This window comes from Aplidium turbinatum, chromosome 15 (assembly GCF_918807975.1).
Source record: "Aplidium turbinatum chromosome 15, kaAplTurb1.1, whole genome shotgun sequence".
In the NCBI taxonomy this organism is placed as follows: Eukaryota; Metazoa; Chordata; class Ascidiacea; order Aplousobranchia; family Polyclinidae; genus Aplidium; species Aplidium turbinatum.
The window spans coordinates 10,918,319-11,062,497 of record NC_137486.1 but is presented as its reverse complement, the minus strand read 5'-3'; the positions used below and the strand labels follow the sequence as shown (position 1 = coordinate 11,062,497).

Here is a 144,179-nt window from a genome sequence, read left to right as displayed (position 1 = left end):
CCTTGTAGCCATGAAAAACACATTTTTACATACTGTATTTACTCTTAGTGTATGATATTCTTTGCAAAACTTCTGATCTGAACCAAAATAAATAAATACAGTTATCTTTCATGATCAATGACCATTTTTAGGAATCAGAGGTTCAGCTCTTTACTTGTGAAGCAATCCGATCAGCGACGTCCAATGGATGGAATACTTTACAACAAAAGCTAAAATCTTAAAGCTGACAATATGCGATGGCTTTCGACCTCTTATCAACCACAGCAAAGTTAGATATATAAATTTATTTTTTAGCTTATTAAGCTTTCTGTTTCAGTAACCATGCCTCGATTTTAATAACTTTTACTTGCATTTGAATGTAAGCGGCAGAATAAGCTTAGATTCTCTAAAGAATATTGCTAATAGTAGTAATAAATCGTTTTGAAACAACATCAAAGACCAAAAAAAAAGTTATTTATTACCAAATCTGTTGGCACTTGGGCCTCATGTTTCGTACACAAAACTCCTTCAGTAGATATTTCATATTCCATCTTTCCAGTTTCCTTCAAAGCATTGCACGTTTTCACAAAACCATGACTGTAATCAATTCCAATGACCTCATCAAATTGTTTTGAAAGCTCAAACGATGCTCTACCAACAGCACATCCAACATCCAGTGCCCGGTTTGGTATTGTTGACTGAAAATCACAATTAATTGTACTTAAATAACTTTGAAGAAAAAAATCTATTTATATATCTCTCTTATGCCATGGTAATAACCTGATTAATATAAAAATAAACAAATCAAACACTTCAGGATGGGCAAATCAGAATACTATATTAAAAATAGATTTTCCCAAATGTTTCAGGCTCACTATTTTGGTTGTCACTACTTGCTTGCACCACACTGCACAAAGAATTATTTTTCATAGATGCATAGCCATCACTCAGTCCCCAAAACAGACTTACAAAACTGATTGTGTATTTAAAAGGATTTTAAACACTTTCCAACTGAAGCAAAATTTTGTGTCGACATGAAATTAGTTTTTTTCATGAAAAACCTTGTTTACATTCACTTTGAATCCCTTTCAAAAACTTTGCAAAAAGCAACTATATCTGACTGTCCATACTTGAACAGAGTTGAGTACACTCAAGTTACTTGCTATTATGCAAATGTGTAACATAATTTACATATCGATAAGTAAAAAAACTTACGGAAGCCTTATAATATTGTAAACAAATATCTGCAGTCCTTTTTGGAAAATCAAACCCATTTTGGGGCCCATCAAACATGCAATTCACTGAAGGACCTCCATAGTTGAAAGCAAGGTATTCATTGAGAAGTTTAACCGATTCATAAGGATTATCAGTTTCTCCCTTTGTCTTTGAGGAGAAGCATTTTTTTCTCTTTGCTAGTTGATACAATTGATAAACTGCAACTCCACTACCTGAAGCAAAACAGTGCAAGTAAGTTACATAAATCAAATTATCGATTTACATTTCTTCATGCATAAATAACTCAAAGGTGATATTCAACATAACCACTTAATGGCAATGTAAACAGTGTGTATGAAAAAACATATGTATAATTCAAATACATTCACTTTAATTTTACGAAGTTAAAAACGTTACAAAAAATAAAGTGGTGTGTTGTATCTTAAGGTTGAATGGTTGATATATGACTTATGAAACATAGCAGTCAGCATGCAAAAAACATTAAGTACTACCATTATTAAAAACTGGATGATTTTTCTATGCAGTTGCATTTTAGACAACACCTGCGTCAGTGTTTTAATAGCTTCAACAGATAAGAGAAAAGCATTCAAAGAGGCATTTTCAGCTCTAGGGAAAATATTTCCCCAAGCAATTCCTTTTATTTGCATTCAGAATAAATTTGTAGTAGACATTACATCTAGACAAACTTACCAGCCACAATCATGGTTCCAACACCCCATTTCCATGCACATGATGACAACCAATCACCTTTACAATTGAACATGATATTTCACAAGTACACAGTTAGGTGCCACTAATCAACGCAATTTTCACAGCTAAAAACAAAAATGCAGTGCCTATTCCTTCAGACGCTATATTCGCACATTCACTCGACAATGACATATTCTTTTCATTCACCTCGTTTAAAATTTAAAACGAGAGAACAATGATAAAAAAATTGCGAGTATAACTTCTAATTTCCAGAGTTTTTATCAACTTAGCCTGTAGTGTGGATTGTACGTTCTTTGTTAGGTTGGTATTCCAAACGATATCAGTTCAATACCAGTACTGACCGAAAGAGTTTTTTTCAAAACTACATTCTAATTGAAAGCAACTCAATCGTTACCGGTACTGCTTTGTTGTGATGAATTTTTAATCTAAGTACTAAGTAGCCTACAGCCCAGTTTTTATGTCTTTTCAAATATGAGTAGCCTAATAATAAAGTTAGAATTTGCTTGAACTTGAGAATTTCTCTAGGTAGTAAGTTTTTGTTTGTTATAAGAGAATGTGACCATATTTTCTGAACGAACTTGCATGTGATCGTTATTTCAACACACTACATTTTTGCTGTTAACAAGTTAGTTTGGTGGCTGTTAAAAGTAACAATATTGTTTAAAAAATAATTTCATCAATGTTCAGTTCAGTTTGCTTTTATTTCTGATCATCACAACGAAAAACAATAGCCTATATACCAAACATAATAGACGTCTAGAAAAAGGTAGACGCGATACAACGTAGACGTTATAACACGATTAAACCAAAACAGAACAATTAGGTTTAAATATGACACGGTCGCAACAGTTAGTGTATAATTTAGAAGTTTTAATTTTGTAATCTTTGTGTTGTTGCTTCTGCCTTCATAGGTATGTTTAGCCTATTATGAATGTGAGACTTGTCGTTTTACAAAAAGATATGTTGCTGATATATATATAGGCCTGTGGCACACCTGAGCGCATATTGAGTCATGTTCGACTGAACGTGTGCATAAATTATAGCCTCAGAGGCTATATTCACAATATATGGTAAATATAGCCTCTATCAAACAAAAAACATTAAACTTTGACTAGCCTTTTAGAGTTTTGCAAAAGCGTCAAAACTAGGGCAAATGCAGACCTCACCATCTCACTAATGTCTTAATGAGAAACTTTTTCAGTCCTAGGATAAAGATTCAATCAACCAATAAAATACATCTAACATGACACTTTGATACCAGAAGTTATGACTGGGAGAAGCTAACAAGTCAAATTCCAACTTAAAAGATTTGGCATTTGTTAAATATACTTGCTTGAATTCTTCATGCGAATAAAAATAAAAGAACGAGCACAAAAGATCCTAATTCACAAATCACAAGTCAAATAGAGTCAATGCAAGGTTGACTTTTCGGGTTCGGACTTTCGTTGAGCATGAAAAATAATAATTCAAAGTCCAGACTCAGTGTTGCCAGACGGCCACTAGAGAATTCCACAACAGGTAGGCGAGTGGTTAGCATTATTTAAATTTGACATGCAAGACCTGACTTCACATCTATGGTTGTTTAAACCTGATAGAGTTAGTTAGTTTGATAGATTTTTAGTCACGCAGAGCGAATCAAGATATTTGAAGATTTGTCGGCAGCAGTGGCCGAGTGGTTAGCACGTTGGGCTCGCAGTCGAGAGCCTGCATGTTCGACTCCAGCCACCCGCACTTGCTGTTGTTTCTCTGAGCAAGAAACTTTACGATAATTGCCTCTACCCAGTGATCGATTTCGAGTAATGGGTAGTCACAAATTTAAGTCATAAGTAGAGTAGACAACCGGAAACAGACATTGCCGTCGGCTGCAGCGTGGGTCAGGTGTACGTAGCCTACGTTGGAAGGCGTACACCGATGCATAGCGCTGCAATCCGCTTTCCCGCAATGCAGGATAAAGATAATAAAACAAAGATCTTTTCAGTGTTGTTTTCGTGTTTCTTTAATCGTAGCTTGAAAGTGCCGCCCGCCTTCCCCTAGCTACGCCACTGGGGGTAGTCCAGTTGGTGAAGGAAAGGCGGCCGAGAAAACTACGGAAAATGCTTTATGATCTGGTTTTTGAATAATTATCCTCGGACTGACAAAGCCTTGATAGGTTATTTCTGGTAAATTTGCACACTTGTAGAGGCTTTTGACGCAGGGCTGGTTACCGAGATTGGCAGAGAGGAATTTCCGATTGTTGTTGTCGGGGAATTATTCCATTCACTAGGTGCCGCTGCATGGAGAGCATTCCTGAAAGGTTATGCTCAAAGCGACAAAAAGATGGAGTTCATCACGTGAAAAAAAACAAGGTTGGCAATTGGCATCTATAAAGTAGAACAAATGGAAGAGAACCAACGCGTAGTCAGGGGGGTGACAAATTGCGCCTCCCTCCGATACCTATGTTTTAAAAATCACAGTTTTTTACAGCATAATTTGATAAAGCTTTATTATTAGCCTAGACCTAGACGGAAAGCGTATAGCCATCTAACTAACTGTGGTCGTTCACATAAGTTGTAAGATCGTATAGCGATGCGGGTTGCCTGATGAAACACCCGATCCACACGGAGATGATTCTATTCGAATGGTCTGCTCGCACACCACCAAGAAACTGAATGAGTCGTTCTATGTTCGAAAAACACACAATTGTCTGGCCAAAACACTCAATAGATATTGTCTTCGTCTCGTCGCGGTTTTTCTGTGGGAAAAATAACCGTGACTTTAATACGTATAAAACCAGTAGCGTTGACAGGGGGTTCATGAGATATTTTTGGACCCGGGATATTTTTAGGGGCGCAAAAACTAGAAGAAACAAGGTATCTTTGGATACAATGCGTTTTACTCATAAATATCTTAATTTGGGGGACAAGGATCTCATTGGTACCGGGCAGTGGCGGCTGGTGCTGTTTGTGATCAATGGGGCTGCAAACGATTTCACGGGGTCTGGGAGTTCCCCCGCAGAAAAATCCCATTAAATTTTGTGCGTTGTAAGCATGCTTTTACACCAAATTTTAAAAAAATGCATTCAAACTTTGTTGAAAAGTTGATGTACGGTATTCCTAAGCTGTATTTAAAAAAACTAACTTAACAGTATTGCTTCGGAGACAAACTATACTAGTATTGAGCTTAGTCTTGATTAGCCTAGCCATTGCATACAAGGTTCAAGTGATTTTGAGATGCTCTAACCCTTTTTATAACCTGTTGAATACCGTACCCTAACTCTACAGCTAACACTTCTACATTCGTGGCTTATCGCTACTTTGCGAAATAAAAATTAACTTTAAAAAGTTTGTAAGGTTATTCGGTTAGGTGGGGCTGTTTTCCATGCAGCCCCAACAGATTCAAAATTTTTCTGTAAAATACCAAAAGAGGTGGAGCTTCAAGGATAGTTTTTAGCCAATCAGAGCGATTGAAATCCAGAATCTCGGGCTGCAAAGAAGTTTGCCCAAAATCGGTGTTACCAAACGAAACTTTTAATATTTTAATTTTCGATCCGCAATTCTTAAGTGAAAAAAGTAACCAGGTCGGACAAACACAAAGGAAAACATAATTTCCCTCTTCACTTTCTTTCAGGTGGGGCTGCAGCTCCAGGGCACGAGCCGCCACTGGTAGGCTACCGGGCCCAAAATATATTTTTAAAGGCCCTGATAAAAATAATTACAGTAAAATATGGACATCATATATTAGCCTACGGTATACTAAATTTTATATGAGATGCACAGCTGGTTAACAAATTATACAAGCTACGAATAAAAGTGAAAATCATATTCACTGGATGTTGAAAACCCTCCTTTTCAGAATCGAATTATACGGTGGTATGCTTAAATTCGTCTGTATGTGGTGGTATGCTTAATTTCGTCTGTATGTGATAACACCGAAAAAATATTCTTCTGGAAACGTCTTTCAAGAATTGTATTTCAGCAAAAAATAGCCACTGGCTGTCGAAATTGGAATGCAACGCGATACACCACTAAAAACTTGTCAGTGTCACCACAATACAAATTACTGAGACAAAAGACGGAAATTTCGTCTAGTTGGTAAGCACAAACAAACAGTTAAATCTTCGACCAACTTTTCAAAGCGACAATTTTAAATGACAAAACTGACTTGATATATTTCAAACGCACTTAACCAGCTTCTGTGACGTAACAGTGATAAGCAGTTCCAGTACCAGGTACATTTGGCTTAGGCTACGCAAGATTTCGCAATTCAAGATTTAAAATGATGAAATATTTCACAAGTGTTTCAAATGATGGTGAAATCTGTGTTCATTTTAAAAAATATTCCATTACGTAAGACGCCAGCTAGGTTAAGTAGACCATAACGGTTTTATGTGACGTTTGATTTGGTGAACGATTGTCCGGAACACCAGTTTAAAACTTTAATATCATTATATCCTTTTTATTACAACAAATCCCTGATTAGAACCTATGGACAATTGAATATTAGGCTTACACATAGATCTTAACAAAAACTACAGTGATTGTGCATTGTGCAAAACAGCTAGAACTTTACAATGTAGAGGGAGACTGGGGCAAGTTGAGCCATCGGGGTAAGTTGATCTACTTTCTATAAAAAAAAAAAACGGAATAGACTGTAATCTCAATAGCGCCACCAGCACATTCGCGCGTTGCGTGAGCAATGTGAAGAGCAGCAAATTCAACTAAATGATGACAAAGCCGTGATCAAGACATCAGAAATAAAGTTCATGGGGCACCTTATTTCCAAAAATGGCATAAAACCCGACCCCAGCAAAGTAGAGGCGATCAAAAACATGCCATCACCCTCCGATGTTTCAGGCATCAAACGATTTTGCGGCATGGTGCAATATCTGGCTCGATTTATGCCAAACTTCACAGATGAGTTAGAGCCACTACGAAAACTCACTTGCAAAGGGGTGGAGTGGAATTGGGATGATGATTGCGAGAACGCAATGAAACAAGTCCGAGCAAAGATCAGCACAGCCCCAGTGTTGACTTTCTACAACCCATAAGATGATTTGACATTGCAGGTCGACAGCAGCAAAGATGGCGTCGGGGCTGTCTTACTACATAATGGCAAACCAATCGAATATGCCTCGAGTGGGCTAACTGTTGTTGAAAGAAAGTGGGCCCAAATTGAAAATGAAACACTTTCTGTTGTGTACGGACTCGAACGATTTGACCTGTACCCGTACGGACGAAAGGTGTTCGTGGTCAATGACCATCGACCGATTGAGACAATTCTAAAAAAGCCCCTTAGCCAAGCCCCACGACGTTTACAAGCTTTGATCATGCGATTGAATCGCTACTCTATTGACTTCAAGTACGTCCCAGGAAGCTCGCTTGTGATAGCTGATACTGTACTTTAAGTCGAGCTTACCCCAAATTGAGTAACACCCAACAACCCATCACCCATGTCATGGCTATTTCATCATTTAATGACATATCATACCCGACAAAAACTTGTAACTGATTAAAGATGCCATGTTGCAAGACCAAGAGGCGAAAGACCTCTAACAAATATTCAAAACGGATGGCCGCTTGACAAAAATAAGCTCACCGATAATGTTAAGCCGTATTTTTCACTGTGTGACACTTTAAGTTGTGATAAGGGTTTGGTGTTGAAAGGTGAACGTTTTTTGTGCCTAAAATGTGTCGTAGTCTTTTTAAAAATCACTTGCACCGAGCTCATCTTGGTTACGCCAGCGTGATGCGCAGAGCGCGGGAAACCAAGTTTGGCTGGGTAATTTAGGGTGGGGTGAACCAAAAATTTTGCTTTGTCTCGTTGATATTTCTTGTGGAACAACATAAAACGACCAGAAACCGAATTTGAGGAAATTTTGATCTTGGGAACCTACCCACTTCTGGGGTTGAAAATTATGCCTTTTTCGAAAAATATGCAAAACATAATAATGCTTATGAAAATAGAACTTTAAAGACACTTTTTTTTGGCTATGTTCAATATTCTATTTTACATTGCACTAATAATGACTTGGACTAGCTTCTAATACAAGTTTTGTTTAGGTTTTGAGATTCGATTGCTTTAATTTTTTTGCAAAAACATGCAATTTTTTTCAAAAATCGAATACCATTGCATTTTAAAATCAGTTTTGGGAATATAAAATGACAGTCATGCAAAATCAATTGGATTCAACAGTCACTAATTCAATTGTAACACAAATATACTAGCACTTGATTTTAGTGTTAACAGTATCTACAAATGTGCTTGGCTGTAGTGCGCCTTTGTATCTGCAGCAGGAATCAGATTCCTGGAAGCTATACCAGCACGAATGAATCCATGTCTTCTATCAAACCCACACACTTTGTACGATGCATCAGTCACCATTTTCACAATTCTTTCTACTGATTGGGAGCAGTTTGGTAAGCTTTTCACTTCTATTTTGCTTTCACGATATGAGATGATGTAATCAGATGTAATTGTGGTTGTGAAGATAGGTTCATAACATAAATATACGGTGATGTCGGAATAATGGTTGGCCTCATAATTTATCGTTGGAACAACAAACTTCCGAACGGATCTATCACCAATATTTGCCCCATTGCGATTTTTCAATATTGCCATGACTGCATTTTCTCGAACTTTTCTGGTGGCATCCGCAAGTATTGCCATTATCATATTTTCAGAGTGTGCTGCGGTCGTAGAAGTAACTACACTCCGTGTTAGGGGCGAGCGCCTCTACCAATCTTTTGTTAGCTCTTCAGATAGTCAAACAACACCCTCAGCCGCCAAGGCTTTTCTGGAAAGACTCGATGCAAAAAGAAAAGAACGCTGGACAGAGACCATCCAATCTCTCGCACTCAAGCCGTACAGCGTAGAGCACACTCAATAACCTTATGGGACGATCAAGAAAATCACCCCGACAATGTCCCATTCCTGCTAATAAGATCGCATCGCAGGTAATAAAAAATGGGATAGGCCTATATAAGCCGTGTATTGTAACCATATCTTCGATCGGTTTGTTACCAAAGAAGTGACAAAGCTTTGGGAGATCAACACACCAGACCAGGAGAGCATTTCAGGAGAGCTCCTTCTCACGGAGCGAATTCAATGCTGCCCTCAAGCACCTAAAACCTGGTAAGGCCTCTGCTCCAGGTAGGATATGTCCAGACCTTATCATGCACGCTGGTTATGTTCTTAAGTCCTGGTTATGCAATTTCCTGTCGTCCTGCTTGTGCCGCCTTAAGATTCCTAAAGTATGGAGAAGATCTCTGGTCGTCGCAATCCCTAAGCCATTAAGCCAAACAAACCACTAGACGATGCAAATCGCCCCATTTCCTTGCTCTGCATCCCTTTCAAGATCCTTGAGAGACTGATCTACGCCCGTGTCAAACCAATAATTGACCCACTGTTTCCCAAAGAACAAGTTGGTTTCCGACACCGGAGGTCAACTGTAGACCAAGTCACACTACTAACTTAAGATATTGAGGAGAGCTTCTCGGCAAAAAAGAAAGCGGGGGATGTTTTATCCACCTAACAGCAGCCTATGACACTGTTTGGCACCGTGGCCTAGTCTACAAGCTACTCCGCCTACTCCCTGACAGGCACATGGTCAAAATGATCATGGAACTCATCCACAACAGGAGTTTTACCCTTGCCACCGGAAGCAGAAAACCAAGTAGACTACGGTGACTCAAAAACGGTGTCCCACAGAGATCAGTCTTGGCTCCCCTCCTTTTCAACGTCTATACGCACGACCTACCATCAACAACATCTGACAAATATGCATATGCTGATGACTTGGCCATCTTGTACTCTGCGAAAGACTGGCAATCATTACAAACGACGTTTAGCCAAGACATGACGACCATATCTGGATACCTTCATCAATAGAAACTGAAGCTCAGCGAAAGTAAAACTGTGACGGCAGTCTTCCAAGTCAACAACAGGGAGGCAAAACGTGACCTGAAAGTGACCGTTAACGGCAGAATTCTGCCGCCCTGCCCAGAACCAACATACCTTGGGGTTACACTTGCCAGGTCACTCACATACCGTTTGCAGTCACTACGCAAAAAGCTGACATCTCGCGTCGCCCTGCTGAGACGTCTGGCAGGCACAACTTGGGGTGCAGGTGCTGACATCTTGCGCACTGCAACCCTGGCTCTGGTTCACTCCACTGCTGAATACTGCGCCCCTGCCTGGTGCCGCAGTGCCCACACCCGCCTTATCGACAGCCTAATCAACGACGCATTGCGAACTGTGACTGAAGACTGAATGCCTGCGCCCAACTCCAACAGAGTACTTACCAATCCTTGCAGGCATCCAACCTGCTGAGCTCCGTCGAAAGGGAGCCATAATACACCTGGCTCGCCGGGCGGGGGATCCTAACCACTTGCTCCATGCAAAACTCAACATCCCACCTCAGGAATCTCCCCGGCAAATAAAGTCAAGACACCCCTTTGTGCCAGCTGCTGTTGAATTACTACATCCATTCAACAATCATGCCATCAGCGCAGCACACTTCATGGAAGATACTTGGAAAGCAGCGTGGTGCGCCACCGACACCAAACTACATGGTTTTATACCCCACCCGGTGGCGCGCCCCCCTGGTATGGACCTGCCTCGGCCGACTTGGTCAAGCTCAAAAGAATCCGAACCGGAGTCGGTCGCTTCCACTCCAACATGCACAAGTGGGGTCTGGCTCCCTCATCGGCCTGCGAATGTGGAGCGGAGGAACAAACTGCTGACCATGTTGTTCTCGAATGTCCCATATACAAGGTACCAAATGGAACGCATGGTATAGCAACGCTGGCCGAAGCTACACTCACCTGGCTCTCCACCACCTGCCCTGAAATTTGATCTAGTTTCAAACGAAAGAAGAAGACCGTCTCTATCAAATTGTCAAACAATCACAAAAGGGTAAACGACTATTTGACGCGGCACTTTTCGACGAGGCCCTATTCGACAAGGAAACTATTGAATGCGGGAATTATTGGCCTATACAAAACTAGATAGTGTAACTTTTGACTTTGGTAAATTTTTAGAAAAAATCAAAGATTTTTACACTTTTTATGATTCATTTCCCTACTTTAATTTGCATCTATTGGCCCCATATTGGGAAAAACACCTAAGTAAACTAATAGTTTTAGGTATAAAAGAACTATTACAATATTATATCAACTTCAAATAATGCGAAAAAAACTTTGAAATTTTAGGGATATTTTGAAATATTATGAAATTTCAACTCAAAAAGTGGGTAGGTTCCTGTTGTCAAAAATCGCTGAAATTTTTTGTGTGATGTTTTCTCAAACCTCCACAAGAAATATCTGCGAGAGAATGCTCAAATCCAAAATTAGTACGTTTTCACCCCACAGAGATCAGTCTTGGCCAAGGGTATGGCCAAGGAAATCAGCGAAATTGCTGATAGCTGCATCATCTGTCAGGAGCTCAAACCAAGTAACCAAAAAGAGCCTTTAAAACAGCAGGATGAAGGCTCATATCCTTGGGAAAAGTGCGGTGTTAACATATTTGAAGTGAATGGTAAAAGTTTTCTTGTCGTTGTGGATTGTTTTTCAAATTTTTTTGAAATTGACCTTTTGACCCAAACTACCAGTAGCCTATGCAAGTTATTTGTTGTATCAAAAAGCATTTCGCACGATATGGAATTCCCAAAATAATTGTATCTGATTGTGGTTCGCAATTTTTAGCTTGTGAATTTAAACGTTTCTGCAAAAAGTGGAGCATTTCACGCGTTACTTCCTCACCTGGCCATCAAAGGGAAAACGGGAAAGCCGAAGTTGCGGTGAAATCAGCAAAGCACCTCTTTCGCACAACAACCCAAAACCATGAAGACCAACATTTGGCCCTTTTAGAACTCAGAAACACCCCGAGACAAGATGTTAAGATCAGCCTGGCAGAGACCGTATTTGGAAGACAGGCCCGTTCCGTTTTTCCCACTGTTATTAAAAGCACTCCCACGAAAAGGTTCTACCCCGAACGCAGAGAAACTCGACGTGAAACCGTACTCCGCCACTATAACAAAACAGCTAAAAATCTACCCTCTCTACTCCCGGGTGACCCCATATTTTTCCAATCCCCAGAAAAAAGTGAATGGCGGAAAGGCGAAGTTGTCAAACGCACTGGCTCCCGCACATACATTATCCAATCTTCAAATGGCAGAACGTACACACGAAACCGAGTACATTTACGAAAGGACCGAAATCAGAGGTCCCCCCGCTCCCATTCCTACGACGACACGTTAATGCCTTTTTCTCCTAGTTCTGCACCTAGCCCTTGCAGTCCCAGCCCAAACAGCAGCGAAGCAAACAAACAAAAAAATTCTGGCCCAGGGGGGAGACCCACACGAACCCACCGCCTACCAATTAGGTTACGCAAATATGTTGTTTACTGAATTGTTATCGTGTTTACAAGCACTGTCACGAATAGCCAAATTACCGTTATAAAGAAATTTTGTTAAATAAGGGGATGTTGATGAGTGATCCGCTTTTACACGAATCAGTGTGATTTTACCTTGTACTTCGCGTGATCAAAATGCCTTTTTCATTATTCTTATCGAGAGTAGTGTTGGCATGAAAGCTCGTTGTGATTTAGACTGTATATAGCTGTGAATACAATTTGCTATGTTAAGAGTATGTTGTGGTCCTTGGCTCCCTATTAAACATGTTAACAACAGCATGTCCATAGAAAAAAAAGCTTACAGCAAAGGATGCCATAAATGTGGTGGACGTAACCATTTTTCTAGCGTGTGTAGGAGATTAAATGACAGTACGGCAAGACATGTCCCGTCCATGAAATTGGTGCACAAAAGGAGGAAGTAGGTTTCCTCAGAATCTCATCAATTAGCAGCAACGAGGAGTATACATTAGGGTTATGATTTAAAAAAAAAAATTCAAAATTTAGTGAGTCCTGTAGTCACAAATGATGAACTTTTATGTCCTGATTTGAAAACTCACAAAAGTTAAGACTGTTTAAACAAAAATCTCCCGCACTAAATTTTTCCAGATTTCAATGTATGAAGGATGGGCTTTCTTTTGTAGATATAGAGTTATAGACTATATAATATATATATCGACTAATTTGAATTTGCCTGAAACAATTTCAATTGCGAAGATTTGAAATTTTATTTTGGTAAATTGTGATTGCACAGATTAAATTATTCATATCATGGCTTACCACAAGTCAAGTGAATCTGTTGAGAAGAATGTGGTATTCTGGACGAAAAATCTTGCTGTAAAGCCAACAAGAAGAAGAAACATGCCAATGATTGAAACCCTGAGTAATTATGTTCGCATTCCCAAAAAGAAAGACATTATTTGGCAATACCACTCACTTTTGGACCAAGCTAAGGACAAGACTACAAGAACGATTCTTATAGCTGATGAATTAGGTGTTCTCTGGGCAAAATTGAACTTTCCAGCGGTTACAAAGCAAACAATAATCTCAAAGCTCCGGAAGTTGATGGAGAAACAGGAGAAAAATAGAAAAACAAAAATGGATTCATTTAAAGATGAAACAGAAAACCTGTTTGACATAACCAAGATAGAAGGAGAGTGGCTGTACCAAAAAGACAAAAAACTATATAACCTACACTACAACTTGAATCTAAAGAAAAAATTGGCTATACAACCAACAAAACTGCTCCAAAATCGTCAATCTACCCTTCAAAGAGAGTGCGAACATCAAGTGCTTCACATACCAGTACCAATGTGGCTTCACATCATGTCACACCAAATGAAGAAGATGAGACGACATCAAGTGATGTCGAGAGTTGTACAAGTGATGCAGACAGTACTATGGCAGAATACTGTGACAATGTTACCCAGTCAAAACCAGTGTTGCATTTTTCTACATCGCATGCATCAAAATTGGTTATATGCAATTCTCTTTCAACCAACAAAGCAGCAGTTGTCTGTGCTAGCCTGGCTGATGATGGAATCAGTGTTCCCCCCACACCATCACAATCTGGTGTTTGGAGAGCAGTCATAAGAGATGGCAACAATGCAAAGCTAAAATTAAAATCAACTATGAAAGAGGAGAATAATTTTTGTTTACACTTTGATGGAAACAAGATTGGCACACATGAATACCAGGTAGTATGCTTGAAAAGTCCATCAAGAGAAATCAAACTGGGTGTTCTAAAATGCGAAAGTGGAACAGCTTAAGATATTTTTAACAGTCTAGAAAACCTATTTGATGAATATGATGCATGGAAAATTTTGAAAATGATCATATGTGACACAACATCTGTTAATACTGGACGGTTGAATGGCGTTGTTGTGAAACTGCAAAATGCAAAGATCAGCAAGGGTTTTGATAAACCACAGTATATAGATTGCCAACATCATATTCTTGATCAAAGCATGTATTAGAGTTCTTCAATCCAACGTCTTCAACAAAACCAACTCTCAACTATAAATTTGTAGATGATGTGGTGAAACACTACGAAAACTTGCAGCAATCCTATGAGCCAGAAATTGAGATGGAAATGGTTGAAAATCCAGGATGGAGGGATGATTTTAAGTTTCTCTTTGAGTTGTGCAGAGCATTCCGCTTCTTCAAAGAAAATGGTAGATTTCCACTAATCAAATGGCATAAACTTCCATCTCTACACAATGCTAGATGGAATTCAAGAGCCATTTATGCTATGATTGCCTACTTCCTCATCCCTAGATAGAGAGTAATTCTGGAGATATCATGCTCATTCATCGCAAATGCGTGGCAGGAAGCCTGGTTTTCTAACCAAAGGTTTAAAGATGGAATATACCAAAGATTATTTGATGCTATCTTTGAGCTCGAATGTCCTGGAGCCTTAAAGTGCCTTAAAACCCATTGGAATTTGGATAAGTCCGTTGTAGCCTAGATGTTCCATGCACGAGTCAAATTGATGAAAGAACTTTACCAGAAGTGCAAAAAGGACAAATATTTGAATATTAAATTTGTAGCAAAGAATAAGTTTTGAATTGTAATTTTTTTTACATTTGGACCAATGTCAAAAATTAAAGTCAATTTGTAAGGGTATTTCTAGCCATAACCCTAGTATTGTAGAAGATAATCACAAATTTTCTGTCTTGTTTAAACTAGAGTACTAGACAGACACAGGAGCCGAAGCCAACGTGATACCGTTGAAGTTTTTAAGTGCCATGACTGGTGCTAACTAAAAACCAACACTAAGCTTTGTGGTTTTAGAAATCGGAATGTGAAGCCTTTTGGCACTACCGTGATTAAATATGCAAATAAGAACGGTGATTATTTTGATTTATTGTGCTATGTTAATTGTTACTGATGTTGTAAACTTATCGAAATTTAATTTAGTTAAGCGAGTATATGTATGTACATTCACTACATAGTGAACCCTTACCATGTGATAGCATAAACACTAATTATGCCAATGTTTTTACAGGCGTTGGTACCTATGCAAAGGAGTGCCACATGCAGATACAGCCTAATGCACAACCTGTAGTTCAACATCATCAACAACATGATGAAATTCTTCGAAGTGTGCTTAACAGAGCACAGGACAAGGGTGTGAAATTCAACAAGGACAAGATTCAATTTAAAGTCAGTACTGTTAAATATAACGGAAATTTCGTTTCACAAGATGGGTTGAAACCAGACAACAAGAAAGTATCTGCCATAGCAGACAATCAGACATGTCTCAACCAAAAGATATTCCATCTCTGAAAAGATTTTTGAGGATAAAATACTTATCGCAGTATATCGCTCACCTAGAACCGAACTATGCTATGTCCAATTTTTGCAAAAATCACTTTTTCAACTTTTCTTGGGTTTTGGACATAGCTCTATCTGATGGCATGCTCAGATTTCTCTTATGTCAATTATTTTAGCTTTTAGCTTATGTTAAGTCCAGCAGAAATTTCAAAATTTTCAAACAGAACTGTGCTATGTCCTTCCCTGGACTTAACATAATGTCAACCTATTAACTGTGTCTGGACATAACATAGTATGTTGGACTTAAACTAGTTGCTACTTTTGACTGATTGAAAATGCTGGACATAATACATGTTGTGAAAAGGTGATCCTCTGGTTGATGTATTGATGGTAAATTTTCAGCACATTTTTGACATTGTGTCACTCAGGGATGACACAGGCTGTGTGTGTAAGGCTGGTTGCTATGGGTCATTTAAAACCAATCCTACCATAGTGACAATCACTGATTTTAGCCAAGTTGTTGACTTCAAAAAATTTGTGAATGATTCACCACAATACTCACATATCATTCGAGGCTCAGCTTTTGATTCTGGGGTCCACGTGTTTTAGGCGCAGACAGTTAAGCGCCGGTCAAATAGGTGCGCACACTGTGGCATCAGGATATTTAGATGCACAGCACTGTGGCGTCCACTCATTTAGGTGCTATTCCTAGTAAAGTCTGCAGATTGTATCAGCTCAGGTTTGGCAAAACCTAGTCGGAGTTTTGACGGAAAACTACGTTATTCTTCACTCAAGCCTACCACCCGCTTGAATATAGCCTACGGTATATTTTTTACTAAAGCTTTGCCAGATACAGCAGCTTCACTCACTGAAGCCATGACTAACCACAAATAAATGCACGCGCATTAACAAAACAACAGATTTTTTTTTCAATATAACATTTTGTGTGAAAAGCATTGCCCTACCTGCCAAGCTGATACAATCTGCAGACTTTACTAAGAATAGCATGTAAATGAACGGGTGCCACAGTGCTCCGCACCTAAATATCCTGACGCCAGTGTTGCCGCCTATTTGACCAACGGTCCAATGCCTAACTGTCTGCGCCTAAAAGACTTGCTCACTGATTCTGACGGTGAAAAAATACTGTGGACCAAGATTATGCAATTAAAGTTTTGCTAGGTAAATCCAGTCAAGCTATACTTCAAGTACAAATATTCAGAGTCGTCTTTCAGTGAGATAGACTTCATAAAATCAAGTCAACAGAGCAGCAGACGACTTGCAACTGAATTTTCATTGCCGTTAGTTATGGAACTACCCAAATGTTACAAATCACAGCTGGCAGTAAAAAAGGACAAAAAAGCCGATTTGATGAAATTATGCAAAAAAACCTCATTCCTCCACACCACCACCACTTTTATGCAGACATTCCAGAAGTACCGTAGCTGAACAGTGAACACCAATGCTAGTTTTGCTTTTGTTTCAGCTGGACTCATCTTGACTACAGTACTCAAAAGAACTGTTGAAAATTCTGAGATACTAAGTATCAATTTTGCTGATATTTAGGTTGCAGAGTTATTATCTTTCCTTGTAATTTCATTATGTTGTTTGTTCGTTCTGTAGATACTGTTAGAAATTAGCATAGAGATTTTATTTAACCATTCCTTGAATTCTAGTTTCATGAATGCATCACTGGTTTGTGAGAATGATTAAGGTTGTCAGATCAACTAATTTAGTAAACACAGTATTGTTTAATAACTTACAGTGTTATGATTGTGATGTTTTTTAATGTCCAGATGTTAATTTAGTTGAGCTGTTGGAGATTATTTCAAAGTCTGATGAAAGTTGGTGATTAGGCAGCTAAATTTGATATTCAGAAATCTCAGTTATGGTTCTATCTAACAAACGTGATTGCGGCATTGAGCAATAAATCTTTCAGCTATTTACTAGCTAGGTTTTTTGTGGAGGCCATGTACCAAAAGTCCAAATAAGACCTGGCACATTTTATAGCACTATTGCAGAAGATGTGTAAGAGTATGACAAAGAAACAATTGAACATAATATCACACAAGTGAAAAGATTGTGTAGTACCAAAACAGGAAATCATGGTTCTACACTGTAAAAAAGTTTACAACTGCTACCTGGATGCTTCCATCTCAATTTATAGCTCCATCTGAAATTGTTTCAATGTAAAAACAGTGGTTATAATACTTCATTCGATTTTATAAATATGCTATGTCCGTTATTTTATGAAATTACCAGTTAGAATTTTCAAAACCAAACAATGTTAAGTCCGTCCGATACTTAAAAAAAACACTATATTGCTCACCCTAGTGGTTAAAAAGTATCATAAATGATGCCCAACAACCAGCAAGATATTACTAGTCACACTGGTATAAAATATTGCATATATATCGGGAGATAATTTACATAAACCCAATTCAAAATCTATTTTCCTGTTTTTCTCAAAACTTGAAAAATGGACATAACATAGTTCGGTTCTAGGTGAGCGATATACTGAATAAGTCCACAATTACTGCACCCCTTCGTGAACCTTTGAAGAAGAATGCTGAATGGAAATGTACCAATGAACACAACAAAGCGATGACACACTTGAAAACTGTGTTGACAAGTAAGCCAGTTTTGTCGTTCTATGATGTAAACAATCCAGTAACAATTCAGTGCGATGCATCACAGAGTGGTATATGATCTTGTTTAAATGTTTATTGCAAAAGGGTAAAATCTGATGTAACCAGTGATCAAGAAAAAAATTATTTTGTCTACGATTCTGAAGAATTTAGCTTGGCTTCGCATCTTGATGATATTAGTGGAGAAAGTACAGAATACAATGTTGGTGACTTTGTTCTCGTCCGCTTTAAGGGCCTCTCTAAAGCTCACCAATACATAAGTAGAATTGAAGAATTTCAAGATGATAATATTGCTGCTAAGTTTCTACAAAATCTGTTCGTAGTGCCTTTGATGAAAGGGTTGCTTTTATTTCTAACCCGACGATGAGTGTGAGTTTCCGCCTGAAGATGTGGCGAGAAAGCTCTCGGGTCCGAATTCCGAAAGCAATTGGAAGAACTGCTCGACGGCAACAGAAAGTTGTTTTCAATAGCTGCAATCTTGACTTTTTGAACATTGAGTAGCAGCAAGTTCTGGTGACGTGAAACTTTATCAGCTGTTTGATAACCATTGCTAATAATGCAAAAACCTTATTGTTGATTGTGTTAATGCAAATATAAACTGGTATGTTTACAACATCATAAGATACAACAACATAAGATATACGAACGACACGGTACTAATCGCCACATCACACTCCAGTATACAAAACTTACTCTACATAGTCATTAAGCAAAGTGAGAACCTTGGACTTAATTTGATTGCAATGAAAACCTTCTGCATGACTATGTCATTAAAAGAAATAACTCCAGTATGCACAATCAAAATACAGAATACAACGGTCTCACAAGTAAATAGTTTCAACTATCTGGGTTCTATAATCACTTTGAATGGTCGATGCTGGAGCGATGTAAAATCAAGAATTGTACAATCCAAACAAGCTTTCAAGCTTTTCATCAAAATGGCCAAAATACTGAAACCTAACTCAATCTCTCTGATTACTAAAATAAGAATTTTACATGTGTACATTTGATCAGTTCTGCTATATGGTTGTGAATCCTGGACTGTAGACCCATAGATAGAAAAGAAGATCAACAGTGTTGAAATTTGGTTCATTCGAAGAATGATGGGAATTAACTGGATGGATAAGATCACTAACGAAGAAGTGTGGAGACGCTCTGGGTGCACCCCTGGCGTCCTCATCACAATTTCAAATATCAAAAAAAGGCAAATGACATATATCGGGCATGTCTCCCGCAAACGCAGAATTAAACACTCGGCAATGATGGGGTGACTTCCTGGTCAGAGGCACTGGGGGCGTCCATGTTTGGAAATCTTTAAAAATCTTTCAACATGGACAAACCAAAATTTTGAAAACTTAAGAACTATGGACAATCAATCGTTGTGGAGACTCACGGTAGCCAACGCCTTATTCAGGCATGGCCGATGATGATGTTTACAATGCAATGTTATGTGTTTATTTTGATAGTTTTAATAGAAATGGTATGTGGCTCAACTTACTCCAGGGTCAGCTTATTTAAATGAATTTTAAGTGTCTATTTGTAAGTAAATACAGATAAACTTTGGCTAAAATTAAAGCCAAAAGACTTAGCATTATTTTGATCTAAGTTTAAACATTCTACAAATAAAACTATTCACAGTGCGTATTAAGCGTAAGTAATAAGTATATATCCTAAGTGGCTCAACCTGCCCTGGTCTTCCCTAAATAATAATGTAACACGCTATTAAAACAGTTACTAAAAAAAGTAAAAATCGAACATGCAATGCACTAAGAGTGAAGTCTATCTTTCCACCAGCTTAAAAAATATCATGATGTCTCACTTCAAAAGTTTAATTTTACTGAGAAAAGCTTCAGTCATTTTATAAACAAAATCACTTTTGCTCATTGTCTGTTTTCCAACTTTGTCATCTCGTAGCTTCAACATGCTCAGAGCCAACTGATCTGAAGAGAGCATGTGACCCGCTTCTAACAAAGAAGCTGGTTGATTGCCATTTTCAATGCTGACAGATATTGCTTCTCTGTAAGAGTTTAAGGTAGCCTCACACACCACCTTGTCCGCAATGTTGGTTGAATGTTGGTTACAAAATAACTTGAAAAGATTTCCCGAAAGTTTGATAAAGTCAATGTAAACAAAACATACAGTTATGCCATAACGGAATATATCAAAAGGCACCATTTCACTATTTCTACAGCTAATTCGCTTCAAAAGGTTGTGTGACATGTCTTTTGGAAGATCAGATAGTATGGACTTCAACAATTCTTCATAAGAACTGCCAATCAAGCCAGGCCTGTTGGTTGATGACTTTTTAGAGTTAGGGCTTTTTGGAATGCTCATCAAGTCATATGCTTTGATCAGATTGGGTTGAAAGACACCTTGACTGTGGTGAGTGAGGGATAAGATTTGCATTGCAGTAACAATCTTATTTGATTTATCATTAGACAAAGAATCAAAACAATTGGCCAGGAAGAGCATTGGTTCAGCAGGTTTGTTTTCAATTAATTTCAATAAGCAATCACAAACTTTTTGTGAAACATCGTTTCGTTGGAGATATTCCACATCTGTAACCTTTTTCTCTGAGTCGCTAACATTCACACTGCTTGAATCTTTGCGTTTTTCGGCCATTGTTGCTATATATTGTAGAAGCAATATTGTTATTTACCTAGAAATGTTGTTTCAACAAGCTGGAGAGTGGTGATCTAATTCCAAAATGCAAAACCAAAACAACTTGACAAAGCATAAAATCAGCTAATTATATACCTCAGCAAAGATAAATACGCTATAATATATTCTACTCTAAATATTGCTTTTGAAGTCAGTATAGAACAAAAAAGTAATGCCATAAGCATTACAAACACATAAATAGAGATGTAAAAAATCGTTTTTTTTTTGTTTTTTATTCGTTTTTTTTTTTTTTTACCTTTTTTGACATTAAATGTTACATTATGCAGCAATTAGGGTAAACTCATTGCAATAGCGTCTCTTTTAACAAACAAACCGTCTCATAACTCGTATAACTTATTTCAAATCAGACAATATGTCTGGTAGCCTATATTTTTTCATTGCAATTTTGTAGATCTCAAGTCTCAACACACGAGCCATAAAGATTTCTCATCGTCTCAAATAGTAGTAACAGTGTCCTATGGTTGGCACATCTTAAGTATTGTCTGTAATTAGGTCCAGCCAGTTGTTAAATGCAGTACCACACTCGTGTACAGTTTCGAAGCCACCTGGGATTTTGGTTAATGGGCATGATAGGACCAGGTGGTCAGTGTCCTGTTTCTCTATTTCACAAAGGCACTTTTGACCAGCACTCCACACCTTTTCCAGTACAACGTCAAGAGGTTGTTCCAGTTGATGTGCATTTGGTGCAAACTTGATGAAAATCACACAAGCGGTTCTCGAGTTATAAGTGAAACAACCTTAGCCACTAGGTGGCTTCATAGATAAGGAGCAATAGACAAACGGCAATATCTCAAGAACCGCTCAACATATTTAGATAATTTTTAGCTCTACCCCCATGTTTGCTGGGGTGGGCTATCTGTTTATGAACATTAAAACAAGTTTTGGCTACTACTTTTTGAGATAAAAAGAAATTAATCTCTTGTCGTTACGCACCAATAAAACCATGATGCGTAACTTTAAAAAAAAAAGTAATTGAGAGGAAAGATTGATGAAAAGTTTGGCAAAAGCAGTGTAGTGCTAAAGTCCCAACTTTTAGCCCAAATCACATTTAAATGTAGTGAAAGATGGAAACATTTTGATGTTTTTTATTTTCCCTGAAGAGGTTCAATACTCCTTTGTGATGTCATAGTCATGTTTGTTTTCCCTTAATCACACCATTGTGCTGTCATAGACATGTTCGAAAGAAGTATGGTTGCACTTAATCCATCCAATTTGAACTAGTTTGCAGGACTTTGAGACTTTAGCACTTTTCTGTTTTTGCCAAACTTTTCGTCAATCTTTCCTCTACCCAATAAAGAAAAAAAAATTTAAAGTTACGCATCATGGTTTTATTGGTGCGTACTGCGTAACGACAAAAGGTCAATTTCTTTTTATCTCAAAAAGTAGTAGGGCTAGTTCTCAAATAAAACAAGGTTTCATCTTTGATGTCCATAAAAGGAAAAAGAAATTAACTCATCTACATTATATATGTCATGTATCAAATTGCATTAATTCAATGTTTGTCAGGTCTACTGCCACAAACATGCCTGAGAACGAAGAAGAAAGCGAAACAACGTAGAACTATGCAAAAAACATATGCTGCCAAACACAAACACTTAGGAATTTCAGCACACCAATAAAACCATTTTTTACTAATTTAATGTTTTTCAAGAGCACTATAATGAAACTAAGCTGCAAATTGTAAAAAATTTGCAACTTTTCCAAAAAAATACAAAAAAAAACAAAAAACCCGCGTTTTTTTTGGGCCAAGTTTTTTTTTGAAAAAAAACGTTTTTTTTTTTTTGCATTTACAACTCTACACATAAACTTAAGTCCTGTAGCTCCACAAGATATAGCATTATTTCAATAAAAATATGCACTGGCTACAGTGCAAAAACTGCAAACAATCCTTTAATCAAAATAGCATTAAGAACAAACAAAAACCATGCAACAAGAATGAAAGATGTTACCTCAATCGACAAGGAAATGAAGATTGAAGTGCTGAAAACAAGAAAAAAAAACACATTCAGAATACACTGATTCACACACACACAGTCTGATTGGGGAAAAAAAATTGAATAATAATTTTCTTCTAATTGCACTATGGTAGTTCAAAATGATTTTACTTCAACTTAAGCATCACAGTTTAATGAGCAGAGTAATACTTGGTCTAATAAGCTAATCAAAGTGGTAAATCAGATAGTAATTTGAAATAATAGTTAATAGTTATGTTAATAATAATAATAGTTAATATGTTAATAGAAATAATAGTTATGAAAGGAAGTTTTACGATTCCAATGCCCTACATAAGAGAATCTCAGTCAAAAACCTTCACCCCTTAAAATACTATATAAGAATACTATTTAATAAATATATATCTGTCTTTTATGATTACAAGTTTGAATTTTGTACCTCATGCAACCTGTTTTCTGCCTTGTTATTTACTCGTAATCATTCCTGTATCGCTAATTGAGTTTGTGCTTTTCAGTGTGGAGTGTCGTTACAGTTATAGTGCATAGTCACATTCATCTTATAATTTTCAGTTTATGTATATTTCAAATTTAAAGTAATTTCTAATGAGGATGCAAGTACCGGAATGTGTCGAGAACATTTGAGTTTATTTTAATTTCTCATGTCTTTAAATTTTGGCCCTAACTTTCGCCAGAGATTTAGAAACACATTGATTGCTCTAATATAAAACATGATTAAAATTAATCAAAAATAATTTCAGTATTAGTCATATGGTTTGGTTATAAATCTTAACCTCAAACTGACAAAGCCTTTGATGAGGTCACAGGTTATTCCTGGCAGTTGCACATACTTGTAGAATGTTTGAACCACTGACACAAGACGACTTATCGAGATTGGCAGAGTTAAGCTTCCATAGTTGTTGTCTTTGAGCTATTTCATCCATTACTCTAGGTGCCGCTGAATGGAGAGTAGTCCTGAAATGCATTGCTCAAGCATACACCTCGACTCAATTTAGTTTATTTTGTTGGCAAATAAACAAAAATAAATGAAACAAAGTAATAATTCGCACAAGGATGGCAATAAAAGGCCAAAAGGTCACCAAAGTCAATCACCACCCAAATACTTAAACAAAACACCAAAAATTAAGTACATTAATAGTAATACCAGTAGATATGATATGGAGTTATGCATAATTTCTTGATATGAATTGTACATTCTTGATTTTTTAAGAAGTCGTAAAGCTTCAATTTTTGCTAATCAATCCCAGTTAACAAATCGAAGCTTGGTTTTTTTAACAGTCAAATTTAATGCTATTGGTTTAAATTGAAAACTTAAATTCAAAACTATTCTTTCAATCACAACTGAAATGATATGTTTATAGATAACAAGCATTATTAATAATTTAAACATAAAACTTCATTCCTAATTTAAATACCCCAGTTTCCAACTAATTACATTATGCTAAAAAAAACAGTAATTAAGAGAACAAACCAGCTCACACTCACAATTCAAGAATCTCGTATTCTCGTTGTCAATGAAGCTTAAATTACGTGTTGCCATTTCTTACATTTATTTGTATTCGACAATCATAAGAATGCTACAAATTAAATGAGGTTATTATTATTTATTTGAGTCAGACAAAGCTGTCCATATCCAAAAATACAAAATAATACACAAATTGCAAAGGTCACAGTGAGCAATTTTGGATGTCGTCAGTTTAAGATCTCACTAAATATCTAACTTACTGTTACAAAAGCTAAAACCTCAATTGCTAAGGTAACAGGGATCAGTTGTCAGTAGATGTTACAGAAAATATATTTCGCACTTATTCAGTGCATCGTCAGTTCTGATCAAATTGCAGTTTCAGCATCAGCCAAGAGCAGTTAGTTACTGTTACAAATTATTAAATTAACATACAATGAGCGTTGGGAGAGTTGAAAGTGTTCAGAACGATAAAAACAATCAGATGACATCAGGTCTGATATAAAGCGAATTGTGGAATGTATGCAACGGTTGATAAAAGAAAACATGTTTTTCCATAATAAAGCATGTCAAAAGCACGGAAACTGGTCCAAAACGCAAACTTGGAGGCAAAATACGCTATGCAAACGAATAAAACAGACAGAAACATAATGATATCCATATTGCTCAGACTGTGTTGGATGTTCCGCAGTTCAAGAAGGCTAACGTCTTTGACTTTTTGTCAGGACATTTCGACAACCATTTTTCTAAACTTTTTCGACTTTGCACTGATGCTAGAGATGATTGATTGAATCTTTATCCTTTGACTGGGAAAGCTTCTTGCATAGCTTAATCCTGGCAGTTTTGCAAGCCTACTTGTAGAGGCTTTGAATAACTGACGCAAGCCCGTTCACTGCGATTGACAGAGTGAAGTTTCCGATTGTTGAAGTTTTGTTGCAGGGGAATTACTTTATTCCTTCCATTAGCTGCCGCTGAATGGGGATTAGTCCTTAACGTGCGTTGCTCAAGCGCACACCCCGAGAGCTGAACCAGCGTCGCTTTATCTTGAAGCTTCTTCGTTCCAGAAGTCACGCTTTACTGAGCAATCGGGGCGGACGAAGATGAAGATTTTAAAAAGTTTTTTGCTCAAATGGCCGGGAAAGCCAAGCAACTTATAAACTAGGCCTACAAGCGCAATGATACAAAATTGATATTCTCAAAATCGATTTAAATAACAAAGGTTTAGAAAAGTGGATTTGATTACGATGAAAGGTGATGACTTATCTTTTAAAATGCACTCTAAATTAGTATGCCAATTTAGCATTTTTCCTCATAATATGTTTGGATGATATGAACGGTGCCCCAAATAAAGTAGGCCTACGGTATCTTACTAAGTTATTAATAATTGCTTAAAGTAAAAATATTTGGCCCCCTCAAAATGTTGGGCTGGCTGCGCCATTGCTCATGTTGCCAACTTCCTTGTTGTGGTGGGTCTTGGTTATTTATGTTTTTAAGTGAATGGCAATAACTAGGGACCGCAATTCGCAAGGCAACCGGGGAGGTAATGGATAAACCCTCCAATGTACAAATACGCAAGCAAACCTGGCGACTGAAATCAAGACACCTATTTTTAGAGGCGAACAACTCTTGCTTAAAACCACTGCTGACTAGTCCATTAATGTCGCTACCTAGGCGAACCATTAATGCTGGAGCTTAGAGTGGAATGAGAACTCCTCAAGATTCCAATGCTTTATTTCCAATGCTGGCCCTTACCCAACAGGAATGGTTTTGCCAAAATTTTTTTGGGTGCAGCTCATCCTCTTGCGCACTGGCGTTGGACTATTCCGATCTAACATGCACTAAAAGGAGATGGCTGTATCCGAAATCTGTAAAGAGGAACACAAGCCTACAGCAGACCACACCCTCTGCAAACGCTTCTACCTTTTTTTCGACCTTTGCTATGTTGACGTGTATTGTTTTGATATGATGGTCAGAAATAAAAACAACTGAACTGAACTGAATGTGCCATTTGTCAGTGCTTGGTCTTCGCGAACTAGATCAAGTATCAATTTAGCGGCTACTCAACACCTCCTCAAATATTTATCTCGAGTTACCACCACTGCGTGGTAAAAGACAGAGCCTCTCGACCCCAGGAATGGCAGAAAAGAAAAAGGTTCACAAGGACTAGCCTACCATTTCCCGTTTTATCTTCCATTTTCGCCCCAACAAATAGTAGTTGAGCCCAGTTGATGACGTCATACTGTAGTTGTACGAACATAGAAGTAAAAAAAGTAATCTTTGAGTATAAACGCCTGAGTGGAAAAAATTTTAATTTGGGAATACAGTCAAACTTCGATACTATGCCACCTTGCCGTTATGCCACCCTCGCTACTATACCACTTTTGATCGTCACCAGCTAAAATCAATAGAAAATATATTTACTATACCACCCCTTACCCTCGCTACTATGCCACATGAGAGTACTGTATTAACGAAACAATTAAACGGTAGGAACGAAACGATTAAACGGTTGTAAAACGGCAAAAGTATATGTATGTGCATGTAATGTATTCTCTCAAGTTATCTACTGTAGCTCGATCAGCCCAAAACTATGAGGAATCGTCAGCTGGTGCATGTTCTTTCGGTGAATTTCGTACACCTCGTTGTCTAGCTAGCCGATCGCATCACACTGGGCTTCCCGCTTCTCTGCTGCTGCATGAACTTCCAGACAGTGCTTCATGCCCGCTGGGCTTCCTTGAATGAAACGATTTCCTCCTGAACAGTTATCTCATCATCTTCGCTTTCAACCGGCTCCTCGCTGCGCAACATCTCCTTCGCAATCACATCCAGTGTGAATGATCCACCAGTCTCGAGGCGCTCATCACTCATCAGCTTCAAGAAAGTCAGACAGCTAGATCTCTTTGTTCTCGTGCATCTTTTCTTCGGCAGGCAGCGCTTCCCAGATTAACATCATCCGGCTCAGATTGGATTTCCTCGTACAATTATAATCGTACAACAAAACGTGGCATTACGTGGTCATGTCACAAGGCTGTTTTTACAAACTCTCGCTACTATGCCACCCTCGCTAGTATGCCACTTTCTCTTGGTCCCAAAGGGTGGCATAGTATCGAAGTGTGACTGTATTGAAAACATTTCGGTACTCTGACTGACACAGTGAGAATTGTGAAGATTAATATAGTTTTCAATTTATGTTTTAAAAGTGGCAGTTTCAGGCTTGAGGACGTGGTTCACTGGTTTGATAACACAGGCCTACACAGTCGTTTGTTGAAATTTGTGTTTGCTAGTTAATTCAATTCAATTCAATTTATTTTTCTTTGTCAGAACGCAAAAAGAAATGATATTGTAAAAAAGAAATACAGTAACAAAACCAACAAAAGGAAAAGGTGGCAAAACCTTAATGGTTTAAGACGTGCATAAAAAGATCTAATATTGCGGTATTTGCATCGATAAGTATAGTTAAGCACGGCCACCAAACCTGATACTGTAAAACAAGTAGCCTAGATGAATTAGTTAAGAATCAGTCGCCTCCTCGTTGCTGAAACAATTGAAGCGCCAATTCTTAAAGCAACGAGAACACGACTGAACCCAACAACATCACAAAAACAAACTAACACACACATATTGTAATTAGGTAATGGACTATCAAAACATGGATTATTTACAGATTTTATTTACCTTGTTGTTAATTAGATTGCATTGCACTTCTTAATTCTATGTAAATGATGCCGTGGTTCTTCTTGAAATTGTATAGCCAACCATCGCTCACCATGAACTTTGGGATGTTGATCAGCTCAACCAGTTTCAAAGCCTTCATGATCAGATCACCATAGACAGGCAGATTCTGTCTTCTTGCATGCTTCAACGTCTGACTGTACGCCATTTCACGTGGCAATGTAGCAAGAAGAAGCAGTGGCACAGTAAATTTATTTTCCATTGAATTGTGTTGGGGATGATCAAAAGTGGTAGCCTACAGGTATAATAGCAAGAGTTGCATAGTAGCGAGATTTAACTAGGCCTATATATATAAACAAACAAGCAGAGCAAACAAAATTCTCAAAACAATACTTTTTACAACTGTAGATTAGATTAGGGCGCAATCCGGATGATAGCGAAAGAACATAAACGGTCATCTATTCAGTCACCACTCACCACCATAATGAATCTAATTATACAAACAGGTGTGCTCAATGAAAGAAGGAAGTGGCTATTTTTCCACAATCAGGTGCTGCCAGAATTAGGATTAAAGTTAGGAAGGGTTAAGGTAAGGGTTGAGTTAAGAATAAGATTAGGGTTTTGATCTTCCCAGGACTAAAAAAAATTTCCAAAATACAAGTTTTTGTTTTCAACAGCTTTAAACTTTTCTCAAATTCGGGAAGAATTCTTTATCTGGCTACACTATTCAGGCTATTATTACACTAGATAGTGTAAATATAGCCACAGCCATGAAAGAAAGGTAACAGGTGAGTCCCATTAGTTGATCCAAGCATCAGGGGATGAGAAGGTTTTTATTGTACTAAGCCGTCAGCGCTAATGAGAGTAGGGTGGCCACTGGCCAGTTCCTTTCCCTTGGCCGCTTTTCTTTCAGCAAATATGCCCACCCAATTTATTACACCCTGGACAGAGGTGATCGGTGTTTTTCAACAACCAGCTGAAGCCGGGAGTCGAACCAGGATTGCATGATTGGAAAGCGAACGCCTTTTCCACTATACCTTACACTAAGGCTAATAAAAGAAAAGGGTTTAGCTACTGACATATATATATAGAATAGACCATTGTTGATATAAAATCTCCATTGTCAGACTGAGAAAGCCAAGGATAAAGATTCAAACCAATGAACAATATGTGATTGTGTGCTAGAATACAACATTTGCCAAAGTTTTACTAAATTCATGCTCATGGTCACCACCAACACAATGTGAATATTTTGTAAAACAGAAAAGATATGAAGGTGGTCTACAAGTTTACGTCCTGGTCAAAAATGCTATGACATCATACATTGAAATCAACCAAAAAATACAGGGTGAAGTGCGCTTTCACAATTGTACCTTTGCTTTACTATTTTCTAGGCCTAAAGCTTAGGTGGAGAAAATAGCCAATGAAAGGTGAAGCAGTGAACGCCATTCACACATCACCTTGTATTTTTTGGTCAATTTCAATTTATGATGTGTTCACACACTTCACCCCCTATTTCTTGGTCAATTCCAATTCATGGTGTTATGCTATTTTGACCAGGGTGGAGACTTGTACACCTGCTCCAAAAATGTTTTTTTGCTTTATGTCTAGTACCATTTTGATTTTTGATGTTTGTCATCAACCTTAACAAAGTAGCTGGAAAACCATGCTGGCAATATGTTATTTTCATATTTAAACTTAAACTGTACATATGTCAGCTTTATAAGATCACTTTTCTTAGTATATAATATGTAATGTATATATGAAACAGTCAAGGTGACTACACAACTTGTTAGTGTTTTTGAACCTAACTCTATATATCTTGGTTAGTGTTGGTGTTTTTTTAGCCTCCATATCAATGCAGTCTACTTTTTATGACAAATGGTGATACAGTATTAGCCCATACCTTTATGATACAAACCATTTCCAAGCATGGATGAAAGTAGCAAAAATGCGTCTGATGTTGATGAAAATGTGAAGCAAAATGATTCTCAACTGCTCGACAAGTCTGAAAGCAATTTGGAATGTGTAAACGGAATCAGTTCTGAAAATTGTAATGACATAAATGAAAAAGATCATTCAGATTCTTTTAATGAATCCAAAAGAAGTGAAAATACTTCATCTGAACTTTCTTCCACTATGACATGTTCTGAACAATTGGTTGACACTGACCAAATTAGATTGGAAAACAAAATTGAGGCATTATCAATCAGTGAATCACCCTGTTCAGCAGTTGTTAATCCTGTTGAAATACAAGACACTATTGTTTCTGCAAGCAAGGGGATTTGCTACTCAAGGTACAAAAATGAAATCCAGATGCCAGCAATTATGTATCTTATTACCAAAGATTTATCTGAGCCCTATTCAATATATACATATCGATATTTTATACACAATTGGCCACATTTGTGTTACCTGGTAAGTTAGCATTGAATTTCTTTATTTTAAAATTAGCCTATTATTAGTATTATGTTAATTGGAGGTTAGTTTACATAGTTTAACTGGCATTTTCTCACATTAAACAGTTATATATATTTTGGTTTTGTTGCAAAATAGGAAAAAAAGATAGCTGGAAAGTTTAGAAAATAGACTGAAAATATTGAAAACACTAAACAAGACATCAGTCACTCAATTTTACAGTTCTTTCTACATAAATTGATGATTGTGAACCTGAAGTTTATTGCTTGAAAAATGAATGGAATAATTGCAACATCTGTGAAAAACACAGAAAAAAGTTATAAAAGATGATGGTTCAGTACGGTTGCATCATCCTTTGTCTTTGCAAGTAAATTAAGTGATACATAATGCTAGTATCAACAACCCTAACCTAGCTTACGTTCATGTGCACAACTGCAAATGTTTGTAAACATCACCCAGGCTTACAATAGCATAATGTATTCTTGTTCATGAATTGTTTTTCAACGTCAATGAATCTTATACATTATTTTGTGCTCTCAAAGTATTTGACTTCAAAAGTTTTTTTTTTTTCTGTCTAGCTATGTCACTGACACAAACTACTTGTATTAAATATTGTTTTGTATTTTATGTTTTGTTTCTTATATTTATTGCATGCTTCCTACCAAGCATTGTGTAAGTTCTAATTCTTGTTATATTTTACAATATGTAATATTTTAAAGCTGAAAATGGTTATTTCAGGCCATTCATGAAACAAAATATGTGGGAGCAATTGTTTGCAAGCTTGATCTTCATAAAAAAGTAAGCAGGCGAGGTTATATTGCAATGCTCGCTGTTGATGAGTCAGTTCGAAGGCGGAAAATAGGTAAGATCGTTTTGATCTTGGCGGTATACTAGATTGGCACAATATTAGTACTCTGTAGTCTTATTGGTTATTAGTATTTCAGGGATTAATTGCAGCAGTTGCAAATGAAGTGCTCAATGCAGCAAGCAGAGCTAAAATTTTTACAGTGAAAGCTAACACAGACAAGTCATGCGCTGCTAAACTAAGGTTTCATGTTAGATGACAACCACCAGTTGCAAAACTTATTCAAACAGAATAAATATAGTTATTGTCTAGCGTTAGTTCTTACTGTAAATACTTATTATATTTTGTGCATATAGCACTTGAGCATTTTATTTGCAGCTGTTGCAACGTTTTTTTTTTGTGAGTAGCGAGAACTTACGTTCGACCCGAATGTATTAATTTGATAATAGTTGTCCTCAAGGTACTTCTATGTTATTTCAGGCACAAATCTTGTGAAGCTAGCAATTGAAGCCATGACCAACGATGGTTGTGATGAGGTAACTTTAGTTGGTTGTAATTGTCGCTAAAGTAACGCAAGTGTGAAATATTATTTCTTATACGGTAGTTTGCTTTCTGTGCTAAACAACGTTTTATTTTGGGTTGTCAGTTCAGAAGATAGCCCATTATAGAATATACATAGGACTACAACTACACAATTTCACTGCTTCATTTACACTAAATACAAACTTTTATCAAGTTAGTATATAGTACGTTTATAAGTTTAGTTTGAAAGAAGAACGATTCGACCTTATGTCGAAGTACAAAGTGGAGGGTCTGCTACTATTTGGTGAGTTCCTAACCTCTAACCCAAACCCCTAACCCTAAAACGGCAATGATACTTAGGCTACGGTACCCGATAATTAAAAAAAAAAAAATTGAAAAAATCCCCCGTTAAGGGATCGGACTCACCGAATTGGACTCACCGAAACGGGACATTCCGCAAAATGGACATAGTTTAGCCCGTGCAGTGATATAGCTGCCAGGCAAGGGGGACCGCACTGCCTCTGCAAGAAAATTCCCATGTTATTCTGTTTTCAATGAAGTCACCGGGTTTCTAAACATACTACAGTATGATACTGTACTGCGTCAACAATCTTACATCACCGGGTTTTAGTCTGGGTACAATTAAAAACCTATCTTGTGCACTAAAGTCAAAACCTATTTTTTAAAGGTTGTTTTGGAAACTGAAGTGACCAATCATTCAGCACTGCGATTGTACGAGAACCTAGGCTTTGTTCGGGATAAACGACTATTTCGTTATTATTTGAACGGAGTGGACGCTTTAAGGTTAAAGCTCTGGTTGTGTTAACATTCGTGCAGCCGTCTTATTGTGCGGCTGGAAACTCAACGGACTTCTGTAGACTATTCTTTTGCAGTCAGAATGCTATCGTTATTTTCGCTGTTTTATCTCAAACAACTTTGTGTTGTTTATTTTGATTTCGTCTAATAAATATAGTCGATAAACTTCAGTATGATATTTTATTTTATCTTTGTAGCCTAATTGTAGAGATGTACCGATATCACTTTTTTAGGCCGATACCGATATTTTGCCGATACTTCAGTGCTGCAAAAAGAAACCGTTTTGGTATTTGCATGAAGGTAAGCCGAATGCTAACTTTGACTTTATTTGCATAAAACCAGTAGCATTTACAGAGGGTCCAGGAGATACTATTGGACCCGGACCGGGATAATTTTAAGGGTCTGTAATTATTTCAAGAAGCCTAAAGAGTTGACGAAACCACAGTGTATTCTTTGGATAAATGCGTGTTTCTTAGAATTGTCTTGATTTGGAGCCTGTTGATCATTGTACCGGGCCCAAATTAAAAGTTTTGAACTGGCATAATTTATTTGTAAAGACTCATTACCCCTTAAAGATTCAAACCAATCTCAACTGCATTGTGTATCATAAATAGTAGTGTCTAATAATAAAAGGCCGCCATAAATGACGACTGGAAAGAAACAGACTTCATAACTGGGGTTTCTAAAAAAAAATAAACGTTTGGTTTGGTCTCAATAGGCTATCATAATTGAGAAGAAGATATAAAATTTAAACCAAGTTTATTGTACAAAAACTATTCAACCACTAGCAGGAGCGTTGAGAGAATAATTTGGGCCCAGTAGGCTACCAGTAAGACCTCGGGCCCCAAATCAAGACACTTCTAAGATAAGCGCACTAGCCCCTTGGAAAGGTTACAGGCCTAAAATCATTCTGGGCCCGGGTCCAAAAGCACCCCATAGACTCCCCTGTCAACGCTACTGACCATAAGTGTTCGACCTAAGTGATAAAGCTTTTACCAGACTTTTCCAGCTTTTGCCAGACTACGCAGGCAGGTTTCTTGTAATGCCTCTTTGAAGGTAGGTGACGAGTTTGAACAAAAGAATACAAACATGACGTAATGTCTGCCATCCTTATCACATTCACATATTGCTTCATTAGGAACCAAGAATCCTCACCAAACCAATCAGCAATTGGTCGTGTTGTTGTTGTACCTCAATATGACCAATGACCATCTTATTTTTTTTTATTTCCACAGCTCAGATAAACCGTAAAAATCATATCTACTTATTCTTGATATGGGAATTGACTACGTATACCACATAACTTGTTGATTACTGGTCACAGCGGTAAACCATAATTTCTTCGTGGGAAAATTGTAACTTAAAGTTCCCGGATCCTTTCGTCTGCATATAATGACCGAAGAAACACACACTTGAACTTCTTTTCAAAAAGTGTATTTCTGTAAAAATTAGCCCACGGCTACCGAAAACGAGGGGGTGCAACGCGTACACCACTGAAAACTGTCACTACAGAACAGATTACTTGGATAAAAGACGGAACCTTTGTCCAGCTAGCAAGCACTAAGCCAACAGTTAAAAGTGCGGCCAACTTTCAAACAATCATTTTACGAATGACCAGAATAGATAGCAATATCTCAAATTCACGTATGCAGTACTGTGACGCAATAATGAAAGACAATTATGAAGTCATTCAAACAGGTGTTTAAAGCTGATGTAATATTTCCTGTTTAAACAGGCCCAAACAGGCTTGACACAATTCTTATGAACGCTGGTGCAATTTTGGCACATGCTTTAGGAATTTCCATGACGTAATATTCAGTAGACTTGAACGGTTTTATATGACGTTTGATTTGTACAGAGATTGGCCGTAACATAGCGGCCCCTAGTTATGACAGTCTAACATGGCATAACTAAAAAAGAATTGAAGGACAATCGTGAGCCAATGAATAAAACACACGATACACAAATTGTTTGAATCACTCACGTTTAAGTTAATACGCAAATACAAAGGGCATGCAAAGAATGAACAGCAATAAGAATAAACACGACGATACATGAAATTGGTACCATAGGTACACGCTAAAATGACGCTATATACAATTGTTGCGATAATAACCGACTGTTCTGGGCTCAGACAAGTATCGGCCACCGCAGACAAAACCAGGCTCAAACCCTAACACTTAGGTGTTCTTTACGGGGGCGAGGCACGAAATATCCCTCAACACGTAGTCTACTTTTACTTTTCCCGTACTCTCATCATAGTTGCAGACGGCAACTTTGGCTCTACGAACCACAGGCTTCCCTTTCCTAATTTGTGGAACTACCTCATGCACCCTCCCAAGTTGATACTTCCCACGTTTACCAATGTCTTGGAGAGAACCTACCACTACAAGTTGACCAGGCTCCAAATTCTCGGCCATTTTTAGCCATTTTTTCCGGCCCTGAAGACCTGGCAAGTAAAAATCGATCCATTTACTCCAAAACTGCTGAGAAAGTGACAAATTGAACCGATAATCCCTTCTTAATTGGTCACGATCATGTGGTTGCCCAACAGCACAGTATGGGTCTAAGTATGGGGTCAAAAGTGAGGCAGGGGTGATGACAGTAAAATCCCTAGGGTCATCACTCAAAGGTACCAAAGGGCGTTCGTTCACGATCCGAACGGCACTGCCTGTGTACGTAAGCAGTTCAATAAAATTGGGCTTACGTATTGAAGAGTCCAAAATGTGAAAAAAGTACTTAGTCATGTCAGCCATGAAACCAAATCTTTCAAGCCTAAATCTGGCCAAGAGATCTGCCAGAGGGTTTAACAAGTCAGACAAGTCAAGACAAGAAGACATTAAATCATTAACACAAGTTCCTCGAAATTCAGACTTGCCATCGTAAACAATGCGCTTTTTTAATTGTGACGTAACAAAGTATGGTAAATACCATTCAAATCCCTTGACATTTCCAGCTTCACCAGCACGCTCAATATAGCCATTAGATTTAAGATCTTTCATGGTGTCAGTAAGGAAATCACGAAGTTCAGGTTGTTTTAAAGCTTTCTTTCTTAAAGCAGCAGCTCTATCTGACGCCAACACAAAATTGTTAGGTAGATCAATATCTTCCTTCAACGGAACAGGTATCTCAAATCGACCATCTTTCAACTCAATATTCGGTTCGACAAGTTCTCTAGCCAAAATATCATTGCGAGACAATTCACAGGTTTCATTTTGCAAAGTCAAATCCTGAATGACTTTATTCAGGTCTGCTATTTCCATATCACGAGACTCAATTTTACGCTGAAAGCCAGAGATGACATCCGACTCTGAAGACGTCTGCACTCTGCACACTTTAGCAACGCTTTCAACTAAGGGTGACTTACCACCACAAGCCAACCAACCGAGAGGAGTGAGTAAAGCATGCGGTTCACTGCGATTTTCACCAACACGTTCTTCTTTTGCCCACATCAAATAAGCGTTGTCATTGCCAATCAGTACATCTACAGTACTACAATCCCTAGGGTCATCACTCAAAGGTACCAATAGTATTCTGGTAGAGACCATCTCGAACCGTACCTTCATACTGCATACCAACGAGGGAAAACCCAGCAGACCACGCCGCCTGAAAAATGGCGTCCCCCAAGGGTCAACACTATCGCCACTCCTATTTAATATCTATATAAGTGACCTCCCATGCACTACATCGCAACAGTATGGCTATGCGGATGATCTAGCTCTTCTATATGCTCACAGGAACTGGCATGAGGTGGAAAGAAAACTTGAAATTGACCTGAAACTGGTGGCTGACTATCTGGACAAGTGGAGGCTCAAACTGAATGCGTCGAAAACAACAATCTCTGCTTTCCATCTAAATAATCGGGAATCTCAGCGTCAACTGTCTGTCTCGCTAAAAGGAAATCCTTTACCATACACTGCAAACCCAACTTACCTTGGAGTAAAACTTGACCGGCAGTTGACCTACAGACCCCACATCGAGTCACTCCGTGCCAAGGTTACCTCGCGAAATAACCTCTTGAGAAGCCTAGCAGGAACAGGATGGGGAGCCCGAGCATCAACCTTGCGTACAAGTGCACTAGCCTTGGTCTACAGCTCAGCCGAATATGCCTCAGCTGTGTGGAACCGCAGCAGACACACAAAAAAGATGGATGTATGCATTAACGACACCTTGCGCATCATCACTGGCTGTCTCCGCCCCACACCTACTGCTTATCTGCCAACTTTGGCTGGCATTGCTCCTGCTCATGTCCGTAGGGAAGAAGCCTCTTACAAACTGGCTCTACATGCGAGACTCGATCCTCAACACCTTCTCCACAGTCACTCCCAAACAAATGGACCAGTCAGACCTCAACGCCTATCATCAAGGCGCCCATTCCATCGATACGCTATACAACTTGTGGATAAGAACTTCAGCTGCATGGAAACATGGGCCCAAGAATGGAACGAGCTGCCACATATCCCTCCCCAGTTTTCAGTTATGCCAGCACTCTCCATCCCTCCTGGAGCAGACCTCTCAAGAAAGGCATGGGTCACATTGAACAGGATCAGATGTGACGTTGGCTGTACTGGAGCTAATCTGTTTAGGTGGGGGTTGCATAATTCGCCGATATGTGTCTGCGGAGCGGTAGAACAAACAATGCAACACATACTCCACGAATGTTCCATCTTACGACCCCCAAGTGGAATCACTGGTATTCGACAACTGGACCCAACTACCGTATCTTGGCTGCACGAGGAGGCATTGCCAATCTAAGCTGCTACAAGTCAAACGAGAGAAGAAGAAGTACTACAATCATTCAAATGAAACATATTCACGTCATGAAAATGACGGAAACCACTTAAATCTTGTTTATGAGGTAAAGTTTTAACATCGTCAGCCCAAGCTGGGTTAACCACCGAGGTTATATCACAAAACAGTTCATCAGTCTCTAACGACTGGATGTTGAGTTTAACAAGGTCAGCACAAGTAGGTTTCTGACCAGCCAGAGTATCTATTTTAAACGACGCTTTATCATACGGTTTAAGACCAAGTTCGCACACCAAGTCACTCGAAACAAAGGTCAACTGCGAACCAGGATCATGCTGACAATACACCAACTTCGATTTGCCAGTCATTGGATTCAAAACACGAGCAGCAGTAACGCGGTTAAAGGCTGCTTTAACATTTCCAATCTTAACATTACGCACAGGAACTCTGGCACCAGCATCATCTTTACCGACCGAATCCAGAGAATCACGTGACGTCACATAAAAATCATGCAGAAGAAAATAGTGTTTCCTATCGTTGTTAGGCCCACACTGACGACAGTTGTTTGCATGATTACAGTCCTTAACCATATGCTGGCGCAAACAGTTCAAGCATTTTCCAGCTTTCACAATGACATCTCTCCGACCTTTAGGTGTCAAGCGCAAAAATTCTTTACAATTAGACAAAAAATGATATTCAACTTGACCACGTGACGAACAACAAAAACATGCCGGTATGTCACTACGTCTGGCCACACCGCCGCGCGGTGCGCCAACAGCAGTCGAGTACTGCGAACTCCCTGAAATCACATTATCATGGGGTTTTACCGACGTCTGCCTAACCGGACATGAAGGCAATTTTCCTTTGCCAAACTTTTTAAAATGCTGCGACTCACCAGAATCGCCCATTAGCATAATGCTAAAATCAGTCGACTTGCGCGTTTGCTCCCGTACTACAAAATCAAACAAACTCTGAAAAGTAGGTTCCTCAGTGCTACCATACTGATCACCTAAAAAGTCAAGATAACGCTGCTTAGCGTCAAACGGGAGTCGCTTAGCCAAATCCAAAACAAAACGTCCTTCTAATTTATCACGCTGACCATAAGCTTTCGCGTAAAGCAAACACTGCGACAATTCATCTTTAAACTCTTTCAAATCACTTGAAGAGATAGAAGTCAATTTGCTACCATAGCGATACTTTCTAATTTCTGGTTCTGCGAAAAGACCTCCACGAACTCCAAAACGTTGGGACAAGCGAGCTAACGACATTTCTATCCTGTCTTCCTCTGACAAGCCAGGAGTGTCAGAAACCAAATTAGCAATCGTTTGTGCAGCTGTTCTAACACAAGCTGCTTGCAACAAAGTCAAACGAGTTCCCTTAAAGGGCGAAGCTGCCATCAAGGCCATAACACGATTTTTAAAGAAGACAAATGGCATATTATTACCATCGTAACCAATCAAGGCCGCCTTATCGAAGAACGTCCTACTATTTTGGTATTCAAAAAAGCAATCCTGCTGTTGAGAACTCGATTTAGCGGGAGAAGACAAGCTATATCCCTTAAGGGGCTGAGTGGGCTCAGTCACATGCACAGCCCGATCACGATCCTCACACACGTTAAAATCAGGAGACGCGATACGCCTCTCACAACCACCCAAATTACGTGTAGCTGGGCGATCAAAAACTAGCGGCGCTGAAAACTGTGAAGGGGGCAAAGCATTACTGCTAATGGCGGCCCCGTGACCTGTACGCTCTGGGGGAGGAGTTCGGTTGTAATTTGCAGACCTTGGCTCTACAGCCTTCGGAAGACCCTTAGCCGCGGCCCCGAGACCTCCTGAAACAGCTGGAAAACATGTGGATTGTACAGGTCCACTTACAGATTGAACAGGCGTCTGGAAAAGGTTAGGTAAATTAAACTGTGATTGATGTTCACTTCTGGAATGCCTAGAAGAGCCCTTCCTAGAGCTACGCCGGGAGCCCAACTCTGATCGATATTCGGCTAAAACTACCTCTTTACGTTGTTCAGCCCTCAACTGAGCGTCTTTGAGTGCGAACTCAGCAGCTCTGGCTTCGGCCTCAGCTCTCGCGGCAGCCTCAGCTCGTATGGACTCAGCTCTCGCGGCGGCCTCAGCAGCTCTCGCTTCGGCCTCAGCTCTCGCGATGGCCTCAGCTCGTATGGCCTCAGCTCTCGCGGCGGCCTCAGCAGCTCTTGCTTCGGCCTCAGCTCTCTCGGCGGCCTCAGCAGCTCTCGCTTCGGCCTCGGCTTGTATCTGGAGCTCCTCTCGTCTTAGCTGTAGGTTAATTTGTGCAACTATCCGTGACGAGCTCTCAGACATCCTAGTGCTTACATTTGAGGCGCTATCCTCAGGATGTATGTCAGCATCCAACCTATCTGAGAACTCACTTTCTTTTTGTTCGAAGTTATTTTTTAACGAGTTAAATTCGGGATCTACCCTATCACGAAGTTCTGCTAAGATTGCAGAGTTAAAAATTTTACTCAAGAGAGCATGGAAATGCCGTAATTCCTCTTCTAAAGTAGATAAGTTAGATCGAAAAATTAACAGTTCCTGCTTATCACTCAAAGAACCTAGGGCTACAGAAAGTTTCCCAATTTGAGTCAAAATATCCCGTCTAAGATGCCGGGCCTCTCGAACTGACTTAGCCTCATCGTTAATGGGTCCCTCCCCAGAATGGCCTGCCCGACCGCAAAGAACATCATCAGGCTTAAACTCAGTCGAGTCGACGGCGGTCGAGTCCCTGTCACCACCGAGTGTAGACATATTAAATGTTAGGGCTAAATTTAACAATTAAAAAATTAAGTTACACAAACACACAAAATTACAGTAGTTATAAAAAACTTAACTGCAAAGACCGTAAAAATACAAAAAAGAATTTAAATGCACGATACCGTAGCTGTACGAGTATGTGAAGTCCCAACGTCCACAAAACTTGCTTGGATTCTTCCACTTGAATCTTCAAGCACAGATGGATTGCCTTTAATCTTCTTTCTTGCCAATAAATGTCAAAGTTATTTTTCTTCTGTACCAAACTGAGAAGAAATGTCTTTACCTTTTAGCTTTAAGTTCTTCAGTTGCCTACCGAGAAGAAATGTCTTTAATTTTCTTTGCTTCTTTAGACTACCAACCAATAAGATCTTCTTTTATTATTTCTTTGCTTCTAAGTGCTTCTTAGCCTACCAACTACAAACTTCGTCTTTTATTTTTTATGGTCACAGCGGTAAACCATAATTTCTTTGTGGGAAAATTGTAACTTAAAGTTCCCGGATCCTTTCGTCTGCATATAATGACCGAAGAAACACACACTTGAACTTCTTTTCAAAAAGTGTATTTCTGTAAAAATTAGCCCACGGCTACCGAAAACGAGGGGGTGCAACGCGTACACCACTGAAAACTGTCACTACAGAACAGATTACTTGGATAAAAGACGGAACCTTTGTCCAGCTAGCAAGCACTAAGCCAACAGTTAAAAGTGCGGCCAACTTTCAAACAATCATTTTACGAATGACCAGAATAGATAGCAATATCTCAAATTCACGTATGCAGTACTGTGACGCAATAATGAAAGACAATTATGAAGTCATTCAAACAGGTGTTTAAAGCTGATGTAATATTTCCTGTTTAAACAGGCCCAAACAGGCTTGACACAATTCTTATGAACGCTGGTGCAATTTTGGCACATGCTTTAGGAATTTCCATGACGTAATATTCAGTAGACTTGAACGGTTTTATATGACGTTTGATTTGTACAGAGATTGGCCGTAACAATTACTGGGTATAGGTCCAGTGGCGTAGCAGCCACTTGGCTGTTCTGGCTCTGCGCCAGGGGCGGCAAAATGAGGCTGCACAGTGCACACAGCACGAGAAATAAAGTAATGCAAAAATAAATGAAAAGTAAAAAAACTGTAAGGGAACGTTCAAATATTACGTAGCGCCTTCGAGGGGGAGGGGGGGTTTATGCAAAGCGTTACGTTAGCGTCACATCGGGGGGGAGGGGGTTCAAGCAAAACGTTACGTAACGCTTTCGAGTACGGAATGGTAGTTTTTTGTGCCTAATTCGTAGTGAAAAAGCGTTACATGGAGGAGGGAGGGATTGAAAAAAGTGTTACGTTGGCGTTACATGGGGGAGGGGGGGGTCAAAAATTCGAAAAAAAAGCGTTACGTAATATTTGAACGTTCCCTAAAAAGACTGTTTTTTGTGTCTTTCTTTTTCGCCAACAAAAAAAATAAACTGAATTAAAACAAGAAAATGGTTTAGCCTACAAACAGACAGCTAGCAGACCTCAAAGCTCAAGATGATAAAGTCGTATTTACGTTCTACCATGAATGATGATCAGCCATCAGCTCTATCGATTCTTTCTATGTAGAAAGAGACTACGTTCAAAAACTTGATTTTGAAGATATTATTACTGATTTTGCTTCGGCGAAAGCTCGAAAAGTTCAATTTTGAGGCGGCTATTGATCTTTTATTTTCCTAATACATTTCTTGTCCATTTTTTGCCTATTATTTTTGGCCTTAACGCTGAGACAGTGGCTTCTTTCTCAAGCAATATAGAACTTCTGAGACGCGGCACATTATTTGTAATTGTTTTTATTGAAAAGATTGCTTGAACATAAAACTATTTCAAAATTTTCAGCAGTCTACTTAGGGCGACATTTTTAACGAAAGCCAGGGGCGGCAGCATATGCTCCTACGCCACTGGGTAGGCCTACTTGTTTCACCAAACCTCAAAATCAAAGCGTGTTTATTTTTCACATACCAACCGATCTATGACCAGTGCAGGATTAAGGTGGATGCTATTGATGCTGCAGCATTAGGCCCATTCCTGAAATAGGGCCAGACGAAAACAGACGTGAATTTTCCGGACGCTGAACAGTTTTCCTTTGCTTAATTAACCCACAAATAATTCTTATTATGAAATTTGTAGTCCGACTTTCGCACGCCTAGGCACAGTGTTACGCCTAGGCACGTAAGATAAAGCAAGATTTTGGCATAGACTACTTAGCCTATTTAAGATGAAAAATTATAACACTTTTCGAGCTGTTTCAGGGCCCTTCATTACTTCAGCCGCAGATAAGATGCACGGCTTTATTAACTCTTCCCCAATCGTGTATGCTTTTTTTGGTTTTAACTATTCGTAGAGAAACTAGATAGGATTCATGAAGAAAGGATTTTTCGGTAGTCGTCATCTTTTCATTTGCTTTTTTTAATCGTTCATATCAGAGAATATTCGTCCAAAATATTCAAGTGGCTTGCCTTCAAGATTGTTGTGCTTTGAATGAAAGTGACGAACAACTTTAGAAGGTTTCATAACGTCATTTGGCAGAATTTGGGAGCACACCAAACATTAGGGCCGTGACGATTGTTCACTACCCGGAACTATTGTAAAACCAAGCTCCAAGTATTTTTATTGTATTGCCTGACAAATTCCCCTTTTCGTTTCTTACTTCCCTCTGTGACACTCAACTTATCTGCATATGCCCTTTTCGTAGTTTACATTTGCACCTACTGATACTTGGTTCATTTCCATTTTGAGAATTATTTGTTTCAGAAGTCTTAGTTTTTTCCTTCTTGTTAAAATACACTTGTTGGTTCGTTGATTCCATATTAATCCTTCTGTAGTTTAACAGGACAAGCTATTGCAGCATCTGAAAAGTGAAGAATGACCTTGTATTACAAAACTTTTTGGAAGCTAGACGCAGTTTATGACGAAACAATCATAAACGGCACAAAATCTAGGTCATCGGAAGGTTAACCTTTATTATTAAACAGTTCTGCTGTATCAACGAAGGAGAGATAGGCTATGCCAGTTTTAGCCTACTGCTGTGAATCGGCCAAGCGTAAAATGAGTTTTACAGGAAGTATCAACTTTGCAATGCTTATGATTCCAGATTAAAATTAGCTTGGCAGAAAGTAAGATACGGTACTTCGCGGACCGGCGGTTGAGAACCACTGAGTTAGGCTAAGCCTTAGGAATAGATTAGGTTAAGGCAGTAAGATTAGTACTCATTATGGTTGGGAAAAGAGTTAGCAATCATTATTGTTGAGTTCAATGTTGTTTCATTGCCGGTTCACAACAAAAAATGATGGAAACCAGTGTCAGTTTATAACAAAAAATGATGGAAAGCATTGGGGTTCACTTGGACGCTAGCGACTACCTTAATTCTAAGACAATTGCTAATGTTTTTTTTTTTGCACTGTGACGTAGGCTAAATATCCGGCGTTGTGTTTATTGTAACAGAAGATTTCAAGTTAATGCGATAAATTTTACGGTTCCACAATTTACAAATTTAGCTGCGTTTTGTGCACGCTTGCTATGGCGTCTCAACTCAGTGGATGGGATAAAGCGAAAAAGAAAAGGAAAGAAGCAGCAGAACAAGAAAAGCTTCTGGCGAAAATTCCAAAACTGAGTTCATACTTTGGAATGCGAGCAGCTTCGTCTCAATTGCCTGCGTCGGATGCGATTGCGAATTCGAGCGCTCCTGAAGACCAGGCCAAGCAAGATGAACTTGATGAGGAAAGAGAGGATAAAGAGCGGGAAAGTTCAGCGGAGAGAGCAGAGGTGAAAGGAGACGCTATCACTGGCGAAGCACTGGCGCAAACGCTGGAGGATATCACCAATGATTTAGGACAGTGGGGTAAAATCAACGCTGACACTCGAGAATATTGGGCCAAGAAAGGTTCAAAACACTGCCAACACACTGAATCGATGTTTGAAGAGAGCGCCAGACAATACCTAGGTGAATCATTCCAACGTCGATGCACTAAGACCTTCTTCGTGCGTACGCATCCGCTCAATGGTGAAAAATCCTATAGACAATGGTTGTGCTACTCGCCTTCGACCGGGAAGGTGTTCTGCTTTGCATGCAAGTTGTTCGGTGGTAATGCTGTTCAAGCAACCAAGTTCGTATCCGGCGGTTTCGACAATTGGAGGTCAGGCGAATCCAGAATAAAAATGCATGAAAGCAGCGATGGTCATCGCAAGGCTATGTTGTCTTTTGGGAGCCGACAGAGGGAGGCCGGTCGTGTTGACTACCTAGCCGCTAAACAGGTCGAGGAAGAGCGGTGTTACTGGCGCCAGATTGTAAAGCGGCTCATCGACGTTCTGATATTCCTAGCTAAGCGTGGCCTTGCTATAAGGGGCGCGGATGAGATCATAGGTTCCCCTCATAATGGTAACTACCTTGGCATCATTGAGGTGTTGGCGGAGTACGATACTCTGCTGGCTAGCCATATTAGAAAATATGCGAACCGCGGGAAAGGTCACATTTCTTATTTGTCATCCACAATTTGCGAGGAGCTGGTGCAGCTCATGGGACAAAAGGTGCAGGACACCATCCTGAAAGAAGCCAAGAAGGCGAAGTATTTCTCTGTCTCGATTGACTCTACACCTGACGTATCACACCTCGACCAGCTAACGATTGTTATTCGATATGTTCTGCCGTTGGGTCCAGTTGAACGGTTCCTGACATTCTTGCCTATGATGAGACACACCGCTACGCACATGGCTAGCATACTTCTGAACTTTCTGAAGGAAAATGGCTTGGATGTTACTAACTGCAGAGGCCAGTCGTATGACAATGCGTCAAACATGTCAGGACGGTACAACGGTGTCCAGGCAATTGTGAAGCGAGAATGTAAATATGCTGCTTTTATTCCATGCTGCAACCACAGTTTAAACCTGGTAGGAGACCAGGCTGTTAATAGCTGCGCTGGCTGTACCAGGTTTTTTCATTTTGTCAATGGACTATACGTTTTCCTGTCTGAATCGACATATCGCTGGCAGAAACTGAAGAATCGCTGCACATTAACGCTCAAAGGTTTGTCTGGAACCCGATGGTGTGAACGTGCAGATGCTGTCAAAGCGCTAGTAGAAGGGTGGAAGAGCATTCAAGAAGTCCTGGATGAGCTTGCGGCACATAAGGAGCAGAAGGCCGATACGAGAAACCAGGCCGACGGATTTTCGCGCAGATGGACGAACTTGAGACAGCAGTTATGGCGACTGCCTGGAACGATATCCTATGCCGTCTCAACAGTACGAGCATTAGCCTCCAAGACCCTACAGTCAGTCTGAATACGGCAACTAGTTTATTGGCATCACTGGTCGACACGATTCAATTTGCACGGGACAGATTTGACGTGTATGAGCAGATGGCGATCGAAAAGGTTCCTCACGGCGAATACAAGGCTGAAGAACGTCGAGGCCGTAAGCGAAAGCGAATGCCTGATGAAGGAGCTGCAAACGAAGAAAACCTCACCCCTAGGGAAACATTCAAAACCCATATATATCTGGTCATCATCGACAGACTGTTAGCTGAACTGGAAAAGCGAATGAAGGCGTATGAGGATATATCTACAACATTCGGATTTCTTTCGGAGCTAACGTCATTGAGCATAAAGCAGATCGAGAATAAAGCTCAAAATCTCGTTTCCTCGTATCCAGATGACTTGGAAGACACGCTGGTGGCTGAGCTCATACAGTTTGCTGCATTTATGCGCACCCAGAAATCGGTGAGTGTGAACGAGTCAGCAGAGCTTACCATGTACAAGCTTTTGTCGTCGTTGAACCTTTCTCAAACATTTCCAAACGTCGAGATTGCTTTGCGCATCTATCTGTGCTTGATGGTGTTTAATACCTCCGGCGAGCGGAGCTTCTCAAAACTGGGAATAGTCAAAGGAGAGCTGCGGTCCTCGATGAGGGAGGAAAGGCTAAACATGCTGGCGCTTATGAGCATTGAACATGAGGTGCTGAGCAGCCTTGACTGCACTGACATAATCGAAGATTTCGCGCTTGCTAAGGCTCGAAAAACAGTAGTATAAGTAAGCAGCACTAGCGCAGCATTGACAATATGCCAACGTTAAGTTGATCTGGATTAGCCTTTTCTTCATTAACTCCGCTTTTCAGGCAATATTGGTATTGAATTGTGTTGGTGTTACATAGCCTGATGTTACTCTCGAGTTTTTACGATAACACGTCGTTATTATTGTTCATGTTCATTAAAATTTGGCTGACTGCGTCGAAAGCAATAAAGGCTCTTTGGTCGGTCTGATTACGCGTGTACGGTGGAGTCAGAGTGTCGAATGCATATGTACCAATGCCTAGAAAAAATAGGCCTGTTTTTGCGCTGCAGCATCAGGCCCAGTTTCGTCTTAATCCGGCCCTGTCTATGACGATCAAATTTGTTGATTCATTATTCGATAAAATGTTGAGATGGTGTTACGTCATTTCCCCGATTTGACGTATAATTTCATGACATCGTATCTATAGACAAAAAATTTTCCCAAGTTTTATGCTCCGTGAGTGTAAAAAAGATACACAGATGATAAATTTCCGAGAGATAGAATCTCCTTCACAATTTCTAAAGAATGGAACAACACAAATCTGCTGAAACGAAACATTTTGTTTTAGTGAAAGAATCACTGCAAGTACCAAATTCCAAAATGAACGCGTAAAGAATCATGGGCAGTGTTCCTTCAAAAAATATTTTTCAGTAATCATGCATATTTTAAGGTTGCGTTTGGAAAATTGCAAGTGAATCATGAACTTAGTGGAAAGTAGCCTACCAAGGAGCACAAACTAATTACAAACTTAATTCAATTTCTTCGCCATCGCTCTTTTCCGGTGATCACACACTTCATTTTACTGTCGTCAAAAATTTGACAACTTTTTAACTTAGGCCTATGCCATTTTTTAACTGATAATAACTGACCTGATCTTCTAAAGTGCAAACCGCGAAAGTTTTATCTTAACTTTTCATTACAATTTAGAGCTGAAAATACGCTCAGAATGCACCAAAGTAAATACAATTTTTCATTTTTTTTGTGGAGGAGGAGAACTCCAACCCCTCGCTGTTTTTCTCGTCTTACGAAGAAGCGTTCCCACTGTCACAACTCACCAGTGCCACCACATGTTAGTTGTACCGGTATTAAGTGTTTCAGCATTATAACCTATGGCTCTTACAGAAATGTATTTCCAAAAATGTAGTTTTAACGGCTCTCTGACCTAAAAAGGTTCCCGACCACTCAGGGGCGCCGGAACGATTTTTGACTGGGGGGGGGCAAGATTATGAAAAAAGGGCACTTTTGTTTACTAAAAGGCCAATTTTTTTTCCAATTTTTTAGATAAGACATAGCGATAATGCTAATCAATTAGCTCAATATGTATTGAGTAATGACAGCCTACTTGTGTCCGGTATACAAAGAAGGGCATTGCTATGTTATACTGATGTAACTTACTGTCAAGCCTTAAAAGTAGCCTGCAGCCATGGCCGCTAAGTAGTGCTTGAATGACCGCCGGTGCTACCTCCTCAATCGGCCAAGTTTGGCCGCCGGTTTCTTCTAGCCAATTATTTAATTTCGCAATAGAATGATCGTGGATTAACTATATGTGGAAAATATGTAGCCTAGTATCAAAGAGTGACGCAAAATTAGGCCAGCGCGTCATAATTGCCGCTGTTGCATTGTGTGGGAATATTGATGGAATAGCCTATATCCATCTGCGATCACCAGCGCTGTAAGTCTTGTTTGTAATTCCCGACGTTTATTTTAACAAAGCCTTAATCCGAAGTGCTAATTTACATCGGTTGGCAATATTGTAGTTTTTGTGTCGATTCGATATTGTCGGACATTGAATCGTTGTTAAAAATGGGGACAGCCTAGGCCAAATTTGGAAAAATGTAATGTTTTTTCAAGAGCACGATGCCCTGTAGTGTATCACAGCAGGAGATAATTTTCCAGCAACCTTTCGATTTTCATCACAACTTTGTTATTCCACCGCTGACTTTGTTATTTATCGGGCTCAATTCAAGTCAATGGAGATTTTAAATAGTTGTATATCTTTTCGCAATTTGCATCCGGCCCGCAGCTGTTAATCTCGCAGCCAGTGCCGGTCTTAGGGCATTTCGGGCCCTGTGCAGAATATGCTTTGGGGGCCCCAATGAAAATGATCCAATTCAGTAGCGTAGCTAGGTATTTTGAAAGGGGAAGGGGTGGTTTGACGGTCAGGTGGCGAAGCCTGACGGCGTGATCGCCGAAGGCGACACCCTGTGGTAGGGGGTCTGGGGGTCTCCCCAGAAAAATTTGAAAAATTACTTTGAATTTGGAACATTCTGTGAGCATGTTCAACAAAAATTTGGGTATGAATATTACTGTAAAATGGTGCTGTCCGGTGGCATAGCAAAAAGATAAGATCATGCTTTCTTCAGCATTTTTCGGAAATAAAGCTACCGTATGGCTCTATGTTGAGTCTGGATCAACTTATTTCTTCTCCTGAAAAATCGTACCTCGATTTCTTACCCTGAAATCGGAATAACAAAATCAAACTTCGAAATATTTCGTCTCCTGAAAAGATCGAGAGAAATTTGAAATATTTGCGGCAACTCCGAATAGCGACTTCGGCTCTGTTGTTTTTTTTCCTCGATCTTTTCAGGGTACAAAATGTTCAGGGGACAAAATAGGTTGCACCCGTTGAGTCTCTATGTTTTCTTGTTGCTAATTCTTTTGTTGACTTCACTTGTTGAATTTTTCGATTGGAAATGACAAAATTAGCCTACTGCATTTTCTGAGTAAATTGCGGGCCCCCTAATTTGCGAGCCCTGTGCGATCGCACGGTTTGCACACCCCAAAGACCGGCACTGCTCGCAGCTATCCGGCCCTCAGAGAAAAAAGTTTGGTGACCCCTGCTATAAATAGAAACTCGAAACTATGCAATGCTAGGCTACAGACTAGGTGAAATGTGAATTAGGCCTATGGTTGATATAACATTGCAGTTGAAATGGGGTTGAACTCATTGTAGCCTACTTCATTTACTGCCCACTTATACACGAAAAGAGTGCTTGTGAATGTCACATAGGCGACTAGTGTCTTTGTTTTTGTACTATGCCAACAATGAAATATTTGCTGTCTGCAGCAGGCTATTCAAACAAAAATATCAATTGACAAATCGACAACGCGTGAGAACCGTGGGAATTCAGTGTAGGAAGTAGGCTGAGGAAACCGTTTGTTCTAAAATTTATTAACAATTATGTAAAGTTTCTAAACTTGTGAGACGTCGAAACAACATGGTAAGATTGATTTTCCCAAATAACTGGGCATTTTTGCCTCCCCCCCCCCGTCTCCTGCGTCTATGTAGTGTAGGCTAGTAGGCTTACTTGAAGCCTACTATTCAATCAATCAGTGAAAGATTACTATCACTGCTACAGCTGATCAATAATAGTAGGCTACTGACTTTTGAAAAGTATTGCTTTTCAAAGAAAATATTTATACCGTGAGATATTTTGATTTTTTCTACTTGATCATCTTTCTGCAGTTTTTAGATCTTAATACCACCATCTCAGTAATATTTAGCTATAAAGACAAATATGAGTAGCGTAGGCCTACTCATTTACAAAGTAGGTGGGTAAAACAAGTTGATATGATCCAAGTTAACAGCACCTGAAATTATTTCAAAGCTAATTCATTTCGGGTTAATGCTGCACCCACTTTAAAACTTCTGTTGTTTTTTGCTACTTGCGTGAACCATGCATTTATTTTTAATAGTTTTTAAACTTATTGTTTCGTTTAATGTAAGTATTTTGTCAATTGTCAATTTTATTTCTACTTTGTAACTTACTTATTATTGACATGGGAATTGACAAGTTATGTTCAAAATATTCAAATCGGGACATCAAAGTATTCTGGTTCTAGTTCCTCATGTCAGCTTCAGCATAGTGCTTCTATTAAATGTTATGAATTTACTTTGTTCGCATTAGAGAGCAATTTTCGACAGATCCTTTTCCACCTCGAACCCTACGATTGTATTCAGCTAAAATAAGATTTGCATCCCGGAGTCTAGGTATCTCTGTTCACAGCAAGCACAGTTTACAAACGCAATAATGTTACCCAGGGTGGTCCAAGACTGCAAACATCAAGGACCCCATTTAGGTTTGATGAAAATTTTCTGGGCCGCATAAAAAAATGATTTTCAGCTTGTTTGAGACTCAAAACAGTTATTTTGAGCAAGTAAACAAGATACAATACATTAGCACAGTATTAGTAGGCTAAACCAAAACAATGTATGGTTTCTTGCTTTTGGTTATCGTGTCAGTCTCTACTGTAAATTCGATGATCGACCGACGTAAACAGGCATCCAAGGGTTCATTAGCCATTCTGTTCAACGTGTTGCTTTTCAATCGCTTGATAAGTGAGAAAACTGCTTTAACAATAGACCTAGCCTACTACAAAACATGGAGCTCATCTTCAGTGCAAAGTCTTTCAAATTAAGCCCCTTCGGAACGGTTATTCCTTGCAAGCAAACCAGACACTCTGGTTTACCATTGTTTTTGTCAAAAAATACCTTTCTACCAAATGAAATTGAACTCTCTGTTTTCCTTTGACACTTATTTTATTCTTTCGTGTGAAACAGGATTGTTCAAATTTCAGGGCAGGTGATGGAAAGCCAGGTGAGTGTAGCTTCGTCCAATGCTGTTATACCATGCATTCCATTTGGTGCCTTGTAAATAGAACATTCAAGAACAACATGGTCAGCAGTTTGTTCCTTCGCGCGCATTTGCAGGCCGATGAGAAAGCCAAACCTCACCTGTACTAGTTGGAATAAAAGCGGCTGACTCCTGTTCTGATTCTGTTAAGCTTAATAAATTACTTCACTTGACTAAACAGATAAGTTAGCAGCTAACTTACAAATGAACTCTAGAGTAGGCCTATATGCGAGCAACATCGAGGAAGACTCAAGTCTGTGTCGTCACAAACCCTATAAGAAAATTTTTACCTTACTTATCAGTTACCTACTGAGCTGCATTTTGATGATGTGCGACTTATTTAGGGTTGTGGCCAATGCAATGTATTTATGCAAAACGTAAGTGGGTGCATTATACAGTAACACATGTGGATGTTGCACTGGAAAATCCGGCATGCAGGAAGTGTTCACCGGCTGCACAAAAGCTGCACGTGGGCCGCAATGCCGCATGCATACGGCCAAAGTTTGGACCACCCGGCTGATGTAGCCTATTGCTATTACATATAGGCAAGTACAAAAGCTACAACACGGTTACAATGAAAAAACAGCTGAGATCGAGTTACATTTCTATCCATCCTCAAGTGTTCACTGATCCATTCTGACATAATCAATCGCCACCGCCTCAACAAAAAAGTTAAAAAGCATTTCAAATTCAAATGTATGTTCAAACAATCACAAATGTATTGAAATTAAACATGAGGGAAAACACAAAAAGAAAAAGATTTTTGATTTAATTTCTTATTCTTGATGGCCAATGAAGCATCAATAGTATTTGTGGCATTATTAAAAAGATGAACACAAGATAGAGTTTAATGATAATGGTGACTATGTTCTGCAGACGTGCAGTATAAAGAGACCACTTAATGTGTTCGGTTACTTGCGCTTCCATACAGTAGCATGAGACACAGCCCAAAGATACTCTCTTGCCGTTTCACGAATCAAAAAGGGTAATTCGATTGTATCAAGAAGTACAAAATGTGCACCCAAGATCGATTTCATTCTGTCAAACGCCCGCACTTCTTTCCCGTTTTCATCGAGGTAGCCTCCAAGCCATTTTGCCTGGAAAAGCACAACTTCGTTAGCCTGAAACATTGCAGCCCCTACAAAACGCGCACATCTGCCATTTGATAACCATTGTTATCGCCTGGTTTTGGAATTTCCCCATGTAGGATGTATGACGTAGAATATCTTGACTTACTTTGTCAGTATAATGTTCCATGAACGTATATGGGGATATGATTACACAAATTCCTCCTGATTCTACCAAGCAAGAAAGTCGTAGCAAAAAATCTATTGGATTCGGTAAACGGCAAATTACATTTGCTGCAAGCAGGCAGCTAAATTTTCCAAGGTCCGGTGGAAGGTTGCAAGCATTTCCCTGACGAAAATGACATCTTTGTCGTTTCTGTAAACAAAATATAACAAGCCAACAAATGACAGCTTCATGTGATTAAGGAATATTTCCTCTGCTCAGTAGCTTCAAAAGCGAAGCATATTACAGTAATACCTTTTAATTAAACGACCATTGATCTGGTATGATGAAAAGTGGCAATGCAGTCTCAGACTGTTGAGAACACGGGAAAAATTTACACAAGAAGGCAATCAAGGCAACTTTCAACTACTGGATCTAAATAAATTAAACAATTTCTTTCAATATCCCGTAGCCTAAGTCATGTTTTTTCTTGCAAATTGCCTTCTTTACGTTTACTAAAATGCGTAAATTTATTTGCAATATGTTAATAATTTTAGAGAAAGATAGGTACGCTCAGCGCCTGTTGTCGGAGGATATTTTAAAGCGAGAGATAGCTGTAGCCTATTGGCTAGTTGGAGCTTATCAGCAAGTCTTCTACACTAATCCACTAAACAGCAGTTTAAAACGCAGATTGTTCAATGAGGCACATAACTTATTTTGATGTTGCTTCAACGTGGAAAAAGTGCACGCAAGTAACTTATGCATTGACGCTTTTAATTAAACAAAATTGAAAAGGATTAGGCTATAATTTCTTTCAAAATAACTTAACTTATTATAGAAAAATTCTGGGAGGCTTTAAGAAAGCTCAATGTTTTTCATTTTTTGGGTAACTTATACCTAGAAAGATTAGGCCTCAAAGATCCTTCAAAAATGAGTGTTTTAAAGTTATTTGTGTGGTGGAATCCATAAGCTTTACTAAAGTGCCTATAGTCTACACCAGTGGTTCTTAACCTTTTCCTGGCACGTCTCGCTTTAGAAAAATTACATGATTTGCGCCCCTTCTCCCCTTTTGAAAAAGTGCAACACCAAAAGCAATTTTATTTTTGTGTAGGCTATTTATTGATCAGGCAGGCGATACTTGACACCCCCTAGGGGGTGTGATCCTCCCCCCCGGTTAATAAACACTGGTGTATACAATATTGTAAAATAAAAAATTAAAATATACCAATTTGTGGAACATTTAATAAATACATTTTCAAGAAAAATAAGGCAAAACTTATCCAAGGCTTAAGAGTTCTATAGGGTCCTTACCAAGTGCTGTGGTACAATAGCTTCATACTTTGTTGTGAGGACTCCTTCTGTAATCATTTCATATTTCATCCTTCCACTTTTCTTCAAAGCATTGCACGTTTTCACAAAACCATGACTGTAATCAATTCCAATGACCTCATCAAATTGTTTTGAAAGCTCAAACGATGCTCTACCAACAGCACATCCAACATCTAGAGCTCGATTAAGTAATGTTGGCTAAAAAGCAAAAGAAACAAAAAAATATATCGGCTGATCCATGATAGAATATAAGCTAAGTAAAACCAAACCACTATTTCACACTCACACATGTTGTTCAGCGCACAGAGAAACTTACGGAAGGTTGGTAATATTTTAAGCAAATTTCCGCTGCTCTTTTTGGAAAATCAAAGCAGTTCTGGAGCTCGTCAAATAAATAATTGACTGAAGGGCCACCATAGTTAAAAGCAAGATATTCGTTGCGATATTTAACCGATTCGTAAGGATTTTCTGCTTCTGCCTTTGTTTTTAAGGTGACGAATTGTTTTTTCTTTGAAAGATTGAAAAATTGATAAAACGCTAATCCACTTCTTGCAACAAAAAGATTCCTTATAGGATTTCTTAAACTGTATTCCTTAATGGACAATGTTAAAACAGGCCATATTAATATCAAAAAAGCATGCTGACATTATTGATTTCCTCTTAAATTCATGCTGAAAATTGTAAAATGTTAGAATAAACTTTTTGTGCAACGATAGACTTTTTTTCACATGTGGATAAAGGACCGGTAATAGAATGCAAAATACGGTGTTACATTTTAGTCACTGCTTAACCATTTGGCTGTCAACTCTACAAAAAATTCAGAAAAAAAAACTCTGTGCTTACCACCCAATATAATTGTTATTGCTTTCCAATTTACTGCAGGAGATGATAACCAATCGAGCTTGGAGTTCAACATGTCTCAATATTTTCTATGACGTGATACAAAAATCTATTTACTTACTTACGATTCTGTCTGAAGAAATTACTCACAATAAAGAAAAGCTAATAACTTGCCATAAAGTACGGCTAGTTTCTCACATCAAACAACTGTTTTAACAAATGCATGCTAGTCTATGACCATCTTGCAAGGATACACTCTTGAAAAAGGAAATCCGCTATCTAAGAGCGGGTTTCAGATCACACATGTCCTCTTAAACTTCTGCAGCCGAGTGGGGGAACGACATATGGAACTTGTAACAGATTATATCAAATTCGTTAGATTGAAAGCATGGGTCGGTAATCTTGGATGACCGTTAGCCTGTTGCCGAATCATGCCAAAATATTAAATAAACTTTATAGGCTACTGCGAAGGCAAGGGATGTCTGTTATTGTAATGCAAAGCAAATGAAGGCCTATAATCAGGCCAGACTACCAGTCACACGCAACCACACCTACACGTGCTGCACATCAATAATGGACTCAACAGAATAGTTTAAAGATTGGATTTCATCATTGAGCTATCAAAGATAATAATCAAACTATACTGTGTATCAAATGAGTGAAGACTTTTTTTTGGAACTCCCTCTCTGATTTGCCGTTTTCGCTACCTTTTCAAAGAAATTTGGCGTTTAAAAGTGGGTGGGCCAGGCCCACCCAGAAAATAAAGTAGGTAGGCCCAGGCCCACGAGGCCCACGTGGTTTCTCCATCCCTGCGTTTGAAACCAATTGTTTCGGCCAAAAACAAGCCGAAACCAAATTATACTTTTATCAAAAGCTGTTCGAAATGAAAACAAACAAAATCTTACCCAAAAAATATTTGAAACTAAACAAGGACAAAAACATTTCAGGTCGAAAGAAATAAAACTCGAAATTTTGTTTTGTTTTCAAAAAGTTTTGGGTTGTGCGAAATTATTTGTTAGGAACTTTTGAGAGAGTCTGAATAATTTAATTGGGTAATTTTTTGGACAACGTCTTTCAAGGCTACCAACCTTAAATTGTAGAACTGTCGGCCTACATTCATTCGGGTCTTCTTCTTCTTCTTCTTCTCTCGTTTGACTTGTAGTAGCTTAGATTGGCAATGCCTCCTCGTGCAGCCAAGATACGGTAGTTGGGTCCAGTTGTCGAATACCAGTGATTCCACTTGGGGGTCGTAAGATGGAACATTCGTGGAGTATGTGTTGCATTGTTTGTTCTACCGCTCCGCAGACACATATCGGCGAATTATGCAACCCCCACCTAAACAGATTAGCTCCAGTACAGCCAACGTCACATCTGATCCTGTTCAATGTGACCCATGCCTTTCTTGAGAGGTCTGCTCCAGGAGGGAAGGAGAGTGCTGGCATAACTGAAAACTGGGGAGGGATATGTGGCAGCTCTATATTCATTCGGGTAGGCTACTTTCTGCGTTCGCAGGTTTAGCGAAAGATTGTTTTATATCGGTTACAGCCTCCTGGTAAATGCACTGGCACAAACGAAAGCCGGCCTCTCTTAACACTCATTATCATCATCGGCCATGCCTGTTTAAGGCGTCGGCTACTGTGGGTCTCCACAAGGATCGATTGTTCATAGTTCTTATTAAACCATAGGCATACGCAGCCGAGTAACGTGATCAAGTTTAACATTTTCAAGTTTATTACATATAGAAACACAAAACTACGCAACAAATTAGGTATCGAACGTTTTCGACATCACAAGATGTCCTCTTCAGGAATAATACATACAACTTAACTACATCTGAATAAAATACAATGGTTAACTAAATCTATAAACAGGAAAAGACAAAAACTGCACAGTACTTCTGATCTGCCTCTGGACATGATCTCAAATCTTGGACATGATCTCAAATCTTCAAACTAAGATCTTGGAAGCTTTGTACATAAAACGTCACAATCCACTTTTGAACAGACAATTGTATGCTTGCGGCTCGTCTTTCTTGCTCTCTGTATTTTAAAATTATTTTTTTCGCACCTTGCCTTTCTACCACATCATGTGATCTGTTTAACACCTTTTGATGCAGTTACCTTTGATTCTCGTGAAGCCTATATCGTTGAGTTTCAGCTAGTCAGAAGTACTGTGCAGTTTTGTCTTTTCCTGTTTATAGATTTAGTTAACCATTGTATTTTATTCAGATGTAGTTAAGTTGTATGTATATTATTCCTGAAGAGGACATCTTGTGATGTCGAAAACGTTCGATACTTAATTTGTTGCGTAGTTTTGTGTTTTTATATGTAATAAACTTGAAAATGTTAAACTTGATCACGCTACTCGGCTTCGTATGCCTATGGTTCAACAAGACAAACTCTCTACCGAAGCTCTATCAGTTCTTATTAAGTTAACAAAATCTTGGTTTGTCCATGTTGAAAGATTTTTGAAGATTTCCAAACGTGGATGCCCGCGGTACCTCTGACCAGGACCTCTTCACTATAACAACCTCTGACCTTTTAACAATATAATCATAAAAAAGTGCAAGTATGAATGTTTTATTAATTAGGCTAGGCTGGCTAAATGTTAATAGCGACAGGGCGCCAGCTTATCCAACGAGCCGTAAATCAAACTTTCGCTTGTGAACTTAACCAAGCCTTTAGTCATCAATCAATGACATTGCTTCTCATGCTAGATCGATAGCCACCTAGCGTTCTTGTTGATCTTTTTGATTGCAGACCATAGTTATGCTGCAACAATTGCTGCACGTTGTTCAGTATTTATGAGTTAATAATATGATATAGAGCCAGGCTATAACTTCCAACCACCTTCCTTGATCTTTAGTCTAACTTCAATAACCAAAAGTTTTTCTAACCTTTGAAGAGGTAATTTTTTCTGCAAATCTGCATTAGGCCTACGAAGCTACGTTTTCATATGCACAAAATCTTGGACTTTCTGAAAATCGTATCAAATATATGAAAACTTTTGGTTTGAATTTCATGGCATTTCGGCACTCTTATTTTTACTCTGTTGTTCTACACAGGTATAAACAATAACTATTTGATCATTTCAAAACAACTTAATTTTTGCATCGAAACCAAATTTAATGTTTATTTTTTTGTTTCAAACACGCCTACTTTTTGTGCATAAATTTACCTTGCTCATCATTTGTTCTATTTGACTTCAAACACACTTCGTTTGTGTCGTAGCGAACAGCTGCTGCAGCAACAGACAATTGCTGCACTGCGTTGTAGCTCCAAAACGAATTCCTTTTTCGTGAAGGCTGCTTCAGATTTCCATAAAGTTTCATGTAAAGGAAAAAAGACAACAATTTCCCGTCTGTCGATGTTAGATCATTATATTAAGTCAAAGTTCAAATCGTAATCCTATCGTTCATTCAAATCACGGATTGCCTCAAGGTCAAGCTGTAACCAGAAAAACTTGTTTTCTTTTTTTTTCTTTGCGATATAAAAACATTTCTTTGTGGCAGCATAGTTAATAAATATAGGCTATACCGCTATATTTATTAACTATGGTGGCAGGCTTTATGTGTATACTGTGTGTAGCCCATAGCCTATAAACGGTAGAAAGAGGGTTTTAAACTTTCAAATAACTCTTATTCTCTTTGTAAGACAATGTTCATTCTAATATTGATGAAAAAAAAATCTGAAAATGCTTATCAAACACGACTTAATGCAATAGCCTTATTGTCTCTTCGTTTTATTGCATGCGAGAAATCCGTATTGTTACACCACAATCACATTGTGACATCGTCTATTTAGTCCGGGAGCGGGGATGGTTGACCCTGCATTGTTGTATTAAGTTTTTTTTACTGTTGATTTTGGTAGCCAAGGGTCTCTATTTTCAGAAACTGGTTGATGACATGTTGTCACCTTTGGGCAATTTGAGAAATTCAAGATGGCGTCCAAGATGGCCGCCATTACCTATAAATGACCATAGCTCCCTATCCATTCACCTTAGGAAGGTGATTTTTGTCTCTATACCTAGGTTGTAGGGTCAAGCTATCCATTAGGATTAAGTATTACGTTAATATCGTATTACATAATGGTAATTTCCAAGATGGCGTCCAAGATGGCCGCCATTACCTATAAATGACTGTAACTCCCTATCCATTCACCTTAGGAAGGTGATTTTTGTCTCTATACCTAGGTTGTAGGGGTCAAGCTATCCATTAGAACTAATTATTATCTTAATATCGTATTACATAATGGTAATTTCCAAGATGGCCGCCATTACCTAAAAATAGCCGTAACTCCCTATCCATTCACCTTAGGAAGGTGATTTTTGTCTCTATACTTAAGTTGTAGGGCTAGGGGTCAAGCTATCCATAGAACGAAGTATTATCTTAATATCGAATTACATAATGGTAATTTCCAAGATGGCGTCCAAGATGGCCGCCATTTCCTATAAATGACCATAATTCCCTATCCATTCACCTTAGGAAGGTGATTTTTGTCTCTATACCTAGGTTGTAGGGGTCAAGCTATCCATTAGAACTAAGAATTATCTTAATATCGTATTACATACATAATGGTAATTTCCAAGATGGCGTCCAAGATGGCCGCCATTACCTATAAATGAGCATAGCATAACTCCCTGTAGCCTAAATCCCATGTAACTATCATATTGTAGTAGACGGGCACTAATAATTCACTATTGTCTTTTTAGGTGCTGCCCGTCAGGGCCCGATTAACCATGAGGCACAGGCCTCAGGCCCCCTGGTTTTAGGGCCCCCCATTTTTTTACATTAGTACCGTATGCGTAGGTAGTGAAAGTTGTTGTGCCAGTGTGTCCACAGTTGTTATTTTTGAGTAACAATTTCAAATTGTGTAACGATTTTGCTGTAACAGTAACAGTTTAACAGTTGAAAAAGCTTCTTGTCAGAAAAAATGTGGCTTCAGCTGCAACCAAGTCTGATAGCCAAACTAACATTGATTGTGCCTTTGAATCATTTGTTGTAATGATCAAAGACTCGTCCGGCTTCCTGAATTCAGTTGAGTTGCATGAAGCAATGAAGCATAGGCTACAAAGAATTCGGGAGTGATAGTCTCACACGTCGTTTAATTGTCCCAAACCAGATTTACGCAAGGGTGATTTGCCTGCAGGTTATTGGGCGGGACAAGGTTGTGCTTGGTCATGAACTTGCGTCAGTTTCAACATCCATGTTTGATGATACTGGAGATATGGGGGTTGTGAAATCTAAATCTACCTTAAAGAAAATTCTCCAAGTTGAGGTGTCTGATAGAGTTGCTGGCAGCGCAGAAGGTTCTACTAACCTCTTCCAAAAACAAGAAGCAACTGATAGTTGATGATTTTGTCTAGGATGAGAAGTTTCATGAGGACAACACACAACATCATAAGTTAGTGGTAACAGGAGCAGATCCGGTGCCGATCAAAATCAGTGAAGGTGGAATTGTCATCTCACCGGCAGATCTGTTAACTTCACACGAAGAAGCAGATAACGTCATTGTTCAACAGGTCTTGAGTGGTGCCTCGCAAAATGCAGAAAGCAAAGTCACTGTCGTTGCCGATGACACTGACATCTTTGTACTGTTGCTGCATTATCATCACATGGCAAATCTCAAGAATGTTGTATTGATGGAGTCCCCAATCAAAGGAAGCGCGGTGCTTGATATAGGAAAAAAACTGTACAGAAGCATTGCCAGGTAGTCAAATGACTACTCACGGCACATGCACTTTCTGGCTGTGACATCGTCGCCTCCTATTTCAAAATTGGGAAGGCTACTGCATTCATAACACTTCGATAGATCAAACGAAATATGGTTGGGTAAAGGATGACCAAAACAAGTCCCTTCAACCAGTCACCCTACCTGATGAAGTCGAACTAGCCCCAGAGATGGTATATACGACGTCTAATAAAATATGGATGCCACAGTACTACTCCATGCAGTTCACGTGCTTGTAGTTGCAACTCTGCTAACATGAAATACACAATATTTTGCGCCAGCTATAATCGGGTTGCTATAACCTGACATCATAGAATAGTATGTAAGATAATTTAGTGTTACTACGGCCATGAATTTCACACAAATTGCGGTGGGATGGCGCAACGTTGTTGGCTTTCCAATTATGCAAACCTGGTTCGACTCCCGGCTTCAGCTGGTTGTTGAAAAACACCGCTCACCTCTACCCAGGGTGTAATAAATTGGGTGGGCGTAGTTGCTGAAGTAAAGGCGGCCGAGAGAAAGGAACTGGCCACCCTACTCTCCTTAGTGCCGAAGGCTTAGTACAATGAGAACCTTATCTTCTCATACCCGACACTAGAATCAAGTATGGGACTCCCCTTTACCTTTTACCGCCATCTTGGAAATTACCATTATGTATGTAATACGATATTAAGATAATACTTAGTTCTAATGGATAGCTTGACCCCTACAACCTAGGTATAGACAAAAATCACCTTCCTAAGGTGAATGGATAGGAAGTTATGGTCATCTATAGGTAATGGCGGCCATCTTGGACGCCATCTTGGAAATTACCATTATGTATGTAATACGATATTAAGATAATACTTCGTTCTATGGATAGCTTGACCCCTACAACCTAAGTTTAGAGACAAAAATCACCTTCCTAAGGTGAATGGATAGGGAGTTATGGTCATTTATAGGTAATGGCGGCCATCTTGGACGCCATCTTGGAAATTACCATTATGTATGTAATACGATATTAAGATAATACTTAGTTCTAATGGATAGCTTGACCCCTACAACCTAGGTATAGACAAAAATCACCTTCCTAAGGTGAATGGATAGGAAGTTATGGTCATCTATAGGTAATGGCGGCCATCTTGGACGCCATCTTGGAAATTACCATTATGTATGTAATACGATATTAAGATAATACTTCGTTCTATGGATAGCTTGACCCCTACAACCTAAGTTTAGAGACAAAAATCACCTTTCTAAGGTGAATGGATAGGGAGTTATGGTCATTTATAGGTAATGGCGGCCATCTTGGACGCCATCTTGGAAATTACCATTATGTAATACGATATTAACGTAATACTTAGTTCTAATGGATAGCTTGACCCCTACAACCTAGGTATAGAGACAAAAATCACCTTCCTAAGGTGAATGGATAGGGAGTTATGGTCGTTTATAGGTAATGGCGGCCATCTTGAATTTCTCAAATTACCCAAAGGTGACAACATGTCATCAAGCAGTTTCTGAAAATAGAGACCCTTGGCTACCAAAATCAACAGTAAAAAAAACTTAATACCGCAATGCAAGGTTAAGGGAAAAAATGGCGTTTGGCTCCCAGACTAATTCACTTTCACACATGCTGTTATTGCAATAGCGACCTTGGTAGCCTATTTGCTGTAGTTAGATCGTCAAGTATTTCGTGTAATTCCGCACTTTTTGAGAGTCGGTTGCTAGATTTCTGCTCTCCAGGTCCAAGTCGTTCTGTTTGTATTTTTTTGATTTTACGATGTTTTTTTTTATCTCTGTTCTTACTGCAGTACTATTTCTTTTTTTTTGCGATTTTTCGTTCTTACCAAGACTGCATGTTTTTATTGCCTCCTTACTGTGTTATTTTGTTTATTGAACTGTTATGATCAGCGTCGACAACGCACGGGTACAAAATAACTGACAAGGTGAGAAGAGCACAATAGACATAGCCAGGTCAGAGACTTCAAAGAACCGGCCTGCCACACAGTGGCGTAGCAACGCAATATGCCGCCCTTGGATTTTTGCACGAAATGCCGCCCCCCCCCCCGCATTGACACCGTCGTAATGCTGATTAAAATTCCACACAACAGAAGAATTAAAGCAGTTTTGTTTAATTTTATTGAAAGTTCAACATAACGCTCACCTAGAACCGAACTATGTTATGTCCAATTTTTGCAAAAATCACTTTTTCAACTTTTCTTGAGTTTTGGACATAGCTCTATCTGATGGCATGCTCAGATTTCTCTTATGTCAATTATTTTAGCTTTTAGTCTATGTTAAGTCCTGCAGAAATTTCAAAATTTTCAAACAGAACTGTGCTATGTCCTTCTCTGGACTTAACATAATGTCAACCTATTAACTGTGTCTGGACATAACATAGTATGTTGGACTTAAACTAGTTGCTACTTTTGACTGATTGAAAATGCTGGACATAATACATGTTGTGAAAAGGTGATCTTCTGGTTGATGTATTGATGGTAAATTCTCAGCACATTTTTGACATTGTGTCACTCAGGGATGACACAGGCTGTGTAAGGCTGGTTGCTATGGGTCATTTAAAACCAATCCTATCATTGAGACAATCACTGATTTTAGCCAAGTTGTTGACTTCAAAAAATTTGTGAATGATTCACCACAATACTCACATATCATTCGAGGCTCAACTTTTGATTCTGGGGTCCACGTCTTTTAGGCGCAGACAGTTAAGCGCCGGTCAAATAGGTGCGCACACTGTGGCATCAGGATATTTAGGTGCACAGCACTGTGGCGTCCACTCATTTAGGTGCTATTCCTAGTAAAGTCTGCAGATTGTATCAGCTCAGGTTTGGCAAAACCTAGTCGGAGTTTTGACGGAAAACTAAGTTATTCTTCACTCAAGCCTACCACCCGCTTGAATATAGTCTACGGTATATTTTTTACTAAAGCATTGCCAGATACAGCAGCTTCACTCACTGAAGCCATGACTAACCACGCATTAACAAAACAACATATTTTTTTTTTCAATAAAACATTTTGTGTGAAAAGCATTGCCCTACCTGCCATGCTGATACAATCTGCAGACTTCACTAAGAATAACATGTAAATGAACGGGTGCCACAGTGCTCCGCACCTAAATATCCTGACGCCAGTGTTGCCGCCTATTTGACCAACGGTCCAACGCCTAACTGTCTGCGCCTAAAAGACTTGCTCACTGATTCTGACGGTGAAAAAATACTGTGGACCAAGATTATGCAATTAAAGTTTTGCTGGGTAAATCCAGTCAAGCTATACTTCAAGTACAAATATCCAGAGCCGTCTTTCAGTGAGATAGACTTCATAAAATCAAGTCGACAGAGCAGCAGACGACTTGCAACTGAATTTTCATTGCCGTTAGTTATGGAACTACCCAAATGTTACAAATCACAGCTGGCAGTAAAAAAAGACAAAAAAGCCGATTTGATGAAATTATGCAAAAAAACCTCATTCCTCCACACCACCACCACTTTTATGCAGACATTCCAGAAGTAGCTGAACAGTGAACGCCAATGCTAGTTTTGCTTTTGTTTCAGCTGGACTCATCTTGACTACAGTACTCAAAAGAACTGTTGAAAATTCTGAGATACTAAGTATCAATTTTACTGATATTTAGGTTGCAGAGTTATTATCTTTCCTTGTAATTTCATTATGTTGTTTGTTCGTTCTGTAGATACTGTTAGAAATTAGCATAGAGATTTTATTTAACCATTCCTTGAATTCTAGTTTTATGAATGCATCACTGGTTTGTGACAATGATTAAGGTTGTCAGATCAACTAATTTAGTAAACACAGTATTGTTTAATAACTTACAGTGTTATGATTGGGATGTTTTTTAATGTCCAGATGTTAATTTAGTTGAGCTGTTGGAGATTATTTCAAAGTCTGATGAAAGTTGGTGATTAGGCAGCTAAATTTGATATTCAGAAATCTCAGTTATGGTTCTATCTAACAAACGTGATTGCAGCATTGAGCAATAAACCTTTCAGCTATTTACTACCTAGGTTTTTTGAGGAGGCCATGTACCAAAAGTCCAAATAAGACCTGGCACATTTTATAGCACTATTGCAGAAGATGTGTAAGAGTATGGCAAAGAAACAATTGAACATAGTATCACACAAGTGAAAAGATTGTGTAGTACCAAAACAGGAAATCATGGTTCTACACTGTAAAAAAGTTTACAACTGCTACCTGGATGCTTCCATCTCAATTTATAGCTCCATCTAAAATTGTTTGAATGTAAAAATAGTGGTTACAATACTTCAATCGATTTTATAAATATGCTATGTCCGTTATTTTATTAAATTACCAGTTAAAATTTTCAAAACCAAACAATGTTAAGTCCGTCCGATACTTAAAAAAAACACTATATTGCTCACCCTAGTGGTTAAAAAGTATCATAAATGATGCCCAACAACCAGCAAGATATTACTAGTCACACTGGTATAAAATATTGCATATATATCGGGAGATAATTTACAAAAACCCAATTCAAAATCTATTTTCCTGTTTTTCTCAAAACTTGAAAAATGGACATAACATAGTTCGGTTCTAGGTGAGCGATAAATCCACTTCTTACTCAGACAGCTGAAGGATTTTTTGTCTCCTTCTTTAGTTAGCCTACTCTAATTGCTGACTTGAATGGCCCTTCTTTATTCTGAAACCTTTCGGGCCCAAGTTTGATCATCTCAACTCTCATGATATGAGTTAATGTTTCTGGCCAAGTAGCCACATCGTTATGAGAAAAATAGATATCAACTGTTTTATCTTTATCTGAAAGTGTTTCATTCGTAGGCTTTCTTTCAATGATCAATTTGTTATTGTTTTGCTCTAGGTAGGCTACACTTCTTCTTCCGTCTCAACTTGAGGTAGAGATTTACTGTGGCTGTCAATCTCTTCTGTTTTTTTTAGCCAAGGCAATTTTGACGTAGGCTACTTCAAAATGATTCCTTTATTCTTTTTAGTTCCTCTTCTCTAGCTTTCTTTTTCTTTCTAAAAAAATCTTCACTTTCTTTTACTCTCGTCATAGGCAAAAATTAACTTAAAAAGTTTGCAACTTAAATCTTGTTCTGGAATCTGCAGCACATTAGTTAAAAAACAATAACCATAATCGCAAATTTGCTGAGTTAAGCTAAATGATCTATTTCAGACCTGAAACTTTAAACCTTTCTCAAACCTAACCCATCTTCACACTTGAAGATGGAGGAATTTCGTCTATCTACTACGGACAGATGGTAAAGGTGACAGTTGACTCGATGACTTCACGGTCCCTTCGTGTTTCCTCACGAAAGTGAAATAAACTTAAAACTAATCTAAACTTAACTACCAAAGCTAAATTGACTAAACAATGCTATAGCCTATAGCTTACAAGTTACAACCGACATTCTACCATTAGCCTACTTCAACAGCATGAGTATCATTAAACCTTCACAAATACCACATGGTGAGACACAATCTAAAAAAGTCACAAATTAGTTTAAAGGCATAACTTGTTTAATTTCTTGGCTTCACTTAGATCAGTGTTAAGTCTTTGTTCGTTTAAACTTTAAAGCATCACATTTTGCCGCCCTTTGGCAACGTGTCGCCCCTGGATTTATCCACAAGATCCAATGTTACGCCACTGGTGCCACACTGACTGAAGTAGTTGAAGTAGTTACGCCAATGAAGTAGTTACGCCACTGCTGCCACACTGACTGAGACTCTGGGAGCGGTGTGATTTCGGAGTGCCGATACACCCGATGGCCAGTCCACCAGCTTAAGTTGTGGGGGCCAGACTGTGGAGTCGAGGTGCCTATGGAAGGAGTGGATCGAAAATTTGTGGACTGTAACACCCATCCGCAAGATTTAGAATGGCGTACCGGGCCAGGGAAACAGGTTTAACTGTCTGCAATGCAAAAAAGTACGGTGGCCGTCGAGTCAATTCACAAATATTCATTTGGCCCTCAGAGCAATTTGAGTTTGAGACTCTTGCGTTCGACCAGGGGTGCACGCACCACTAAAGGATGCGAGAGCCGTGCCTATAGGCGGTGCGGGGATGCTGAATTATCAAGGTTTGTTATAATATGACGTAAGAAGCAAAGTTGTTTTACCAGGTTTCAACAAAAATTTCGAACTGTAGGGCAGGCGTCTATTACTTTTCAGGCAATCCTAGGAGGGGGTGCGAGAATTGATTGGTATTTTCAAGGTCGTGCCGACAAGGCAAAAGGTTGAGAACCGTTGCGGTAGACGGATAAACGCAACGTCAATTTTATGCAACTTCTGACAAAAATAACATCTTTTGTCGTTGTCATGTGCGCTACGTAGCATATCAAAGATCATTCAAGATCAAATTTGGATTTAATATTTCGTTGAAAGTGGTGTTTAAGACAATAGTGATAGGCAGTGTTGGGCGCGATAACTCATTTTTCAGTTAAGCGATAACGATAATCGATAAACGAAAAATGCCTAAAGCGATAACGATAAACGATAAATCAAAAAAAAGTTAAGCGATAACGATAAGCGATAAATTATCGCCGATAATGTCCGATAACGATAATTTTTTTTCTTGATTAGCGCTGCCCCATCCCATGCAGCACGAACTGTTTTCATCAACATGACGAAAAATCGAACATAATATATTGTAAAGGGACAAAACTTTTTGTAAGTTATGCATGAATAGAATCGCAACAGCGGCAGTAGGTGTCGAATCTTCAACCTCTTGATCCAGAATCAAACCACTGAGGTAACCGCTGTGCTTATAATTATACCTTCAAATACCAGTTGGATGCTTTTATCAATTGAGTTACACTGCCGCTTACGTGCAGTAGAAAAAATAATTAAATCAAATGAAAATACCATAAAAAATTCCAAACTTTGTATTTTGCTTTCTGCTTAAAAGACTGTTTACAGCAAAGTCAGCAATAATTGAAAAAATTCCCAAAAACGCAAAATGCTTGAAAATTTATCAGTAATCTTAAACGTTATTGGTAGTAAAAATGTGCATACTGTGAAATCCATCAAGCTTGTCAAATTCGTCGTGTTTGTTTAAGAACAATAACATAATTATCGTAATTTAATGATAATTTCACATAATTTTTTTTGTTTTCTTTGTGAACACCTTCATTAAAGCAATGGCAGAACGCTGAGTTGTTGAGATAAGAATTACAATATATATGCACTGTATTAGTGGGAATAAAAATATTTGATTGAGGAAGGCTAGGTCGCATAGGTAAATGAGAAAGGTTATACTGTATTTAGCATAATTTTACCACGCAACTCGATGCGCCTATTGTCATGCAAACACTAGCCTACTACAAGATGCAAAAAATGTGATGTCGGTCTGCATGTCAAATGCTTCAAGCAATATCATATTCCGTAATGACTTGTTTCAGTGATATTGTGTTACTTTGCTAATTTTCAGCTTCATATTTTTTGAACTTTCATTTCAATAAAATGCTCGATGACAATAATGACATGACAAGACATGAACAAGACATTTCCCATTTATCACTTTGAGCGATAAGTAAAATGTAATAACGCTTAAGCATTACGCAGAAGAAACTTGTGAAATTTGATAACGGATTTGCCTAGCGTCTTATATATAGGACGGTTTTTTTCTCAAAAAGTACAAACACAATTAGGAAAAAAATAATTGTGATATGTTCTTTAGGTCATAATTATGCAATACTCAAATTTTCCAAATTTTTTTTTAAGTAGTTTCACTTTCGGCACAAATGGGTTAACTTTATAAGTTAAATGGCACTTCGAATTTGGTTATTATTTTTGAATTAAAGTTATATCGCCAAGCTAGAAAAAAATCGATCTTATAGTATATAACCGATCTTGTGTTGTTATTGTGTGTGAATTTTGTCTTTTAAACTGAGTTTGTGACGTAACCAGTGCTGTATTCGTAGAGTATACGGCGGTATACGCAGTATAACCTACTCTCTGCTTTTTCGAGCAACTATAGTATACCCTCTGGTTTTCCAAATAGAGTGCGTATGCTATCCTTATAGGCTACTGATTCTTGACAACTAGCCCACTAACTAACTACTAAACCCTTTGAGGACCAATGGCATACGGGTGTACAATGGTACATGGGTGTACCATGAACCCGTTCTGAGAGTTTTATCATTCAATCAATTCATTCAGAGCATTGTTAGCAGAATGCAAATGAGACTTTGTGCTAATGTCGACACTAACAATGATTAGCTACTAGTTGATATTGCTAACTTTGCAACCGGAAAAAATGATAGAAGGAAATTTGCGTCATGGAGAAGCAGAGGTGAGAAGAATTTGTAGACGCTTTGACATTGATGAAATACAGTCAATCCAAGGGTTAAGAGACTTTAGTGAAAAAGTTGAAATTGTGCCCAATAATTTGAAGCCTCTCTTGACAGCTATTTCAACTTTCCTTGTTCTACAGCAGAATGTGAACGTGGTTTCAGTTTACTGAACGATATTATCACAAGTTCAAGAGCATCTTTGCTTATTGATAATGTTGGCTGTTCGATGTTTACTAAACTTAATTGCAATTGACCACCTGTGGCTCAATTTACTGCTAAAAAATGTGTAAGATCCTGGCTGCCAAACCATCGATCAGCTAAGGATACTAAATCCCAAATTTGTAAAGAGGATATATAAAGATATAGGTTTCTCTCGGCAGGCTGTTTGGAATGTATAGGCCTATTCATAAAAAATAAACAATTTTGTTCCTCTCGTCCAATTTTGATGTTGATAATTCATGTTATGGTAGAATAAAGATTAGTAGGCTATTTTGCAAGTTGTGTACTTATCATTTTATCAAATCTGAGACAGTATACCCTGTGCTTTTTTTACGAATACAGCACTGGACGTAACCGCACGTCTCAAAGCAAGTTCTTGAAATTTTAGTTAATCTACTCATCTAAAGATTTAATGCGCTTAAAACGGTAAGTTTTATGTTTTGACGAGAGGGATTTTATTTTTTTACGACAATTACTAAAAACTAACACTTCCAACGAAAAAACAAAACACAAGAATAAAATAGTTGATCGTGAGGTGGCGCGAAAGACCATGTTTCCGATGTAAAAGCGGCCTCGTATTGCGACACTTTCACAAACCACTTGCCAATTTTTTTCGCTTCGCTTCAAAGGAATCTGTACTGTCTGTGCGCTTACATTTTAATCGTAAATTCACTCGCGATTGCCGATTGCAGCAAAACAACAAGAGAATTGTTGTATGCATTTCATTGCATTGCAATTTGCAACTCTAAAAATTATTGTGTTGTCAGGGCCGTCGCTGCAGGGGGCGTGCTCCCTCCCTTGACAACGACCTGTGCACATACACTTCAGGCACTGAAGAAGAACTGGTTTTAATTTTAGTTTCATTAACTATGTGGCTAGTAAAAATATTACTTTTCATGGTCTTTCCACTTGAGCGTTGATCCGAAATAAAATTTATCGGCGATTAATTATCGGCGATAATCAAATATTGCCTTTGGCGATAACGATAAACGATAACTGAAAAAATAATTGAGCGATAACGATAAGCGATAAAAATTTATCGCCGATAATTATCGCCGATAATTATCGCCGATAAATTATCGCCGATAATGCCCATCACTGGTGATAGGCTAATCATTTCAAAAGGACGGCTGAACCACAGTCTACTGTATTTCAATAGCAAAATTCCGTTTTTGACAAAATTTTGATGAGTAGGCCTGATCTAATCTTTATGTTACGGCACTGCTATACTTAATCTCCCTGTTTCGACTTCATAAGTTTTGAACTTATTGTCCTTAAGCTAACATGTGTTTGTAGGCTACAGCCTACTTACATAGCCGAAAAAACATTATAACCTATCATGGAAAAAATAAACTCTGGAAAAAAACACATTCTGTACAGTGTAGTTAAATGAATTTTTGACTCGGACGTTGGTTTCTTCAAACATTGCTCAGTACGGGCCATCGACAAACGTTGAAACGAGTTCATTGCTTTGGAATTGCTGTTGAAGTAGCCTAAGCGCTATTGTAGATGTAAAATAACCAATGGACGCTATTCATTATCCACTTGATATCATTAGCCCCACGCGTAGCCTAGTTTAAAGTGGACACAATGCCATGCTTTTGCAAGGTTGTTGCTTTTGCAAGAATGATCCTATTTGACCTGAACGAAGTGTTTGACTTTGACTACGATGACCTACTGAACAGAGGAAGGCAATTCCTCTTGCAAATCTTATAGCACAATAAAGTCAAAGGAGTTTCATTATCATATCCATGCTGAATTTTGTATTTCTTGGGCCATTGTAGGCCTACAGTAATGCAAGAACAGGGATCAAGTAAAGGTTACAGCCCTATTGAACTGCATTTTGACGTCCGTTCATGCTGAAAAGCCTATATTCAAGATAAGTTGTTTTAACTTAGCCTAGCTGTGTTAAATTAGCGAGTTTAAAAATGCACACAATTATTCGTTTTTATTAAAATATCAAGAGTTAAATAGGCGTGAAAAGAAAAGGCCGTAGCCTACTTGCCTTTTGCCAGAAATGGCGACAAAAACTCAGCGAAAACAAACTTGTGGTAGAATCTTTTCACTTGTAAGCTACATTCTGGAAGCTGATTTTGTTAAGAAGGAGGTCAATGGAGAACCATCGTGTTTATTGTTTTGCCACGAACCAAAGTAGGCTATCTTGGGATAAAACAGTATCCCTGGGGTAACATTACTACCGCCAGCAGTTGGTGTCACAACGCATGAAACTGTCATCACGTGCTGCCTTATTGAATTAAATCACGTTGGCCGGTTTAGCTGGAGACCGCGGACTGACACATATTGCGCACAGCAGCCTTATCTTTTGTTTACTCTTCCGCAGAGTAGGCTCTGTTGCAACTGATTGATGCCGCAGTGTTTGCTATCACAGCACCGACTTTACCATCAACTTCGTGGCTCGTGCACTTCCCACCGTGCGGATGCATGGGTCTCACACCATTGAACAATCTCACTATTCTTGCAGCCATCCAGCTTACAGGGCTTTGTCACAAAGGACGGAAGGAGTTTTTGTTTCTCGGAGACTATTTGTCGGTCGACGAGCCGATATACTGACCTCTAATAGTCTTCCAGTGTAGGGTAGTTCGGCAACATCGTGAACCTGAAATGATAAAAGAATATACCCTAAATGCAGAAGCTCAATAAAGAAAAAAAAATCATAGCGTAGCATACTGTTCCAACATCATCATTATTTCCCTCATATTGAGGTTTGGATAGGCTACGCTGTACAGTACACTGTACACTTGTACAGCCTACTGCATTTTTGTAATTTTTTTTTTTTCATTTTGAGACGAAGAGGTGGTTATTAAAACTAAATTAAGGTTAAAAGTGTTTTCATCTATTCCACCAATTAACTTTCGTAGCATAGTGCCACTCAAACGGTGATGCCATGCCAGTATGCCTATGGCTTTGCGATATTGACGATGCCACCAATAAGTTGAACCATCGTCGTTGCTTAATCTTGCCGTCTTTTCGTTTACAAAGTCAAGTATTCATCCATCAAGTCATTGGAACAAACTCGTTTATCAATAGCGGGGAATAATACGATTGGGATTGAAATCCATTTCTGGATAATGCTGAATAAAATGTCAAGACAGAATACATTTGTGATTTGTGTAACCATATTTGATGACCCACAATCTCCAACACATTTGTCTCAGTGGCGTTGAGGAATTTTTGTGTGCCAAACACGTTTATTATGGTACAGCGTTCCCCGCTTCAGGCTCATTTCAGGACCGAACGGTTTTGGGCTTAATAAGCGGAGGACGAATTTTTGCCACTTCTATACGCGTAATTGACGATGACTGACTTTACTATGGCTAAAAGTTGCTAAACCTGTTAACAACGATCGGTTCTTTCTTGTTATAGTCCATACATTTTTGCGGCTCTTCGAAACTATCGTTTTTTGCGAGTTGTGTCAATAATGAGCCGTGTTTTGACGAATCAGCCTTCGTTTGCTTAGCTTTGGTTGGAGCTTTACCCTTGGAGGTTTCCTTCTGCTGGGCTTGTTCTTTTTCAGGTGTAGAGGTGAGGATTGACGATCGGACTTTTTTCCTCTTAGATTTCTTTGTGCCTAAAGCCAGTCCTTGCAAAGAAGCTTTGTAGAAGAAAGCTTGAATCAGAAGAATGGTGGAACGCTGATCATGTTGAAGTCCCCGCATTTACTTGAGACTGACCGGATGAGCTAGCCCCAAGGATGACATTTTCTTCATTCACCGGTAATGCTTGAGTTACCGGTAAATCAAATGCAGCCTCTTCATTATTCTCCAAAGGAATGTCCGTCACATTTGAAGCAAGGAAATCATCTTCAGCGAAAACGTCGTAATTGAATGGGCATATTTCAGTTTTCGTAAATCACGAAATAATGTTTTCCATGCTAAAGGATTTTAAATATGCCTTCCCAGTAGTGGCGCCGGAAGAGGGGGGCAGGCGAAGCAGCTGCCTCCCAATGTTTTGGGCATCATCTTTTTAATTTTTTCGTATTATTACATTTCATATTATTTTTTAATATTTGGATTCCAACCTGAAGTCAATTCAAGTTGCAAGGGGGGGGGGATAAGCTTTCTCTTTTATTTTAAACTTGCTCTTCTTGCTGATGTTATTATTACGATTTTGTGATTTTATTCACGTAGCCTACTTCGCCTGCTGCCTGTCACGTAACATTGTTACCGGCTGTTCAGCAGATTGGCTCTTGCTTGGTTTTTGAGTGGTGGCAGTGCTTACAGCAGAGGGTCATTCAATGTTTCAAGGATATAATGTAGATTTAACTCAACGAAGTCTACTAAAGTAATACACTAAGTAACCAGTGGTTTGATGACTATCTCTGGCTGGAGCTGGAGTGTTCAGAAGCTAAGGATGCCACATTTTGCTTTCTCTGTCGAGTTTTTAACAGCTTGGTATGTTATAGTCCTGTTAAGCGTTAATATTAGTTAAAGTTTATTCTATTTAAACTGCAATTATGCTCCACCTGTGTTAAATGATTTTTTATTCTTAATGTTTCTTTATCCTATCCACGAAGATTTCATGTGCAATATAATGACGATAAAGTTTAAAACACAAAATGAGCGAACAATTATATTATATACGTATTAAGATGCAAAAAATGCAGTATGACGAAATAATGCAACTAAAGTCAACATGTTTCTACGTTTTTGAAGTTCTCTAGTAGTAAACTGGTGAAGGAGATCTGTCTGACTATCTGAGCGGCTAATAACATGCTGCGACGATCCTTTGTCCATTACTAACTTAGTTGGTCTGTCTGCACTGTTTAAGTACCAAAGGATCGGTCAACAGTCTCAATATTTTAATGATTTCTATATTTTATTATTTATCGATATTTATTTTATTATATTTCTATTTTTTTTTACTATTTATCGATTTCTATTAAACTATTACATCGATTCAACGCCCTACAACGTTGAATCGATGTAAAGTCAGCAGACTTAGCTGGCTGGGGTTGGCGTTTTAAATGATTATTTTTACTTTTAGTGAAGCTTGTTTTTACGTCTAATAAATGTAGAAACATGTTGACTTTAACTGTATTGTTCTGTCATACTGCATTTTTGGCATTTTAATAAGAAATATAAAAATTGTTCTCTAATGTTGTGTTTTATACTTGTCATTTGATATTGTGCATTTTCCTGATAATCTTCGTGGATAGGAAGAAGAAATATTAAGAATAAAAAATCATTTAACACTGGCTGAGTATTTATTGCAGTTGAACTACGCCCGGTGGCCGTCACAGTATATTTATTCCATTGACTTTTGTTAGCCTCAATTCTCACAATGTCATAAGCTACGCAATACACATGTGACCGCCTCTGCGTTTGATATATCTACTATGTTTTGACATCTGTATTTTCCAAGCATGAAAAAACGTTTTCACAGCGTTGTACAGTGATAATTTCTCTGTCAAATAACAGATTAGTCAAAATCATGAGGCATATTTAACGAACAGACTGTTGGATAATCAGAAAGTGCATTTGTAAAAAATGGTTTTTCAATCTGGAAAAAAGCTACACAAAATTTCGCTAGCCATGGCAGTTGCAAGTCCCATACGGAATCAAACTGATTTATTTTGAATTTTATTGTTTTCAACAGATCAAACATGTCAAAAATGTGGGACTTTTGGTAGGCTATATTGCAGTAGGCAATAGCAGTAGAAAACAAGAGAAATTAAATAATATATCACTGTCTTGCACCAGTGGCGTAGCCAAGGAAGGGGGTTTGGGGGTTTCAACCTTTCAAATTGAATTTACGGATGTTAATACATTGTTTGCAAGAAAATCTTTAGCCTATGATGTAATTTCACGTCAAACTGTGCAAGGATGCAAGCCATCTGTAACTGCTGAGATCGCTTGTTCGATCTAGATCAGCGGTTCTCAACCAGTGGGCCATGGCTCACTGGTGGGCCATAGAAGCATTTGAGGTGGGCCACAGACATATTTAAAAAAATGAAAGATTTATTGAAACATTTTGTTTCATTTGTGTCACTATAGTCAATTTTACACTTGTGTGTGTTTGTTTACTTACCGTACAATGAATGATGCTGCTGTTTTTAGCTACAAAGTGGCAGTCATCATTGTAATTATTGCAACATACAGTTTTACATCAACTCAGTTTTTACAACACTTTATGATGTAACAGACTAGTTTGTGGTTACAATTAAGCCACCTTTATAAGCGGTAGCCTTGTTAAGCTTCTGCAGATCCGCTTTTTCGTACGTGCAGCATTTTATTTTGTGGATTTTCTTGGGGAGTAATTGACAATAGTTGAAGCTTTAAGTTTTAAGAAAATTACATTCAGTATGTAGCCTACATCAATTTTTGCTAACAGAGAAGAAAATAAACAATGTGCATTATGTTGTAAAGTTCTTAGTCATCATTCATTGAGGCCATCAAAACTAAGACTTCACCTGGAAAAAGTTCATCCAAATTACATGGATGAAGTGTGAACTTTTTTTAACGAAAAGAAGATAGTGTGAAGCGTCAGCGCATGGATTCAACAAGGGGATTACAGCAACATTCCAAAGGCAATGTTCTGCTGCTTTTTGTTTATAAACCTTTTTTGGAATTTTTTTCTTACATAAAAACTGAATGGGCCACAGAACTTTTATGCAAACAAAAATGGGCCATGAAAGAAAAAAGATTGAGAACCACTGATCTAGATTATACAAAACCGCAGAGGTGGGCAGTAGCGCGCTACTTTTGTAGCGGCGCTACTAGCGGCGCTACTTTTTTGGTAAAAGTGTGATGAAGTGTGATGAAGCCTATCTGCCGTGTGATGAAGCCTATCTGCCAGGCTTTAGACATTCTCTAGGGCGAGTCCAAGGCGTATGACGGAGTCTTGCTTCCAACCATTACAATTTGCGCGAAGAAGTTGACCGAGATCAGTGATCTTGTGACCTGTGAGGAGTTGAAAGTGAAAATCCTTGAAGGGGTGAAGAAACGATTCAATAAGTGCTTCAACAACATGAAATGCGTTATGGCATCATGTCTTCATCCCTCCTTCAAGACGTCGTGACTACAATTTCTGCACTACGTTTCCACGGATGATGCTGACGCACTGCGAGAAAAAGTCAAGACAGATGCAATTCGACTGTTGCGGGAGACATCAAGCCAGGTTGATACCGAGAAGAGTGACACCAACACCAGTCATGACTCGAGAATGTATTTTTTGGAGTGTTTGCGCCATCCCGTGAAACGTCGGTGCAGAAGGAAGCAACAATAATTGTGGACGCCTTTTTTTCGGACAAGAGCAAGTCCTTGAGCTTTTCGAATACCGAGTTAAAACATCTGTTCATTAAATACAACACCCCCATTCCTTCCAGTGCTGCGGTGGAGAGACTTTTCTCTGTTGGAAAAGATGTGCTTAAGCGAAAGTGCGGGTAGGACTTAGTGACTCTCATTTTGAAATGCTCTTATTTTTGAAAGATGCGTAACAATAAATTTCCCTTAGAATGTGTTTTCTATAACGACGTCAAAATGACAGCGTAAACGAATGATAACATTCGTTTTCAAGGTCATTTTTGCGTCACTAGAGGCTTGAGTGTTTCCTAGTGTCATTTTAGACAAAAGTAGCGGTAGCGCGCGCTACTTTAGCCCGAGTAACGGTAGCAGGTAGCGCGCTACTTTTGTAAATTGGTAGCGGGTAGCGGTAGCGCGCGCTACTTTGGCCAAAGTAGCGGTAGCGGGTAGCGCGCTACTTTAAAAGTAGCGGGTGCCCACCTCTGCAAAACCGATATAGACATATACCAAAACATATATCAGAAATAAAGTAACTGCATTGTCTCAAAGCTTTTTGTTTGACTCTCAGCAAGATGCATGACGTCTATTACGTTACATTTTGTAAACTTTGGGTTGACTTTAAAGCATAAAAGTTAGTGACTTACCGGAATAAGATCGCTTTTTGGATCAACCAAGGAGAAAATTGATAAATAATAAAACTGTAATAATCTAGCAAAAAAAAGCAATCAACCTATGTCTCTAAAACAAAGTTTGCCTAATTTTAAACAAAACTGCTTTAAAAGAGCTAGTTTTGCCAATACCAAACGTTCAAATACCTCAGCCTGGAATTAGCAACAAGAAAACATAGAGACTTAGCTTTATTTCCGAAAAATGCCGAAGAAAACATGATCTTATCCTTTTGCTATGCCACCGGACAGCACCATTTTACAGGAATATTCATACCCACGATTTTGTTGAAAATGCTCTCAGAATGCACCAAACTGAAAGTAATTTTTCAAAATTTTCTGGGGGAGGCCATCCAGACCCTCCACCGCTATGTGTCGCCTTCGGAAAACACGCCAACGGGCGAAGCCCGGTGGCCGTCAAAACCCCCCTTTTAAAATTCCTGACTACGCTACTGTCTTGCACTGTCAATATTTTGCCCCCCCTTGTTGAAGGTCTGGCGGCGCCACTGCAGTTCCCAGTCATTTTGCAGACATCGTAAATTTTTATCGGAGTGTTCGAGTTTGCAATGATGCTAAATGTATCACAAAATGATGCATAAAATCGTTTGGAGGGCAGACAACACGTCAAACAATTCCAAACTGACATACAAATGTCTGCATGGCATAAGCCTACATCAGGTTACCAGTTATTCAATAAAAAAGAGACTGTATACAACAAGCATCAACTGGGCTGTTTTGTAACAAAAGAATGTTTATCAATGGCATTGCAATGTTCACGCCTACTTTTTTGACGTAACGGCACAAAGCAGTAGCGTAGCCAGGAATTTTGAAAGGGGGGGGGGAGGGTTTGACGACCCAACGGCGGGGGTTTGGGGGGCCTCCCCCAGAAAATTTTGAAAAATTACTTTGAATTTGGTGCATTCTGAGAGCATTTTCAACAAAAATGTAGTTACGAATATTCCTGTAAAATAGTGGTGTCTGGTGGCATAGCAAAAGGATAAGATCATGTTTTCTTCGGCATTTTTCGGAAATAAAGCTAAGTCTCTATGTTTTCTTGTTGCTAATTCCTGGCTAAGATGTTTAGTATTGGCAAAACTTGCTCTTTTAATGCAATTTTGTTTAAAATTAAGCAATTTTTTTTAGACTGAAAGCATCATTCTCAATATCGTGACGTCACACGCGTGCCAAAGGGGGGGTTGTAACCCTCAAAACCCCCCCCTTGGCTACGCCACTGGCGCAAAGTGTTTCTATCAATATTGTTTTCTTTGGCAGCCTTTCACTGAGATTATGTTCCAATACTTCCTTCAAAGCATTGTTCAACTCTTCCTGTGTAAACAAACATATTTATTTTTGCACAGCGTAAAAGTAGGCACATTGAAGCAAGCTAAAAACAAATAAAATAATTTTTTGGGACCTTTGACCCCCTCATGGCAAGCATGGGTCTAATGTCCCACATCTGCTCCATCTTAGCATTCATGCAATGGTTAAAAAACTGGTCGGAATTTTAACATGAAACCAATGCAATTTTATTACCCAATCCATGGTGCATAGCCAAAACTAAAAAAAATATTTGAAAATGTTCTCTTCCTATTCGAAAATGAATGCGCCCGAAACAAAATACTTTTTCCTTCAGAAAACGACTTCTGCCTCCTAAAATTAAACTAGCAAGTCTGAATTGACCAAAACACGTGTACTTGACAAGGAAGATATCTCGAGACCACAACAACAAATAAAAGTACAAAACGCCCACAGGATGGCGAAATCGAGTCTATGGTCATTGATCCCACCCTGCTCATTGGTCCCACATCTCTTCAAGCTCGCAAAAGCTACAGACCACAAAACACCGTGTCTATAGCTGTCAATTCTTGATACAATCGCCTACTGACAAACATTTATTGTTACCATATAGGCTACCTTGTTTTGGCCGCTTTTTGGGCTCAATAGTCCAACAGGTTAACTTATTGATGAAGACGTATGGGCATAGCCTACACTTCGCATTTGCCCAAACTCAGTGTTGTACGTTAACGCCGTCAATTTGACTGCGTCAACTTTTTGTTGACGCTGAGGCTAGCGCCGTCAATTTATTATTTAGTTGACGGAAGTGATAGCGCCGTCAACTCTTTGGCCGATTTTAAGCGTCAAGCGCTATGCGTCATTTTTTGTTTTCATGGAAAATCTCGTTTCACAATCAGAGCTTCACGATGTATTCTGGCCATCGCGACTCATCCAAATTATCTGTTTTCGCGTTGGTTGGAATGGCTACCTGGAAAATACAAGCGGAAGAAGTTCGCCAAATGGTGATCACTCATATCGTGATTCGTGAGCAGTATCGAGAAAGAGGGATCAAAGAGATAAAGAGAAAAATCAATGAATGTCATCGCGGAGGTTGAATATAGGCTACATTATTTCAAGAGCTCCATACCCTTGAAAACAGCGATGTTGGTGCAGTGGACGTGGACCTCGTTAAAAGATTTATATATGCTAAACATCACAGCACGCTTGGAACAGTGGTCCCTTTCCGAGTAAACGTTTTCAAGACTTGTTCTTGAAATACAACACACCAATACCATTCAGCGCTACTGTGGAACGCATGTTTTCACTTGGAAAGGACATCATGCATCCCTAACGCAGCAGATTGTCAGACAAACGTTTTGAAATGCTTGTGTTTCTACAAGTAAATAACTAATAAGCTAAGCAACTAATTACACTACCGTCTCAAGACATAAAACCTGCTCTTTATTTATAGCCAATGTTCGCCTAAACTTGGTTGCAATACTTCCGTTTTGTGAGACCCTGGCTAAAATAGCGCTAGAAATTAGTGCTGACGCCGTCAATTTATTTCATTGACCCGTACAACACTGTCCAAACTCATCAAATAAAAAATGGATTTCCGTAGAATTTTGGTAATTAGCCTACTTTCAGGTTTGAAATCAAAGCTAGGTTTTAATTTTTTTCCGACCACAAAAGGATTTCAATAATTTGTTTGTTTAGCCTACCCAGTTTCATACAAGCAACCCAGTAAAGTTGACGTGGAGTTCAGTAATAGGCTAGCCTAACCACGTTTTTTAGCTCCCACTGCGACAACATATAACATACGCAGCCTTCACTTCGATCATAAATGCAACACAACAGGAAGCAGCGAAGAGATATAGGGTTAGGGTTAGGGTTAGGGTTAGGGTTAGAACCACTGCTAACCAACACCATCCGACAAGCGTGGACGTCGGATGGTGTTGTGCATGGCCTTTGTTGTTGATAATAGGCATTGTTTCCCTTTCCTTGTAGTAAGTAAATGGCATTTTGTGGTCAGCTTTTGGCAGGGACAGCGGGCAGGCAGTGCAAGCAAACCATAAGGACTGGTCATAATAATAGTCATTCAATAATGGTTATTAGTGTAACTCTTACTAACTACTAAAAAATCAGCAGAGATGTGCCTTAAGACTTTTAAGTTAAGAGCCTTAAGGCACATCTGTGCTGATTTTTTAGTATTAAAACTAACATCGGCTTAAACTAGTTTTTTCTTACTAACTAATAACTAATTACTACTGGCTGTAGGCTAGCCTTACAGTCTTGGAAGAAAATGTCATTAGTAGGCTACAGCCCTTATATTATAGTGGGCGCCAGACTATGGAAATCTCTGAAAAGGGGCGCTGGGGAAAAAAAGGTTAAGAACCACTGCTATAGAGTATTGTTTTTCGTTTGATAGTCAGAAATGAAAACAAATGGAACTGAACCTTAATCACAGTCCTTAATTCCATGATTGTCATGCTTGATTTCATGCAAAAACAATGCGGATTGAAGAGTCATCTCATAATAACCAGCCAAGCGTGAAAATCACCTGCATTTGGTTTGTTTTGACTTGAGTTTCAGAAATCCTGTGAAGCTCAGCATCAGGGATCAGCATACTCTCAGACTCAGAGCCTAGTCTGTCGATTTTATTAGCTGATTTTATTTTTGTTTCGCTGAGTAAATGTGTTGGGCAGTTGTAATGTAATTTGAGGATAATAATAAACAAAGGCAATTGTTTCAGATAGCTCAGGTCTGGTCCGATGGCTTCGTTGGTTACGATACCTACTGCAATGTGTGACTTTGTAAATGAAAAAGTTTCAAGATCAAGTGGTGTTGGTTCGACTCTCAAAGTGTGCTATTGACGTACGTTAAGCACTGCTCTCCATTCAGCAGTATCTAATGGATGGAATAATTCTTTGGCAACAACACTTGACCATCGGCAACAACACTTGACCATCGGCAACAACACTTGACTATCGGAAACTTCACTTTGTCAATCTCGGTGACTAGGCCTGTGTCGGTGGTTCAAAGCTACTACAAGTATGCAAAACTGCCTGGATTAAGCTCTCAAAGAAACTTTTCCAGTTGGAGGATAAAGATTCAATCATTTAATATTTAGGCCAGCTATCACTCCTAATTGGCCTACAAGTAGGTTTGGTCTAATGCAAATCTAGGATATTATAATGCCCTGAAAGTGATATTATAAAGTTTTTAAAAACTAGGTTACAGTATAACTAATACCGGTATGTAGGAGCATGACTAGAGGTTTGTGTAATCCGAAAGATTAAAGTTAAAGTGTTACCGATAATAAGGGATTTGTTGGTCCTTGTATGCTACGGTACCATATAGATGTACGCAATGATGGTTTCATTTTTCAATTTCAGCTTGCCAAAGAGACAGTTTGCTAGTTGATCATTTGTGACCACAATAAACTGAACTAATCCCACTGTTTATTGCAGTTGTTTTGGTGCATTGCTTTATGGGTTTAATTATTGCTGAAATCTTGATTTAACTTAACAAATACTTTAGGCCTGCTTATTTTAACAAAACAAGTCATTAACAGAAGTTTAAAGCTAGTCCGTGTAGTCTAACCTGTTCCAAATTGTTGTTGCTGTGATGCAACTTAATCAGCTACCATATATTATACAACTTAACTTTTCCTAATATTGTTTCTTGTTTTAACTGGGCATTAGCTTATGTTAATACCATACTGTATTAAATATTTTCATGAATGTCATAACTTATGGTAGCTTCTTATTTGTTTTAGATATAAAATAGCAGTGGTTAGCTTAGCTTATATAGATTGTATAGAATGTTAAAGAGTTTTTGGACATGTTTTGTGATTGTATTCCTATTTTCTTCTGTCAGCGGTGCAAATGAAAAATGCTTTTGTCATGTAAGTAAGGTGTTACTGCTATTTTGCATAACACAACAATCTAAAACCACTTAGCATAACTTATTTAGAATCAATGTTGCTATAATAATAGTCATGTAACTAAATTAGGTTAAGCCTAAGGCTACGTTTACATGACGTTTCATTGCGCCCGAAATGAAAGATTTCCATTTCGGTTCATTTGGCGGACGCGTAATCTGTTTACACGCGGCGACCGAAGTGAGATTCATGGCGGTCTGGATTTCACATCGGTAGTTTTGACAGAAATGAAACCGATGTCAACTGGTTGCGGCTATGTAAACACGCCGCAATGAGATCCTAGCAATGAGATTAGCCCTAGTAGTTTGATTATAGTCAGTTAACTGATAGTGTAGTAATTTGTAGTGTAGCACGTTAAAAGAACTTGAACATAAAATAAATAATATAGTTTTGTTTTTGAAGTGATAATGGTTGTGCTTTAGAACCAGCCAGATATGCTGCAAAGTGTATTAGGAAAGGAGAACTTGAGCATTACATCAGTGCAATAGGCATAGCTTTATATTTGTAAAGTCATGATGATATAGCCTACGTTTTCAATTGGGACTAGTCTAGAATGTTGGCTGTTTTTTTAGACTGAGCACAAAAACTTATTGTCAATGTCATCTGTAATCATTTAAGACATGAATTGGACTAGTGCACTAGTAAAGAGCAAATAATTAAAATGAAGCTAGACCATTCTTGAAGAACACAAGTAAAGTTGCTCTGAACTTGTGATGTCAGTCTATTGACCCAAAAGAATTTTGAAAACACTTGTGCTGTTTCAGTACTGGTTAATGTACCCTTTGGAATTGCATGTTTTATTGTAGAATCTATGTTTTTTTGGGTAGGAGAACCAACTTTATTTTCAGCGTACTCAGTAGCCTAGTTACAGGCGTGAAAATCACTCATGCGTAGAGGCTGTATTCCTTTCGCCCGAAACCAAAAGCAGCCGCAATGATATGGCATGTGAACAAAACCTTTTTCACGCCGCTTTGAGATTTCATTTCGGTCATTTTCATTTCGCCTATCATGTAAACGTAGCCTAAGTAAAACATTTTCTTAATCAATTTTATACAGTATTTGGAGCTGGTATACAAGTCCCCCCCCCCCCTGGTAACTCATGACAAAGACAGGACTCCACCAAACGTATAGGGTGAAACTACTTTACCTTTGCTTTACTGTTCACACACTTCAATCCACATGTTTTGGTCAATTCCTCTTTGTCATGAGTTACCAAAGGGGGGTGAGGGGGGACTTGTATACCAGCTCCCAGTATTTATTTTGATAGTTTCCGTATCTGTTAATATAATAAAATAGCAACTGCTTTTTTATCTTATTAATTTGATTACGTTCCAATTCTGCCCACATGGTGTTAAATGTCTTGGTTCAAAAGTTAAATGCTAGTCTATTTTTGCAACAATTACAAAAGTACTGGTATATAATATATATATGATATTTCAAAGAGAATTTTATATTTTTATTACACTTCTAGTAGATTAAGTGAATTTATACTTTCAGATCAATGAAAATTTGTTTAATTGCTTAAATCTATGAGACACAATTGGGTTTTATTTTTCTGTACAGTGTACATATGTTCTATTTGTTCAATTGTAGGCTACAGTAAAAGTATATCTGAATTTGATTCTTGTTACATTACAACAAACATTAAAGTTGGAAGTAATACTTTATACAATTGTTTCACTTATATATCTTTTGTTATATTTTAGCTCACTGGACAGATTGATGACTGTTTTTGCGACATTGAAACTTTGGAAAAGTTTAATAATGAAGAAATTTATCCACTTATACAAAAGCTAATCAACCGAGATTTTTTTCGATACTACAAGGTAGCTGTTGGTATAATAGGCGGCTGTAATGCCTTTTACTTTATAAATTCTTTTTATGTTGTCATACATAACGTATATATATTTATAATACACATGTTTATTTTGTTAAAGTTGACTAGTCCCAGAGAGACAACAATATTTCAATTGAGATTTGTCTGGTTCTAGTTTTATTGGAGATTCTGCACAGTTGTCATATTTATTTTTGAACAGAAGTAGCCTTCAGATTGACTAGCTAATAACTTTATGTAAATTTATATCAGTTAATGAGTCCCCTTGAGGGAGATTGGTTGGAGCAGACTTTGCTTTTTATAATATAGTGATCTGTGATACTCTACCATATTTGGTTCAAGTTGCACCGAGAACAATTTTTGTTGCCAATAAAATTTCAATGAATGAACTGTTTGATTCCAAACCAGCAGTCAGTCATTATTATTGCGATTCTTTTCAGGTGAATTTGTTTAAAGAATGCAAGTACTTCGATGATATTGGCACATGTGAAAATGAAGCATGTGGTGTCAAACCATGTTCGGAGGTGTGTTAGCAAAAACATAGTGTGGAATGTGCAAAAGAAATACATGGTTGTCAATCTAATAGTTTTATTCTTTATAATATGGTAATGATACTGGATGCATAAGCGTCTTGTGAAGACTCAGCTCTGCATTCTCTCAATGTATGTCAAATTGAAAATTTTTGAATCGTCACTTAGAATATATGTACTCAGTGATGTATGCGCATACAAAAAATATTGACCCGTCAGCATAAACGCAAACGTTCGAAAAATCATACGCCGTATGCGTCAACGTAACTTGTAAAAAAAAGTTGGCGGCGTCAGCGCATACACTAGCGTAAACTCATTTTGTTTGCTAGGTGCCAAACATTCACACGGTATAAACCACTCGAAACAAACAAGTTTTATTTTGAATTTCCACGAAAAAACACAAGCATCTGAAAGTGTTCATCTGACATTTTGCTGCGTTTTGGTTTTAATATGTCTTTGCCCATTGAAAACATTCGTTCAACTTATTCAAAATTTGAAAAGTTTGATAAAAAAAAAATGAAAACAACAGCTAAGACATTAAAAAGTATGCGTTGATGTTATGCGCTAAAAAACCACAAAAACTTTACGGCGTAGCCTCAAGCAACAACTATCCAAAAAAATGTGACCGCAAGCGTTAGCGCAAACAAAAAGTCTACTGCGTAGAATTTGCGGCGTATACGTACATCTCTGTATGTACTATTGTTACCGATTTGATTCATGTATTTATTCATTTTTCAGGATGAGTTGCCAGTTGGCTTAAGAAACGGCAATGGTTTGGGTACAGTTCCACTCGAGAAGGAAGACTGTCAAAAAAATGGGAAGTCGATTGGTGATGTAAATGGAACCCTTAGGTTTGTGATTCCCTACGTATGTTACAATTTGTTACATAGCCTAGTGTTGCTAAATGCTGAAAAGGTTTGATGGTGATTGGTTTTGCTTTTATTTGTATGTGTTTCTGACATTTAGTTACTTGCGAGGTATTAGGTATAGCCTATCAGGTTTTGGTTGATTTCGAAGCAACAGAAGGTTTTAAAATGTGTTGTCAAGATTGTGATGTTTTTTCTAACAGCAATTTGACAATGAATTTATTGGATTCATGGGATAAGCATGATGACTTTCTCAACCCATTTTGTGATGTTGATGGTGAGTTGTGGATAAAGTTTGTTCGGATTGTGTTCTTTTGTATGTACGTACGGTATGCATATTAAAATTTTTCTAAAAAACAAGTTATCTTAAAATTGTGAACGGCAAGATCCAGATGGTAAACAACTCTGTATTCTGTATGACCTTAATACTTCCGTGGTTTTAGAATGTTCACATTTTTGCTGTGTAAACGCACACTCACAGTAATATATTTGTAGATTGAATGAAGGTCTTTAATTAATTGAGCTGTGGGCAATTGAAAGAACTAATGTTATATAGCATTTTAGCTTGGATCTATTTAGACTTTACTTCACAAATGTAGATTACAAGCAACCTGTTTTAGCCTGATTCTGCATGTTCGATGTGGAAATAGTGGTTTGCACTAGCTTTCGGAACACAGCTCCCTAGTCATGTGCTGTAACAAATGGTGTTGGAGTCAGTATATTAGTATTTAGGAATCAGTATTTAGACTTTGAACCAATATTTCGTCATTACTTATTTCTATTGGCTGGTACCGTATTTATAATACATGTACGAGCGTGTGTAGTAGGCCTATGTCACTTTGCTGTAAGTAATATTTGAGTTTGTACGATTTTTGTTTAAGATGAAATTTCTGCACACTCCCGCTATGTTGACCTGGTGACCAACCCCGAAAGGTTCACTGGTTACAAAGGACCAATGGCTTGGCGCATATGGAAAGCAATCTACGAAGAGAATTGTTTCATGTGAGTAGCTTCCCTGGCCAATAAACTGGATGACACAAAAACACACAACAGTGATTAAAAATCTTCCGGCTTTTACCTTGTATTTCAATTTCGAAGGCATCACAGCTTTATTGTAACATCCACCACGGTCATGCTTTAGTAATACGCGGTAATTATTTTTCGTAACTAATACTTTAGTAAATAATAAAAGTAATTTGCGTTCTTCTGGTGACTATTTACTAGGTTACCTCCTGATGTTAAAGATGATAACTAGCTTTTGTATTTCCGACGTTTCGTCAGTCAGCACGACTGACTTTATCAAGGTGGCTAAAACAGGTTAACACAACCTGTTCAGCAACGATGGCACAACACAAAAACGTACTGATAAAATGAATAAAGTAAGCAGCAAGAATCAGAATTAAAACACGCAACAAGACACCTAGAGGTTAAACTGAATGCAGTGAATGCCTAAAACCAGTAGGCTGCTTTCCAACAGCGTAAATTTATCTATCTATTGGGCCACCGTCAAGAAACATTGAAAAGTCATCAGACAAGACAGAAACCAAGGGAATTGGCAATAACAATGATAGAGAAGACGCACTGAGAATGGAAAAGGTGAAGTTAAAGTTAAAGTAATTTTTTGTACACAGAGGGAAAATTCTGACCATCTTTCTGGTTGAGAGCATGTTGTGCTTTCTGGTTTATGTACCACTTTTCTGTAAATAATCTTTTTGTGTAATCCTTTTCAGTTTTAAGAATGGTAGCGTTGGTCCAAGTAATTTTATGGTCTGAATTTATAGAATGTTTGCAAAGAGCGGAATGCTCCGGACGTTGAAATTTAATAGCTCTTTGGTGCTCGTTGATTCTAGATTTAAGGTCACGTTTTGTCTGTCCAATGTAGATTAAATCACAGTCATGACACGGAACTTGGTAGATCAATCCAGAAACTTCACCTTCTTTCATGGGGTCTTTAGCCGAGGGAAGGTATTTACCTATTGTCAGATAGGGTTTCATCGCAACTTTGATTCCTATGCCATAAAGGATACGCTGAATTTTGTCGGTTACCCCCCTTATGTAAGGAAGACAAGTAAAAGATTTATAAGGAGGAAGCGAAGGTTTCGGTTTGGGTCGCTGTATGCAAGCAAGTTTTCGTGGAAATCCGTTGAGCATTAAAGTATTGTGAATGTTTTTCTTGTGGTGTGAACGTTCAGAATCATCCGTTATGTGAGTGTCCAGTCTGTTGTACAATGTTTTGGCCACTGTGAGTTTTTGATGCTTGGGGTGATGTGAGTTGAACTGCAGGTATCTGTCTGTATGTGTTGGTTTTTTGTGTATGGTAGTGGTTAGTTTTTTGTTGTTGCTATGGTAAATAACATTACTTTAGTAAATGTAGTAATTTTCTTTAATTTCTTTAGTTTACAGTAATGCCTTCTGGTCTGGAAATACATTGTAAAATTAATAAGATTTTTTCCGTAAATTTTATTTTTTTAATGTTTTAAGTTAGGCTTTCCACGACTAATCATAGACAGATACGTAATCTTTGTTCTTGTCCGCTTCTTGTTCCTTGCAGGCCGGAAACACGGAAACAGACTCCAAGATCAATTTTTGAGCATTTTCCTCAACAAGGTAGGAGCGATACTGTTTGCTTTTTGGGTGTTTCCATAATTATAAACAACTATCAGGTAATCACATCAATTCTTTTCACTTTGATTTACTTTTTATACGTCCGCAGACGTTGAATTGAAGTAAAAAAAAACAACTTTCAAGAGCTTAGTACACCGAGAAACACTGCAGACGTGGTTAAGCTAATGACAAGTGCACTCGGTCTGATGTCGGGTCTCATGCGACCTGTGGTGTGATTAAAATATGAGTATTTTTAAGAATTAACAAAGATGACAATGTCATATACTTTTGTATATTCATAGAAAAACGGCTGTACAATTTAGAAGTAGATATATTCTGCTCCATAGTAGCCAGTCACGTTGGGCTCTGTGGACCTTGGAATTTGTACTTGTAGATTGTTAAACTCCGTAGTGCTATTCAACAGCATGTATTTATACGTTGTAACAAACATTGTATTACGCTGTAATACCATATTGTAGAACAGTGTTTTTCAACCATTTTTATGTCGCGAAGCAATCAACGTATAAATATCAAAAATCCTAGCTAATATTCCGATTCAGCAGCCCGAAATTACTCTGTATCAGTTCTTAAGTCTAAACAAAACATTTTTTTGTAGACCTGTGATATGTTGTAGCAAAACGATAGACTTTGCTACCTGTAAGGTTGTACACAGCGAATTTCCTTGGTATTCTAATCGGTCACTTGAAAGTCAAGATTTTATTGTAAAACGGATTTTGGTTTTCTGCGAAACACGGGCTGAAAACCACTGTTTCGGTTTAGAGAGTAGTTTCTAACTGTTTTATTGTTCAAAACTTCACTTATGAGACGTTTTACCATGCAATGCCTGGTAATCGCCATGTTGAGTAGCACCTAGGCCTGCACAACTTACGGCCCGCGAGATTCCTCCTTTACATTGAAAAAATGTATTACGCTAAATTGTTATTATCTCTCATTGCCGAGAGAAAGTTACTGCATTATTTTCAACTATCACTGTGGAATGGGCACCAAATTACATAGAAGGTTAGTACTGCAGTTCAAAACAATGCTACCTTCTTTGGTGAGTTGGGCGGATATGATAATTTAAAGTGCGACAATACACTTTGGAAACATATTTAACGCAGCACTGTACTCAAGAGGTCATACCGGATCTTGAGGGTCCCTTCATCAGAAGGATAGCTTCAAATTTTTTTCTGTCTCGACGATATTTCATATTCTGTAGCATGGCCACCTGGAGATGCGGCCTGATTTGTCACATTTTGCAGATTTTGATTACAGCTACTGCTAGTGTTTGACTGACATTTTCTGAGATTTTTTTACTTTTGTTGTTTTCTTATGATATAATACAAGCGCTTTTTGTTGCCTTGGGGAAGCAGTTGCAAATGAGAAAAAGTAAGTTGAAAAACACGAATCAGACTGTTATTGAACAATTAACAGTCTGAGTCTGACTAAAATCTTCGAAATCAAATTTTTTTTTGTTTTTCAACATGTCATGATGTTAAAACCTATTGTGTCATCTGGGGAAAACAGTGAAGAAAGCGTAAAAATACAATTAGAAAAATTTATTTAAACATTCGCCCAAAGTTAGCAAAATCTGAAAATTTCTGCAAAATGTGACAAATCAGGCCGTATCTTTAGGTAGCCATGTCGGTAGTTACATTTTCGTAAGTTACGTTGGCTGTATAGTGTATAGCCGAGTGGTAAGGCCCTGGTTTGACGTTCGAAAGGGCGCCGGTTCGACACCGCTGAAGAGCATGTTGCTATGTCTTTGTTAAGGCACTCAAAACTATGCCTGAAGGTGGACACGAAGATTGGCTTTCTTGCCTCCCCGCCCACTTGATTTAAATATCCCATTCAACTTCCGAGCGTAAGCATGGGTACGACAAATCTTCAGGGGATAGGTTTCCCTCCATTCTATAAACATGACATCCGCGATAGCAGGCAATCCGTGAAACAGATTTGATGCTCTTATCCCTGTTTCGAGTTGTGCAGGCCTGATAGGCTACGTAGTGACGGTGCGCTGGTGTAGTTATACTATGTTAGTTCTAGTTGGTTACGGTATTTTCATGTAGCAGGTGGAGATGCTCCTTTACTTTCTGATAGCGATATACAAGGTGAGAATTTTTAGTGTAGATGTGTTATTTTTAGGTGAAATATTTATGCTTTACTGAGAGCTTTTATGTAGTGTCATTTTAGGGATCAAGCGTTCAACATCGTTTTAGTTTAAACTGATCGTAGTGTAATTTTTGACTTTATGCAAATTGCAAATTATACAAGACATTGGTCGCCCGACCAACTTGACTGCATTGCAGTGGAAACATCTTGTTTTGGACTAGGAAAGTTTCGTCAAAGTTTAAACCTTGCAGTAATGATATCCTTGCAAAATCTGGCTGTTTTTTATTCTTAATTTGAGTTTCGCCTTGCATCAAAACGGCAAAAATAAAAAAGTGTTTTTTTATGGCATTTTCACGTATTTTTCAAAGTTTCTGTCAACGTATCTACAAATCTTGCATATATTAATTAATGGAGCTTGGTGGATTACACGATATTTAACTTTCAACGGTTGGTGTAGATTTATATAGTCTTAAAAATGTGTCACACAACTGCTTTCTTGACAGGACTGTGCTTGGAAAAGCGAGTGTTTTATCGAGTCATCTCTGGACTCCATACCAGCATCAACACTCACTTGTGTGTTCAGTATCTATTTATTGGTAAGTCCCAATTTATTTTATCTTTTTTAACATTATACCAAAGTAGCCTATATTAAATTATTAGCTGTAGCTACGTTATCACACCAAAACAAGGTAATGACAGACGCTTGTACCAATCTCTATCCACCAAATGAAGTAGAAGGTTTGCTTGGTCCGGTTATGACACCATAAACTGGCTCCTCTTTAGTCACTTTTGGTTGTGATTTGGGAAACATCGCCAGTCAAGGGTGGTGAATGGATAGACCGTCATCCCCGGAGCCTCGAACGGCGACGGCTTGCTATACCCAGCTGAATTGTTGCCAAATGGATTGAGAACACAAAAAATTCAACTTGACGAAAGATTGACTCTAATGGACTTTGATAGGTATTTGACAGACGTAACTTTTCATGCGGCACAGCTTGACCCAAAGTTGGATGCCGGTAATAAAAACTGTGGCTGAATTCATACTTGGTTAGCAAGCGTCGAATTTATTATAAGCACAAGCAGTTAAAGGTGCTTTTCAGTCATCCTTCTTTTGGCTATTACGCCCGCTCAATTTTTGAAGCCATAGGTAGATCGTAACGAAATTGACTTGTGTTGATTTTAGATTTTATTTTTACTTATGTGCTGCATGGAAGTATGTGTGAGTAGCAAGTTTTCCTGTTCCAGCTTTTTCAATTACAATATACTGTAACTAGTCAGGAAGCTAAGTGCCTACTCATCTTGCACCATCTGAATCTATAGAGAACAGCTTGCGAAACATCTCAATCACACTGACTATCACTTCCTTGCTCGAGTAGTTGCTTTGTTATTTGTGCAGTCATTTTGATTTCATGATTTGCGCATTCCCTAAAACTGAACACTGTTTTTTGAATGTGTGAGTGACGTGTGCGGGAGAGGATGGGAGTGCATGTCTATCGTTTCCCTTCGCAGAATCGAAAACATAAAAATCTTCGGATTTTTTTCTGTCGTTTCAAGTGCACAATTTTCTTGGTCAGTTAATCTTAGATTGCTCCAAAATTTAAACAACTTCAAAAACAAAAATCAGACTCTTTTATTCATCGGGTGGCACCCTTGGTGGCACCCTTATCTCTCACCATCAAAAATTGCTGTTTTTGTGTTAATTTAACGTTAAATAACGCAAATATTTGCACCCGTCTGTCATCGCGTATGGCATGTGACGTAATTGTAGGTGGAGGCTGAAACGTAAACAAAGCGAATGATTGCGAGTTGGCAACTTGCCATTGGCTAGGATTTGACAGAAGAAGGATTTTTATTCGACAGCTGTACACGTCCACTCCTTAAGCTTGTTGTGTGTTGAATTGATAAATATTAAATTTGGGTGTTGATGCAACCGATTTTTTATTAGCTAGTTTAACTGTACTTGTGTATTTGAAATCAGGAGTTTTTCTACTTTTTATGTGTGGTTTATTAAAATGTTTTGAAAATGTACGTCACATCTAAAAGCTTTGCAATTTTAATGCTTTTGCGCTAAAAAATTTGTATTTTGTAACAAACCTAGTGATTAATGATACTGCAAATGCAGTGTCACAGCTGTATATATATTTTTGGACGAGATAGAGAGATATCCTTTTCAGAGGTAAATCGAATGGACAAGGCCCTTTAAAATTGGTGTTTGAGCTGTACCTACTGTAACAGTACATCCAGAGTCTAGATAAAGGGTCTTAAGCATGCGGGCCCCCGGCCCGCGAGGAAGTTTGATACGGGCCGCGTTGCATTTTTAAACTTTGAAATAACTAACTATTACAGCACATATTTTTTCTATAGATTTAGAAAGATAAAATGCGCTCTAGAATTGCTCAAAAAATGTAAAAGTGCCTATCAAAATTCACACGATTTATTAGCACGAACTTTCGCGCCATTTTATTACCTGCGAGAAACTCGTATTGTTATATCACAATAACATTGCCTAAATGCCTATTCACTTATTGTGTGGTTAATAGTAACCTTATTGTGTAATTAATAGTAACCTTAATATTTGCTGAAATCAGTTCTTTAAGGGCTGAGTTTCTTCCACACTTTTAAAATGTGATTGCAAGATTTTTACTCTCCAGGTCCATCGTGACGTTTCGTTTGCGTTTTTTTGCGTTCGTACAGTGTTTTTCCATCTTTTTGTTCTTGCTACTTTTTGTTGCGATCTAACGTTCTTGGTGTGCTCTTACTACTGGCAAAGCCGAGTGGTGAGAGCCCAGGAACAGCACTCGCAAAGGCGCCAGTTCGACACCGCTCAAGAGCATGCGGCCATGTATTTGACAAGACGCTTAAAGGCATGTCTGATCTGAAGGTGGACACAAAGATTGGCGTCCTCGCCTTCTCGTCCATTTAATCTAAATCTTCAACTACCTGGCGTAAGCCTGGACACGACAAAATAACTACCTTTTTGTGTCATTTTGTTTATTGACTTCAGGGATATGATTGACTTCTAATCGTGTATTACAGCCCTCGGCTAATTTACAAGTGTTCATTTGGCCCTTAGAGAAGTTTGAGTTTGAGACCCTTGGTCAAGCCTGTTTAGCTGAACTTGTTGAGGATCCACATCATAACCTTGACATTATGGTGGGCTGGACGAATTGCTGATTAATACCTGCATAAGAACGTGCGCAAAGGACCCACTGAAACCTCACGTTTGTTCTTAGCAACTCGTGTCACAGTCAACACAAACTTCGTCAAAAGCTCCGCTTCCGTTGTTTACCTAAAGTCGAATTATATTTTTAATTCACTTCCTTCTATGAGAAGTGTATGACTTTATCTGAACTTTCGACTTACTGGTTGAAATTTGCACCACTTAAGCGTTCACACTGTTGTGCCATGTCTCGTGTTGTTCTTTGAGACGTTTTCGCTCCAATGGTTTTCAGTGCGGCTATTCACACTGCGCGGCTTGTGACGTGGTCGCTTGAGACGTTCTTTGTACGGTTGAGCGAAAATTGCAACGGAGCGATTTCGGCTCAAGTCACAAGCGAGAACCGAGATTTGTAAACAAGGGTTGAAAGGCCAGCAGGACCTTCGTGGATGCTGTGACATCACAAAAACTGCTTTAAATGAAAATTACTCTCATAAAAGGTTTTGACTTGAGATAGGAGGCAAAATATGTCATTTTATCTAACCTTCCTTGCAAGTGCAGTGCTTTTGTCGTGTCTGCCCTCCAGGTATAGAAGCTGCATGATGAGACTTAGAACAGCAGAGTGGAGAGATGAAATAGGCCTAGGCATTTACTAATACAGAATCAAGTTAAGTGTAGGGTGACTAAGATTTAATGTACATTGTTACGGACGATTTTCACATCAAGCGATATATTAATCCGTTCAGGTCTACTGAATCTTGGCGTCTGACGTAATGGACTATTGCTAAAAATGAGCAGATTGCAGAATCGTTTGCAAGACCTGTAAAAAATTTGCAGCTGCGGCATAGCATCACATCATCGTTAAATCTTTAATTACTTGAACAACTGTAAGCCAAACTTGAGCAGGTGTGAGCTAGGCTTGAACAGGTGTTAGCCAAACTTGAAACAGGTGCTTGAATAGTTTATCATTGCTTATCATTATTACGTCACATAAGATGCTTAGTTGCTTACGTGAGATTTGGAATATTGCAAATTATTCTCTCATTCGTAAAATTTTTGCTTGAAAGTTAGTCGCATATTTAACTGTTTTGCTTAGTGCTGCCAGCTGGACGAAATTTCCGTCTTTTATCCAAGTAATGTGTATTGTAGTGACAAGTTTTAGTGGCGTACCGTGTTGCGTCCCAATTTCGACAGCCGTGGGCTATTTTTTACAGAAATACAATTCTCAAATAGACGTTTTCGGAGGAGTGTTTCTTTTCGGTCATTGCATGCAGACGAACGGATCCGGGAATCTTATGTTACAATTTTCCCACGAAGAGATTATGGTTTACCGTTGTGACCATAAATAATAAAAGACGTGGCTTGTCAGTTGGTAGGCTGCAGAAACAAAAATAATAAAAGACGAAGTTGTTGGTTAGTAGGCTGCAGAAGCAAAGAAATAATAAAAGAAGATCTTGTTGGTTGGTAGTCTACAGAAGCAAAAGAAAATTAAAGACATTTCTTCTCAGTTGGTACTGAAGAACTTCTAGCTAAAAATTAAAGGCGTTTCTTTGTTGGTTCTGAAGGAAAACAACTTTGACATTCATTGGCAAGAAAGAAGATTAAAGACAATCCATCTGTGCTTGAACATTCAAGTGGACGAATCCAAGCAAGTTTTGTGGAACTTTAGGACTTCATATACCCGTACAACTACGGTATTATGCATTTAAATTCTTTTTGTATTTTTACGGTCTTTGCAGTTAAGTTTTTTATAACTTAATAATTTGCGTGTTTGTGTAACTTAATTTTTTAATTGTTAAATTTAGCCCCAACATTTAATATGCCTACACTCGGTAGCAACAGGGACTCGGCCGCCATCGACTCGACTGAGTTTAAGCCTGATGATGTTCTTTGCGGTCGGGCAGGCCATTCTGGGGAGGGACCCATTAACGATGAGGCTAAGTCAGTTTGAGAGGCTCGGCATCTTAGAAGGGATATTTTGACTCAAATTGGGGAACTTTCTGTAGCCCTAGGTTCTTTGGGTGATAAGCAAGAATTGTTAATTTTTAGATCTAAGTTATTTACTTTAGAAGAGGAATTACGGCATTTCCATGCTCTTTTGAGTAAAATTTTTAACTCTGCAATTTTGGCAGAACTTCGTGAGAGGGTAGATCCCGATTTTAACTCGTTAAAAAATAACTTCGAACAAAAAGTAAGTGAGTTCTCAGATATGTTGGATGCTGACATATATCCTGAGGATAGCGCCTCAAATGTAAGCACTAGGATGTTTAAGAGTTCGTCTCGGATAGTTGCACAAATTAACCTACACCTAAGACGAGAGGAGCTCCAGATACAAGCTGAGGCCGAAGCAAGAGATGCTGAGGCCATGGCGAGAGCTGAGGCCATACGAGCTGAGGCTGCCGTGAGAGCTGAGGCCGCACGAGCAGAGGCCGACGCGAGAGCTGCTGAGGCCGCACGAGCGGAGGCTGCCGCGAGAGCTGAGGCCAACGCGAGAGCTGCTGAGGCAGCACGAGCAGAGGCTGCCGCAAGAGCTGAGGCCGAAGCAAGAGCTGCTGAGGCCGAAGCGATAGCCGAAGCTAGAGCTGCTGAGTTTGCACTCAAAGACGCTCAGTTGAGGGCTGAACAACGTAAAGAGGTAGTTTTAGCTGAATATAGTTCAGAGTTGGGCTCCCGGCGTAGTTCTAAGAAGGGCTCTTCTAGCCATTCCAGAAGTGAACATCAATCGCAGTTTAATTTACATAACCTTTTCCAGACGCCTGTTCAGTCTGTGAGTGGACCAGTGCAATCCACACGTTTTCCAGCTGTTTCAGGAGGTCTCGGGGCCGCGGCTAAGGGTCTTCCAAAGGCTGTAGAGCCAAGGCCTGCAAATTACAACAGAACTCCTCCCCCATAGCGTACAGGTCACGGGGCCGCCATTCTTCACAGTTTTCTGCGCCGCTAGTTTTTGATCGCCAACTACACGTAATCTGGGTGGTTGTGAGAGGCATGTCACGTCTAATGATTTTAACGTGTGTGAGGATTGTGATCAGGCTGTGCATGTGACTGAGCCCCCTCAGCCCCTTAAGGGATATAATATAGCTTGTCTTCTCCCGCTAAATCGAGTTCTCAACAGCAGGATTGCATTTTTGAATACCAAAATAGTAGGACGTTTTTCGATAAGGCGGCCTTGATTGGTTACGATGGTAATAATATGCCATTTGTCTTCTTTAAAAATCGTGTTATGGCCTTGATGGCAGCTTCGCCTGTTAAAGGAACTCGTTTGACTTTGTTACAAGCAGCTTGTGTTAGAACAGCTGCGCAAACGATTGCTAACTTGGTTTCCGACACTCTTGGCTTGTCAGAAGAAGACAGGATAGAAATGTCGTTAGCTCGCTTGTCCCAGCGTTTTGGGGTTCGTGGAGGTCTTTTCGCCGAATCGGAAATTAGAAAGTATCGCTATGGTAGCAAATTGACTTCGATCTCTTCCAGTGATTTGAAATAGTTTAAAGATGAATTGTCGCAGTGTCTGCTTTACGCGCAAGCTTATGGTCAGCGTGACAAATTGGAAGGACGTTTTGTTTTGGATTTAGCTAAGCGACTCTCGTTTGACGCTAAGCAGCGTTATCTTGACTTTTTAGGTGATCAGTATGGTGGCACTGATGAGCCTACTTTTCAGAGTTTGTTTGAATTTGTAGTACGGGAGGAAACGCGCAAGTCGACTGATTTTAGCATTATGCTAATGGGCGATTCTAGTGAGTCGCAGCATTTTAAAAAGTTTGGCAAAGGAAAATTGCCTTCATGTCCGGTTAGGCAGACGTCCGTAAAACCCCATGATAATGTGATTTCAGGGAGTTCGCAGTACTCGACTGCTGTTGGCGCACCGCGCGGTGGTGTGGCCATACGTAGAGACCTACCGGCATGTATTTATTGTTCGTCACGTGGTCAAGTTGAATATCATTTTTTGTCTAATTGTAAAGATTTTTTGCGCTTGACACCTAAAGATCGGAGAGATGTTATTGTGAAAGCTGGAAAATGCTTGAATTGTTTGCGCCAGCATATGGTTAGGGACTGTAATCATGGAAATAACTGTCGTCAGTGTGGGCCTAACAACGATAGGAAACACTTTTTTTTTTGCATGATTTTTATGTGACGTCACGTGATTCTCTGGATTCGGTCGGTAAAGAGGATGCTGGTGCCAGAGTTCCTGTGCGTAATGTTAAGATTGGAAATGTTAAAGCAGCCTGTAACCGGGTCAGATGCATCAATTTTGTACCCTGTAGTCTCCAGAACGCATTTTTGCAGTTTTGGTATTTCTTAAGGTTTCAGTCTACTTTTTTAGGCTTTAAGTTACAGTTTAGATATGTGCCCCCCCTATGTAATGCTAATTTTCAATGGAAATTGTTAACTTCTTAGCAAAAATTTTGGATTTATCACAAAATTGCCCACTTTTTTTGGATTTTTCACGTTTTTACTTCTGTAATTCCCTTGTGATTTTTCACAGGCAAATACTGCAGTGCTAAACTGACTTTTATTTAACACTGTGCAGCTTTAGCTACATTTTAATGTTGAAATGACACTGGCTTTACAATTTTGGCCTTGTATTTTTCTCAATTTTACGAATCTGCAATTTTGGCTCCACTATGTTGTAGTCTCCAGAACGACCCATGGTACTACTCTACCAATGCCTACTCTGTGCTCCTGTTTGGGTGTAAAATGATGCAAATTTATATATAAACAAACCTACAAAACAAGAAAACAGATTTACTAAAAAGTGTGATAATAGTTCACTCTTCTATGGAAGCTATTTAGCCTGGCTCCAAAATTGTGTAGTCTCCAGAACAAACTTTAACAAAAAATGTATGCTTCCCTGTTTAAAATGGCAAACATTCTTCCAGTATGTGATGGACTAGTATGCTCACTTAGCAGGATTTCATAGAGAGGACTCGGAATAAATAAAAGATTAGGAATTTCTTTCTTATTGAATTTGTCTGTAGTCTCCAGAACACTGTAGTCTCCAGAACTTTTTTTTTTTCTTTTTTTTTGTAAAACCAGTAAGCACTCCTTTGTACAGTTATTTTTACATGTAATGTTACTATAAAAGTTGCTCATAAGAAATGATACCTGTTGAAGCATTCTGTAACCTATTTTTGATCTTAGAGAACATAGATACAGTTAAAGTTGTTAAATTTTAATTTAGCTGTGATTGTGAGGTGCTTTTTACGCATATTTGATTGGCAATGGCTCCATATGAAAAAAGTAGGTATTACTATTGCTAGCATATGATTTATTACTACCTTGAGGTCAAACAATACATGACTTTGGCTGAAGTATCAGAATATTTAGGTACATTATCGCACAACTGCAGTAAACCTGCTAGAAACTGATAAAATAGGTATACTCAATTACTCACACTGATATTTAATTTTCAGTATAAGAACATGATATTTTTTGGGGGCAGTCTTTTGATTTAGTTGGTAGAGAAGTATCTTAAGACTTTTAAATCAAAATTTTATGGCACCAAGCATTCTGAATTTTTTCTCCGTTCTGGAGACTACAGGTACAAAATTGATGCATCTGACCCAACCGCGTTACTGCTGCTCGTGTTTTGAATCCAATGACGGGTAAATCGAAGTTGGTGTATTGTCAGCATGATCCTGGTTCGCAGTTGACATTTGTTTCGAGTGATTTGGTCTGCAAACTTGGCGTTAAACCGTATGACAAAGCGTCGTTTAAAATGGATACTCTGGCTGGTCAGAAACCTACTTGTGCTAACCTTGTTAAACTCAACATCCAGTCGTTAGAGACGGATAAACTGTTTTGTGATATAACTTCGGTGGTTAACCCAGCTTGGGCTGACGATGTTAAAACTTTACCGCATAAGCAGGATTTAAGTGGTTTCCGTCATTTTCATGACGTGAATATGTTTCATTTGAATGATTGTAGTACTGTAGATGTACTGATTGGCAACGACAACGCTTATTTGATGTGGGCTAAAGAAGAGCGTGTTGGTGAAAATCGTAGTGAACCGCATGCTTTACTCACTCCTCTCGGTTGGTTGGCTTGGGGTGGCAAGTCACCCTTAGATGAAAGCGTTGCTAAAGTGTGCAGAGTGCAGACGTCTTCAGAGTCGGATGTCATCTCTGGCTTTCAGCGTAAAATTGAGTCTTGTGATATGGAAATAGCAGACCAGAATAAAGTCATTCAGGATTTGACCTTGCAAAATGAAATCTGTGAATTGTCTCGCAATGACATTTTGGCTAGAGAACTTGTTGAACCGAATATTGAGTTGAAAGATGGTGAATTTGAGATACCTGTACCGTTGAAGGAAGATATTGATTTACCTAACAATTTTGTGTTGGCGTCAGATAGAGCTGCTGCTTTAGGGAAGAAGGCTTTAAAACAACCTGAACTTTGTGATTTCCTTACTGACACCATGAAGGATCTTAAATCTAATGGCTATATTGAGCGTGCTGGTGACAGGGTTGTCGGTATTTTACCCGACCCAAAAAACCCGGGTGGGTTTTTTTAAAAAAACCCACTTAAAAAAACCCAAAAAAACCCATAAAAAAACCCAGAGCATCATATTTGTCCAGTTTTTAATAGAAAATTAAAAAAATGAACAAAAACACTACAAGGCACTTAAAACAAACTTTAAATTAGGACTTGAGGATGTGATTGTGCAGTAAATTTCCAAGAATAAACTGAAAACGCAGTGGATATTGTACAGTGCACAAAAATCAAGTAATGCCACTTTGTGTATACTACGCTAAAACTCATTTATGCAAGAAGGCCTTATAGGTAAACTGGTGAAAGTACTACTCTATATTGTAGTCTGTATATATGATGTGAAATGCAATTTAGGAGGTTATTTACCAATTACAGATTCTGGATCCTAACGCATGGCTGTTTCAGAGCATTTGCCTAAATGGCCATTGGCCACGCAATTGCTCATCCATTAGTCATTACTATATAAAATATATATATAAATGATAAAAAATATTTAAACATGATGGCATAAATGCTCCTTGCCTTCAAATCTAAAGCAAATGATGCAATAATGTGATTTCTATTTTCTACCACGGTAGCATCAACTTGGTATAGAAATCATTGGATGATGCAACATCCAACTTGATCTTGAAATTAATGGATGATGCAACATTCAAGCAACAACAGCCCTAGTGCATTATTTTATTGAGTTATGCAAGCATGTACTGTGAGTGAAAGGCACTTCATTCGTAAAAAGTAGTTTTGAGGTGAAATAAGCATGAATCTTCCTTTTTTTGCATCTTTTTTAAAAAAACCCAATAAAACCCAAAAAAACCCGGGTTTTTTTAAAAAAACCCGGGCGGGTTGGGCTTTTTTAAAAAAACCCGGGTTTTTCTCAACCCTGGCTGGTGAAGCAGAAAATGTAAAGGGATTTGAGTGTTATTTACCATACTTTGTGACGTCACAATTAAAAAGCGCATTGTTTACGATGGCAAGTCTGAATTTCGAGGAACTTGTGTTAATGATGTAATGTTTTCGTGTCCTGATTTGTTAAAATCTCTGGTAGATGTCTTGGCTAGATTTCGGCTGAGTAGATTTGGTTTCGTGGCCGATATGAGTTTATGACTAAGTACTTTTTTCACATTTTGGACTCTTCAATACGTAAGCCCAATTTTATTGAACTGCTTACGTACACAGGCAGTGCCGTTCGGATCGTGAACGAACGCCCTTTGGTACCTTTGAGTGACGACCCTAGGGATTTTACTGTCATCACCCCTGCCTCACTTTTGACCCCATATTTAGACCCATACTGTGCTGTTGGGAAACCACATGATCGTGACCAATTAAGAAGGGATTTTCGGTTCAATTTGTCACTTTCTCAGCAGTTTTGGAGTAAATGGATCGATTTTTACTTGCCGGCGCTTCAGGGCCGAAATAAATGGTTAAAAATGGCCGAGAATGGAGCCTGGTCAACTTGTAGTGGTAGGTTCCCTCCAAGACATTGGTAAACGTGGGAAGTATCAACTTGGGAGGGTGCATGAGGTAGTTCCACAAATTAGGAAAGGGAAGCCTGTGGTTCGTAGAGCTAAAGTTGCCGTCTGCAACTATGATGAGAGTACGGGGAAAGTGAAAGTAGACTACGTGTTGAGGGATATTTCGTGCCTCGCCCCGTAAAGAACACTTAAGTGTTAGGGTTTGAGCCTGGTTTTGTTTGCGGTGGCCGACCCTTGTCTGAGCCCAGAACAGTCGGTTATTATCGCAACCATTGTATATAGCGTCATTTTAGTGTGTACCTATGGTACCAATTTCATGTATCGTCGCGTATTATTCTTATTGTTGTTCATTCTTTGCATGCCCTTTGTATTTGTGTATTAACTTAAACGTGAGTGATTCAAACAATTTGTGTATCGTGTGTTTTTATTCATTGGCTCATAATTGTCCTTAAATTCTTTTTCAGTTATGCCATGATAGACTGTCATAACTAGGGGCCGCTATGTTACAGACAATTTTCATATCAAACGTCATATAAAACCGTTCAGGTCTACTGAATCTTGGCGTCTGACGTAATGGACTATTGCTAAAAATGAGCAGATTGCAGAATCGTTTGCAAGACCTGTAAAAAATTTGCAGCTGCGGCATAGCATTACATCATCGTTAAATTTTTAATTACTTGAACAAGTGTAAGCCAAACTTGAGCAGGTGTGAGCTAGGCTTGAACAGGTGTTAGCCAAACTTGAAACAGGTGCTTGAATAGTTTATCATTGCTTATCATTATTACGTCACATAAGATGCTTAGTTGCTTACGTGAGATTTGGAATATTGCAAATTATTCTCTCATTCGTGAAATTGTTGCTTGAAAGTTAGTCGCATATTTAACTGTTTTGCTTAGTGCTGCCAGCTGGACGAAATTTCCGTCTTTTATCCAAGTAATGTGTATTGTAGTGACAAGTTTTAGTGGCGTACCGTGTTGCGTCCTAATTTCGACAGCCGTGGGCTATTTTTTACAGAAATACAATTCTCGAATAGACGTTTTCGGAGGAGTGTTTCTTTTCGGTCATTGCATGCAGACGAACGGATCCGGGAATCTTATGTTACAATTTTCCCACGAAGAGATTATGGTTTACCGTTGTGACCATACATATACATGGTAGAAGAAAAGTTGCTTTGCAATTTTAAATTCATCAGCAGGCTTCTCATGTAGGCTAATCATTAAAAATGATATACCGGCACTCCTAAGTTTTGTGACTAGTTGATTACGCTAGGCTAGTATCTACATACTATGTCAGTGTCATCTTCTTTAAACTAGGCAACTAAACCTGCATCTACCAAAGCTGTGGAGACTACAATTGTAAAGCAAAATCTAACATATGAGAAAACTGTATGATATGAAGAATGTGTTTTGTTATTTTGAAATGCATATAGGCTATATAAAACACAGGTAGTATACTGCATCATCTGCATGTTTGTTTTGAGTATATCAGTCAAGCGTGACGGTTTCCACTAGCAACACCCGCTTGTCAATACCTGGAGCCTTGTCTGGTACATGCAATGTAAACCTACTTTCACAATGCCCAAAGTTCCGCTCAATACAAGGCACAGCACAAGCCTGTCAGTGTGAACAAGGTTTGGTTGAAATTTGCACCTTTGAACTGGTTGAAATTTGCACCAACCATGGTTGTGTGCAAATCGCTTTGCACTGCAGTCATGTTACAATTACAAGTTTTAAAGCTCGAGTGTAAGCTTGTGCGGAGAGCATGTACAATGTACATTGTACATGTACACTTACACTATACACATTTTTGAAACCTCTGTTGATACAAAAACAAAATGTGTAGCCTATAAGATCTTTATGGGAAAATATAATACGCTTCGGCACAGCATCTTATCCTCCGAAGTTTAATGAGCAGATGAAAGAAAAAAGTATGTACTCCAAGCCAATGAAACTTGACATGTACAAAAGTTAAACATATTAAATATCATGTCAAATTATAATCAAATGGGGGTTCTCCTTACCCTAAATTCGAACATTGTGCCTGTTCACTTTACCACTTGTGTGAAAAGTGGCTTCATCACTGAAAACCAGTTTTTCATCAAACTGGTCTTTCAGTTTCTGTTACATCTCAATACAGAACTGCTTATGTTTTACCTTGTCGTTTGCTTTTAACGCTTGGACGAGTTGCAGCTTGTAGGGTCTCATGTGCAACCGTTTCCTTAGAACACACCAAACTGTTGTTGCAGGAATTTGAACTCCAACACTTGCTCTTCTTATGGACTTTGTTGGACTGTTTACAAGTTTTATGCGAATCTTCTCTACTGGCGTTGACTTTCGCCCAGATCCTTTTACTCTGCACAAGCAACCTTCTTGTTCGAACTTTTTATGCCATGTCCAAATCTGCTTTCCATCTGGCCCCTTTCTTTCAAATCGTTGCGCAAATGCACGCTGCACAGTCTTATTCGACTGTGTTCTATCATACTCCAGTACACGAAGTGCTTTTTCTACGCTATTGTATAGAGATGTACCGATACCAATATTTTGGCCGATACCGATCCCGATCCCGATACCGATATCACTTTTTTAGGCCGATACTGATACCGATATTTTGGCCGATACTTTGGTGTTACAAAAAGAAGCAATTTTGGTATTTGCAAGGAATCATATCAAATGCTAAGTTTTACCTTATTTGCATAAAACTATTAAAAAAAGCTTTCAATTGGCATAATTTATTAAAGATTCAAGAATCCAATCTCAACCGCATTGTTGTGTCATAATACTAGGTTTTAGTAATGAAAGGCCACCATAATTGAGGACAGGGGTATAAGGGAAGAAACATTACGTCATAATTGGGGTTTCTGAAAAATTAATAAAGTGTTTGCGCAAACTCTCCAAATAGGCTATCATAATTGATAATAAGATGTAAAATGTAAACCAAGTGATTTGTGTAGTCGTACAAAAACTATTCGACAAGTAATGTGCAACCTAATGGCGCTTGTCGTTCGGTTGAAAAGCTTTTACCAGGCCAAGACTACCCAGGTAGCAAAAATGTATACTTTTGCATCGTTTTTACGTTGCTAAACGTTTAAAAAACCCGTGTAACTTGGTTGTTTTTAGTAAGCTGGTTTTATCAGTTTCTGATTAAATTTCCACCTTTCGTTAAACTCACCAAGCTTAAACAATGTCATGGCAGAATAAGTATGCTCAAAATGAAAGCAATGGAACTACGAATCCTCACTAAACTAATCAAAATGGTCTTGTTGCGCCTAAAATGACCAAGGCCTATGAGAGGGGTACGGAGGGTACGGCGTACCCTTGACGGCCCAAGCCTGTGTTTGTTGGGAGGGCCCGAAATTTTGGTTTTATAGTTTACGCGCAAAAATGTTTGGCTAAAACCATCCTAAACGACTGATTTCAAGCATTAAAGTTGTTATTCTTTAGTCCTGGGGGGCCCATAATCTAGCAAAAGGGCCCAGAAAGATAAGCGAGTGCTTTGCAAGCAAATTATGGGCCCAAAGTGGTAATTTAATGCTTTACGTGCAAAAATGTTCTGTTTAAAGCACCCTAAATTAAATCATAACACTTAGTTATTCTGCTGTCCGGGCGTACACTAGCCATTTCAATTCTTGTCGATGTCAATTCTTGCTACAAAACGGCTGCCGAGAAACATATAGTTGATTTAATGGTCTAAATGGCTAGCGTGGAAGCTACACCGTTATGGTTAGCGAATCGCAACAGCTCGCTGTACTAGTGAGTGCTCAGCCTTGTGCTGATAGCCGGGAAGAACGCTCCTTTCTTCACAATGAGGTTGTTATCTTAGGCGCAACAAGACCATTTATTGATTAGTTTAGTGAGGATTCTTAGTCCCATTGCTATCATTTTAAGCCTACTTACTCTGCCATGACATTGTTTAAGCTTGGTGAGTTTATTACAACGAAATGTGGATATTAAATCACAAACTGATAAAACCAGCTTACTAAAAACAACCAAGTTACATGGTTTTTAAACGTTTAGCAACGTAAAAACGATGCAAAAGTATACATTTTTGCTACCTGGGTAGTCTTGGCCTGGTTTTATCCTCTGCTGAGAAAAAAAAAGAAACACAAAGAAAAGCATGATAAATATTGGAGAAATTGAGTCTCCTTCACAACTTAAGAATCGAACAACGCAAAACTGCTGAAACAAAACGTTTTGTTTGAGTGAAAGAATCACTGTAAGCAAACAATGCCAAAAGGTACGCACATAAAGTCATGGGAGTGTGAGGTATCAAAAATTTGAACAGGTTGTTATTTTTCTATATCAATGTGGTGTTAGTTACTACTTTAAAAAATCTATGTAATATCTTTGCTTCTGCAAAAATCCGCAGCAAACGCCTTTTTTTACATGTTTAGTATCGGCCACAGTATCGGCCAAATTTTGCCGATACCGATGCCGATACTCAAAAAATGGCCGATATCACCGATACCGATATATCGGTACATCTCTACTATTGTATGTCATTTTTACATCTAAAAAGAAAAACGCCTGGAAATTCAAAGTTAAAATTCTATAAGTGAATAAAAAAAAATAACAGTTAACCTCTCAAGTACATGTAGCTCCACACAAAGTGAAATTTCTATGCCTTTAACTCTTTTTTATTTAAAAGTAATGTTTAAAAAGACATTATTGATCCAAAAAGAATGTCTAAAAAGACATTATGAAAAGTAACTACGGACAAAGGCCAGTGTTTCGATCTTCCGATCTCTTCAGCGTAGTAAAGTGAAAGTGGAAAGTTGTCTTGAAGGTGTTGGTTGAGATGATGATTCGAAACTTGAGACTTCAAGACAACTTTCCACTTTCACTTTACTACGCTGAAGAGATCGGAAGATCGAAACACTGGCCTTTGTCCGTAGTTACTTTTCATAATGTCTTTTTAGACATTCTTTTTGGATCAATAATGTCTTTTTAGACATTACTTTTAAAGAAATAAAAAAGAGTTAAAAGGCATGGAAATTTCACTTTGTGTGAAGCTACATGTACTTGAGAGGTTAACTGTTATTTTTTTATTCACTTGTTGATTCATTCATATCAGTTTGTATCCTCTGTGGATCCTTCTCTAGTATCATGGGCCAATCCTATAGATGTTTGCTGGTACACCCCTTCATTTTCTTTGAAAAATAAAATTCTGTGTTGTATTTCAGTATTTGTACATACTGTTAAAATTTGAGATCGTATAAACGATAATCGGCAAAGTTACAAGACTGTACAATGATGTAAAAATTTTGAAACATCCTGTATTTCAATCACTTTGTGATCAGATGAATTTGAAGTTTCCTCGCAAGCAAAGCGAAATTACACTGAAATAACAACGCTTAAGTTTAAAAAAACTTGAATGCAAACCAAGAAATAAAATAAACACCGTCGAGGAAATAAAATAGAACAATGCAAATAAATCAACCTACTGCAGCTAATCAGTTTTTTTCTTTTTCTTTTTTGAGCAAATCAAAGCAAGCGTAAATAAATGCAAAGTGCAAAGCGGTTATAATCAAATACAACACGTATAAAATATTTTGAGACAATATTCATTTTTCAATTTTTAGAAGAAAACCTATTAATCTTCCACGCTGTTGCGTCTTCGGCTCGGTTTGTCAGTTCTAGTTCATATGTTTCTACAATAAAATCTGGATCTTTACGTGTAGATTTCACGTAACTGTTCGATTTGAGATGTTTGAGCAAGAAGACTTCTTTTTGCTCATAGTATTCGATTTCGAAATATCTAGGGTCGTAATGACACGCACTCACAACAATATCATGCGCAGGAGAAGACTTTGATAATCTGATATGATTCGAACGTAACTTTGTTGCGTAAAAGTATTCACCATTTCGATGAGATTGGAATCCAAACATCTTTATGTTGTTTTTTGCCCATGCGATCCACCGCAGAGATTTTCTGTCTTCAATTGTATTCACTTTTGCTCCAAATTGCATTCCTTCACTTGGCCACCATTTTCTCCCTGAGTTTTCCTCTTTTATCTCGACGTATTGAGTGATCTGAATGCATCGTATCGATCTCTTTAAAGGTGCACTGCAACGAAAATATATAGCTTTTGTATTCATAGATCTTTATGAAAAAAAGCGATTTGTAACAACAAATTTTGGCGCTCTTTCACTATTCGCCCTGTTGGTCAACTGGACGATGACGTCATCATACGTCACACACGTTGGAATGGATTATTATAAAGGAGGAAGTACGGGGTGGAAATGCACTGAGTTAGGGTTAGGGTTACTAACACAGTACACAGTAACATGTTCTTTTAATTGGCTGTCATTTAATGTTTTTATCATTTAAAGTAAACTCTTGATAATGGTTTGAATTTGGTCAAGTTTAGGTGGCCACCAGATGGAGCTAGTAGTATTTTGGGACTTTGTATTAACTTAGTTGGTTAGATCTACGCTTGTGCTTTCCAACGATAGCAAATTTGTTGAAATTCAACAACAAATGAATAAATGGGAGACAATTTCCTTCAGGTGTTTTTCGATGCGTTTCCACCCCGTACTTCCTCCTTTATAATACTCCATTCCAACGTGTGTGACGTATGATGACGTCATCATCCAGTTGACCAACAGGGCGAATTGTGAAAGAACACCCAAACTTTTTTTTGGGTTTGTCATTACCTCAAAAATCTAAAAAATGGCATATTGATTCAAAGGATTCTGATTGGTCAAAATCTTTGATGACGTAGTTGGTTGTTCTGGCAGAAGTCAGAACCACTATTTTGTATACAAATAAGCTATAAACAGGTGGGCTACATAGGCCTATACAGAGAACAATTTTATACTTGAGTTTTACGCGTTTAGATGGTGTTTTGTATGGCCCCCAGTTGTAGTTACGGAAGAATCGTAAAAGGGGTACACTTTCATCGTTTACCTCTGAATAATCAAGACAGGCTTAAGAAATGGATTTGCGATGAAACTCAAAAATCCACCAGTCAACAAGCACTGCCGTGTGTGCAGCGACCATTTTATGGCCAGCGATTGCCAGCTTGATCTACGGGCAGAGCTACAGGGCACCACACCCAAACATTTGCTCATCCCTGAAGCTGTCCCTTCTGTCTTTGATTTTTCAAGGTATGTGAAAGCCACTGTTACTGCAGTGCCAGCAAAATATTGGCAGGGTAGGCAACTCTAAACACATAGTTTTGTTTCATACAAACCATTTGGTTCCAGCCAATTATTTTCTTTCATTTTTTGCAGCTTCACCAGGCAGTGGATCAACAATTGATATCTACGCCAATCCCAGCAACCACTTACCCCTGCAGAGCCTAAACTTTCCACCCCTGTGGAAGTTTCAGAAACTAGTCACCAAGTTATTGTCTACCTGCAGTACAGGCACATAGACAGACACTCTTCCCTCTCCACCACTTTGCTCTGCTCCATGTTGCCAGGCACCTAGGATCAGCACACCCAGAAAACTAGCCACACAAGGGCCCCATCACAGCGGGGAAGTAGATGAGACGTATGAGTTATCTGACTGCAGCAGTAGTGAAGGCCTATATGAGACAGATGAAGAAGAGATTGTCTGTTCAACAAAGACTACCAAACTGTTTGTTTTTGAAAATAAATTAAATAGATTGTTTAAAAAGTGCCACGCCATCTTTTCATGCTGCTCCCCAGTGGATAGCATAGGGTCCATGATCACAGTGACGGCTACATGCAATGAACATCATGTCTACACATGGCGCTTGTGCTATGCTTCCAATGTAAATGTATGAAGCTGCCAACTGAGTGAACAACCAACTACGTCATAAGGCAGATAAAAAAATTCATTTTTCATTTCAGGTCCCCTTTAAGCTTGTGCAGCCGCAGCAGCCATAAGTGCAAACAAACCTTTTTATCAATCCATGCTTCTTTGATGCATTCAAAGACATACTTGATGTCGATTCACTGATTGTTGCAAACGCTAAGTCATCAGGACGAACTTGCTGTGGTCGTCGGTTCGACAAAGATTCTGCTGTTCTGCTGTTGAGCAAAAAGGCAGTTTCAATAACCACTAATAGATTTGCTAAACGCCACAAAAAAAATTGTCTCCCCATCACACTGTTCCTGTTTAAGATTAAAAGTTTTAGAAGATCGTTTTCGATATTTTTTGTTGTACTGTCTTTACTTTGTATTTTACAACTAATTGTACACAAGAAGATTTTCTCACTTTTATACAAGATTTTCATTTTTTTACCCGACAACTTATAATATTTTCTAAAGCACTCGTGTTCATGCATGTGCTAAACTTAGAAAAAATGCCTCTCTTGTCCCAAACTCTTTTTTGACAGCTAAAAAATAACTTATAGTTGTGATGATCTCATGAAATGCCGATGAAAAAACCCAGCTAATCGTACTTGTTCCTTTCAAAGTGCCGACATGGGATGAAACCGTTGAAACAGTGTAAAAAACAACTTTGGTTTACTTTGCGTAACGAACAAGAAGGTTTGACAGAAGGTCTTGCGGCAATATTTTGCCCCCTAATGTTGAAGGTCTGGCGGCGCCACTGATAAAAAGCCATTGTATATTTGAAATTTGTTGAAGACCAGTGTGAAGTTGTTTCTGTTTTTTGTTAAGACAAGATAGTTTGTTAAGCGGTTGAAAGGACACCGTCATAGCTAGAATGAGTCTTTAGGTCTACATGAAAGAATTTCAGAATGATTCTTCCGATATTGAGGAGAAATACAATCTCTTTGTAAGTTCGAGTACAGGGTCGCAACATGTGTGACCAGATCCGGCGAGAGGTGACCAGATGCTTCGGTGAGAGGTGACCAGTTCCTATAAAGCAGCGGTCGCCAACCAGCGGTCCGTGAACCGTTTATGGTTCGCGCATAATTTCTGATGATCCACCGAATAGTTAAGACTTTACATCAATATTTATAACAATTTAGATAAAAAAAGTTGACTAACGAAACGTAAAAAGTAGGTAGCTTACCGGTCTGGGTTTCCAATAAACAAGGCTCTCCGGCTGGCAGTGCCATCATTAGAACCAGAAGTCCAAAAACTGGTCTCAACAAAGAGGAACAAATATCCCACTGAAATTGTGTAATACTTGAATAAACTTCAAACTTTCAATGTTTTTTTTATAGTCACACAATAACTTTGTTTCCTTTAAGCTAATAATAATAAAATAAATTTTTCTGATCATTATTTTATAATGTATAAGTTATAGCCTACTTGTTTTTTTTTCTAAATTCATACCAGTAATCTACCAAATTTAGAATTATACATTTAGTAATCTATGGAGTTTAAAAGGGTGGCGGCCGCTGCTATGGAGGACATAGATTATTTAAGTAGCAAACGAAAATGATGAGGTATATAGCCTAAGCGACTGACGGATTGAATACCAAGTGAAATGTAAATAAGAAGGCTTGGCAATTGGCATCTATCAACTAAAAGAGGTCGTGTGATAGCAAATCTGCTTTGATATGGCAACGTACGAGGAATTGAAGAGGACTCTTGACTTATGAAGATATAGTCGTTGTAGGCCTAGAACAATAGCGGACAGGGATATGCACTGGGGACGGCCGAAGAAAAGGTAGTGTGATAACGCCCGGGACGACCTGCGGAAGGAGAACCTCGCGACATTTAACATCCAGAATCGCAGCGCATAAAAAGTCACCAGAAAATTGGATCGACATTCGTTTGCCGACGTCCAACCCTCGCAATAAGAAGAACAATGAATGGAAAATCATTGAGTAGTAGTGGCACGGTCGTAATTCAAAACTTTGATGCTAAATTATTATTTAATTGCTACAGAGTTATGCAGCTCTGCTCTTGCCTTACATTACTCAAAAAGTACTTAAGCGTAAATTTGATTTTTTGTTTAAAATCTTAATAGAATGTTAAAAATGTTTTGGTTATGGTAATACATACTGTAGTTTAAGGTTGGACAGCTATGCGATACTCTAACAGAGTTTGTTACTCAAATGTAAAGTTTTAACGATTTTATTCAATCAATTGCTGTAAATCTGTTCCTAAATTATTCCAAATACATTCAAAACGTAACGTTTTGTTCTTGGTCTTAGGAGAGCATAATTACCATTAACATACAAACCTGTTGATAATGGTGAGAAAAATGAAAGAATCTGACATTCATAATTCACATATTTCCATAAGATTTCGTCACGTTCTTGTTCCTTATTTGAAATCGCTAGAGCAGCGGTTCTCAATCGGAGTCTGCGGACCCTTAAAGGGTCAGCAAAGCGTCTTCAAGGGGTCCGTAAAAGTTTGCCAATTCGTAGCATGATTGATAAATTACGACATTTAAAAGTTGTATATTCAAAGTAGAGGAAAGTCAAAGAGAAAACCCAAATTGTCATGTTACATATCGACCATTTCGGGTAATTAATCCTCTTCGGTGCAACTTTACAATTCACATATTAGATGTGGATTGTAAAAGATAAAGATTGGCTTCACCCACCGAGCGTAAGCCTGGATACTAGGGTGTACCATTTTTCAAAAAGTTTTTAGAAATTATTGCGGCTATGTATTACGGTTTTCCACTTTTGTTAAAAAGTATTTTGGTAAAGTTTCAGAATTTTCCCGCCAAAACTGTGGTTCTGCCGCCATTTTTTCAAAATGGCGGCCAGATAAGATATTATGAAAATCTACAGCCTTAAACTGGCGGAATGTGATCATATAATATGTCAATTACGGGGTTTTTGGGGTCACAGAACTCGAATTTGGAGTTAAAAACACTCTACGGCAACAATTTTGCAAAGTAAATTTTGACATATAGATGTGACCACACTGTTTTGGACTGCAAATTTACATGAAAAGAGCATCTTATTGTCATTTTAACCTTGAAATGCATGTAGGCTATACATAAACTTTTCTAGTCGGTGTGATTATATCAAATAGTATGAGGGAAAGATTAACATGTACTTTCTCGTGTACTTTCACATCCGATGAAAGTCTACTAACTAGTCCACAGTAAGTTATAGCCTATAGCCTGTACTTAGTTACTAACCTACCTGCTTATTAACTAATGGACGGCAACAGAGTAACCCACGGCAGACCAAAAAGTTCGAAAAGCCGAAGTAAACTCTCCCAACTGGGTAAATGCTTTACTTCTACATGACGAAGATCATCATTAACTCAGTGACTCAAAGCTAGTGATCGTACGCAAGTTACAAGATTCAGATCAGTAGCCTAATGCCACTGAATGAGACGGCCGGTGAAGCACACCGCTCACTGGCACAAAAACCAAAAAGAAAGTTCTTCCTCATTGGGAACATTAGCGAAAGACTAGGTATTCCAAAGCTTCCTAAAAGCTCTGACGTTCTTGCTAGGCTGTTGTTCCTCAGAGACGAAAGTCACAGAACGATCAACCAATCCATCGTGATAGCAAGGGAGGAAATTCCCCTGGTATGGAAACACCATTTTGGCGTGGGTTAGGTATTGGGTAAGGAAAACGAGAAACAATTTGGAACAGAGAAGTAATCGTGAAAGGTTATTGTTAAAAATGCGGATATAGACCGGCATCTGAAGAATTTGTATGAAACTTGGTATCAACTAGAACTTGATTCCAGGCTTAAGAGGAATAATAGTGATTCATTTAAAAAAACGTTTGCATGATATGGAAGAAAAGCTCAAAGATCCTCTGAATATATGTAAGACTACTTCGCGATCAATTCTCATGCATTCCAGTATTATTGACTGGGAGACAGATTTGGAACATCTGAAAAATCAGCTCCAGAGAGATCAAGTAGGTTGCGCATTGGGCAGAGATGCTCTGTAGAAGAGACGGGCCTGAGCTAGAGAAAAACGACACAGTGCAGCTGGTGAAAGGAAACAGAAAGAGGATGTTGCTGACCATCTGAAAACCGTGAAGTTAGACTTAACTACAGATGAAGAAACAGAAAGTGACAGTGACAGCTGGAAAACTCCTGAATGGAAAAGAAAATGGGTATTTTGTCGCCTACAGCCTACCTTTAATATCTGATCGACTTGGATGAGCTATCGGCAAAGAACAATGTTCGCTGTGTGGCTCAAGCGTCCGGCATACAAGTCGAAGATACTAATATCAGCCACAACAGCTCATAGACTGGCTAATAAGACTATAGGTCCCCTCACTCCCAAATTAATTATCAGAGATGAGTTCCAGGCCCCTGATTTGGCAATAATTCACTGGGCCGGTAAGATTCTGCAAATGAGAGGATATGTTTCATCAGAACAGTGCTGTGTATATGTATCTGGCGTTAGTTTTGATGATGAAGGTAAGGAAGAAATAAAAGCTTCTGGGGGTGCATGAGATACCAGACGGCACCAGATCATCTCAGGAACAAGCCGTTATAAAATTGGTGGAAGACTGGAGAGAGAAAGGTATCATTGATGGTAGGTATTTGATACGACTGCCGTCAATTCAGGGAAGTGGCAAGGTACTTGTAGGCTGCATTGCTGGAGGCAACAATATGGGAAGGCAATTTGGAACATACTGATCAAGAGTGGCAACAAATGCCAGTAGCAGAATGGAAAAATTTCAGTGATTATAAGAAACTAAGCAAATTCGTTTTGAACGGAAGGATGGTCAACGATATTGCGGAACGCGGGATTAAGCTAATCACTGATTTTATTGACAGGTGTTCTGACGAAAGCCACCGGCAAGCTCTCTTGCCTGTCGTGCAAAGGCACAGAGAACAGTTTTCAAATTACAAAAAAGCTAGCTTAGCCAAACTCAATTTTTAAAGAAATTCGTCAAAAATTCAGTCAATTGAGTGTTTGCATAACTCCAATAGGCTATTGTGTTGATGAAATACTGGGAATTGAAATCAATCAGGACTGAAGCATAAGGAATAGCATGCAGAAGAAACAGGGATGGATCGTGTTTGAGAGTGATTTACTCAATTTATTTGTAAATGAATCGTGTTGTTATTTCAACAGTTTGACAATATTTCAGAAATGCTCATTCTGGGGTGAGGTATTGTTGGTCAGGTTGTGTCCATGTCTGCAAAATTTCACCATAAATTTCAAGTGGTGAAATTTCACTTTGCAAAATTGTTGTCGTAGAGCAGGGGTTCTTAACCTTTTTTCCCTTATTACCCATTTCTGTCCAGATCAAAGTCCCATTACCCAAAATCTAATTTTATCTATTTTACCATATTAAAAATATAAAACAGCGTTATTCAGCAAAAACAACATTTAACGTAAAGAACGGCATCAATAGTTTCAGTGAGACATTTGCGCTGTTTTTGTGTACAATCGATGCAATATTGGGTGCGATTTTGGATACTGCACAAAGCAAATCTGACTTCAGATCTAACAGCTTGTTTCGAAGTTTTGACTTCAAAGCAACAACACTTGAAAATGCTGATTCACAGAGATAAGTGGAATGAAACATAGTCAACAATGTTAGTGGTTTTGCACAACTTTTGGATATGCTTATTGCTTTCCCCATCATTCCCCAGAATTTTCTCAAGCTTTCATCTTCAAAAGAATATAGCTCGCTCGTCTCAACACTAACTCTAAATGTACACTTAGCTATATAAACTACTTCAAACAACTGCTAACAGCAACGCAGCCATCAAGCTTGCTCATAAAACAACTGTAACTGAACTGATTATACAAGAAAAATCTTACTAATATGTCACAAAAATGAAATACATAAAACCGGCAACAAAAATGATGCGAAAAATAAATCACTATGACGAAAGAATTCTAAAAATGATAAAATATCACTGTGCTTGTTTGGTTGTTTTGAACGGACTCAAAACATAAAAAAAGCATAAGTAATAAAGCAACTTTACCACTTACAGAGCTCTGTGACATTGTTTGTTACATCTATAATTCTAAATATTCTGGTTCAGCTGATTACCCACCTGCTATCCTGAAATTACCCACATGTGGGTAATTACCCATAGGTTAAGAACCACTGTCGTAGAGCGTTTTTGACTTCAGATTCGTGTTCTGTGACCCCAAAAACCCCGTAATTGACATATTATATGATCACATTCCGCCAGTTTAAGGCTGCAGATTTTCATAATATCTTATCTGGCCGCCATTTTGAAAAAATGGCGGCAGAACCACAGTTTTGGCGGGAAAATTCTGAAACTCTACCAAAATACTTTTTAACAAAAGTGGAAACCCGTAATACATAGCCGCAATAATTTCTAAAAACTTTTTGAAAAATGGTACACCCTACTGGATACGATAAAAAAACTACCTTTTTTATTGCGTTTTAACTGTGTTTTTATTGATTTCTAATCGTGTATTGTGGCCCTCGGGCTAATTTACAAAAGTGTGGACCCACATCATAACCTTGACATTATGGTGGGCTGGACGAATTGCTGATTAATACCTGCATAAGAACGTGTGCAAAGAACCCACTGAAACCCCACATTTGTTCTTAGCAACTCGTGTCACAGTCAACACAAACTTCGTTAAAAGCTCCGCTTCCGTTGTTTACCTGAAGTCGAATTCTATTTTTAATTCACTTCCTTCTATGAGAAGTGTATGACTCTATCTGAACTTTTGACTTACTGGTTGAAATTTTGTCACAAAGGCGTACACTAACCATGGTTGTGAGCGAATCGCTTTGCACTGCAGTCATGTTACAATTACAAGTTCTAAAGCTCGATTGTAAGCTTGTGCGGAGAGCATGTACACTTACAACACTATACACATTTTTGGATCCTCTGTTGATACCAAAACAAAATGTGTAGCCTATAAGATCTGTATTAGAAAAAGTAATACACTTCAGTACAGCATCTTACCGCTGCAGGTTCTGATTTGAAATTTTGTCCAAGATGTGCAATAAACGGAAAAGTTTGCGCTATGCCATATCGTTCAAAACCTGTGGCGACACAGTTTTTACAACTTGTGCTGCATACAGCTCGAAAACTACTGGTTTAAATTGTTATACTGGCTTCTTCCATTGATTAAAAGTCATGTTTTGTAGTTTTCTAATGTTTTTTCTAGAGAAACGTTCATTTATGTCTCTGTAGATTCATAAAACCAAGTGAAGGTAGATCAAAATATATACAAGAAATTTATCGAAAACGTTGTAATATCTCATTGCTGAAACTCGTAAACTATAAAAGTCTTTGTATGAGGCAACAGATACCTCCAGACCGTAGACCCCTCCGTTGTTAAGCGCACATTGTTTGTATTTCAAATGTACGTATTTCGTCACTTCGTAAACACGTTTCCCACCGCCAATCATACACAATAACGACTGTTGATGGTTGCTAAACGTCATTGTCGACACACTGGTTACGTGTCACTTTGAGCAGGTCATCGTTTTTACGTTGACGTAACGTTACAAATCATTGAACCAACCTTATAAGTGATGAGTTGTACCTGTGTGAAGAACCAGAAGGTTTCATTTTATGATTACGTCCATTTAATTGCGGATGTGACGTACGCTTGGTTTGTTTGTTTAATTTTGTTCCTAACCACTCATTTGAAAGGCAATCAATCTTGAGATTACCATGGGGAACATTTGGATGTTTTAATTCAATACCAGTTTAAAGTTCAAAGATTAGAACCATAGAGGCACTTGAAATGTGGATTTAGAGAAGAATCCTTAAAATTTCATGAAGGATAAAATCGCAAACAAAGATGTAGTATCTAGAGTACAAACCAACATGGAAATTCTACAAACAATTAAATCAAGAAAATTGAAATGTTTTGGCCGAATGATTCGCGATAATTCTATTCAAAGACAACTACTAGAACTAGAAGGTAAAATGAACGGCAAACGAAATAGGGGCAGACCAACAAAAAATTTGGACTAATGTTATTGAAGACTGGTCACTGGTCAGGACTTAATTACAAAACTGCAGTAGAAAAATCTTACAACAGAGAAACTTGGCGCCTCATTTCCTCCAGCCCTCGACGAGAGGAAGGAACGTAATGATGAAGAGAACCAGAGATTGGTATAGGTGGTGGTGGTGGCCACCTTTTTTGGACTTTTACTGCCAATAGCTTTTTTGAGATTGTTTTAAGTTCCTTTCTGTCACTACTCACTTATTTATATTTAACTGTTATTGTTGTTTGGCGTTTTAAGTTCGCAAGGTATAAGTTGTTTTCACTGTACATTTATTTTATTGATCTCAGTTTTGACTCCATTTGATTTTGGTCCGATGTTGTTTTGTTTTTCTGTTTCATCGGAAATAAGGAGTTTTACCTTCAACATTGTTTTTCAATCTTTCCACCATCAGTTGAGTAAACCGAATTTATTTCTAGGAACCGCAGGCAAAAATAAAGCAAGAAATACAGATATGTAGATTAGTCCCATTGCACTAATGGCCAGTTGCTTTTTTATGTATCTTTGTAAACTTCATCATTTGGTGATGAACTACGTGAAACATCGCACTTTATGGATCTTGTTTACTTCGTCGTCACCTGAACAGCGACAATTACGTCACGTTTTAGTTTTTAAATTTCAAGAAGTTTGGCATTAATGATAAACTCATTTTTTAAAAGCACATTGCAACTCTAAAACAACACGTTTTGAGTTATTGAATTGAATTGGATGCTGTTTTCAGCTACCTCATGGGCTCACTAGTGTGCCTAGGTACAGCGGCTCAGCGTCAAAGACTCATCGAAGTAGTGTGCATAAAAAGAATTGCATGCAAATTTTTTCGACAGTTTAGTTTAACTGCTGTCAGCTTTTGTTAACTTGACAACATCATTTCTGCGCAGATGGCTGGGGAGAGCGACGATGGGAGCCGAACTTGAATGAATTCCAAAGACGATTTGACCCAGCGATCACTAAGGGAGAGGGAACGTCCCGCTTGAAGAACCTTTACTTTATTTATTTGCTTGAACTGAGAGCGCTGTCAAAGGTTTGATACTGCAAAATTTTGTTTTTATTATTATTAACGATTTGTAAGCTGCGTAAGTAGTTTTAACATGTTAAAGGTCACTTGCATTTAAATTTTTGATGAAGCAATTGCACAAATGCACAGGCATTCCAATGCATGTCAGTTAATTTTTTGACAAGACGATTTTACTTTGATTTAAGGTTTGTGGACGATAAAACAATTTGATTTGCTGGTTGGGATGGCCCTTACACAACTAAAATTCGATTGTTTGACATTTGAGATTACTGATAAAGTACTTAGATCGTTTGCTCCACATGCTGTATTACTCCTTCTGCTGATACCGTTATGAGACTGTCAGCCAATCATTTGAATACCCAGCGGCTAACTGTTAGGAAATGTCATGCTTCTTGCTTTTGATTCAGGCAGAAAAGGCTTGTTACCCTACAGTCTCAACAAAGTTGACGAAGTATCGGCAGCTGAGCTTGTTTTGTTATGTTAGGAAAAATTGTTCCCATTTTCGCAGTCATAGCTTTGTATTCCAGGTCTCTTCCTATTTCAAGCGTAGCAATGTGGTTCTTTACACTGGCAAACCGAAACACGACGAAAGGACAAAGCAAATGGTCGTGAACCTGCTTGAAAAAACAAAGTAGGTTATGCTACCATCTTATTCTGTACAAAAATAGAATCACTGGTTAGCGGTGCAGAGATTCTGATGTTGCAATCACATACTTTGCCACATGTTCCTTATTCAAATAGAATGCCTGGTGGCCAGATTATTGGAATGTATTATTACTTGTAATAGTTTCTCTTTTGTATCTCGATTTCGTAACGTAAGCATTTGTTCCACAGAGAATTCCCGATGCAATTCAACGAAGATTTGATGTTCCAAGACAAGAACGCTCACTCGCTCAAGATAGAGTTTGCTGAGCGCTTCTTGAACGTCACACGCATCATCGATTGTGTCACATGTGAAAAGTGTCGGTTATGGGGAAAACTACAGGTAATCGAAATGTTCAGTTATTTTATATAATAACAATCAAGTGCTGATGAAAAGGCGGCGAAGTCGCGCAGCGGATAAGGTGTTACCTTTCCAATAACACGAAACCTGGTTCGATACCCGCCTTAAGCTGGTTGTTGATAAACACTTCTCACCTCTACCCAGGGTGTAAAAAAGTGGGCGGGCGTAGTTGCTGAAGGAAAGGCTGCCGAGAGAAAAAAGTAACCCCCCCTACTTTCCTAAGTGCCGAAGGCTCAATGCGATGAGAATTTTATCTTCTCATTCCCGACACTTGGAATCAAGTGTGGGATTACCTCTGAAAATAAACCAATCGATATCGTGTTGACAGACGCAAGGTTTAGGCACCGCACTGAAGATCTTATTTTCCGGAAAAGAAATCGATGGTGATGCGACCTCTAGCTTCAAGTTGGTCAGGCAGGAAGTCACGTCTTTAATAAACGCGTTTGCAAGGTACGTATCATCTATGCGAGCATTGTTGGTCCAACTGTTGCTTCTTTGCTGATTCAGAAACAGATTTGAAAAGCAGATTTTTTTTGTGCTTTAACTCTATTTTTACCTACCATCGCCAAAGTGATTTCAATGTTAGATTTCTATTTGCCTGACTGAAGCAATCCCCCCATTTATTATCTGGATCAGTTTATTAAAAACATAATCCCCGAATGAAAGATCGCAAGATATTGTGACCTTGTGGTGTTTTTAGATAAATAATTTATTGTTTTTTTTTCAATAGCAACGATTGTTAAGTGATCAACAAGTGCCTTTCTCCGGTCACCACAGAGAGTTTCTTTGCCGACAGAGTTGTTCTGTAGCCTCCGATTACAAGAGGCTTAATTTTGTACAGTTGAAAGATGTAATGTTTCCCAAAATTTCAAATACATAAACCATTGTCTGACTGACAGAATTGCAACTGTGGCCAAGTCAGCCCAATTCATATCTATTTGATTCAAACTCTAGAAATGTATCACGTTTTTTTTATATGCGAAGAAGTAGACACACCCAGTTACCCACAGTAACTTTAGGTTATGGATAACACCAGACGCCAATAAGCTTATAAAAATAAAAATGTGCCATTTTTTTATCGCTTTTCTGTTGGCCGTCGTCTAATCAGCACACAAATATTCACTGTCGCTTCTACTTGCATGTGTGGTTCCCTGTAAATACGAGCGTACAAGGATTTGAAAGACTGCCGACTTTTGAATTTCCAATTTCAACTATAGCAAAGAAATCTTCACTTTTTTGTTGCCACGTTTGTGTGGCTGTGCGTTACCTGCTTATTTGACTTTTCAGGTTATCCTCCAGTTTAAAATCTTTGGAAATCTTCCGGGACCTTATGACGAATAATGAGCCACACGTAAAGAACGACGAATTATGACGTGTGAGTATCATAGAAAAGCATTCTCAGAGGTAGTGCTTTAGCAAAAACAATTCTGAGATGACGTGCATTTCAACTAACCCGTGGCCGTGAAACCACACTACCGGACTGAATTGGCAAATAAAAATGATCATGATATTTCCGACATTTTAGCAAAGTTATCTCCGTGATTTTGTTAATTACTTAATCTTCCTTAAAGTGCGGCAGTTTCTTTGCTGTTTTAAAGTATGAAAAAACTGTTTGCATTTTAATGCTATTAAAGGTTTTACTATTTTTGTTATAATATAGATCAGCGTGGTCCAACTACTTTTGACTTATGGGCCACTTTACAAAAACGTGACAACTTGCGGGCCATTTCCAATAAAATGATAGTGAGTGCGTAATCGAAATTGTTAAACAATAGCAAATAGAAATTTATTGCAAATCTCTATCAGTGAGATGCCTGTGGTCGAGGTTTCTCTGATAGCCTACTATCGTTTCTACATCAATTTCAATGTATGTTAGTGCGATAGGAAGTCGGAGACTATCTTCCAGTGTTTCGTCTATTATTTGATTTCTGTTTTTAGACTTGACTTGCTTCATTCTAGAAAATGTACTTTCAGACATGTGTGTGCTTCCAAACATTGAGTGCATTTTTAATGCAATATTTTTCAGTTTGGGAAATTTATCCTTGCTGACTACTTTCCAGAAGCACTCTGAGCTTTCATTTTTCCTTGACAGCAAAAATTTGGTTGCACTGAAGCTCGGAGAGTTCGAGCTGAAGTTCTGGTAGCTGTGTTTCCACATTAACATCCATAAGATTTTTATACAAATGGAGATTAGGTTTTAATCGTCAAAATCTTTAAATATATTCTCAAATTCACAAGATAAATCCTTATTATCTTTCACAAAACGGGAGCATTCCGCTTCATAATCATCTACCACAAGTGCATGCAAAGAATCAAAGGGTTTTTTTTGTTTTGTTTGTCGTATCCAGGCTGACACCTGGTGGTTGAAGATTTAGATTAAGTGGACGGGAAGGCAAGGAAGCCAATCTTCGTGTCCACCTTCAGGCATGCCTTCAAGTGTCCTGACACAGTCGCATGTCGAACCGGCGCCCTTTCGATTGCCGTTCCAGTGTTCTCACCACGGCTATGCAGCTGACAAGCAATCAAAGGGTGAAAGGTCGTTACTTTTCAAGCATATAACAAAAAGGCGCAATGGTGTCGAACCGGCGCCCTTTCGATTGCCGTTCCAGTGTTCTCATCACTCGGCTATGCAGCCGACAAGCAATCAAAGGGTGAAAGATCGTTACTTTTCAAGCATATAACAAAAAGGCGCAATGGTGTCGAACCGGCGCCCTTTCGATTGCCGTTCCAGTGTTCTCACCACTCGGCTATGCAGCCGACAAGCAATCAAAGGGTGAAAGATCGTTACTTTTCAAGCATATAGCAAAAAGGCACAGTTTCCTCTGGAATGCTTCAATGTGTCCAACTAAATGTGAAATAGTTTGCTTTCGCCCCTGCAAATTTAGGTTTAACTCATTCAAGTGCATTGTCATGTCTGTAAGGAAAGCAAGATTGCACAGGAAGTTTTTGTCGCATAACTGAGTTTGGTGCATTTGTGTTTCACCCAATTGTTCTGTTTGAAGAAATGATAGTATTTCCTTCCGAAGACCAAAGAAATGTTGCAGTATTTTTCCAGCACTAAGCCACCTGACATTTGTATAAAGTGGTAAATCACTGAATTCTGCATTTAACTCTTCTAGAAACGTAACGAAAGGTTGAAACAGTATAGGCCCTGCTGTCTACAAATTTGAATTAAATTTTTGACACTTTTTATTCAAATGCTATACTTGTTCTAATTGAAATTACCTTCTGTAACATAAATACAAATTAAATCAATACTGTGAAAGCGCGCTGGCCGCAAAAACTCTATCCGCGGGCCGCATGCGGCCCGCGCGCCTGTAGTTGGACCACGCTGATCTACCACAAGGCTTTGTCGCCTTAAGGTACAGCATTAGGCTAGTTTAAGCTTGAAAATTGAACTGCATTGTTTCTCTTTGCAACTCAACATCTCAAAATTCCAACCGCACAGAGTCAGTAAAAATTCATCGATCGCCACTATATGCGACGTTTTCTTCAGATGTAAGAGTTTCGGTTTTCATCACTTGTTTCATTTTTTTTATTTCAGCCGACAAAGCGGGCGTTGAATTAATGTAAAAAAGACTGATTTTCTGGCTGGGATTTTTTGTGATCAATGACAACCGATCTTTTTGTTTTTTATACATATTTTGCTGCTGTCTTCCCCGCATCACTTTAAACTACCATCTGCAGTGCAGCACAGTCTGATAGTTGTGCATTGATGAAAATCATGCGTATATGTAGATTCTTTTTCGTTTAAGGTTGAAGTGGGAGACCGGAACCCAAGCTTGCATTTTATGAATGTGGGTTTTCTGCCCACTATTTTTTCCGTTCTTTTCATCTAACTTCACTTTTCAGGAGCTACTGAAGATGACAGAGACCGGTTACTTCAAGCGTCAAGATTGCTGCCCCATCTTTCCGTGATATTTCTTTTCCTCGAAAACTAGTATTAGGTGGATGTTGCTTCTTTAACGTTGAAGTTTTGTGTAAAAAGTGAAGAACTGAAGATATTTAAAAAAAAATTCAATAACTTTATCCGTTGTGGTCACGAGACGTTGGTGGTCACGGTCTATTACGTGCTATAATTATTCTAACAGCAGTGTTACTTGAATTGCAATTTTTGTATTCATGTAACACCATTTTAATTACTTTCACGTAACAAATGCTACCAGTTTATCTTGTGCAAAATTTGAAACTTGAAAAGTCAAAGTATTTATTTTTAACAAATAAATTTATTATTTATTTTAGCTCAGTTCAAAAATACTTGAATTGTTGTCAAAATATATCGAGGTTTTTGATGTATAAAATTATCTTTTTTGATAATGTCCAAAAAAGTCTTGCACCAATGCACAGCCTACAATGTTTGTTTTTTTGGTGCAGTCCACGCTCAACAGCTTTGCTGAGCAAACGGTAAAAGCCAAATCAACCGAGCAAGTTTATGACGTGGGAAATCTTGTTGTATTGTGAACTATGATTAGTTGGCAGCACATTCAGGTGACAAATTGTTTCCATGGGTTGGTTTGTGTAAGAATTCCATTCATGTAGATACCAAACTCATGTTCAGCAAACAAACATTTCGAAAACTATACTGTCTTCATCTTCAGTGGTATAAATGTTGAAGAACATTTATACCACTGAAGATGATGTGATATAAATGTATAATATAAAGCTATAAATTTATACCACTGAAGATGAAGACAGCATAGTTTTCGAAACGTTTGTTTGCTGAACATGAGTTTGGTATCTACAATTTGGGCTCTTTATTTTTCGATTAGATTAACCAGGCGTTCCAACCATTTTGCTCCTAAATTCCATTCAATTTATTAAAAGCTCGAACGCCTTATGTGCAGAATTTATGTCTCTGTTTAAATAAAATCATTCTCAACATGGAAAACATCAATTTATTCCCAAACTCTGTTTAGAGCAGGGGTTCCCAAACTTTCTGTTCATCTGTACCCTTTGGTCAATTTATAGATTCGCTCGTGTACCCCCAAAATTTTCTCATATTTTTGGCTTTAGAAAGTTTAGATATTGCAACAAATTAACACTAGAGCTGCATTAGAAGACTGCATACATGATATTTTTGTACCAATCAAAGCACACAAAGTTATTCATAACAATGTAATCCAAGGTTAAACAAACACTACTCTCAATCAATCAAACAAACAATACATCTGCTGAATAAGCCCAGCAATCCTAGCTAATGTGATGGATGAGCCTGCTTTTTAGCAACAAGCTCAATAATACGAGCTGAAACATTAGCAACAGCACAACGAAGATCATGTTCAGGTGTTTTGAGCTGTGATCTGTTTTTTGATTTGATTCCAAGCAGCACTGAAAATGTTGACTCACACAACCATGTTGATGGAAACAACAACAATGCGTGAATAGCAGGTTTCGCAATCTTTTTGTACGACTTGCACATCGTAAACCAAAAATCACTTAAATTTCTCTCAGAGTACACATCGCGTGCAAAGCCATCATGTTGGGGTGAAACTGTGACTTACTAAGGAGTTCCTTAATCTCAGGTCTTCAAATTATTAACATCATCAGGTGATAAAAAATATTTTAAGGCAGATTAGAAGTTATGGAAAGAATATCCTTATAGGCTACTTAATCTAATGTGCCCCTGGAAAAGTCGAAATGTACCCCTGGGGGTACATGTACCCCAGTTTGGGAACCCCTGGTTTAGAGTGAAGAACATTTTGTTGTTTCTGTGATATAGTCATAACAGCACAGATGTATTACTGCACTTTACTTACTTCAAAAAGTGCTGCTCGAATATCATATGATGCCATAATTTTGCTTTTATTTACAACCTTTTACATTACGTGTGTTGGCAACTTATGCGATTCTGGCAACCCTCACGATGGCGTCATATGATATTTGAACAATTCCTAACTGAACAGTGAACATACTTTGGCAAAATACTCTAGACTGCATGTCCCCAGCTCAGCCAATTGTAGTTTCTAATGCAAGAAGACTTATGCCGCATTGTTCCTCTTTTCTTTTTTAGTAGGCGATTGATCCGATTCATGACAAAATTAGTGTAGAGTTGAACCAGTTCCAAATTTATTTATTGTTGTTCACAATAATATCACAATGCTTTTCTGTATCAATCATTGGCTTTCCAAAGGGTATGGCGTGGACGTCGCTATAACATCATGGACAGGAAGCGAAACGCTGCCTTGCATGGTTAGGCTCAAACAGGATTGCCATATTGGCAATTTTAATGCTAAATTTAAGAAAATTTGGCGTTTTTTAATGTGTTTGGCGGGCTATTTTGAGTTTTGCATTTTGACATGTTTTTACCGTTTTTTTTTTTAATTTTTTTTTAGCATTTTAAATAAAAGTTTAAAAATCTCTGGTAGTAAAAAATTAAAAAAATGGTAGAAATCATGCTGTTAACAAAATCAACCCAAGTTGCAATAAAATTATGAATAGCATCGTCAGGATTCGAAAAAAAGTTGCCTTTTTAAACCTGATAATTTGTAAATAAGCTGGTGATGCGTATTGATAAAACATATTTTAAAACTTCTATTTGAAACGCTAAAAAAAATTTAAAAAAACGTCAGATTTCTTTAATTTGTCATGAAAACTGGCAATATGGCAATCCTTTTTGCCTCATGATGGGTGGCAGCGTTTGGCTTTCTGTCGATGATGCTATTATAGCGACGCCCAATGGTATCGCTAGGCTTTTGTTTTGTTAGCGTTTTGCATACGCTTGTTTCGATTTTTCTCAGGAAACACAACCCCGGGTCGCAAAATATTTCCATTTTACCTTGATTGTGTGTAAACTGTAAACATTGAATCGATGTAAGAAAATACGGTTTAAACTGGTCGGGAATCAGTTTTATCACACACCACGCGAGCTCAACAAATCAGCAAATGATTTTATTTGTAAATCGGTCTGACATTGTTAAAAACATTTTCATGATTGAAACCCTGGATCATCGCGAAACTTACACAATGCAACAATGTTTGGAATCCTTTTGGATGGTGAGGAGTCGCATTACGCGCTTAATTACAAGACAGTTAATCACGCAGAGTCCCTGTAGGCCACGAAGACTGTTTTTATTTGTGTATTTCATGAAATATGACCAAGCTGAGACTCAATCAATATCGTATTGTCTCTAATAAGTTCAATGCCACCTGGTTGGACTGACTGCAGGTTACCATGTTAACGACGATATGCATGTGAACCAACACATCTGGATGACCCAAGTGGTGATATTCCAAAGTAGTGTGACCGCTTATGATCGGTTTCGTGATTGAGTGACATCATTCACCAAACATATTCACTACGATTTTTCATGTCCGACAGTGGCTACTATGTACTCATGCTGCAGAAGTTCGCAATGGCACTGGATCGTTTTATGTTTATACATAGCACACTAAATCTGTAGCATGTTTTTCACCGATTTTAACCGCATTTCTGAATCAAACTTCCACAACAGTATTCTACCTTTCCCCTTCTAAGTCTAACCCCCCATACTTTAGGGTGTTTCAAAATTTCACCACTTTTAAATTTTAAAACGAGTACCTTTTTTTCTGATGGAGTTTTGGCCGCTGATTACGAATCTGGCATTATTTTTTCATTATGACGTCATCTTGAGGGTGCCCCACGCGATTTTTCGCGTTTTTTCAATATCACGAAAACTACTTGGGCTAGACGTATGGAATTTGTATCAAATGATGCAGAATATACAATTTCCTATCTCTACTTAAGAGTGTTTAAAGTCGTATCTGCTTCAGATTAAAAGTAATTTGAGAAAAACACTTTTTTATTGTTTTTACATCCATTCCATATCTATAATCTTCGAGCTATATGACAATACATTGTGACGTCAATTCGGTAATTGGTAATAACAATGGTAATTGTTTGTAAATGAACGATGATAATTGTTTGTTGACAATACGGGTCTTAAGGGATAAAAACAATTTCCAATTTGAATTTAGTTGGTCAGTTTTAAATGCAGTATAAGCAGGGATATGGCATGGTTGAGATCTGTTGAGGTTAAGTCTCTGATAGTCTCGAAAAAGTTACTTGGAAATACATTACCAATGTGTAGAGAAGTTATAGAGCACTATCATTATATTCAGCAGCTTTTAATGGATACAGACACTAAATTTTTGAAGAAAACTTCAGGATTCTATGATATCAAAGATGTAGTTATGAATGACACAGTTCAACTGTGGAGAAGAGCCAGCTTGCCTGCTATCGAGTTGAGAAGTATCCATACAAAACTGAAGCAACTTATTCACAAGTTTGCTGTGGCAAGAAAACGTGCCAAGAAATTGAAACTTATTTCAATCAGCGATGGCTGGCTCGACCAGCTCTTTGATATAACCAAGTGCCGGTGTGAAATACCAGATATATTTCAAACGTATAAAGGTAAGCTGATTTGTAGTTGCAGTTTTGACCACAGAGTTCCAGAAAAAGAAAGTATGTTTCTGAAAGATCAAAGATCCGTTAGAAGAATGATTTTATCTTCATCCAAAGATGCACTGTTTAATACACACAAGCTGCAGAGTGTAATCAAGCTCAAGCGACTCACCACGGCGGAAGATGATATTGAGAACCCCACATCCAGTAAATTAAGAGCTACAATAAACGGAGGCCTATCCAATTCTAAAGTTTTGTTCAATTCGTTGAGACCGCGCCAGTTCGATTTAAATATAAATTCTAATGAGAGCAATGATGATCTTTTGGAAGCAGAGACGAGTGATAATGTTAGGGACACGTCAACCTATTTCGACCTGGATTACCAACCTGCTCCCAAGCATCTTGCAGGAGGAAAAGCTTACCTTAAAAAACGTTCATTTTCGATCAGTACCAGTGACCGTGTTAAAGCAGACCGGCTTAGTGTCGATTCGCCAACAATCCGATCTGCAGCGATCAACTATTGGAGAAAAAAATATTTCTGCTTCGCCAACAACTGTACTTCGAAAGCGCGAGCAGTGTCGACTTGAAGCTTTAAATCAATGTGAGTAAGAGCTGAAACATGCTAAAGCAATTCAATTATTCTATGATGGAATAATCATAAACAAAATGGACAGGTACATCTTTTTGGGACAATTTGTGGATACAGGAGTCAAGTGTGAAAAAGTTATAGCTGTGAAAACTTTTTTGGAAGGAATTTCGGTAATTTCTCAGACCGTTTTTAACTGTGTTACCGAGAAAATTTGTGAGGATACTTTAAGTAAAATATATTCAGTTATGTCAGATACTACTGCATTAAACACAAGGAAAAAATCTGGTATAAATAAGCGCCTGGCCGATTTCTTCATGGAACGGCATGGTCGAGGCATCCACACATTGGAATGCTTATTTCATGTTAATGAAATATATTTCACTCATGTCATCTAAAAAATCGAAAATCACAATTGTAATTGTCATATAGCTCGAAGATTATCGATATGGATATCAAAACAATAAAAAAGTGTTTTTCTCAAATTACTTTTTTTCTGAAGCAGATACGACTTTAAACTCTCGTAAGTATAGATAGGAAATCGTATATTCTGCATCATTTGATACAAATTCCATACGTCTAGCCCAAGTAGTTTTCGAGATATTGAAAAAACGCGAAAAATCGCGTGGGGCACCCTCAAGATGACGTCATAATGAAAAAATAATGCCAGATTCGCAATCAGCGGCCAAAACTCCATCAGAAAAAAAGGTACTCGTTTTAAAATTTAAAAGTGGTGAAATTTTGAAACACCCTACCATACTTGATAACGAAACTTTCATTCATGCTTTTTATTCGAATCAATAAAGCAATAAAAACAATATCACTTGCCATGACAAAACAGGGACCGAAAAAGAGGTAGAATATATGTTGTACCAATAGATGTTATACACTCAGCTAGCATGTTCGTTTTACGTTAGTAAACGTCTGCCATACAAAAAGGACCAAATTGTCTAGCCGGGCAGTCACTCTGATTTGTCTTGTTATTTTATAGGCATTATTTCCAAATTTAGCGAAAACCAACAAAAAGCTTTCCACAGTACACCGATACTTGTCACCGCTTTTTTGGTTGTGGCCATTGTTGGTGCACGCTGATGATGCTTTCTGACACTGTCTTTCGTTTGTGGCAAGTGTTGCCATAGCTATCACAAACATTGGTTTTCAAGAACGCTAATAAACTGGAAATACAACGTAAAAATATATATCAAACTTTTTATAAAAAAATAGCAAAAACTACTTTCTTGAAAATGCTAACAAATTTAGTGTGATGAAGCTTGACGTCAGCTCACAATTACTCCTTTAAGAAAAATAAGTGAGAAATTTAGAAGTGAATGCAAGGCTGGGTTGAAAAGCCCTTGATATTTATGTGCATTTTGCGTCACGTTAAGACAGTGACAGAACGAAGTTTGGTTGTTTTGAAAGTTTTAATTTCTCATTATGAAAGCGGTCCTCCAACTGTTTGGAAGAGTGAAAAGTTACTTAGACTACACTTTTATTGCATTGTATAATTCTCTGCCTCTTTTATTGAGGTTGCTGAAAGCTTGGTTTCTGTGACGTAAGCGTTGGTGGAATTTTTGTGGACCCAGTTTGCAAACCGCTCAAGTGCAATTTTGTAAAGTTTGTTTATTGCATGTTGTTCTTGTTAGTTTGTTGGCAATAAAAGTTTTAAGAGTTTAATGCGTGTTATCAGTTACAAAAAATGTCAATGCGTTATAGGCCTATTATATTTTCCATAGATACGAGTGATTTCTTGCTCTATTTTGCTTTTTTCGTGAAAATCACAGCAGGAAAAGTTTGTCTTAATTATATAGGCGTCAGCGTAATTCACAGACCAATCACAGAATGCGATTGTTAGTGTAGGTTATGCCCATTCTGACTGTGTGAGTGCCTATTTGGAACGCCAGAGAAACAAAAGCGTTGCAACTTGAACAGCCCAGACCGAAACGTAACGCATGGTAAGCCTTCTCTGGGAGCTGAACAATGGGGAAATTTCTCGGACTCCACATGTTTAGATTACACCAGAGTTGAGCTTTTACAAAGTAGAAACAAAAGCTTAACTGTCTGCAAAATAGAAAACTAAGTAGTCTGCGGTAAGCTATTATGGTGTTAGCCTACCTAGTTTGAAGATAACACACGATAGATGTTTTCGGTTACGCTTGCAAAGGAGAGGATTTGGTTTAATAAAAACTCGCAACCGGCTTTATTTTTTGAAAATTAAGTCTCTATTCTACAAAAATAGAAATGATAAAAGTCTCAATATCAGGCATCACTCATGTAAAAAAATAAGCTTTTACTTCGCTGCAAAAAAACACTTATTTTTAATTATTCCATCCACTAATTGCCGCTAAACAAAGGTCTATGTCTGAAATGCGTTGTTCCAGCGTACGCCGAGGGTGTACAGAGTCAGGTCTTGACTTCTGATCCACTACTACGAAATCTGCGACTCCAAATCCACTTCTACTTTAAATATTTTGAAAAAATTAACTCCAAACGCAAAACATAAACCACAAACCATTTTTTTCTATGCATTACACTTATACCTTTCCTATAGCCTTGTCATGAAAAGAAAAACAAATTTTAAATGAAAAAATGTAATGTTTAGAAAATAAAACTATACAAGTAGGCTACACAAAAATAATAACTGCACCAAGTAACCTAGCCTACAGCGTAAGTATTTGCACATTAAATACATAAACTGGCAAAACAATCAGACTCCGGCTCCTAAGTAGGCCTACTCCGGCTCGTGTACAAAGTGTACATGTGTAGCTTAAGCCTCTGGCGTAGGCCTACGCCCAGAAAGTTAAAAATTTGAATCAATGTAACTAAATTTTTGTTTAATTTGTTTCGAAACAGCTTATTTATTTTCGCAGAGAATTTCGTTTGCTTCAAACCAGCGTTGATGAAGAAACATTTAGCTTTGCTTCATTTGGACTCAAAATTGTTTGCTTGCCGTCTAAAATTTTTATTGTTAGTAGTAGACATATAATAACTAGGACTATTGAGAGAATAACTTGGGCCTGCTACCAAAGAAGTACCGGACTCCAAATCAAGACACTTCTAAAAAAGCACACCACCTATATCCAAAAATACGTGGTGGTTTCTTCAAGTTCCTGGGACTTGGAAAGGTTGCACGCTTCTAAAAATATACCGTGCCTGGGTCCAAAAGTAGCCTACTCCCCTGTCAACGCTACTAGGTCGGCTATGACACAATCACGAAGGCGAAAGCCTATCATAATAGTAAAAGCCAGCAGCGTTGAGATGCTAATTTTGGTCCTTTACCAATGACATTTCGCGCCCCAAAAACAAGACACTGGTAAAAAATGCGGAGTAGCAAAAGTTAATGCAACGTTATCTTTAAGTTTTTGGGCCCTTTGGAAAGGTTTCGAGCCCATAAAATTATCTCTGGTCTAGGTTTAAAGTATTATCTGAATCTCATTTCCAACCCTCCTGATGGAAGTACGTTGGCCTACCAAATGATCTTTGAACCAAAGTGGGCTATTTGTTGTGTAAGTAATATCACGTGACACAGAACGTGCTTCTCAACCAAAATTTTGCTAGCGTGCAGATGACAAGTTTGTTTACAGCCTTCCGTGAATGACATTTCGTGATGAAATTGATTAACTGTCCCCACGGTAAGTAAAGTTACTCATTGAATGTGATTGCACGTTTGATGGTGACATCAAATACGTGACATCACATTGTATGTGACACAAAATAATGTCCGACACCAAAACGAAATAAAAACGTGTTGCAGGCGGCCGAAACTCTGATTCTTCAACTATTCATGGCTTAGCCTACAATAGGCTAAGTTAAACGTGTTCAAACAGTGGTTCTCAATCTTTTTGTCTTGGCGGACCCCTCGTGATGGCCTCAAAGCGGTCGCGGACCCCAAAAACAAATTACCTGAAATTTTAATATTTTGTCTCCTAACGGAAACAAATGTTTCGTAAGTGTCGAAGCGAAGAATATGCTGAACTCGCGACGCACTTCTGACGATTGATGACATTGACGAAGTTATGTGATGAGCTATATCAGGGGTGTGCAACGTGCGGCCCGCGGGCCAAATGCGGCCCGCGAAGAAAAATTGTGCGGCCCGTCAAGGTGTGCCAATTTTCATTGTGCACGGCCCGCAAAATGTGTTTATAATTTAGTTTAGTCTGGTAGGCCTACGTGTGAACAATTCATTTTGGAGTGGATTATTGTACAGTAGCTTTAGCACCTTCTGTTAACCATTTTAGAAATCTCCCACCAGCCACCGCAAATCCATTGTATTTAATCATTTGGAACGTAAAAATGTATGGTCACATAAAAGGCTTTATGAACAAGTTACGACTTTGGAAAGCTCACATACAGACAGAAAATCTTTTCCACTTTCCAACTTTGAGAGACTATGGAATGCACCTGAGAAGAAAACTGAATTTGCAGACCAACTTGAAAAATTGTTTTATGAATTTTTGGCTCGTTTCAAGAACTTCAAGTCTCATGATTCAAATCAAATCTCTTATCTCAATCAAATCTCATCTCATTTGTTATTCTCTTTGCCATTCAACACAGACATTGACAAAGCACCAGCTGATATCCAACTTGGACTGATTGATCTTCAAGAGAAAACGGATTTGAAAACAAAGTATTTAGAAATGAATCTTGGCGATTTTTACCAAAAACATCTCAATCAAGATAACTTTCCACATTTGAAAAAACTCATGGCTTCAAAAATGGCTCTTTTTGGCTCAACGTATTTGTGCGAACAATTTTTTTCTAAAGCAGGCGTCATGAAATCTCCCTATCGATCGGTTCTGACAGACGAACACTTGGAAAATGGACTTCGAATTGCGAGCACTTCCATTAAAGTAAATTGGGAAAAAGCAGTCGGGAAAAGAAGCCAGCCGCAAATTTCTCACTGAACTCGTATAAAGTCGATGTGAATAAATTTGAATAGCAGTTTTCTTCAAAAATTTATGCGTTTTGACTTATTATTTCTGCAAAGAGATAACCCCTAATAATGCCATAAGAACAACATGAATAATTAAAAACTACATTTTTGTGCCTGTAACTAGGCCTACTAGAAATCATATGTTAAATAAACGTGCGCCGCGGTTTCCCCCAGTTATTTATATCTGGCCCTCCTGTAATAAAGGTTGCACACCCCTGAGCTATATGTTGGCAGACAGGATTAAAAATTAACAATTTATATTCTCATTTACTGTTTTTCTATAATCTTTTCAAAAAGAGGTTTTGTCAATTTTACGTTTACAAAGAATATCTTCTTTTTTTCATTTGTAATCAATATTTTGTTGTAATCACACGCATGGCAAAATTGTGAGTGCTAATAGGCTGATGATCTAGCCGCTACCGTTTTCATTTCTAAATTAAGCATTAATCAATAGTTTGCTGTGTCAAAAGAATTGAGTTGAACATACATAGCTTTATAAAAATAATTAATTCGACTAGGCTACATGAAAAAGTTAGAAAACCGAATCTTTGTGTGACGGCTTTTGAAATTTCAAGCGCGGTACCAAAGCGTCGAGTCGTACAGTTTCAAGATCACTGTAGTACACAAATAAAGCACAACCAATTTTCATTGTCGTAATTTATCAATTATGCTGCAAATTTGAAAACTTTTACGAGCCACCTGAAACCGCTTTGCGACTCCAGATTGCTGCGTTAAAAGTTGTGTGGCTTGAAGGGTCCAGCTTTTGCAAACAAATTTACGAAGAACCAGGTAGCCCAAGCGTAAGACCTTTTCGAAGCGTTGATGGGCCTATAGCAGGATAGTTTATGCAGTTTTAAAAAAAGCAATGCGAACATTATTCACATAACTACAATAAAACGTCTTTAAATAAGCGAGAAGCATTGTTTGTGAAAACGTGATGCTTTGACAGATTAAGAAGAAGCGCAGGGACAACGTACAGGAAGTCGTAAATATTATTTGCGTGGAACCAAGAATGGCCAGTTGTGCAAAACACCCCTGCCAGAATCTTAATAACTTTATTTGATTTAAAAGCTTACTCTTTGATAAAGGTTGTTGGAAAACATACAATAGCCTAACTTCCTAAATTAAAAAAGCTTTCAAAATCAATGCAGTCTGTTTATTGACTGCCACTTTTTACACGCTTTGTCCCAGCTTGAAAAGTGACATTGTCTCAACGTTTGGTTGTTGTAATTAATTACGCCTTCAGTTCACTTTAAAGCTTTGTCATGACATGGATATTACGTATCAGCCTATGTTTCCAACAGGAAGTCTAACGTGCCCATTACGTTATGTTGCTTTACATGAAGATTGCATTTTGGTTTAGCAAACGTTTCAACTATAAAAGTGTGTTTGAAACATTGCTACCTGGTTGAAAATGGTTATGGTCTCACTTAGTCGTTTTGTGCGCGTAGAAAAAGTTTATCACAATGCTGCAGATTTGAATAAGTAATTCAGACTTATGCATTTAACAGTCATTTCGTTTTTTATGTCAGCTTGGCAAAATGGAAGCATTTATTGCTATATCATTTGAATTATTTTATGCTTGTTGAACCATAGACAGTAGTTTAATGTTTGTAGTTACCATTTGAGCTAACCGTTTGATATGTCAAGTAGTAGAATAAGCTTTCAGAAAGGATGTCAACAGTAGCTCATTGTAGCCAACGAGGGACCCAAAACAAACTAAATTCATTTGATGTAGCAATATGGTTTGGTTTAAACTCACTGCAGTTTTTAGATTGTAAAAAAGAAAAGTTACAGTAGGCTATGATGATCATGATTGCCTGCAAAAGAGCTTGACCTACTGTATACAGCCTACAGCCAAAAAGTAATAGGCTACGATGAAGCTTCTAGAGATGATTTCTTGGTATTTCAATCTGTCCAAGGGCATCTTGTAAATGTAAAATATTTGCAAATCAAAGAATGCCTTTCTGTTGTAACGAATGTTTTGTTTAGCCTTTCGTGCCAGCAATAGGCTATCATTTGTGAAAAAATATGGCAATTTACATATTTTGTCGTTTGCAACTGCACCTTACTGTTCTCCATATTCTAACCTGACAGAGAATTTTAAAATTGTTTACGTATCATAATAATGTAATTGCTGTATGAAGCAGGTCAAATCAAAAACATGTCTCGGACAATTTTTGACTATGAGGATTCGAGGACAAATGCAAAAGAAGACTCAAGCATTGCAAACAGCCTTGAAGCCCCTGTGGTGTTAGGTGTAGCAGTGATTGGTCTCTTGGTAGGGTGTGCGCTCTATCACATGTGCTATCGAAAATTTTGCATAAGATACAGGGATTTTTTTACCTCTCGTCACAACAGAGGTCCAAGCAGAGCGGAATTGAGAGCAGCTTCAGGCACCGTTGCTCAACTTTTTCAGCAACCGACTACCGCTGGTAGGTTCTTTGTTCACCTTTTACCCATTGAAGATATACTTTTTTTTAAAAAAACTTGTAGAAATACTTTGCTTTTATTGATTTATGAAAGCGACGTTTTTTTGCAAAGTTACAAATAAACTCTTTGAAACAAGTTTACGTGGAATATAGTCTACCTCTAAAATTGGATTATTATTCTTTTTTTTTTGGGGTTTTACGCATGTCTCTACTTAGACTTTAGAGACTATCAAGGGCGAAACAACGTCAATTGAAATGAAGCGTAAATTTCACTTTGCAAAAAAAACACAAAAAAAAACGAATAAAACTGCTGCAAATACAGAGAAAATATAAAGTGTTGCTGATTCCTATTGTGGCCTACTACTCACTGCTTTGTCTATAAATTGAGCATGCAATGTTATTACTTTCTTTGACTTATTTTAGCCTATCTTATTTTTTTTCAGGTAATGCAGCTCGAACTTCTGTTTCAAATGACAGTTTGCCTGATTATTACGATTTACCTCCGAGTTATAAAAACTTTGCAAGGCAGCTGTCTAAAAGAAAAGAAGTCGTCAGTCAGGTACAGCTGCTTGTCTGTATCATATTATTTGGATGCGGTCTGTATTTAAAAATTTTCCTACTGAGCTGACAATCAACCAATTGATTATATTGTAAAACGAAAATATTTGCTAAGAAAATTATAGGAACCTAGCCAGGGTAGTGGAACTTTAAGAAGCAACCGTCTTCCCTCCCAAAAAAATATGCTTTTTAATACTATTACTACATTTTGATGACATCTCGTATGTTGAATAACGTTTCTTGAATGTTTGACTGCATTAAATAGGCTAACTACATTTTTTAATAAATTTTTATTTCAAACATTAAAATATTTACCCCCCCAAACACTTGATTTTGCTCCCTAAGATATTCTTTCTAGCTACGTCACTGGAAAATTAGCCTAAAGCATTGAATATTCTGAGGTGTGATTGGTTTCAACAACCTAAAAATTCTATAATTTACGCCTTAGCGTCAGAGGTTATTTTTAAACATGTCAACCAAGTGGACGGACCTTTTAAAATCTCTTCTACACTGAAGTGTGTTGGATTTACTAAAAATTGTTATTAAAGTTTATTTTTAGATTTCATCATCATCAGATTTTTCCAACATGTCAGAAGATCCACCACCCTACGAAGTCGTGAAGGTTCTTACTCGAGTTGAGGAGACAACTGTGTGACAGACAAGCCAAAGGTGTTCTTTTGCAGAGCAAAGTTTAAAAAAAAGTATTTTAATCATAACTGCCAAGCAGTTGATTGCACGAGTTACTCATAACCTAAAACTTGTTTTGGTATTCCGAGGTTGCAGTGCAGAACAAGAACAGATGATTTTTCTATCGATTTTCACAACATAGGTGAAACATTACAGCTACGTCATACGAAATGTTCCCAAAATAAAGTTATGCAAAAGTTGTTACAGTTTTTTGAAGCCATTTTAAGTATTTTCTCGATTTTTTTCAATTATCGCTTTCATACCCTTTCTTATCGCTAAGTTACTGCAATACTTTAAACTTTCATTTTTGTCATCGTGTGAAGTTGTGGTACAAATTAAAACATGGTGGTTCATAAATTGTTTATGATTGATGATGGCCTGATAGCCAGTATTTTAAATTAAGTAAATTTAGACCATAGCTTGATATTGTACAAATGGCTTTGTGGTAGTAAGCTGCCTAAGGTTGGTTAGTTGGTATGCAAGATTCAGTCTATCCGGAATGAGCAAATATCAGTCCAAAAGAAAGGTTCTGTGTATCTTGTATTTTTATTTGTTAGTCTATTGAAGATATTTCACGATTTTATTTCTGTAAACGCGTATGCACTATTCTAGATTGTTTATTTTTTGCGTATTTTTAAACCAGCAAACTTGTTCGAAGCCTCATGTATATCTGGACGAAGTAGCAGACCAATCGTTTGTTTAAACCAGAACTGGTAATCTCCCAATTAAGTAACCAACCACAATGCACTTGCAAGACTTTAAACGTTTATATAGGTTTCGTCAAATAAAGATACTGCTAGGCTTACATGTAGCCTAATATGGGGTATTGTTATATTGTCGGCCTACTGTAGCCAGTCTCTGGGCTACAGATAGATACAGTATTTCTTTTATCGATTTGTAGCTATCAGCCATTCTATTCAGTTAGGCCTACAGTAGCCTACGTCTACTAATTAGATAAACATTGCGCTATTATTTCATCAAATATACTTTAACAATTCGGGTTTTAAACTCACAAAATATGGGATATGTTACTTAAAAATTACTTTCATCTAACTTATTTTGTCAAAGTACCGTATAGCAATCAATAGGCTACGGCTTTTATAGCAGAGCAGAAATGATATTGTAGAATGTGGTAACTGGTGATTCAAGCTCATTTCTTTGTGTTCTTGTATTTGGCGCTGTCTTTGGAGTTGGTTTCATGTTTTGAGCTCGTTTACTTCAGTTTAAAATGCGGTGTTTTTGTGTGTTATATTATCGTTGTTAAACATAGCCTACATAAATCTCAGTACAAGCTTTGGAAAATGTGTGCATTGTTTTTTTATTTGGAGATTACAGATCATTTTCAAAGAAAAACAAAGTGTACAAAACTAAATAGCTTTAAAACTGGATTTTCCCTGTAAGGCAAGCAGCTGTTGCGCTCAGAGGTTTGTTTTGCTTCTTGACGTAGTGAAATTATTGCTTGCCGATGAATAACCGGAAGTGACGTAACGATCAGCTGTTCATTCTTGTGTGACACCAAAGAGTATTTCAGGACGCTTCCCACTAGCACTGGGATTGGGATATTTGTATTTGTATTTTGATGCAAGTACAGGGTGTTTGAATTGTCCATTTGCACTTTTTTCTTTGTAGTTCATTACAATATTAACTTGCAAGTTGATGAAGTCTTGACAAATGACAAACAAAAGGATATTCTGCGACTGAAAACTCCTCATTTAAATTTATTTCTTATAGTTTTACAAGTTGGCGTTCTGCCTATTGCAGTCCTAAAGGCCTAGAGCAGGGCTACTCAACTGGCGGACTGCGGTCCGAATCCGGATCTTCTGGGTGTTGAAGGTGGGCCTCGGGCTTCTGGAAGAATAACCTCATTGCCACATTTTAGGGTCTCTTTAAACAGATTTCCATTAGGGAAAAGCAATATTTTATGATTATCCAAAGAGCTGGGGGCTTCGCCCCCAGACCCCCCAAAGCTTTGCCGTCTTCTCTGATGTGCGATCGACACAGCTACACTACAAAGAAACACAATACATTTTTTTCCTTTTTTATTTGTTTGTTTGTATCAGACAAAAATCCAAGTCGTCTTACATACTACCTGAAAAGTGTTTCGGTGCTCGTGGGCTAAGCTACTGGTTGTTTAATATTCGTGGTTGCGTATGAAATATTCACTGGACCGCAAAAATATTCAACTTGTCAAAATGGACCTTTGCTAACATTAGTTGAGTAGCAGTGGCATAGAGTCTCTTGCTTCAAAGTGCTATTGCGGCTGCAGTCAGTTATCTAAGCCTTAGATTCTAAGGCAACGTTTGCCAAAAAAAAACGTTATCACAATATTGCAAAACATTTGCTTTGGTCAAAAAAAAAAATCTGGCTTTGCCTGGCTGTTGAGAAAGCTTACATGGTAGGCTTATTATGGCTTGTGAACAAGGGAACGTTTATAATCACGAAAGAATACATGGCGTGAGCAGAAAGAAGCATTGAAAAGCTTGTCCGAAGTCTCTCAAGGTACCGGCCGTTTCCTCTTTCCCATTTAGCACAAAGGTTGCTCAGAATTTTGTCAAAATATATCATTAAAATGCTTCAGTGACCAAACAAGTGAATTGAAACCAAAACTTCAAAGTCCAACCTTTACAGAAATATACCTTTTATTTGCTGAAAGACAGTGTTCTTTTTTGCAAGAGATCTTGTCGAAGCACAGAATACTCTAATAAAAATGGCAAAAACAAGCTAAATTTGGTAAAATTCATTGTTTTGACTCTTTGATTAATTGTTCAAGCGTTTTCACACAAATAAAATGGTTCAAGAGAGACGTAGTCCATTTAAATGTCTAAACTAAAGTAAAACTATGTTACTCAAGAAGTGGGAATGTTTTTGACATCTTGTTCCCGAATAACCGTCAGGTCGAGTCGCGCTGAGTCAATAAAAAAAAATTGAATAGTTTAGTTTAAAAAATGTAATCAAACGGCAATTTTTATCAATCTGATTTACAACTATTGATACGGTGTTAAAAAGTTTATGATGGAACTGGAATGGAATAATTAGAAGACTGTCTTCCATCTCATCATCCAAATTTTCCATTCCTTTCCATCCTTGATATTTTCCATCTGCCATCTCAAAATCCGTCTTCCATTTCATCCCATCTCATTCACTGGGATTAGTTACCAAAGAAAAGAAACCTTTGACTAGGTCCCAATCTTCTCTCAGTTAAAAAACTAAAAACAATGCAAAGGGTGACTTGGTATGTAGTCTACTCAAAACAATCGTGAATTTATGTAGTCTAAATGAGTCACTGTTCGACCAAATAAACCTTATAGGGAGACAATATTGTCAAGGTTAGACAACTGTCAGGACAACATTCTGTAATAACACATATATCTACGTCATACCTAGAGCGTCGAAAAACTGTAGGTCTAATATTTCGTTATATTATTATTACAATTTTCTTGAAGACAAAATGTGTTGACTAAGATTTTTATTTGGCGTTGTGTTAAAAGAGATCAAATTTATACAGCAGTTAGGCATGCTTCCTATTCTAAACGTTTAAGATTTGGCCTATTGTAGACTTAATCTCAGTATTTTCTGGGTAAATATTAATTATTGTTTACACATGGGAGCTATCAAAACAAAAATGTTTTCGAAATTTTGTAGAAACAACATGAAACAATGATATGAATAAACATCATCATCAGTCGTTATCTCCGCCTGCGGCAGATTGCGCATCAACATGGCTTATTTGCTTCCAAGAGTGGCGATTTTGAGCCAACTCGCCCAGTGTCGTCAAGTGGAGTCAAATAGTCACCCAGTGTCGTCAAATAAACATCATAGTCCACAAATATTTTTTTGTTTAAAGCTTGTTTCCAATCAAAAATTTTTCTAAGAACACTTTTAAATAGTAGTAGCAAGAATTTTCTTAGTTCTGTTTCAATTGAAACGTCACAAAAAATACCTCTTGGACTGGAATGCAACTGTGATTAGTTACAGTACACATACCATATCAGAAAAAAGACATCATTCTTCTCTAGGCCATAAAAAATGATATTGTGCTCACTGCAGCTGCATATGATGTTATTTTGTGCTCATTGCAACAACACTGCGATTACAATAGCAACAGATCTGGATGCAGCAAAAGGACGAGAGGCTAGTCATCAAGCAGGACTTATTTGTCATGCCATTAAGTGTCTTGCCAAGACAAGACCGAGTGCTTTACAATAGTATCGAACCGGCGTCTTATCGCTCGTCACGCACACTTTCTCACCACTCGCCCACACAACCGACGACAAGGAGGCTAATACATTGTCTGCAGACGTTGAATCAATGTAAAAAGCGATTGATTTGCTGTCTGGATGGTAATAGGAAGCTTGCATCAAACAAGGACGTAGCCACGGAAGAGCTTGAGGAGGCAATCGTTCCCCAAAGTTTGTTTTGGCTTTCCCTAAAAGTTTTAATACCGTACTATTACAACGTTTGAATACCATTATAATCCATGTTGAATGATGTTCGCTCCCGAACGGTTGCTTTTGTCCCTAAAATGTTCTTTTTAGTTACATCACTGGCATCAACCACAAAGATACCAACAGTCATCATCGGCGTGTGAGAAGATCTTTCCAGGCTAGATTAGAGGGCAGGAAATCATCAGCCACTCAACAGTCTCGTCGTCCAGGACCCTCAAACCATGCGCACCGTGTGGAGGTCGGTGGGTTAGGTAGTGGTGGATGACATGGTCTGAGGTCTGTTCAGTAGCACCACACTCGCATTTTGATGATACAAACAGTGTGTGGGACACACAATGACTGATTTTTCAAACACCCACAGAAAACTTCATAATTGTTATCAGAGTTAATATTATGCAAGACAAACAGAGATTGACTGATCGTACTCGTGGCCTATTTTAGATCTATAGATTAGGCTACTGTTTCTGTTTATAGGATTACTTGCAGTTTTCTGTAGCTTATAAGCTTATAATGCAGCAATAAAAATTGATTGATTATGTTAACAGATCTATATTTCTGGTTGTTGGTGGTTTTATTGCCTCTGAATTATTTTCCTCGCTAGATGTCACGCAATAGAGAACTGCCTTGGAAGTGCGTTGGACAAATGCACTTTCTGAAGGTGCAGTGTTACTTGATATTGCCGCTTCTTGGTTTACAAAGTCGTTCGTTCATTCAACTTAACTATCGGGACTGATAGAAATCGACCAAAAATTGCATGCAACGGTGAAGACAGTAAAACATGAGATTCTTAGAGTAGGCTTTACTCGACAATATCAAATAAAACCGGCGTGGGTATAGGTTACAGTTTTAATTAATTAATTAATTGATTGAATCTTTACCTCGGACTAGGAAGCTTCTTTGAAAGCTTGACCCTGGTAGTATCAAGTGGCCTGTAGACCACAATACATTTCGGCTAGTCTAGGCCCATAAAACTTGGCCAGTCACCGTTTTCTTTTTTGAAAAAAAAAAAACAACAACAAAAACGCTGATTATTCGGTGGTTTTGCAGTGAATGCAATTTAATGTGCTCTTATAAGGCCAGTTTCTTTCTACTGGTAAGCCTGTACATGTCTTTACTAAAATGTAAACCGTGTAGCTACGTCACTGACCGGTATAAGCACATTGACTGCATTGTTAAAATGCCTGCCATTGTTTTGAAGGCTTTCACTCAGTCAGCTGATCGCGACGTCATTTGTTGAGAATCAAAACAGTCTTTGTTTTGCAAACTGCTTCCGTAGCAGCAATATTGCAGTTTTGCTAAAGCAAAGTTGTCGTGATCACTCTGCATTAAAAATAAGCTTGCAGCGTAACATGCGCTGTAGTTACTGTTAGTCGTGTTCAAAGAGAGTAAACTGATATAGAAATTAGTTCCAGGTTAGTAGCTAGTTTGAGTATGAAGCGTTGCCAGAAAAATTACCTCAGTGGGAAATTGATCGAGAAATGAATTTGGAGAAGAACGACACAGTTTGATTTTCAGATGAGTAGTGCAAACAACAGAAAGAAGGTAAAGAGCCATAGAAAGTTTTAACAAACTTGTTTTGGTTTGTCACAAAACTTTCAATTTTTTCAATCTCTGTGCCATTCGTCAAAGTCATACATGACCAGTGGAGCACGCAGCAAGGTCATTGAGCCTACTCCGCATTTCCAATTTTTATTCAATATTTAAACGCTTGATAAAGAGATATAGAGAAATCAAATGTTTGATTTATTCTTAAATTGACTAATGATTCAGCCTGTCGACTTAACTTACTAATAAGCGAACAATTAATTAAGCATATTTTTTTACTTTTCCGTTTGCTATCATGTTTTTCATATTCACATAATTATGTTAAATCGTAAGAACAATGACATAGGCCTACGTACAGACTGCGAGAGTTTCACAGCCTATAAGGCAGGGGTTCCCAACCGGGGATACTCGTACCCCTTGGGGGTACGAGATTGAACATCAAGGGGTACGAAGATTCTTGGGCTACAGAGCAGCTTTTCAAACAGATTTCACAGTGACACGAGTCACAGAATTTTTCAATCTTATTGTGCCGAAATCGGAAATCAACACGACATTCTGCTGCACCACGCCGAAGTAGCCTAAGGTAGCTATCTCGAGGTCGAGTGATGTCACGATTTTTTGAACTTCGAGAAACAATCAAGTTGTATTTACAACGTCGAAATTCTAACCTAGCTGCCTCACTTGAAAGTGATGAATTCGTTCACAGCGTGGCTTATATTTCTGACGTCATGCATCTCCTAAACAAGCTAAACCTGTCGCTTCAAGGTCAACAAATAAATGTGGTTACAGTTTGTGAAAAAATTCAAGCTTTCAAGCTAAAACTATCCCTGTGGTCTCGAAGAATTGAGAATGTAAGCCTTGCTAATTTTCCTTCTCTTGACAAAAGTGCATTATAACTCTTAGGTGCAAAATGTCAAAAATAAAGGTATTTCCCATTTAAAGATGCTGGTTGATTTTTTCGATGGTTACTTCTCTGCTGTTGAATTGAATTATTTCCAGCATTGGATTATAAATCCATTTCTTTTTGATTCAACAAAAATGTCGGATGATGATAATTTGAAGGAGAACATCATCGAAATGAAAAGCTGCCAAAAATTGAAACTGTTATTTGACAAATCAAAGTTAAAAGATTTTTGGTGTGTTGCTGTGAAAGCCTTCCCAAGTCTTGCTATGGAAGCCATGACAGTGTTAATTCTCTTCTTAACAAGTTATTACTGTGAAAGTGGCTTTTCGACCATAATGTATGTCAAGAATAAGTACAGAAATCGTTTGTAGCCTACCTGGAAGATGATTTACGTGTTGCCTTGAGTAAAATCGAACCATCGTTTGAACGAATTTTATCAATGAAGCAGCAACAAATATCTCACTGAGAAATGACAAACAAAATAACTGACATTTAATTTCTTTTTGTAAATTTTGCATTTTTGTGTGAAATACCGATTTAACGTTTAATTGAGCTATAAAAGCAATTTAATTTAGCAATGTATATCTGAAAAATTCAATCAGAATTTTTTTGGGGGGACGAAGAATGCTCTGACCTGACAAAGGGGTACGAGCAGCAAAAAAGGTTGGGAACCCCTGCTATAAGGTATAAAATATTAAAGTGTTAGCCTACTTTTGTCAAAAATGTCAAATGCCGCCCACTGTTGTAATGTCCTACTTCCGCTAGTGCACGTGACCAAGAGTCCTGCCATAAAGTAGCCTATGTCACTGCAACTTAACTTTAAGTAAGCGTTTAAAAACGGTATAATTTTTGAAAAACACTTTATGAGATTAAGTTATAATATTTTTCTTATAGCAATTTTGCTTTTTGCTGTCGGTAACATGTCTTTTAAAGCATGGTGTTAGCTCATAGAAGCATAATTATGCTTCCTTTGTTGGGATTTAATTTCCAAGCCCTAACTTAGTTGAATTTGATTTCTTCGATTGGTTTTTAACTTAGTGGAAAAAGCAACAAAGAAACATCAAAATTTTGAAGTTGCTCAAGATCTGAATCCTTGATTTTGCTATTTGATTTTTGCTTTGTTTAGATTAGATAGCCTCTGAAGTGATGACAAATAGTATTGTTGGTTAAACGTACAGGAAACGTATATCATTTGTTTACATACTGAAGCCAAGCGGACAGCTTATTTGAGATGTGCAATAATCTCAGAAAAAGATTGTA

General features: G+C 38.2%; 8 protein-coding genes across 10 annotated transcripts in view; 5 read left to right on the top strand and 3 right to left on the bottom strand.

The window, feature by feature from the left end:
* LOC145784858 (uncharacterized) overlaps positions 1 to 2,032 on the bottom strand; it is a 4,753-nt gene extending 2,721 nt beyond the window's left edge. Inside the window, exons 1-3 of the mRNA XM_082596698.1 lie at positions 1,906 to 2,032; positions 1,195 to 1,427; positions 462 to 677 (exon numbers count right to left, since the gene is read on the bottom strand). Coding sequence (XP_082452824.1) covers positions 462 to 677; positions 1,195 to 1,427; positions 1,906 to 1,978 — 522 coding nt within the window. The 5' untranslated portion in view covers positions 1,979 to 2,032. The remainder of the gene's footprint in view (positions 1 to 461; positions 678 to 1,194; positions 1,428 to 1,905) is intronic.
* An 18,016-nt stretch (positions 2,033 to 20,048) lies between these two features.
* On the bottom strand, positions 20,049 to 22,096 carry LOC145784698 (tubulin polyglutamylase complex subunit 1-like). Its single transcript, XM_082596561.1, has one exon. It carries the CDS (start codon positions 20,853 to 20,855, stop codon positions 20,049 to 20,051), a length of 807 nt encoding a protein of 268 aa, XP_082452687.1. The 5' UTR covers positions 20,856 to 22,096.
* A 7,647-nt stretch (positions 22,097 to 29,743) lies between these two features.
* LOC145784591 (uncharacterized) lies at positions 29,744 to 32,741 on the top strand. Its single transcript, XM_082596447.1, has 4 exons — positions 29,744 to 30,437; positions 31,176 to 31,299; positions 31,723 to 31,778; positions 32,453 to 32,741. Exons 1-4 carry the CDS (start codon positions 29,952 to 29,954, stop codon positions 32,588 to 32,590), a joined length of 804 nt encoding a protein of 267 aa, XP_082452573.1. The 5' UTR covers positions 29,744 to 29,951; the 3' UTR covers positions 32,591 to 32,741.
* A 10,919-nt stretch (positions 32,742 to 43,660) lies between these two features.
* On the top strand, positions 43,661 to 45,418 carry LOC145783966 (zinc finger MYM-type protein 1-like). The gene has a single exon (XM_082595727.1). The coding sequence runs from the start codon at positions 43,661 to 43,663 to the stop codon at positions 45,416 to 45,418; it is 1,758 nt and encodes a 585-aa protein (XP_082451853.1).
* A 77-nt stretch (positions 45,419 to 45,495) lies between these two features.
* Positions 45,496 to 46,164, top strand: LOC145783965 (uncharacterized). The gene has a single exon (XM_082595725.1). The coding sequence runs from the start codon at positions 45,496 to 45,498 to the stop codon at positions 46,162 to 46,164; it is 669 nt and encodes a 222-aa protein (XP_082451851.1).
* Positions 46,165 to 51,175: 5,011 nt separating this feature from the next.
* LOC145783964 (uncharacterized protein YmfD-like) lies at positions 51,176 to 54,294 on the bottom strand. The gene is made up of 5 exons (XM_082595724.1): positions 54,256 to 54,294; positions 53,695 to 53,886; positions 53,361 to 53,576; positions 52,056 to 52,262; positions 51,176 to 51,916 (listed from the first exon to the last, which is right to left on the bottom strand). Exons 1-5 carry the CDS (start codon positions 54,292 to 54,294, stop codon positions 51,731 to 51,733), a joined length of 840 nt encoding a protein of 279 aa, XP_082451850.1. The 3' UTR covers positions 51,176 to 51,730.
* A 27,133-nt stretch (positions 54,295 to 81,427) lies between these two features.
* On the top strand, positions 81,428 to 123,006 carry LOC145784181 (ERO1-like protein beta). 3 transcript variants are annotated; one of them, XM_082595946.1, is made up of 15 exons: positions 81,428 to 81,554; positions 83,297 to 83,416; positions 83,865 to 83,948; positions 84,693 to 84,805; positions 85,024 to 85,097; positions 85,702 to 85,822; positions 87,372 to 87,427; positions 89,497 to 89,535; positions 90,040 to 90,132; positions 117,313 to 117,455; positions 117,977 to 118,080; positions 118,284 to 118,434; positions 118,781 to 118,902; positions 119,740 to 119,827; positions 122,305 to 123,006. In XM_082595946.1, the coding sequence occupies exons 1-14, from the start codon at positions 81,471 to 81,473 to the stop codon at positions 119,822 to 119,824; spliced, it is 1,389 nt and encodes a 462-aa protein (XP_082452072.1). In that variant the 5' UTR covers positions 81,428 to 81,470; the 3' UTR covers positions 119,825 to 119,827; positions 122,305 to 123,006. The 3 variants fall into 3 exon arrangements, with proteins under 3 accessions (XP_082452072.1, XP_082452071.1, XP_082452073.1); XM_082595945.1 differs by having other exon boundaries at positions 89,494 to 89,535; XM_082595947.1 differs by lacking the exon at positions 89,497 to 89,535.
* Positions 123,007 to 134,451: 11,445 nt separating this feature from the next.
* On the top strand, positions 134,452 to 137,682 carry LOC145784545 (uncharacterized). The gene is made up of 3 exons (XM_082596387.1): positions 134,452 to 134,783; positions 135,224 to 135,339; positions 135,898 to 137,682. Exons 1-3 carry the CDS (start codon positions 134,513 to 134,515, stop codon positions 135,991 to 135,993), a joined length of 483 nt encoding a protein of 160 aa, XP_082452513.1. The 5' UTR covers positions 134,452 to 134,512; the 3' UTR covers positions 135,994 to 137,682.
* Positions 137,683 to 144,179: the final 6,497 nt, after the last annotated feature.

Coding starts and splice junctions, on each gene's coding strand:
- LOC145784545 (XM_082596387.1), top strand. CDS start 134,513: ATGTCTCGGACAATTTTTGACTATGAGGATTCGAGGACAAATGCAAAA. Junction 134,784..135,223: donor TCAGCAACCGACTACCGCTG/GTAGGTTCTTTG, acceptor ATTTTTTTTCAG/GTAATGCAGCTCGAACTTCT. Junction 135,340..135,897: donor GAAAAGAAGTCGTCAGTCAG/GTACAGCTGCTT, acceptor GTTTATTTTTAG/ATTTCATCATCATCAGATTT.
- LOC145783966 (XM_082595727.1), top strand. CDS start 43,661: ATGGCGTCTCAACTCAGTGGATGGGATAAAGCGAAAAAGAAAAGGAAA.
- LOC145783964 (XM_082595724.1), bottom strand. CDS start 54,294: ATGTTGAACTCCAAGCTCGATTGGTTATCATCTCCTGCA. Junction 53,887..54,255: donor ATTGGTTATCATCTCCTGCA/GTAAATTGGAAA, acceptor AATCTTTCAAAG/AAAAAACAATTCGTCACCTT. Junction 52,263..53,360: donor CTATTGTACCACAGCACTTG/GTAAGGACCCTA, acceptor TTTTGTTTACAG/AAACGACAAAGATGTCATTT.
- LOC145784698 (XM_082596561.1), bottom strand. CDS start 20,855: ATGGCCGAAAAACGCAAAGATTCAAGCAGTGTGAATGTTAGCGACTCA.
- LOC145784591 (XM_082596447.1), top strand. CDS start 29,952: ATGGATGAAAGTAGCAAAAATGCGTCTGATGTTGATGAAAATGTGAAG. Junction 30,438..31,175: donor GGCCACATTTGTGTTACCTG/GTAAGTTAGCAT, acceptor TGGTTATTTCAG/GCCATTCATGAAACAAAATA. Junction 31,300..31,722: donor AGTTCGAAGGCGGAAAATAG/GTAAGATCGTTT, acceptor ATGTTATTTCAG/GCACAAATCTTGTGAAGCTA.
- LOC145783965 (XM_082595725.1), top strand. CDS start 45,496: ATGGCGATCGAAAAGGTTCCTCACGGCGAATACAAGGCTGAAGAACGT.
- LOC145784181 (XM_082595945.1), top strand. CDS start 81,471: ATGTTAAAGAGTTTTTGGACATGTTTTGTGATTGTATTCCTATTTTCT. Junction 83,949..84,692: donor GTGTCAAACCATGTTCGGAG/GTGTGTTAGCAA, acceptor TTCATTTTTCAG/GATGAGTTGCCAGTTGGCTT. Junction 117,456..117,976: donor AACTGAGAGCGCTGTCAAAG/GTTTGATACTGC, acceptor TTTGTATTCCAG/GTCTCTTCCTATTTCAAGCG.